The sequence below is a fragment of the Oryctolagus cuniculus genome, chromosome 2 (genome assembly GCF_964237555.1).
Source record: "Oryctolagus cuniculus chromosome 2, mOryCun1.1, whole genome shotgun sequence".
Taxonomy (NCBI): domain Eukaryota; kingdom Metazoa; phylum Chordata; class Mammalia; order Lagomorpha; family Leporidae; genus Oryctolagus; species Oryctolagus cuniculus.
The window spans coordinates 103,699,395-103,843,573 of record NC_091433.1 but is presented as its reverse complement, the minus strand read 5'-3'; the positions used below and the strand labels follow the sequence as shown (position 1 = coordinate 103,843,573).

Genomic DNA, 144,179 nt, shown 5'->3' with positions numbered 1-144,179 from the left:
TTCCTTCTGCTGGCTCACTCCCCCAAGTGCATGCAATAGCCAGGACTGGGATAGGCCAAAGCCAGAAGCCAGAAACTCAATCCAAATCTCCTGTGTGTGTGACAGGAGACCCAGCTACTTAATTCATAACATACTGCCTCCCAGGGAAACTCAATTGGTAGCAGAAAAGACAGGACTTAAACCCAGTCACTCCCATACAGATGCATGTGTCCCAAGCACCATCTTAACTGCAAATGCCTACCCTCATCAATGAATTTTGTGTTTACAATAAATTCCATCCCCAAGAGATCTCACTAAATATATACAAAGACTCCTTAATCTGAAATAACTCAAAATCTGAAGTGTTTTTTTGCCCAAGTGTTTTAGATAAGTGATATTCAAACTGTAGTAAGAACAGCTTGCCAGTAAATGCCTGACTATAGACAAAACAACCAGGAAGTGAATTCTTTGTTTTTCAGAGATGGCAGAGCCTTCCTGATGGGCTCATGTAGAGCCCTGAGACACACCAAGCCCAGCGCTCTCTTACCTGCACCCTTTTCCTTTCTGTCTCATCTCAGATCTGCAATCAACACCGAGCTCACATTTACACAGTAACAGGAACTCATCCACAATTCCTTTATATTCTCTGCTTTTTTCCCCCAGTTTTCGTGTATTTTCTTCTCACCTGTGTGGCATCATGGTAGAAGCAGCATCTCAGTGTCTTACATCTTGTCCCACAGTAGTCTGCAATGTTATCCCACATCACGGGACGCAGAGTGAGGGGTGTGATCCCCAGGCCCCACAGCTTGTGAGGCTGGCTTTTGAGCACTGAAATGTGGGTCCCTCTTTGTGAGGCCCAAACAACTCCAGCCTTCTTGTCCTCCGGCTCTTTTGGTGTCCGGGCCACTTTCTTCTGGTTCTTCGTTAGGCTCTATCTAAAGAGGAACTTAGGCAGTCATTTAGCAAAGTGGTTAAGACACAACTTGGGACACCTGCATCCCATATAGGAGTGCCTGGGTTCCAGTCCTGGCTCCTACTGATATGCACCCTGGGAGGCTGCAGGTGATGGCTTACATAGTGGGTCCTTGCCACCCCTATGGGAGACCTGGGTTGAGTCTTGGGCCCCTGGATTTAGCATAGCCCAGTACAGCTGTTGCAAGCATTTGGGGAGTGAAACACTAGATTAAAGAATTCTCCCTCTCTGTCTCTATCTCTCCCTCTATTTCTCCCTGCCTCTCTGCCTTTCAAATAAAATGAAAATAAATAAATTTGGTTTCAAAAAGTTCAGAGAACTCAGGTGGAGACTGCTAGGGGAAAAATGTCTAGTGTCAAAATAGCTAGTGAGGAGGGTTTTCCTAACCTACCTATTTAGAGGGTGAATGCTCCTCATTCGACTTAATAATTGCTGCCCGTGTTCCCACAAACCCATAATGCACACCTCGGGGTAGAAGAGGGGAGGCTGATAAAGACTCAAACATCTGGACCCATGTTATCTGACATGCACATGCTGCACCTGGCTGAAGTTGTGCCCACCTGCTCCTTGAAACCGTCTGATGTTGTTGGTCTCCTTCCTCCCTTCTGTCCTTCTCTAGCTACTCTGTGAGCTTTTCTCATGAAGTCCCTGGCTTACACTGTCAGGGCCACATCCATGTTGAGAAACAAGCCCTTGCTCTCAAAATCCCAGGGTAGCTTGTACACGTGAACAGACAGGGAGAGGAAGGTAACTGCTGCGACAGGAGGTAGGCAAAAGGGCCGTAGGGTGTGGGGAGCAACCCGGACTAGACTAGGTTACTGGAATTAAGACTTATTCTATGCATCTGCTCTCCCACAATATGGCGCTGGGAGAGGAGAAAAACAGCTTCTACACAGCTGCCTGCAGTTCAACCAATAAACTGTGGGACTTGCTCCTGATTGGAGGAGAGCAGCGTACTCGGCGTGTGGGCAGCCGAGTTGGGATTGGCAGAAGAGGACTATATAGGAGGAGAGAGACGGCATGCACGAAGGAACATCTAAGGGGAACATCCGAAGGAACATCTGTGCAGCCCCCGTGAGAGCCGGCTGGTGTTGTGCTGCTCCCCCGCGGAAGTGGGGAATGTGGCAGGGGAACCGCCCTTCCACGGAGGTGGAAGGGACAGTAGCCAACCCGGGAAGAACCAGCAGCAAACCCGGGGAGGGCCGAGCAGACAAAAGAACAGCGCAGGGTCCTGTGTCGCTCCTCCACGAAGAAGGGGAGCGACATAATGGTGCCGTGACTCGGATATGAAACCTAGGCAGGGTTCTGTGTCGTTCCTCCATGAAGAGGGGGAGCAACAGTAGGGAACATAGACAATGGTCCCATCACCTAGCCCAGGGGGAAATGATGGCAGCCTGTTTAGAGAAGCAGAAGCCAAGGTCAACTTTTGAGCTGGTTACAAAATAAGACAGACACTGGGCGAACAATGGGAACATGTAAGGGGTGCTACATGAGCAGGCACATTACTGAAATGTCTAGTCCTTTTGCTGCTCCCCACGCATCTCCATAGATGAGTGGAACAGATTCGAACGGTATTACAAAAGCACCCCGCCCTGTTCCTACCCAAAAGTCCAATAGGGTGGGTCTGTGTTGCGGTGGCAGAACTTGCTTGCTTTAATTCTGTAATAGGGTACATGGTTGGTGTCCAGTTATTTCCTTCTTGTAACACTCCTTTGGGACTCGGAGAACTGCTCCCCAGCATTCAAACCATTAGCAAGGGTCAGCCAGAGCCACGAGGATGAGTCATTCAGAGGTAGACCTAGCACAACTGAAGCCCACCTGGTTGGCCGAGTGCTTTCTGCTACAAAGTTTTGATGGATGATGCTCCTTTAGCCTGAGCTATATTTAATGTATACTACAAGGCAATACTTTGGATTGTCACCGACAAAAGGCGATATTTCCAATACTCCTTGAGAATAGACTTCAAAGGCTTCAGTTCTTTTTTTTATGGAGTGTTTCAGCTTTATTTTGACGTGGTAGAAAAGTTTTGCATGCATCCTCGCACCCACTGTTGTGACAGCTGCATTTAATGAGTGCAAAATGATCAGAAAAACATCCTTTGCTGTGAGTTGCCAGTTGGTGACAGGGGAGAGGTGATACTGTAATCGGAGCAGTAAAGTCATGCTCACATCTGTGGAGGCAGAATTCTGCTCGTCTGGTCTGCACCAGGCAGCTCAAGGCATGGCCTTGAGACCAAATAAGACCTCCAAACCCACATCTCACCGACCCTTTGCTCAAACAGCAGCGGGGAGGCTCAACCAGACTGCCTCAGGCTGTGACTGCTGAAGGTTCATCCAAAGTCAAGGTTTTCTAAATCTTCCACATGTTCCTCTTACTGAGAGATCTTTCCGGCTAGTATCACATACTTGTAATTAACAAAAAAGACAAATTCTAAAAAATTCACAGGTAAAGGCCTGAATAAGAAAATAAAGGATTTTCTTTAAACACGGGTAGTATGGTAGATTAATTATTGCTTCTTTTATAAAAAATACATTGCTCCCTGAACATTCACTGCCTGTCTGGTCCCATACATATACACACTGGCCTCCATGGGAAGTGGTCATATTGTGCTCTCCTGATGTTGAACTTGACAATGGAACTTCCTTTGACCAAACAAAGGTGGGAAGACACGGCCATATGCTAATGTGCAGCCTAGGCCTTAAGTTATGTCACATTTATTCTGATCTCTCTAAGAGCTTCTACTTCAAAAAGATCAAGAGCCAGATGGTCCTATATCTCAGCTGATCTTTGCAGAATGAGAGACAGGTAAACCCAAGTGCAGCTTGTAGCAGAGTTGTCCCCCATTGGCCCATACACCTGCAGTATTGGCCATACCTGGAGTAGAGTCCAGCTAGATCAACAAGGCCATGGTTGACCTGCAGCCCAGGAGCACAAGCACAGAGGGTGATACACTTACATCCCTGAGATTTGGGGTGCTCTGTTACTCAGGATTGTTGTGTTGTCTTAGCTTTTGAAAGAGACGGTTGCCGACAGTGTTTGACTAATGATGTGCCAGAGAAATTATTCCAGCTTGTGCTAAATGCCTATAGCTGCTGACATAATTTGAGAGTGCTGTTGACTGAATGTTTGTGTCCTCGTAAAATTCACGTGCAGAAACCCTCCTCTGCAATGTGAAGGTATCTACAGGTGGGGCCTATAGGAAGTGATTACTGTTAGGTTAGATAGTGAAGGTGGGCCCTTATGTTGAAATGAACGGCCTTAGAGAAAAGGAACACACATGAGATTCTCATTTTCTCCCTTACCTTCAACTTCCTTCTGCCATGTGAGGGCAGAGCAAAAACATCCTATTTGCAAACCAGGAAGAAGATCTTCATCCAGGAATTCTTATGGCCTGGCACCTTGATCTTGAACTTGATCTTCTTAGCCTGTAGAACCATAAGAAATAAATTGTGTTTAAGCCACCAGGACTGTGATATTTGTTACTGCAGCCCAAGCTAAGACAGGGGGAAAGCAGATGGGGCAGACAGTCAAGTCATCTATCCTATTTACACAACACAAGACAAGTATCAATGCCACGCTGAACTACATTTTTCACCTTTCAGTTCCATTTCAGAGTCATAAAAATTAATGGGAGTGCAGCTTCAGTACAGTTTCAAGGAACCCCTTGGTCCTCATATGCCTTATTGACTGTCACCTTCTCATGACTTACAGATGAAAACTGAAAGTACTTGAAGTACCTGCCTTCTTCCACCCCTTTCTCTTGAACGTCTGTCTTATTTGCATATGGCTCCATTTCCAATCCCACTTTCCTCAATCATGGAAAGACAGCATAAACAAATCGTCACACTGAACCATTTTGACAATCTGCTCTAGAGGGAAGAATCCTGTGGGTGTCTGAAAGCTTACCCTAAGTTATATTTGTTTAATTTATGCTTCTACTGATGAATAATTAGGGCAGCAATTAATTTTAAAATGCAAATGTGCAATGGGTCTCACTGTTTTATTTTGTCTTGCTTTGTTTTAAATATCCTTTGTCCTCCATTCTACTTGTCTTAGAGTCTTAATGGATTTAGTTTAGCAAAGGGATGAAATTATTTTTTCTAATGCTTTATTTACTTGATTGAATCGGACTTTTTATCAAATATTGACTACAAATGTTTGTTCAAGATCATATGCCATGGAATTTAATAGAAATAAAAACCTGTAGTACAAAACCATCATTTTTATGCATCTTGTGGCTGATCTAGCCAAATGATGATTCAACGACAGCTAGAAGAGGCTTATAACCACGTCCCTGTCTATATGAACTCATTATTGTTTGCTAGTCAGAGGGAAAATTCCTTACTCTGAAAATGTCACATTGATATTCTTTGAAAAGAGAAAATTTTCCAACTGTAAAGAAGAGTAAAATTAGATTTGTTTCTTTTACATTCTCCAGTGCTAGGGACATTGGGAGCCTAGTTGAAAGCCCACTAAATATGACTCATTTGCACTTTCATTCAACATTTACTGACACCTAGTCACTCCCCGTAACACTCCCCTTCTCTGATACATTTATTGGTCCCTGCTCCCTAAAGAGTTTGTAGTCAACTGAGAAAGTCAAAAGAGATGAACTTCTGTTAGATTGTTCTCATAGCACTACCTGGCATCATTCCACTTGCATCTGCACAAAATGTGAGTGCCATGAGGGCACACTCTGTGTCTGTAGTCTGACAATCTGAGCCGGACCTCCTTGAAGAGAGGTACTTGGTAAGTATCTGTGACTACTGAAAGAAAAAAAAAGTGCCATTTTTGAGGTGTGCATAGGATAAAATGGCAGCTCCATGGAGAGACGCCTTCCTCAGCGTGGGAGTGGTCGTTGATAGTCTTGTTAAGGAGGAGGTGAGGAAGGGACCATGAGAAGACAGGCAAGGGGCCATCCAATGAGCAAAGTTAGGAAGCACGTAGCAAGTGTGAAGCCATGGAGGAGGGAGCAACCCAGAGCTCGGGATCCCCTGGGGAATGGCAGATGCTGGACTACTAGACAGGGCGTGAGACCCAAAGCAGGAGCCTTTTTATTGCCAGAAAAAGAATCTTCATCTTTCCCTCTAATTAGTGTTGATTCCTCACTACTGAAACATTTAAACTCCAAACTACCAAAGAGAGTGAGCATTTAAGAAAAACAGTGTCCACTTTGGACAGAAAGCTGAAGATCTCTTTTATAAAAACTGGCTGTGTTTTTCCACTAATCTATGCCTTGGCTTGAGATTATAGCTACGACCCCAACAACCAACCAAAAGAGGACATTTGGTCACCAAGCACCCAAGTCAGCTGTGGCTACATTTTTGTTACATTACCTAATTATTTAAAAGGAAACCAGAATTTTGGTGGGAATTATCTTAATAAGCTTATACTCCTATACTTGCTTTTTTAAAAAAAGATTTATTTATTCATTTGAAAGTCAGAATTACACAGAGGCAGAGAGAAAGAGAGAGGGAAAATCTTCCATCCCTGGTTCACTTCCCAAATGGCCGCAATGGCCAGAGCTGGGCTGATCCAAGCCAGGAGCTTCTTCTGAGTCCCCCATGTGGATTCAGGGGCCCAAGTACTTGGATCATCTTCCACTGCTTTCCCAGGTGCATTAGCAGGGAGCTGGATCAGAAGTGGAGTAGCTGGAACACAACCCATAAGGGATGCCAGCATTGCAGGCATCAGCTTTACCTGCTACACCACATAGCCAGCCCCTCTAATTTGCTTTTAATAGAGGCTTAAGCTAAAGAAAAAGTATATATCCTCAAGAATAAATATTATCCATATAAAAGTCTATTTTAAGCAACATCCAAGTTCTCTGTTTTTAAACCAGGTAAGAAAATATTTCAAGAACACACAGGTTTGTGTGTGTGTATTGCTGTCCTTTCTTCATGGGCCATTCTGTGTTATTAGAAATAAAAATAATAGAAGTGGAGCACATATGCAGATCTAATCACTGCCCTCCGCCTGCTGTGGAGGCCATCAGCAAGAGGTAGCAGGGCTACTTCTGATCTCATTGCGAATTCTTCTCATGTGCACACAGACTTCAGCACAGGATGACAAGGAGTTTTGAACTTCAAAAAAAAGAGGAGGAATCACAATAAATATTTCATTGTCTAGTCAACCCACTCTATAAAGCCTGATTATCTCATTCAGTCTCCGGAGATTGCTACCGGAAGCCTCCCCAGATGTTCCCCTTCCAACCAAACGTACCACTCTATGGCAGGGAGGCAGCCCCACGCCTGCATTCTGGGAGCCCAGCTGCCGGGAAAGAGAGGAAGAGAGAGAGAGATGCGTGCTCTGTGGAAGAGGCCTGGATGTCACCTGACACCCCTTCCTGACCACATAAGCAGTCCCTGCTTTGAGTTCATTGACCAAGATTTACTCTGCTCAAGTTTCTACTCTGTTCCAAAACTGTGATGGTTAGGAAGTATGTGGAGTGAGAGTTCCTGACGCAGCGGGGAGCTAACGTCTTGTGCATCAACAAATATCCTGAAGGGATGATGCTAATTGAACAAATACTGGGAAAGGACAGGACAGGCATTTCTGGGATTTTGTTTCTCTTTCTGAGCTGCACAGCTCTGTGGTGCTCCATAATGATGGGACACTGTGTGATTGTGTTATGCAAATGCATTGTCCATAATTCCATGCAGAGGATATATTCCAGGATCTCCCTAAGGGTACCAAAATCTGCAGATGTAAAAGTCCTTTTTCTCAGATTGTAGAATATTCACACAGAGCCCATGCATTTTCTCTGGAATCATCTCTAGATTACTTAAAATACCTGGTATAATATAAATGCTATGTTAATAGTTGTTTTACTGTATCTTGGGGAGAACAATGGCAAGTGTATATGTGTTCAGTTTGGAGATAACCATCATTGACTTATACTTTTCTGCTGATGGTTGGTTCTGTGCATGCAGGACATTGGATCTGGAGGGCCAACTATATATAATATACATTATAATAGGAATTCAACATACATTATATCGTAATTCATATTATAATGTGAATTATAATCTTATGGCATATGATACATAATATATGATGTGATATGAATTGTATGACATAAAATTCATATGTAATTAGCATATTAGATATGATCCAAATTATAAATTTGAATTATACCATTATATATGCATATTTTATATTCTAATTCTTCCGATGTGAGCACTTGCTCTTTTCCTTTGGAATCACACCTATCTATTTTGCCTTGTTCTTCCACCAGCCTTAAACCTGTCTCCTCCTTGGATGTGATCCTAGTGGCTCTACAGGAGCATTCAGTGTCAGCACTAAAGACATTGGCCTTTATGTGAATCAAGGCAAAACCTGACACCTTGTAAGAGATTATCTTGCCATAAACCATCTTTGGGAGCCAGATCAGCCAAGCAGGTTCTTGAAAGTAGTTCCAGGAGGATTCTTGCTTTGGTTTTTTTGAAACCACAGAGCCAAATGTTTGAAGGTAAACTTGATGCTCTTACTTCCCGGTTGTGTGAATTAACACACCTACCAAGCTTGGGATGGAGGGCGTCATGCTTGCATCTCCTCTGCCTCTCTAAAGCTTCTAACCAGGTCTGAAGGGCAGGAAATTGAGTTCATGCTGAGATCGGACCTAGCCAAATGCAGTGCCTCAGCAGGTTCAAGTGACGTGCATTTGCTTACAATCTCACAATTTTTAAGAGACTTCACGTTTCTGGTGCTGTAGGTCATGATTAATCATTTATTATACACTGACCAAGCCTTCCTGGTCAGTATGCAATGATCAAGTGTGTGCCTTTTAATGATCAAGTTTTACTAAAAATAGGATTAATACATGAATGAAATATAAATCATTCTGTAAGATACTAGAATTCTATGTGTGTTTCTCATAAGAAATTCTCTGTGGGCCTCGTAACTTTGAATTATTAAAACCAGAATTTCAGAATACTGGTGCAAAAACTGAACTATTTTACCCATAAAATAAGAGTTTTAGGCTGGCACTTATTTATATGCTATGACATTAATGAGAAGAAAAAGGCTTTTGATCAAAAAAGAAAACTTCTAAAAAGAAAAGGTAAACTAAGATCCAATTGCCAATATATCTAATTAGACAATGTCCACACTAGGGTTTTGAATTTTTTTTTCAACTAGCTTTCATGACCCTCCTGGAGAAAGCTTTATGTAAATGTCCCCTTTTACACATGTTATTTTCATTAATACCACTGTGATATGTAACTAACAAGAGCAAAGTGTAATTATACAGTATTTAGAAAATAATTGTGGAGAGGCAGCATTTCAAGGTTGCCCGTGTGCTGCCCTCCCACTGGTGTGGCACTCCTCATCTCTGCCTGCTCATGGTTTCTCCAGAAAGCAAGACTTGGGGATCACAACTATCAGAAAGAATCAGACACTTCTGAGACGTCTGGTTCTTGCAGTTTTGTTACATTTCATTTTTCCTTCATTTATGAACAATTTCTTGAGGCGTTTCTCTCTGAATGAAACTGACTGTGTCTATAAATAAAGCATTGATAAAATGGTCTTTAATTTTAAAAGTTCAGCTTTAAAAAATAAAACCGCCACTCTTCCAAATGTCTCCTGGGTCCTACTATCATTTTGTGTTGTGTATTTGTTTGTTTGTTGGACCAGGAACCAAGGATATGCTTAAGGCTGAAATTCAAGTTGCATAGCTTCAGAAAACACTGGTGATGAGAAGGTGGTGTTGGCATGCATGGGAATGTTGAGTTCTGTTATTGCTTTTTAAATGTTCTCTCACGATTGAGTCATATTGAACAGTTTCACAGAAAAGAAACACGTTCAGAATGACTTTTCTACAGGACACTTAAGAATTTGAGAAAAAATTGAAGAATTTGGAAGACATCTCAGAGAAAAGTTTTTTTTGTTTTGTTTTATCAGAGAAAAGTTTTTTGTTTGTTTGTTTGTTTGTTTTATTTTTTGACAGGCAGAGTGGACAGTGAGAGAGAGAGACGGGTAGAAAGGTCTTCCTTTGCTGTTGGTTCACCACTAATGACCACCACGGCCGGCGCTGTGCAGCCAGCGCACCGTGCTGATCCGAAGCCAGAAGCCAGGTGTTTATCCTGGTCTCCCATGTGGGTGCAGGGCCTAAGGACTTGGGCCATCCTCCACTGCACTCCTGGGCCATAGCAGAGAGCTGGCCTGGAAGAGGGGCAACCGGGACAGAATCCGGCACCCCAACCGGGACTAGAACCTGGTGTGCCGGCGCTGCAAGGCGAAGGATTAGCCTATTGAGCCGCGGCACCGGCAACATCTCAGAGAAAAGTTTTGTAAAAGAATAACAGTGGGGCCAGCACAGTGGTGCAGTTGGTTAATCCTCTGTCTGCAGTGCCAGCATCCCATATGGATGCCAGTTCGAGTCCCAACTGCTCCTCTTCCAATCCAGCTCTCTGCTGTGGCCTGGGAAAGCAGCAGAGGATGGCCCAAGTGCTTGCACCCCTGTACCCGTGTGGGAGACCTGGAGGAGGCTCCTGACTCCTGGCTTCGAATTGGCCCAGCTCCCACGGTTGTGGCCATTTGGAGAGTGAACAAGCAGATGGAAGACTATTCTCTCTGTCTCTCCTTCTCAATGTCTGTAACTCTGTCAAATAAATAAATAATCTTTTAAGAAAAAAAAAGAACAATGATCATACAAAATAATGCTTTCTTTTAAAAAAAAGGCTTAGAATAATGGTTGCTGGAAGAATCATACAAGTTTTAAAAATGAAGACATCATTATATGTGACATATTGATAAAAATCCTGGAGCCAGTGCTGTGGTGTAGCCAGTAAAGCCACTGCTTATATTGCAGGTGTCCCATATGGGCACTGATTTCAGTAACAGCTGCTCCACTTCCAATCCAGCTCTCTGCTATGGCCTGGGAAAGCAGTGGAAGATGGCTCAAGTCCTTGGGCTCCTGCACCCACATGGGAAACTTGAAAGAAGCTCCTGTCTCCTAGCTTTGGATTGGCCCAGCTCTGACTGTTGTGTCCATTTGGGGAGTGAACCAGTGGATGAAAGACCTTTCCCTCTGCCTTTGCCTCTCTATAACTTTGCCTTTCAAATAAATAAATAAATATTTTTTTTAAAAAAAAAGGGTCCTTACCCACAGTTTTACTGGATAATTAGGGTATTATTAGGGAGCTGAGAGTTGGCAAGAAAGATTTAACAGAATCTAGGAACTAAACAAAGAATGACTGAAATACACCACACTAAGAGAATGAAGAACAAAAAAAAAAAGGATTTTCAATTGATGCAGATAAAGCATTTGACAGGATTCTGCACATTTTCATGATAGAAAATATTAAACTCACTAGGAATAGAAGGAAAATACCTGACCATAATAATGCCCACAGATAACATCATGCACAATGGTAAAAACAGAAAACTTTTCCTTTTGGCTTGGCAATAAGACAAGGACTCCCAGTGTTGCCACTTCTATTCAGTACAGTACTGAAGTTCATAGCCAGAGCAATTAGCCCAGAAAGATAAATTAAAAGCATCCAATTTGGAAAGAAAGAATTTAAATTATCTGTTTACTGATGACATTATCATATACAGAAAACACTAAAGCTTATACAATTCCATGGGTTGGAAAACTTAATATTGTTAAGATGTCAATAATACCCAAAGTGATCCATAGATTCAAAGCAATTCCTACCATTGTCCTAAAATTCCTTTGTAGGAGGAAAAAAAAAGTCATCCTAAAATTCATGTGGAATCTCAAAGAACCCCAAATAGCAAAAAAAAAAAAAAAAAAAAAAAAAAAATTAAAAAAAAAATTGAAACAGAAGGAAAAAAGAGGGCTCATACTTCCTAATTTTGAAACATTGCAAAGTCATAGAAATCAAAGCAATGAGCCAGAAAGACAGACAGCAATGGAACAGTTTAGTGAGTCCACAAATGGGCCCTGAGCTAGATGGCTGGCAATCTTCCACAAGGATGCCAGGAACCACGCAGTGGGGAAGGAGTCTCCTCAACACACGGTATTGGAGAAACTGGGCATCCATGTGCAAAACAATGAGATTGGGTCTTTGCCTATTTCACATCTGGTTGTGCACACACTGTTCTGAGAAACTGGATGAGTAGGTGATATCATTGTGGTGTGAACATCATAGAGTGTAGTTACATAAACTTAGATGATAGATCCTACTATATACATAAGCTATGTGGTACAGCCTATGGCTCCTAGGCTACAAACCTGGGCAGCACATGCCTGTACCCAAACTGGCATGAAAGAAACTGCAAGAGAAAGAAAACTTTCATGTCATTTGCAGCAGCATCTTGTGTCCCGTGAGTCACAGGGACCCAGAGGGCAGCTGGACCCAAGCAGATCACTAGGAAAGGAAGCCTTACTTGAGGAGGGGCAAGGGTCTGTAGCATTCTCAACACTTCCAAAGTGAGACCTGGGAAGCCCTTTCCACCTCAAAAAGACCTGCAGACATGTGAGAAGAAAACATCAGAACTCTGGCATATATTTTTAACCTCATCTTTTTAGTGTTTCCCTTTTGGTGTATTTTACCATGCACCTACTCTATTAGTACAATAGTAGGAGAGCACAACTTACAGATACGTAAATGTGCATATACTGCAAGTTCACACCCAAAATGTTTTAGTGATGATGGTGAATGATCAAGAACATGCAAGTGAGGAGGGTACTGCTCCAGGATACTACCCTTCGATAAACTTCTGCATCTCAGGAGGAGCGCATGGAACACGTAGGGATTCCCAGTGCCTTTCATACTAAATGAGCAGGATGGAAGAAGGGTGGAGAGGCAGGGGCAAAGTGAAAACGGATTCCAGAGGAGCAGAAGAGCTGGATGAAACCCAAGAAAGGATAAGAAAAGGAACACAAGACTTTCAAAAGGATTGAGTAGTAATTGTGGGGCTTATTACCAAATAGAACATCTTATCAGACACATCTATGGTTTCCCTGGGCATCCACACCCCATTCTGCTCTATTCAGAAGATAAAGAGGGCTTACAGGCAGAGGGTTTTACTCTTAGAGGCACAATGATTACATTCAGACTTGCCTTATATAATCCCCTGAATCTACCTCTAAAGGGAACAGCAATGGCTGCAAGTGTGTTGTGTCTTCAAAGTAGGAAGGCGGGGAACCGGTATTGTGGCGTAGTAGGTTAAGCCTCCACCTGCAGCGCCAGCATCCCATATGGGTGCTGGTTTGGTTCGTGTCCTGGCTGCTCCACTTTTGATCCAGCTCCCTGCTAATGGCCTGGAAAAGCAGTGAAAGATGGCCCAAGTGCTTGGGCCCCAGCACCCATGTGGGAGACCCAGAAGAAGTTCCTGGCTCCTGACTTCAGATCTGGGGAGTGAAACAGCAGATGGAAGACCTCTCTCTGTATCTCTCCTTCTCTCTGTCAATAACTGCCTTTCAAATAAATAAACAAATCTTTAAAAATGTAGGGATGTGATGCACACTCAGCTGGTGTTAGGCTCCCCTTAAACATACACATAGACATGCACACACATGTGTGCACACATAGCATGTACACACGGACACACATGCTTAGGTTCATGGAAGTTAAATACAGGTGTGTTTTCAGTCTTTATTTCCATGGCATTAAAATGCAGAATCTATAACTGGTAAAAAATAAATAAGTAAACTTTTAAAAGGTCGATCATTTTCATCCATTTGGAAATGAAGTGTATTATTTTGCACCATAATAGGTCCAGGAAAATGCTTCTTAATAAAACAGGAAAATGAATATAAACATGAGCTTAATAAAGAACAAAGAGGGTACTTCTGATCCACATCAATACTGAAAATTCCTCCTAATTTCCAATAGCCTCTTAGAGATCCATTATATGGATATACCACAACATATTTTATCAAACCTACTGAGGAGCATTGAGAGGGTTTCTAATTTTCACTGCAGCCAGGAAGATCTTTTTCTGTTGGTTAAATGCCCAGGACACGAAGATATGGGGTCAAAATGTGTGGATGTAGAGTGGGAGATTTCCCGCCAAAACCGCTGCCCCAGCAGTGTCTCAGAGAATCCCTTTGACCACATCCTTCCCAGCCCTGGAGAGGGTCAATTTTATTCATCTCGTCAGTCAATGAACCACAACAAAGATGCCTTCATGTCTCAATTTACATCAGTTATTTACAAGGTGGAGTATCCATCGGCTTGTGCTTGCTGGTCTTCCACATTCGCTGCCTGAGCACCACTTTTGTACAGTTCCCTCTTTCCTATTTTGCACTCTTCAGGTTTTCATTCAATTGCAAGAGCTTTGTTCCTATGGGAGATAGTAACTCTTTGCCTATAGCAAAAAAAAAAAAAAGAGAGAGAAGAAGAAGAAGAAAAGCTTTTTCCCGTGTCCATGTTGTTCTACCTTCTAAGTTTTACTCAGAGCTGTTGTCACACAGAAGTTTTACATTTTAGGCAACTTTCATGAATTCTAACCACTTTATCAGTTTTTTGCTTTATATTGTCTTTTATCTGTCAAGCTTAAAGAAGCCTTTTTTTCTACAAGAATAATAAGTTAGTCATCAATATTTTCCCCTGGTATGTTCACATTGTCTCTCCTATGCATTTAAATATCTTATTCCTCTGGAATTTATGTGGAATAGGGAAAGATCTACCTTCTTGTTTCTACATGTCTGGTCTCCACAAGAATCGCCCAACACTCTGTACTGAGTGGCCCATTTCTTCCAGACTGACCTAAGCACTGCCTCTTTCTTACGTTTCTGTGCCTGTCCGGGTGTTCCAGGCATTTCTGTTGCCTGCCTATTTGTTGCATTAGTGCCACACCTAAGAGATAATACAGCTCCATGATGTATTGCACTGTTTCATAGGATGAGTCTTTCCCAGATGCTATTCTGTTTTAAAGTTTTTATAGCCTTTCCATCATATTTGTTTACTGGCTCAACTTTAAAATTATATCCTGATGGGACAAGGCATTTGGTGCAGTGGATAATACACTGCTTGGAACAACTACCCCCCACATCAGAGTGCCTGGGTGCAAGTCCTGATTCTACTTCCCATTCCAGCTTCCTGCTCATGTGCTTCTTGAGAGGCAGTGGATGATGGCTCACGTACCTGGGATCCTGCTATCCACATGGGAGACCCAGAGAGAGTTCCAGGCTCCTGATATTGGTCTGTCCCAGTCACAAGTGTTGTGGGTATTAGGGGAGTGAATAATCAGATGGGAGACCTGTCTCTCCCTCTCTCTCCCCTGACCTTTAAATTCATAAAAACTTTCAATATTGTATCATAAAAAATCTGCAGGAACTTAAGAATTTCCATTAATAGTATCATAATAAAATTTCCCATAAATATCATTTATCATATGGATCAGCCAACATTTTCTGCAGAGGACCAGACAGTGAACATTCACTCTGCAGATTTCTCATCCCCTGTTACAAATGCCCAGCTCTGCCTTGACCTGCAAAAGCAGCCACAAATAGTATGTAAGTTAATGGGTGTGGCTGTGTCCAACAAACTTGATTTATAAAAAACAGGGAGAGGTGCAATGGAGTATTACTCAGCCACAAAAAGAAAGGAAATACTCAGACATATCACAGTAAGGATGAACCTCACAAACATAGTGTGAAATGAAGGAAAACAGACACAAAACGGCACATATTGTGTGATTCCATTTCCATGAATTCTCCAGACCAGGCAGATCCATAGAGACAGAGCACAGGTGAGGGTGTTGCCAGGGACTGCAGGGAAGGGGAGGAGGAATCATAATGTAAGAGGTGTGAGGTGTTTTTCTGGGGTAATGAAGAAGATTTGAAAAGAAAGAGAGGTATTCATTGCACATTATGTTCAATATACTAAGTGCCGCTGCACTATGCACTTTAAAATGATTGATTTTATGTTATGTGAAATTCACTTCAGAGCACTGAATTTGGACCATGGATCAAATGTTGCCAATCCTGATTAATAGGATAATTAAAATAATAGAATAAAAAAGAAAAAATTTTCATTAAAAAAGAATTTGTATTTGATAATAGGATCATGTTTGCTTTCAGTTTTGTCCTGTGTTAAAATGCAGCCTACCCAGAAAGCAGTTGAAAGACAACGCCAAAGGAGAGTACAGGTGGACATGATTAAAAACAAGACTTGGGGTATATTAACTCCGGTGGGTTAGGCTGAGTAGCAAATAAGCCCCCAGGACTTGGTGGCTCAGCACACTTGCAGTGTCATTCCTGTTCATCTGACAGTAATACCCTGTGCAGGCATTCAAGCTGACAGTTCAGTTCTCCTCCACATGGTCATCCAGGAACTCAAACCCTTCCATTTAGTAACCCTAGCATCCTCTAGGACTAGACCATTTCTCCCCAAACTTTAAGAGTGCTGTGTTAAAGTGCAGATAATGATTCTACCTGAATTTGTGCAGTTCTTACAAGCTCCCAGGTGTCTCTGACACCTGTAGTCTGAGAGTCAGTCACACACTGAGTAGCAAAATGACTGGGCATTATGGCCAGCTGCATCCTGACAGCAACAGAAGAAAGCAGGGAGGAGTAGCACTTGCTCTCCTGAGAGGTCCATGGCTTACTGTGCTTCCTCTCATGTCGCATTTGCCAATCCACTTGACCTCACCAAACAAGGGAGGCTGAGCAACCTACCCCTATGACAGTGCTCTTCTCTGGAAAGAAGAGAAAGCTGATTGTCATGACAGTTACCAGTCTCTACCCTGTACACATCAAATTTATTAGAAGATAATGCTGAGACTTCTCACCTTCGGGAGAAGGTGAGTGGGAGGGGATGGAGGGAGGATCATCAACAAGTATGAGGTGCAGTTGGGTAGGAAGAATAACTTCTAATATTCTGTAGCACAGTAGTTAGCTTTGGTTGGCCACATTGAGTTGTATAGTTTAAAATAGCTAGTTTAGGGGCCGGTACTGTGGCGCAATGAGTTAAAGCCCTGGTCTGAAGTGCCGGCATCCCATATGGGCACCAGTTCTAGTCCTAGCTGCTCCTCTTCCAATCCAGCTCTCTGCTATGGCTTGGGACAGCAATAGAAGATGGTCCACATCTTTGGACCCCTGCACCTGCGTGGGAGACTTGGCAGAAGCTCCTGGCTCCTGGCTCCTGGCTACAGATCAGCACATCTCTGCCATTCCTGCCAACTGGTGAGTGAACCAGCGGATGGAAGTTCTCCCCCCACCCTTTCTCTCGTCTCTCCGTGTAACTCTGACTTGCAAATAAATAAATCTTTTTTAAAAATAGCTAATTTAGAGTATTTTGATTATTCCTAACACAAAGAAATGATAAAAGTTTAAGATTATGGAGATACAATACCCTGATCAGTTCACTATACATTATACACATATATTGAAATATCACACTGTACCCAGAAGTTACAGGATCCTAGGGAAGTACCAATTGGACCTCCTGGCTGTGTCAAAAGAACTAAAAGTTACATAGTGTAAGAGATTCAGATTTCAGTGAACTAGGAGCTTTAGAAGAATGTGGGGTTTTTTTCCCCAGAAAAAAAATTGGTTCAGGCAGTAATGTAGACAAAATAAGATAAACTGACACACAAGTAAAGATTTTCAAATTATATAGGTTAGAAGAAAGACCTGAAGACAAAGATGATAAAGAAACAGTAACTGGGTCTCAGGTAAAAAACTGAGTAATATATTCCAATGGGCAAAGCCTAAGGGATACCCAGTCAAGCCTATAGGGCAAACGGATCCCAGGAGAGCAGAAACTTCCCCAGAGGACAAAGCAAATGATGTTAGACACAAAAAGAAGAGAACCATTCCCCCAAGAAGGATGCTGAGACACAATCAGGAATGGACAGGATCTTCCACAAATGGTGCTACAGAAAATAGAAAGCCACACACCAAAGGATGTGCTTAGACTTTCACCTTAACCAGTACAAAAACTAACTTAAAATAGGTTAAAGACTGGAATGTAAAACTCAAAGTTATAAAACTTTCAGAAGAACACAAGAGGAGGGGCTGGTGTTGAGGCACAGCAGGTTAAGCTGTGCCTGGGACACCCACATCCCGTATGAGTACCACTGGTGAGAGTCCAGGGTGTTCCACTTCTGATCCAGCTCCCTGCTAATGAGCCTGGGAAAGCATCGGAGAATGGCCCAAGTGCTGGATAGGTGAAAAAATAAATATTTATTTTTTAAAAAGGAAAATAGAAGAAAATAACATGTGTTGGCAAGGATGTGAATACATTGGAAACTTTGTGCACTGTCGGGGCACCACTAAAGAAAACAGAATGGCCGGTGCCGCGGCTTACTAGGCTAATCCTCTGCCTTGTGGTGCCGGCACACCGGGTTCTAGTTCCGGTCGGGGCGATGGATTCTGTCCCGGTTGCCCCTCTTCCAGACCAGCTCTCTGCTGTGGCCAGGGAGTGCAGTGGAGGATGGCCCAAGTACTTGGGCCCTGCACCCCATGGGAGACCAGGATAAGTACCTGGCTCCTGCCATCGGATCAGCGTGGTGCGCCGGCTGCGGCGGCCATTGGAGGATGAACCAATGACAAAGGAAGACCTTCTCTCTGTCTCTCTCTCTCACTGTCCACTCTGCCTGTCAAAAAATAAAAATAAAAAAAAAGAAAACAGGATGGAGGTTTGCCCAAAAATTAGAAAGAGAAATAAAATCTAGGAATTGCACTTCAGTTTTCATACACAAAAGAATTGAAAGCCAGATCTTGTAGAGATATATGCACTACCATATTCATTACAGGATAATTCACAGCAGCAAAGAGGTAGGAACAACCCAAATGTCTATCAAACAAACAATGGATAAATGAATTGTGGTATATACACATAGTAGAATACTGGGCATCCTTAAAAAGGAAGAAAATTTTGCATATGTAATAACATGAATGAACCTTGAAGATACATTGCTAAGTAAAATAAGCCAATCACAAAAAGATAAACATGGCACCATTCCATTCATGTGAGTTTCTTAGAGTAATGAAACTCCTAGAGACAGAAAGCAGAATGGGGACTGCACTGGGATGCTGCCACCACCACCGCCATTGTGCCAGCCCCTCAGGTCTCAGTGAGGCCAGGTGATGCTCCATAATGAGAAATAATCCAGTTTTGCAGCAGACTGGATCCACTCATTCAACATTGCTACCAGGTTTTTTGATAATGACAGAACCCAACTATGCCCAATTTGCATTAACATGCCATGCAATCCCTGGGAAGACAGCTGTTCCAAGGGAAAGCTGCCTTTGTGGAGAAGTTGTATGGCCTTCCCTTCCAGAAAACCCAGCACAGCATCACGGAGGTAGCAGTAGCAGGCCATGCCAGACAGCCGCATCAACAGCATGGTTCTGAGCCACCACAAGGCTGATGAAGACCCCATCATGGGGTACCACTAGATGTTCCTATTAAAGAACAAGAACACTGCTTGGATTTGCAATTTGAGCTAGTCCCATACACCATCAGCTGACCTCCTTTCGCCCAGCCACTTCTCTTCCTGATACTATTCCCACCTCTTCCTGATACTACTCCCACTCCTACAAATCCTCCAAATATCATTCACCATGAGCAGGAGCCACGTGGGAGTGGGTGCAGTGTTCTGTGTGCCACCAAGACATTGTGCATGATGGTAGGTGCTAGGCTAGTCACGTATGACAGAAGTCTGTGTTGTACCAGCATATGCCAGAGAAAGATGAAATAATTTAAAAAATTGTCCTTTTTTTTTTGTAATATACTGCCAAGTACTCTCATAACCTAAAGGAATTAAGGAAAATGCAGCAGCCTCACAGTCCACGTATTGATTTGTTCAGATGTTTCTATGCCTCATGATACAATAAAACCACAAAAGTGTTATCAACAGATCAAATTGTTTTAATTAGTTTAATGGTTGGCTGTGCAGGGCAGGCATTTTGACACAGTGGGCTAAACTGTCACTTGCAACACTGGCATCCCATATCAGAGCACTAGTTTGACTCCCAGCTGCTCCACTTTCAATCCAACTCTGCTAATGTACTTGGGAAGGTAGAAGGAGATGTCCCAAGTACTTAGGTCCTTAGAACCCACAGGGGAGACCTGGATGGAGATGGAAACTCCTGGATTTAGCCTGGCCCAGCCCTGGCAGTTTTAGCCATTTGGGGAGTGAAACAAGAGGTGGAAGATTCTCTATCTCTCTCTCTCTCTCTCTATCTCTCTCTCTCCCCCTTTCCCCCTTTCAAATAAGTAAATACTAAAAAAAAGTTGGCTGGGCATTAGTAGCTATCCTACCCCATTGTCTCCCTCCCACCTCTGACTGCAACTCAGCTCTACCTGTGTAAGAACACCAGCTGAAGCAATGCTCCAAACCAGCTTCTCCTAGAAGCCCTGTAGGGAAGAATTCCTTGGCCCACCTGGTCTGGGGAAAGCAGACACGGAGAGCTCAGGTCTGGCCTGAAGCTTCACTTGTACTGAAGACTCTGCAGGCAGCTCTGACAACTCCTATTTCAGTATGACCAAGGGAGGTGCCTGCTCTATTCTCCAGAGGGATCATGATCACATGGAGGTTCCCTCTCATCCCCCAAGCCAAGCAGAAGGCAGCTCAGATCCTAAACCACTTGCTTCAGATCAGATGTGTTTCCCCAAAAGCAGGCGCCCAAAAACTCCACAAATGCCCAGCCAGCATCCAAAAATCTTGAAGGACTGAGTACAGCCAGACCATAGAGGCTATAGGAAAAATGAACAGAGAAGTCAGGGAGCCACACCTTTGAAATAGTAGAGGTGGGTTGCTTCTGCAGCCCATTTGCAAATCTTCTCAGTCTCTCAAAGTTGATTCAGATTAATACACACACATACACACATGCACACACATGCATACACTGATCTCCTTTGTCTACCCATAACGAATGTGCTCTACTTTAAGAAGGGCATCCCAGTCCCTGAGACCCACTGAGGCTGTTGGGTGTCCTTGTGTCCTTGTGTTCCACTGGCTTGACCATATGAACCTCCAAAGGTTGACAACCTTCAAATGGCTTACCCCAAGGTACTCAACACCCTTGGCTAGATCATTGAAAACTAAACAACTCACCGCCCATCCCAATGCGTATAAATGACCTCACTGTCAGTTGAAATAGGCTACTCCAACAAGCTCATCCCTAGAAAGTGTCCTTTTAAGATTTTTTTTTATTTGAAAAGCAGAAAAAGACAGACACACAGAGAGAGAACTCTTGCATCCATTGGTTCACTCCCCACATGGTAGGGGCTGGGTCAGACGGAAGTCAGGAGCCTGGAACTCCATCTGGGTCTCCTACTTGGATGGTAGGACCCAAGTACTTGGGTCATCATCTGCTGCTTTCCCAGGCACAGTATCAGGAAGCTGGATTGGAAGCAGAGTATGTGTGACTCAAACCAGTGCTCTGATAAGGAACACCAATGTCACGGGTAGCAGCTTAAACCACTGCATCACAACAGCCCCGAAAGTGCCCCCCTTTAAATCTAAACTATTGAACAAAAATGGTCAAGGAAGCCAACATTCACCTTTCTCCTCCTCTCTATTCTTTACTAATATTCTGCCGTGGACTGCTTTAAAACTCAAACTTAAATCAGCTTCAAATATTCCTCTCCCCAAATCAGCACATTTTGTCAAAGACCAGAGAGATTAGAAATGAACACACAGGGCCAGCGTTGTGGCAGGAATATCAGAGCCACTGGGAGCAAGAGACTGGCAGATCTGGGCCAGGGATGTTTGCTTCCTTTTCTTCCCACTCCAATAATAAATAATCAATTTGAGAATGTCCATAGGAAGAGGCAAGAATGAAAAGCGGGCATGATGCTTTTATGGAGAGTTTTTTCGGTTCTTCTTAAAGACAGTGCCTGAATCCCCTTTTTCAATCACATTAAAAGTAAGAGAGAACATCTGTTTCATGTTTCTCAGTGCACAGTTCAAATGTGTGGTTAGAGAGATCACACACGTTCAGGAACACAACAAAAATTTTCAGGAAAGCATAGCTTGACAAGTTAACCAAAATTTCACATTGCTTCTAACTGAGAGAAAGAGAGGCCGGCGCCGCGGCTCACTAGGCTAATCCTCCGCCTAGTGGCGCCGGCACACCGGGTTCTAGTCCTGGTCGGGGCGCCGGATTCTGTTCCGGTTGCCCCTCTTCCAGGCCAGCCCTCTGCTGTGGCCCGGGAGTGCAGTGGAGGATGGCCCAGGTGCTTGGGCCCTGCACCCCATGGGAGACCAGGAAAAGCACCTGGCTCCTGGCTCCTGCCATCGGATCGGTGCGGTGCACCGGCCGCAGCGCGCCGGCCGCGGCGGCCATTGGAGGGTGAACCAACGGCAAAGGAAGACCTTTCTCTCTGTCTCTCTCTCTCACTGTCCACTCTGCCTGTCAAAAAAAAAAAAAAAAAAAAGAGAGACACCAAGACCAAATAGCCAGAGGACAGAAAACCTTTGATTCTAGTTGCATTCCTATAAAAGACTAGTGAATGTGATTTTTGGACATTCAAACAGAACATATTTTATGATGGTGTAATTTTAACCCTTTCCTCGGCAGCTGAGACTTTGGAATCCCAACTCACTGTGTTTCTCATCGTGATGACTTAAGTAGAAGTAGCATTTCTCAGCTCCAGGAGCTGCTATTTCCAGTCAAGTGAAAGGAGCTAAGGGTTTGTTACTTGGTCTAATGGCAATGACTTTCCAATAGACATGCACAGAATCATTGATCAGTGTGCCCTCTCCTTGTTTGCATTGGAACACTGTTCAATTTACACCAATTAAAGAATGCTTGGTTTGGGTATTGAAGAATAATTAAGGGATGCAAATCCCCCAAGGGCTTCTAAAAATGACATCTGACTAGAATGGTGATTATGACATGAAGGCAGCATTAGTATTTAAATAGTTTGACTGATATACAAAATCATTACAACGTCTCTTCAGGAAGAGTGACAGTAGGTCAATGTATGTACTTGCCTGGTCACCCTAAACAAATTTGACAAGTCTAATTTTAAGTAATTGCTCAGAGTTCAGTGGCAGCCACTGTCCCCACAAGGGCAGCTGTCTAGACCACATCTTGTAATTGAGATGTGTCTAAACTCTGTGTCAACCCAACATGCAAATGGCTCTCAAAAAGTGGAGGGCCCGTGATGTTGTAATGCAGCCTTTGCCAGTCACATTTCAATGTGAAAACTTCAGTATAATTATTAATCTACTCACCAACTGATTCTACTTCAGGGTTTTCTAGCCATAGTGGACTCCAGAGCTCATCTCGGGATCATTTCACAGTGAGATTCCCGGAACAGCAGCACCAGCAGGACCCAGAAACTAGTTGGAAACAAAGTCATGGGTGCCCCCAGTCCTGCTAATCAGCAATTCCCAGGGCGAGGTCCCGCAATAAGCTTTCAGAATCACTGATCGGACCCACCGAGACTCATATTTTGTCTTCTTCTATATGAGAAGTAGAGATGGATGGAGAGAGAGACACATAGAGAGCTCCCATCTGCTGGTTCAGTCCCCAAAGGTGAGCAACACCCAGAGCTGGGATGGGTGGGAACCGGGAGGCAATCAGGTGTCTTACATCAGTGGCAATGATCCAATTCCTTGAGCCATCCTCAGTGCCTCCCAGAGTCTGCATTGGCAGGAAGCTGGCATCAGGGGCCAGAGCCAGGAATGGAACCCAGGTACTGTGAAATGTAGGCATCCTAACCACTAGGCTAAATGCCCACTCCCTGATTCACTGTTTTGCTGATGAAATCAAAACCCAGGAGTTTAGGTAATTTAACTCAGGTCATACAGTTCAAAATCAGAGTAGAGCATGGGGCCAAACATAATACGTTCAAACTTTTTAAATCCTGGAAAATGGTGCAACTTTTATCTGAACTATTAATCTTATCATGTATCAGAAACTAAGAATGAGAGCACTTCAAAAAGTTCATGGAAATGGAATTAAAAGACAAGTTTATTTTAGTTTAAAAAAATTGAAATTCATGCCAAGTTTTTTTATAATATGAACTTTCTATGAACTTTTTGAAGACCTTGCATATGCATAGATTTCAAAAGTAAACTTATCATTTCATTCTAATTTTCCACAAACTTTTTGAAATATCCTCATTTGTAGTCAGCTCAAGAGGTCAAGGAGGAAAAAAGAATAAACCCCAAGAAGAAAAATGAGGTGGGAGGAGGAAGCAGGCTAAAACACAAAGAAAACAATAAACAAAACTAAGCAAATCAGAAGCTGGGTCTTTAAAAAAAAAAAAAAAAGGTTGATTTATTTATGTATGTGAGAGGCAGAGTTACAGACTGAGAGAGTTCTTCCATCTATTGGTTAACTCCCCCGATGGCCACACCAGCCAGAGCTGCGCTGATCCAAAGCAGGAGTCAGGAGCTCCTTCCAGGTCTCCCAAGTGGATATAGGGGCCCAAGCACTTAGGCCACCTTTCCACTGCTTTCCCAAGCCATTAGCAGGGAGCTGGCTCAGAAGAGGAGCAGCCGGGACTCAAACCGGTGCCCATATGGGATGCCGGTGCTGCAGGCTACTATGCCACAGAGCCAGCCCCAGAAGCTGGGTCTTGTTGAGATAGTTGTTAGTCTCAGGGTCTTGTAGGGGAGTTAACTGAAGAAACAGGAGGAGGCTTCCAGTGGCCAGCAACATCACTTCTTGAGCAGGTGCCAACTGCATGGTTGTAGCCATGAAAAATTGTCAAGCTATACACTTCCCACCAGTGCAATTTTCTGGATGTGTATTATGGCTCTATGAGAAACAGATAGCTCTTTGAAAGAAATTAGTAAGCCAGAGAAGCACCTGACAGGAATAACAAAAAGGAGAAAAATAAATACAATTCATCATTTTAAAATTAAGAGAAAACAACTTTTAACAAACCCAAGCTGGATATTTTAATGAAAATCCAGCCAACTCCCTGACTGACTTTTATTACCCAGATCCAGTTTGAGCACAGTTTGTGCCCCCGTTTATGTTCAGTCCCCTCCTGGTCCCTGAGACGGTGCACAGGAGCTGTGCATGCTGCAAGCTGGGGCTTGTCTTCCTCCACGATGACACAGGCTGAATCTCTCGTCCCTATCCAGTTGGGTGGAACCGAAGGGAACCATCTCCTGAGCCAAAGGCTCAGTCAGAGAGGCTACAGAGATCCCCTCTTTGGCAAATAAAGATCACCCCTGCACACGCACAGAGCGCCCCTCCTGGCACTGGACATAGAGTCAGAAGGTCAGACCTTGTGCTACTAAAGCTACTGGCATTTGAGGAATATGTGTGGCCACTCTGTAACCTGACACTTCACAGGATCCACCTCTGGCCATCCACTTGCACTATTCAAAGCCAGCCATGGGTAGGGCAGGGAGGAGGTAACCTGACAATCCTTGAGCCACATGGAGCCTGCATGCTCCTCACAGAGAGTGAGTGAACCAAATCAAAACTGAAGGGGCTGGCATTGTGGCACAGCGGGTAAAGCCACCACCTGCAACATTGGTATTCTGTATGGACACCAGTTCATGTCCCGGTTGCTCTACTTCCAATCCAGCTCCCTGCTTAATGGCCTATGGAAAAGTAGCAGAAGATGGCCCATGTGCTTGGGCCCCTGCACCCACATGGGAGACCTGGAAGAAGCTCCTGGCTCCTGGCTTCGGACAGGCCTTTACAGCTACTGATGATTTCCGATGGAAAATCAATCTGTCTCTCAGTCTCTCCCTCTCTCTCTGTCTCTCCCTCTCTGTAACTCTTTCAAATAAATAAATAAATAAATCTTTTTCAACACTAGAAAATCAGGGTGTCTCACGTGCAGACTGTCCAAGAGTGTTTTCCCAGGGCTGACCAAGCAGCTCAGGTCCCAGAGCTGAAGAATAAGGGCAAAAGCCTTCGTTGCAGCCTGCGTGTGCACCCATCAGATCCCATTCCCATAGCTGGCTTCCCACTGTCTCCCACTCCTACCCTCCTTCCATCCTCAGCACCAACACCGCCCAGGTGAGCCTGTGCACCTGCACCCCACCGCTGCCCTTCTCTCTCCCTTTCTTCCTTGGCGCCTCTCTCTCCTCTCTCTCTCTCTCTCTCAGCCTTTCAGCGATTTCATCCCCAGGCTCTCTGTGCAGGGTAGAGGGTAAAATGTGCCTGTGAATGGGGAGGAGCAGACAGAGTGGATTAATGGCGCAGCAGAAGAGTGATCCAGCCCCAGCAGAACAAAACGAGGGCGACCCGGACAAAACAAGGCGCCACAATAGATCATTTCTGAAAAGTCATCCAGGCAGCTCTGAAACCCAGGGCTGCGTGTTCCAGGGCATGTCACACCCGGGGGCTTTCATGTGCCATGAATAGAAACGGAACAGTAACTCTTTTTCATGCTTCTTTCCAGGGGTCTCGTCGGCAGAGAAGGATTTACCATTCAATTCCCATACTTTTATGTGGGAAATTAGGAATTTGCCCCTTAAAAAGAAATTGCCTTTTAAACTCTCATAAATTGTGGCAATTTTATAGATTTACCAAAACTTCCTCCCATTTCTCCTTCCACTTACACATCTTTAAAAAAAAATCCTCATAAACACACACACACATACACACACACACACACCACATACAGTTTCCATCTTCTCCACTTCGCTTTGGAAACTCCTATTCAGAACACCTCCAGACGAAGAAGAATTTCATCTTTCTGCTCCGTATTGGCCTGGATGTCTGTCCTTAACTATTCTGTTTTTATATCACTTTTCATCAGTCACCCAGCTGCTTTAATTTGCAGAATTTAAAAAAAAAAAAAAAAAGAACTTTATTAGGAAAGGCTCATCACAGCTTGACTGCAAAGGTGGCAAGTGTTGGGCCAACCTGCTGAGAAGGGGAGAGGCCAAATACACTAGAATATCCCCTCCCTCATTTACTCCTGGGCACCAGGCACTGGAGTGACTGCCTCCCTCCCCCTCCCCCCAGCCTGCTTTGGAATTGTCTAATACAAAAAAGAAAGCAGCCAAGTTCTAGTGCATGCAATGTCCCCAGCTGGAACGGACCGGTCCGGGGCTTTGACAGGTGCTGGCTGCTTCCTTCTGAGAAGCCCACGGCGGCTGCCATGTTAATCTCATCAAGCTTCCCCCCTATCAGTTTCAACGGGACAGAACTAAAGACTTGAGAAGGTGGAGTTCCTGGCCGAGGAGGGGTTGGGGGAGTGAGGGAGTTGCGCTTTGGCTCGGAGCCAGTACATTTGATCTGGCTCCCAGGCCTCTTCCCTGGGCCTTTTTTTTTTTTTTTTTTTCTTGGAGCTGAGGAAAGAAGGCACAAACAGGGGAGCCAGGGAGCCATGCCCTAGGAAACGCAGCCAAGTGTGCGGCCGCGCTGCCCCTGGGAGGGTCCCCACGCGGCTCCCTGGCCTTTCTCGGGGTCGCTGGAGCATCCCCGGCTCCCCCGGGGCGAGAGGTGGAAAGGCGCGGCAGGGGTGTGGGGTCGGGGGCTGGCGGGGAGGGCCGAGACAAGGTTTCCTCCTGAGCAGGTCTGTAAGGCGAGACTCTGGGCCGGCTAACCGCTTCCTGATGTGCCCTTTGCCGCAGTGTGGCCGTGCTGGCTGGTGAGATTGCTCAGATAGGCAACCACCAAACCCAACAAAACGGAGTTTGCAAATCTACTTAACTCAGATGGGTTCAGACCCTGATGGCACTTCTCTGACCCAAATAAGGGGTCGGGGGAGGAACAGATAAGAAATAAACAATTTCCTGTACCTGAGCGCAGTGTTAAAGCCCTCAGAAACATAACCTGCATCGCGCTGGAAATCTGGAAACCCAAGGGTTTCCTTCCCTGTCAATGGTTGTGACAGAGTCAGGATATTGCCCTCGAAGAAGCCAAATCTCTGATAGGAATTAATATTGAAAGGAAATGGTGGTTCTTAAATGGGAAACTTGCTTGCTTTAGGAAAATAAAGAGCTTTAGGAATTGAGGAAGGTTTAATTTATAATTAAAATAATTATATTTAATTTAAATAGATTTAAATTATAATTAAATATATTCAAATTATATTTAAATATTGAATTTAAAATTAAAATATTTCCGGCCGGCGCCGCGGCTCACTAGGCTAATCCTCCGCCTAGCGGCGCCGGCACACCGGGTTCTAGTCCCGGTCGGGGCACCAGATTCTGTCCCGGTTGCCCCTCTTCCAGGCCAGCCCTCTGCTGTGGCCAGGGAGTGCAGTGGAGGATGGCCCAGGTGCTTGGGCCCTGCACCCCATGGGAGACCAGGAAAAGCACCTGGCTCCTGGCTCCTGCCATCGGATCAGCGCGGTGCGCCGGCCGCAGCGCGCCGGCCGCGGCGGCCATTGGAGGGTGAACCAACGGCAAAGGAAGACCTTTCTCTCTGTCTCTCTCTCTCACTGTCCACTCTGCCTGTCAAAAAATAAAAAAAAAAAAAAAAAAGAGCAAAAAAAAAAAAGAGCAAAAAAAAAATTAAAATATTTCCATTTCCTTCTTTAGGATCGCTAAATCAGGAGTAGATGTTCCCAAGGCCAGGCCCCTCGGAAGCTTCTTATTCCCATGGCAACAACTCCGACAGCCCCCGGATAAAGAGCCAGGGCCCTCAGGGGAAACCCTGTTTGCAACAGCCTCACCCACAACCAAAAGCTGCAAATTCTGACAAGATGACAGCGCCACAAACTCTGACATAGCGATTCCCAGACTGTTTTGCAGTTGGGACAGCATAGTGCCTAAAAACCTTTCCTCCCATTTAAATCTTATATTTTTAAAATTAAAATGCATTCAAATCTTAAATATGGGATTACAGAAATTCCTCTGTAATTCTTTTTTTCTCTCTCTTTTTTTTAAAGATTTATTTATTTGAAAGGCAGAGTTACAGAGCAAGAAGAAGAGACAGAGATGTCTTCCATCTGCTGGTTCACTACCCAAATGGCCACAAACGGTTGGGCCAGGCTGAGACTAGGAGCCTGGAGCTTCTTCTAGGTCTCCTCTGTGGATCCAGGGGACCAAGGACTAGGGCCATCTTTCACTGCTTTCCCAGGTACATTAGCAGAGTGCTGGGTTAGAAGTGGAGTAGCCAGAACTCGAACTGGTGTCCATATGGGATGCCAGCAGTGTAGACGGCAGCTTAACTGCTGGTACCACAGAGCCAGCCCCTGTGATTATTCTTGTAACTGTTTCCAGCCTCCGGTGGAAGGGCCACTGTGGCCAGAGGCACCTGTAGAAACATTGCACTTTTCACAGCCCCTTCTCTAGGAAGCAGTAACAGTTACCCTAAAATAGCAATCAAGTGAATTAGCCCCTCCCCCCTGCACTCCGCCCCCAATCCCAGGCTTAAAAGAATTCGATGACTTCCTGGTTACTAAAGAACCAAGGCTTGGCTCCCACCTCTAGTGCCAGCCTCCTGTTGCACCTCTCTCCCCTTCTTCATTCTTGTCTGGGGTTCCTTGTGCTGAAGTTCTTCGTCCTTTTCCCAGGGCCTTTGCATGTGCTCTTGTCAGCCTGAAGCTCCCCACTCCCTGCACCACACCTGGCCTGTCTTCTTCTCTTTGATTGGAGCCCAGTGAAAAAAAATCACCTCCACACAGAGGCTTCCCTTGACCGTGCTTCTAAAGGGGCTTCTCCCACCCACTGTTGCCTCGCCTGGTCCCAAATTTTTATCCTCACGACAAACATTACTGTCCATAGACATTTGTATTTGTGTCTGTTTACTTGTTTTTTGTCTGTCTTCCCTACTACAGTGTGGGCTCTAGGATGATAAGGCTGTGACCGTTTTGTTTACAGTCACAAGCAACCTGCATGTAGCCTGGTTCAGACGTAGTGCTCCCTAAACAGTGTGGAAGGAAGAAGAGAAAGAAAGAGCAAAGGACAACAAAATACTGCCTCGAAGTCTCTTCTGTGTTGGAGGTGGAGTGCATTATTGATCATGAACCCTTAGCTTTTATATTAAACAGACCTCAAACTACAGTGACTGGTAAGATGTAATCTGTTTTTCTTTTATGCCACACCGTGGAAGAGGACAGTCCACAAAGGTCTGTTTCACACAGCGATGGAAGATCCAGTTCTTCATTTGCTGTGTTGCTCCTCTCTCCTGCAGGGCACTGCTCCTCTGCTTGGCTGAATGAGATTGCCAGCACCTGCAGGTGCCAGCCCGTTGGAAGGCAGAACGCGAACAGTTCCAGAAGGAGCCATTTTCACTAACGGAGGGAAGCAGAAGTTGCGCATTTCACTTGGGCCCACGTTTCCCAGGCAATAACTCAGTCTCATGGCCTGCAAGGGAGGTAGAGCAGCCTGGGCTCCAGCTGAATGTCTTCACACCCAGGAAGAAAGGGAAGATGGATCTGGGGGAACTAGCCATCTGCCACGTGCTCCTTCGCCATGTCTCAGTAGAGAATATTCTGTGACCTCCTTGGGCGTACTGGGGCCTGTGTAGAGACTCTGTATTTCTCTGGGCAAGGAAGAGCTCACCACCCAGGACCTCCCCCCCTTGATCCCACTGCAGAGCTTACGGGATCTGGAGGTGCTGGAATCACTACACCCACCTTGAGCACCAAGACTACGACATACCCAAGTTTCCCTTCCTTTCTTGGCTCAGAAGTGTAGAAGACATTCACGTGCATAATTGTTTTACCCCAAAATTCTCCCATTCAGTTCTTCACTCTTGGTGGGACAGCATGCACAAAGCAGTTGACCAGAGTGCCAGCTGTTATTTGCAGTGGCGGAAATAGGCACACAGCTCTCCTCTGTAGCCCCAAGACAATCCCTGCTCAGTGGCTTCCTTCCATGTGATTTTGAGCAAATTATACAAGGTCCTTAAGACTCCGTTTGTTATCCTCTTAAAATGGGAGCTAATATCCGTTTATCATCAGGTTGTTATTTTAATTTTTTTTTTCACAGGCAGAGTGGACAGTGAGAGAGAGAGACAGAGAGAAAGGTCTTCCTTTGCTGTTGGTTCCAATGGCTGCCGCAGCCGGCGTGCTGCGGCCAGCGCACCGCCCTGATCCGAAGGCAGGAGCCAGGTACTTATCCTGGTCTCCCAGGGGGTGCAGGGCCCAAGCACTTGGGCCATCCTCCACTGCACTCCCTGGCCACAGCAGAGAGCTGGCCTGGAAGAGGGGCAACCTGGACAGAATCTGGTGCCCCGACCGGGACTAGAACCCAGTGTGCCAGTGCCGCAAGGCAGAGGATTAGCCTATTGAGCCGCGGCGCCGGCCAGGTTGTTATTTTAATTACATTGACTAATACATGTAAAATTTCTACTTTCTTCAAAATACCTGAAGGTCTGGAGCCATGATATTGCAGGAAAAGCCACTGCCTGTGACACTGGCATCCCCTATAGGTACAAGTGAGTGAGCATCCCAGCTGCTCCACTTCTGATCCAGCTCCCTGCTAATGGCCTGGGGAAGAAGCAAAAGATGGCCCAAGTGCTTGAACCCCTGCTACTCACATGGGAGACCTGGAAGAAGCTCTGGTTCCTGACTTCAAGCTGGCCGAACATTGGCCATTGTGGCCATCTAGAGAGTGAACTAGTAGATGCATGATCTCTCTCTCTCTCTCTCTCTCTCTCTCTCTGTGTGTGTATGTATGTATTTGTGTGTGTAACTCTTTCACAAAAAATAAGTAAATCTTTAAAAAAAAGAAATACCCAAAAGACTGGTACTTAGTGTTTTTGTTTTCCAATTAATGTCCCTGTTTTCTTGCCATTTTCCAGCTTGGAGTGTCATCATTTGCCCTCAGTTTAATCAAACTCCATCAGAATATATGAAGTTTGTCTGTTGCCCACAGTAATCTCTACAACAGTCTAGTAATCTCTGTCTCTCGCTCCTCAGTGTCTGTCCCACGATTGTTCACTGTTTTATACAATGTCTTGTGCTCGCCCCTGCTTCACAAATATTTATCTCATCCACTGTTCTTGCCTTTCTCCTTGATGACCCCCTGCTCAAGGATCTGCACAAAGCAGGGCCGGAAGTGGTAGGCAGGGGTCCGCTGGGGCAAATGAAAAATGCTCAAAGTAGTAAGTGCTGGGTGGCTGCGTCCTGGAGGTTCCTAACACCTAACAGAATGAGAAAACTTCAGTCACCCGACAAACTCTCCGTTATGGAGATGGAGACATCAGCCGATTAAATTTAGGTTGACATGACCCTAGAAACACAAATCAATTCAGCAGATCAGTCCCACACATGGGTTAACTCAGAACTTCTTTTTAAAAATAGTAAAATATTCTGCTTATGAGTAGTGAATGACTAACTTACTATCCCTTATGTAGAAGCAGCTGAAAACATTGCCTTAAATTCTATTACACACTGGAACTTCTGGTAACTCATGACACTGCCTTCTGGGTGGTGTTTGCTCTCCACCACAAACACCTGAATTACTGACATTGAAGTCAAGCCAGGTTCTCTGTTTGGGGTTCCAGCACTTTGTGGACTGGCACATGTGTCCGACAAAAATCTAGGGAATGCTTCGTTTCTCATTCCTCTGAGAATTATGCCATTTTCCAAGAAAAGCTAAATAGCTCATTCATGTTTCACCCTCCCTTCTTGCAGGCTGGTTTCCTGAGGATATTTTTTAGCCAGACTGGGGTGTGTGTGTGTGTGTGTGTGTGTGTAATAGGCTGCTGCAGATTGAGAGTTTTAAATTTAAACTCATATTGAATGATTCTTGAGTGCATTATGGAGTGGAGACTATCATTCTTATTTCATCTATCACAGATGAAAATACTGCACAAAAGAGGGCCGGCATCTACTCAGAGGGTTATATTGACAAATCCCCCTGAGCATATTTCAAATCCACATGAAACCTCGCAGTCCTGAGGAGGAGCTCACTAATAAGTACCATCAGGTAACCATGCTCTTGGATATTTTTTTTCTTTCTGCATCACTTTTATCATCAAGAGATGTGGGGGATTTCACATTTCAAGGGTTTTCTGCACAGGAAGCTGTAGCATGGCCTTAACACAGACTGAAGTCTCTAGGGGGGAAGTTATGGAGTGACCTGGACGACTTGAGCAGAGGAACAAAGCTCTTTGACCGGATGGCACCCACGTGGGTTTGCAGAAGCAAGCTAGCTAGGAATTGCACCACCCACAAATGGGAGGCACACTCCAGACCATCTGAAATCTTTGGAACCTGCCTTCCAAAGGAGGAGACGCCATGCGCTGCAGAGCTCTGAGCCCAAATTCACTCCCCCAAACGAAGCAGTTAAAGCCGAGAGGCAGGCAAGATGGTTTGGCTTATGTGGACAGCTTGGGCCAGTGTGAACTGGGCAAGCAAAAGAGATCACGGACCCACAAAATATCCCGAGAAAACAAAAAGGTTCTGTGGACAGAGACAGCTCAGTGATACACAAATGCACTTCTCCTAAAGCTTTAGAAGACCTGCCCTTTCTTGAAATGGTGAAACACAGTGGTGGCTTCTGCAGGGAGGACACTAGAACTGTGTCTTTCGTGGTGGACCAGGAGTGGCCAGGTGGCCGTATGAGCATAGAGTGAGGACTGAGCTGGCAGAGCCAGGAGGCAGGACTGGGAATGAAGTCTCCGGGAGCATGCTGGGACACTGTCCTGCAGGTAGGTGGGGCTTGCCGAACCGGGCCATGAACAAGGAGGTGATGTGTTGTCTCCCCATCACTCCATAGGAGGAGCTGAGGATTGTGCATTACAGAATGCAGTTGCTGCCTACACAGAGCATGTGAGCGTGTCCTGGGGGCTCCCTTGTTTTATAATGTGCGATGGTGGTGAATTGCATGGCTTATCAATGAGGAACTGAGTCCCAGGAGTGAAAAGCAGCCTGACACCAGCGAGCAGTCATTCCAAAGGTGTGTAGGTAATAACAAGTTAATATTACTGATGAACTGGAGAATGGAAGAAATTACCTTCTTTAAAGATTTATTTATTTATTTGAAATTCAGAGTTTCACAGAGAGAGAGGAGAGGCAGAGAGAGAGAGACAGAGGTCTCCTATCCACTGGTTCACTCCCCAGTTGGCCCAACTGGAGCTGCGCTGATCCGAAGCCAGGAGCCAAAGAGCTTCCTCCAGGTCTTCCCACATGGGTCCAAGGGCCCAAGGACTTGGGCCATCTTCCACTGCTTTCCGAGGCCACAGTGGAGAGCTGGCTCAGAAGTGGAGCAGCCGGGACTCAAACCAGCATCCATATGGGATGCAGACAGTGGCTTTACCTGCTATGCCACAGCACCAACCCCAGAAATGACATTTTGCCAAGGCATTGATCACCTTCCAATCCTTGAGGGTAGGCAGGGTCCCTGTGGGAAGCAGATGGCCCAAAATGGGTAACTGGGTAGAGGCTAATGAAGAATCTCTTTGCAGAGGTCCTGCCAGGCCTAAGAAAACCAAAACAGTGAAGAACGGCTTTCACTCCTAAGCTCTTGGAGGCATTGGAGAGAGCTGATTCACTCCACTGGGAAGGGTCAGTCTCACCAACTCACAAATTCCTTCCATTCCATTAGGGAAAGTAACAGTCTCGACAGTGGAGGGCTGGTTCCCTCCGGCAGGGAAGGCGGACACTCTCCAGTGAGGACAGGTGACTCCCTCCGTTGATGAGGACAAGCTCATTCCATTAGGGAGCTCTAATTCCCACCACTGGAGAGGAAGGGCTGATTCCCTCGGTTGGGAAAAGCTGATCCCACTGCTTGGAAGGCTTCATTTCCTCCCAAGAAGAACCCAATTCGGTCACAATTGGCTGCCGTCCTTGAGGGACTGAGGCATCAGTTCCCTGAGCTCACTGTCCTGCTCTTCGTTGTCCTACTCCAGAAGCAGTGGGAACCTGAGGGCAAGGAAGCTGTTCTTGCCTTTCTCCTTGATGACCCCCTGCTCAAAGTTCTGCACAGCAGGGCCGGAAGTGGTAGGCAGGCGTCTGCTGGGGCAAACGAAAAATGCTCAGCCGAGGTACTGTGCACTTTACCTCTAAATGCTCACTTCTGATTGCCTACCTTCCCTGACTAGAGCATAAGCTCCTGGAGGACAAGGGAGTAGCCACTTTGTCCCCCACTGTGTCCCAAGGACCTGCACATAACCTGCTTCCAAACCACGTTTGTGGAAGACTGAATATAAGCAAAGGAAAAGAAAATGCTTACCCAGTATTTAACAGCAAGTAAGTAATAAGAGACAGGCAGCATCTCTTACAAGGTAAAAATATCCCCTAACAGGGTGTCTCCCTGCAGTAAATGGGTTCTTATTTGGCCATTCTGCCCAAAGCAATATAGCCAAAATATATGAGAAGGAAAATACAGCAGGGTACAAAATTTGCTGAAAAGATTATATTTGTGCTTTGCTTGGAGTGAAGAAAAGGTTTGGAACTAGAGTATTTTAAATTGCCTTTAAAAAAATACAAGAACTATATCTTTTGCCCAGCTTTTCAGACCAGCGGTCTTAAGAATGAGGGGACAGTTGCCAGAATTATTCAAGAAACTGTGTTAAACAGCAGAAAGATGACAGGTTGTTGGATTTTCTGCCAGGGGAGGTTTTAGAGACCAATGTTGTCTGGATTTGATGACAGGTAATGACATTAAGTAATTACAAAACTAATCACATTTGGAGCGGTGGAAGCTGAGATCATGATAAGCATAATCAAATCCCTGACTTCGGGGCTTCGGGAATCAGAGGATAAGTTTTCTCCTCTTGCAAAGCTTGACCAGATGCATTTCAGGGTCCTTTGTCTGAATAGTTTGGAAGCTGCAGGCAGCATCGAGAGTGGAAACCAGCACTCTGCATTGCGGTGTGCACACTGGCTAGAGCGGCGCTCCTCTAGGGGGCTGTGCTGTAAGGGGCTCCACATGAGACCTCAATGGCTGAAGATGAGCTGTGCCCATCCCATGGTCGGGAGCTCCACGAGGGTAAGTCTGACCCTATCAACCCCTTTTCTCTTCCTCTACAAGTCTGAAGACCTGGACTTGCCTCTCCTTCACTGGACAGACCACAGCCCACTGAAACCTCAACTTCTTCTCCTACAAAATAAAGATAAAAATGCCTCTCCCATTTGCCTTAGCTTCTTGATATGAGAATCTATTGCTTCTTCTATGTGTTATAAAACTGCCTTAACTATAAAGCGTATTGCTCTTATTGAGCCAAATTAAATGCTCAAGGACTTATGACATGAGCACCTCCATCACCAGAAAGGTGGGGAATTATTAAAATCAAGAAGCTGGCCACCTGCTAGTGGTCAGTGCCCCTTCCACCCCTTTCTCTCTTCCCTCTTGCTCTCTCGGGCCCCCTGGGAGAAAGAGTACAAGGCTGTCTCCTTCAAAGCCTTTCCATCCCTTTAATGAGACAATAGAGCAGTGAGCTGTGCCATGAAAATGCCCTGGCCATTCTTCTCATCTACTAACATTCCTGAAGCCCCAGTGTAAAACTTGAAAGGAACTGAAATCCCAAATGTAAATACTATCTTTCAGTCACTTGGAAAAGTATCTACCTCTACTTTCTCTCTCTGATCAACTCACTCACCCCCAATTAATGTTGTCCTTTGAGTTAAACCTCATTTTTCAGAAACCAGGCAATCGCTTAAGAAAGAGAAAAACATTAAGAGACCCAGATTTCAATGAAGTCTGCTGTTGATTTTTTTTTTTTTTTTTTTTGGTGATTCTGGGGAAGGCATTACTCTCTTGGCAACCTGGAGGCAAAAAACTCAAAGAAATAATGAAGATTGTGATGACCACAGCAGGCAAGAACTGAGACATTTGCTGTCTTGCTCGCCCTGGCCCTGCTTTAGAGCAAAATTATGAGAGTACTTCCAAAAGTTCTTGGAAAGTGAATTCTAAAAGATGTTTATTTCAGTGCAAAAAATTTTTTTTGAAACCCATGCATAGTTTTTTCATGGCACACATGTTCCACGAACTTTTTGAAGACCTCCTTCCCACCATTGTGTGAGAAAAATGTGAGGACTACCAAATTGTCCATGACAATGGAGAGTCTGCTTTCAGGTGAAAGACTTCAGGGAATACAGTATTTTCCTGGTACTTTTTTAGTGCAATGTATTTAACTGGAGCTTTACAAAACCGTGCTGGGTTATTTTCAACGTGCAATCAAATAAACATCCAATCTTACTTTTTTTAAGCTGCATTGTTTCTTAATTGCTGAACTCATACCGATCATGCAAGGGAGCAGTGATTTAGCACACCAGCACATGCAAACACACACAGGCACCACATAAATACGACAGAGGAGACCACTGATACAGATATAATTTTTAATGTGTTTTGTCATTGAATGCCTATCTGAGGAAAAGAGTCTCCACGAAAACAGATTTAAAACAACAGGCAGTTTAATCAGATAAGTACACAGCATTCATCTCTGTCCCCAGCAAGATGATTGCATTATAATGAATGAAGGGAAGCAGCTCATCCGAATACATCTCCTCTGAACAACAGAGTGAAACCAACTGTCACAGAACCCTTTCCCGGGGTGGGGCCTGGAGCAGGGTGATCACCATCACTAGGCAGCACTACTAGAAACGAGCCAAGGAAAGAAGTGATACAATTTAGAATTTCATTTCAGAAGATTTTTTCTTCCAAGTTCACTCGATTTCCTATCAGGAGTTCAGCTCGGCAGCACAACTCAGCAACTTTGGGAAGCCCTGTGGGGTGCAGCGTAAGTCTCCTTCTGTGGGCACTGAGATGGGCAATGGCTGTCAAGGAAGTCCAAAGGGAGGAACCTGGAGCGAACCTCCTCCTCTCAAACCAAATGCAGAAGGTGAGGCTCCTCGATTCCAAGGCCATCTATGGACAGCTATCAGAGTGGGCTTGCTACTCGCTGCTCTCGTGAAATGACAGTGTTACATTTGCTCCTGAGGATACAGCTCTGCCATGGTGGTACTGAGCATCCATTGTCTCCTAGGTAGCCAGGGGTTGGTCAGAGAGCCTGGCTGGGAGTCCCAGCGCCAGCATACTGGGCCAGCGGCTGACACGAAGGCATTCATTGGCTCCCACGGTGTGCCAGCTGTGTTACAAGGTCCTTATCCTCCACCCCCACCCCACAGAATCACAGGATCAAAGGAGCTAAGTCCTGAGGTTCTCTCCACGTCACAGACAATGTGAACGGAGAGAAAGTGATTTGCCTAAGACCACACGGTTATTAAATGTTTAGAGGCATTCAGAGCCAGAGCCAGGTAGTTGACTCAGAATACCAGGCAACCTCCATGTGGCTGCTCAAAGGAACTGAATTTGGTTGAATGGAAGATCGAGAAAGCAGCAGGCTGAAAGAATGCAGGAAATGACTGGGCTCATTTTTAATCATCCCAAAATGATGGAAACTGATTCTCCTCTTCAATCTCAGCAGTGTTCAGGAATTACAGAGAGAAAAGCATCCTCTTTCTACTTCCCTTCCAGAATCTCCACCCAAAAGGGTGCATAAGGGAACCAGTCCCAGGACACACAAGCACGTCATAGATTGCCAGGGAACCAGAGATCAGCACAAGACACCAGAGCTGTGTACCCCAACAGCTCTGCCCTGTACCCCCCAGAAACCTCATGGTTCTGGGTTCTACCCTGGGACCAATGCAACAGTGGAAGGCAAGTATCCTCTTTGTGGCCCATCACAAACTATGCATTTTCACTGTCACAGGTGTGTTCTTGGTGTGATTGGCATGTGATTGTGTAGTTGGTATGATCCTCAGTCCACAAGGCGGGCATGTAAGAAATACAACTTTTAAACAGTTTAGTTTCTGTTTGGAAGCCTCATACTCCAAAGGTGGCAGAAACTCCATCCTGGGGCCTCACCTTCCCCTAAAGTGTGCCTTCGGTCCTTAGGGCTGGCAAGGGAAGAGGCCTCAGTCCTGGATGTCATGAGTCTATTCAAGCAACCTCTGAGATCCAACTCCATCTCTCCACATGGTCCTCAGACATTGGTTCGCCCAAACTGCCTTGCACCTGCTCTTATTCCACCCTTATGTCCCCTTCCCCAGGTTTGACCCTCTCCGTAGTGACGGATCACAGCCCCACAGACTCATTTACTGGTTACGCTGGGTTCCCTCAAGTCTCCAGTTGGGGCTGATCCAAGACTAAGCAGTACTGTAAAGGGTTGCCTCTGGATGAATGAAACAGAAATCCAACAACAGAGGTGTAGCAAGTAGAAATTTATTATGAGACAAAAACATCAGATACAGAACTCAAAGGTGTAATCAAGGAACAAGTCCCTTTCTGTCCTCCAGCCTGGCCACAGTTGAGCAACTGAGCACATGAGCACCTGAGAAGGAAGGAGTCAGAAATGAAAGAATCAACAAAGAGATGGGGGCCCGAAGTAATGCCTGGTAGGGGAAAAAAGGATAAAAACAGTCTTAGTCCAGTTTTGTGGCTATAAAAGAATACCTGAAACCAGGTAATTCATAAAGCAAAGAGGTTTGTTTTGGTTCATGGCTCTGGAGGCTAAGAACTCCAAAAATGGGCGGCCACATTGGCGAAGGTTCTGTGCAGCATCAAATCACGACTGAGGGGAGGAGGGGAGTGGTTGGTTAGTGCTGTCATCTCATATGGACACTGGTTCAGGTCCCAGCTGCTCCACTTCCGATCCAGCGCCCTGCTGATGCACCTGGAAAAGCAGTGGAAGACGGCTCAAGTGCTTGGGTCCTTGCACCCACATAGGAAATCTGGATGAAAACTCCTGATGCCTGGCTTCAGCCTGCCCCAGCCCCGGCTGTTGTGGCCATTTGGGGAGTGAACCAGCAGATGGAAGATCTCTGTCTCTCCTTCCCCATCTGCATCTCTGCCTTTGAAATTAATAAATAAATCTTTTTTTAAGAAAAAAGAATTGTGTCTACAAATCACATTGAATCTATTTAATTAAAAATTTGTAAAATAATTTTAAAAACTCACAACTGGTTGTGAGACTTGGATTGAGTTCCCACCTCCTGGTGCTGATCTGGTCCTACCTGTCTATTGCTGGCATTTGGAAAGTGAACCAAAGATAGGATCTCTCTCTCTCTCTCTCTCTCTCTCTCTCTCTCTCAAATAAACAAAAGGCAGTTTTTAAGAGAAGTAAAACTGGGGCCCAATGTTATGCCATAGGGGGTAAGGCCACCACCTGTGCTGCCAGCATCCCATATGGGTCCTGGTTCCAGTCCTGGCTGCTCCACTTCTTATCCAGCTCTCTGCTGTGGCCTGGGAAGGCAGTGGAAGAAGACCCAAGTTCTTGGTCCCCTGCACCCATGTGGGAGACCTGGAAGAAACTCCTGGCTCCTGGCTTCAGATTGGCCCAGCTCTGGCAGTTGCAACCATTTGGGGAGTGAACTAGTGGATGGAAGACCTCTCTCTCTCTCTCTCTCTCTCTCTCTCTCTCTCTGCCTCTGCCACTCTATAACTCTGCCTTTCAAATAAATAAATAAATAATCTTTAAGAAGAAGAAGAAGAAGAGGAGGAGGAGGAGGTGGGGAGGAGGAGGAGGAAGTGGAGGAGGAGGAGGAAGGAGAAGTGAGTGTCTGGAGTGAATCACAGACAGCTACAAGGAGATGTAGTTCAGCTGGAATGAAGGAAGAGATTCCTGTTTCTGCATCAGAAGAAGGGTCTGCAGCCCTTCTTCCAAAAGCTACCCCTATTCCAGATCAGAGACCAAGTTCTTGTGAGGACTGGCTTGTGGAGTTGCTGTGAGGACTAAGGAGATCACTGGTTCCTGCTAATGTGAACCCTGGGAGACATCAGGTGATGACTCAAGTACTTGGGCTCTTGCTACCCACATGGGAGACCTGGATGGAGTTCTCAGCTCCTGGCTTAGGGCTGCTCCGACTCTGGATATTGCAGGCATTTAGGAGGAGAATCAGCAGATAGAAAACCCATCTTCCTTCTTCCCTCCCTCCCTCCCCTTCCTTCCTTCCTTCCTTCCTTCCTTCCTTCCTTCCTTCCTTCCTTCCTTCCTTCTTTCTTTCCTTCCCTGTCTTTCAGTCTGTCGTCCTCTTTCAAGTAAATAAGAATAAATAAAACCTTAAAAATACCAAATCTGAAATGTTCCCAAATCCAAATATTTTTTGAGTGTTAACATGATGCCACAAGTACAGAATTCCCCACTTGACTACAGGGGATGGGTGGTAGTCAAAACACAGGTGCACTAAAAATGTTATATAAAATTACCTTCAGGCTACATGCATAAGTTGCACATGAAATATGAATGGATTTCATGTATATACTTGGGTCCCATTCCCAAGATGTCTCAGGATGTGTCCAAGATCTGGAAAAAATCTGAACTTGGGAACACTTCTGGCCACACGCATTTTGGATAAGGGAGACTCAACCTGTACGTATAAACCATTAAAAACAGCGCACAAGTTAATAGTAGCAAAAGTAGCAGTAGTAATACAGTAATATTTCCTATAGTTTTCAAAGATGTTTAACTTTCTTCCAGAGTACTGCTTAATCACATTGAGGATATGGTCATTTATTGCAGTGGAATTTTATACTGTGCTGAAAGATTTATTTCCCCTCTATAAAGTGTTTCCAACACAGTGACAATTTTTCTCAGCAGAATACCTGCTAAATGACTAGAATTAGAAAAAGAAATGTAATCCCCAGCAAATGGAAGGCAATTCACTCCAGCACAGTCAAGTTAAATAAATTAGTTAATATTTACAAATTTCTTACAGGTGAAAAGTGTTATCTGTGGCAGCTCTAAGTTCTGCTATGAATGTGCCTTTTGTGTGCTGAAACAAATGATATTCCTTAAAACAGCAGAGTCCTTGGCCCTGGAAATGTCTAAGAAGTAGCACAACTTCACGGATGGAGTACAGAGTTGGATATCACCACACCAAATTCAGTCAACAGACAGCCCCCTGTAGGGGAAACCTGAAAGGGGTAGAGCTTAATACCATACCTCTCAGATGTCTTTTCAGGTGACAACTGTACAAAGGAAAATTCTGGAACACTGGTTTTTTTTTTTTTTCCATTGGGCAACTTCATTGGCACCTTTGTTCTGGAGCATACAAATGACTTCTTGATTCACGATAAATCCAAAGAGAACATGTGGTCAATTGCATTAAATATGAGGAAAATATTGGCAAGCATTTGCTGTCAAAAGGAAAAGATCAAAAACAGAAAATTTCAAGAATTTCACTTATCTCAAGGCAAATTTAATGTTTTGGTAGGAGCAGGTTCCTCCAAGCACATTTGATGATCATCATCTCAAAAATTACAAGACATGGGGATGGGATGTGACCTAGCAGTGAACATACTGATTAGGACACCCATGTCCTATAGTGGAATACCTAAATCTGCTCCTGGGCCCTGGCTCCTGACTCCAGCTTCCTGATAATGTGGACCCTGGAAGGCAGCCCTGGTGGCTCAAGTCCTTGGGTTCTTGCCATCCACGTGGGAGACCTAGATTGAATTCCCAGCTCCTGATGTCTGGCTCCTGAATGTTTTTGGCCTTTGGGGAATGAATCAATAGATGGAAGTGTGCTCTCTCTCTCTCTCTCTCTCTCTCTAAAACATGAATAAAGACTTCTTTAAGAATTACAAGATACATCACTGAATAAATAGAATCTGAATGGGGCCTCTTACTTAAGAGATGGTAGAATAAGTCAATATCTGACTTTTAATATATGTCATTTAGCGGGATAATTGATATTTGACCATTTCTCTGATATGTATTTCCTTGGACTTTAGGTACAAAATCTTAACTTTCTTTGACAAGCCCAGGCTGTCTGCATCCTTTAGTTGACAGTACAATCTACTTTCATCAACACTTCAGTATCTCTCTTTCTCTTTTTTTTTTTTTTTTTTTTGACAGGCAGAGTGGACAGTGTGAGAGAGAGACAGAGAGAAAGGTCTTCCTTTTTGCCGTTGGTTCACCCTCCAATGGCCGCCGCTGCAGCCGGCGCACCGCGCTGATCCGATGGCAGGAGCCAGGAGCCAGGTGCTTTTCCTGGTCTCCCATGGGGTGCAGGGCCCAAGCACCTGGGCCATCCTCCACTGCACTCCCTGGCCATAGCAGAGAGCTGGCCTGGAAGAGGGGCAACCGGGACAGAATCCGGCGCCCCAACCGGGACTAGAACCCGGTGTGCCGGCGCCGCAAGGTGGAGGATTAGCCTATTGAGCCACGGCGCCGGCTTCTCTTTCTCTTTTCTGTCACAGTATGGACACACAGAGAGACACATGCATACACACACAACATAAAACTGTCGCTCCCCGTCTTCATGGAGGAACGACACAGGACCCTGCGCTGTTCTTTTGTCTGCTCGGCCCTTCCCGGGTTTGCTGCTGGTTCTTCCCGGGTTGGCTACCATCCCTTCCACATCCGTGGAAGGGCGGTTCCCCCTAGCCACTTTCCCCACTTCCGCGGGGGAGTGGCACACCGCCGGCCGGCTCTCTTGGGGGCTGCTCAGATGTTCCTCATAGATGTTCCTGGTGCATGTTGTCTCTCTCCTCCTTTATAGTCCTCCTCCACCAATCCCAACTCTGCTACCCACACGCCAAGTACGCTGCTCTCCTCCAATCAGGAGCAGGTCCTACAGTTTATTGGTTGAACTGGAGGCAGCTGTGTAGAAGCTGTTTGCTCCTCTCCCAGCGCCATATTGTGGGAGAGCAGATGCATAGAATAAGTCTTAATTCCAGTAACTTAGTCTAGTCCGGGTTGCTCCCCACAAAAACAATGCCTCTGGCAACATTTTGTAAGAAAGATGGGATTGCCTTCTCTCTCCCATCTCACCTACTCTCTGTTCCACATCCCAAATAAAAGCCAGCTCCTTGGAAAGCACAGGGGAAATCAGGGGAATCCACGTACTTCTGCAGGCTCAGTCTCAGGAGTCCAAGGACAAAATGATTCAAAGTCCCTTATTTACAGAGTCATTGTTCTCCTGGAAATATTCAGCTTTCTTCCAGCTCATAGCTCTTTTTTTAAAATTTATTTATTTATTTATTCGAAAAAGTCAGCATTACAGAGAAGGAAAGGCAAAGGCAGAGAGAAAGAGGGAAGGAGAGACACAGGGAGAGAGATCTTCCATCCACTGGTTCACTCCACAAATGGTTGCAATGGTCAGGGCTGGGCCAGGCTGAAGCCAGGAGACAAGAGCTTCATCTGGGTCTCCCATGTAGGTGAAGGGGTCCAAGGTCTTGGGCTATCTTCCACTGCTTTCCCAGGTGCATTAGCAGGGAGCTGGATCAGAAATGGATAAGCTGGGACTCAAACCAGCACCCATATAGGATGTCAGTGCAGCAGGTGGCAGCTTTACCCAGTATGCCACAGTGCCAGTCCCTATAATCAGCTCTTAAATAATAATCAAATGGTGAATAAATGAAAAAACAACCCAAATGACTGAACACTTCTGAAACCACAGCAACACATCATTAGAGGAAGTATTATGGTAAACTGGAAAGAGCTGAGACTTGAAGTCAGAAACTAGCTTCCAGGTCTTCCACTGGCTTACCACTTGATGTTACCTAAGTCTCATTTCCCTGAATGCCAAATAGAGATAATAACATCCACTCAGATGCTTTCTTACCACAAATATAGTACCCTAATAGTTTAGAAAACAGCTGGGTTCATATTGTCCGACTTGATCCTTCCAAACACCAGCTGGTGGCAAAGGGCACCCACCTGTTGGCCTGGAAACACAAGTCCATGATATGGATGGTAAGGCCTGAATGAATACAGTTAATAAAGTTGTACTCCAAGTTGGAAGTTCCAGCCATCTCTATAGCTTCTCCAGGTAGCATGGTCAGTGACTTGCAGCTGAGAGGACAACTGTTGGCCTCTTCCTGCCTTGAATCCGTCCTGCTTCCTGCCATCCATACTCTCCCTCTGAACAATCACAGAATTAAGACACCGCCAAGGGCCCTGAGCATTGTTTCAACTGAGTACTACTGGAAAAGCACTCACAAATTCACTTCTCAGCAGGGACTAAATATTTAACAGATGCTCAGTTAACGGGGCGGAGGATGTCAGGGCTTATACCCAGCCAGGACATATTTCAGGTTTCTTGGGCCATATGGTGTCTTTAACAACCACTCAAGGTGGTGCAAAAGCAGCCATTGGCAGCACATCAACAAATAGGTGTCTCCGTGCACCAATAAAACTTTATTGACAAAAACAGGTGGCAGCAGAGGTCTAGCCTGGGAGTCTTGTTTGCCCACCTTTAGGCTACACCAACTTGCAAAAACTCCTGTCAAAAGTCATATTAGCACTTGCTTCCGGAGGCAGAGTCCAGACAACTCCTGATTAGTAATACACGTACCCTGGCACTTGGTCCCTCTTCTCCACCGTCCCTTGATAAGCGCCAACTGGCAGAGGGGACGTGGAGCATTTGTCCTCCAATTGCAGTTGTTCTGAAAGATAAAGCAGGGGCAGAGATTAAAACCAGACCCGAGGTCTTTGTGCCATACTCAGCATATCAAGTGCCCCTCTTGAAATCGTACTGAACTAGCTGTATACCTTAATAAAGGAAACAGAACTATTCTTTCACTTAATAGTCTTTTAGTAAGGGTATGGGGGGCCAGGTTTACCAAAGGCCCTTACAAAACGCCAGCTTGTAATAACGCTCCTTGGCACCACGGAATCTTTTTCATGTGAACCTACATGATCACTTTTCATTTTGTTTCTCAAGCACTCCGTGGCATCCATCCATGTATTAGGCTAATAACTGCATGAATCTAGTTAAAAGGAACCAAGCAATTATTTTAATTAGACGAGAACAAAAATAACACTCCTGGCTTCTGTTTTAAGGGGCAAGAAGGAAGTAGTCAGGGTTCAAAAAGACCCCACAAAATATTTTCGTGAAAGGAAAAATAATTAAGGCCAAATTTAGAATGTACTTGCAATAAATGGGCCAAATAAAATGAATGGCAGCACTGTGCACTGAGGGGCCATTCACAGAGAAGAGAGCCCCAGAAAGTGCATTTGTACGTGACACCGTGCGGACGGGATAGCCAATTTCACAAAGTGAAAGAAGTGTCTAGGAGAGACTTTAATGATCCTTGTGAATCTCTCACACAATTTCTAAAAGAGTTGCTGTGTAAACTCTTTTATTAATAAGAGAAAGAAGAAGGATATTGGTCAATTTGCCTTTTAAGTGGGCTTTTTTTTTTTTTTCATTTAAACTCCTCAATTGCTCAAATTTGGTTCTCTGGAGGGGGTGGCTAATCCACTCTCTAAAAAGTGGATTCAGTCATAAGAGTATTTAAATCACCTACACCCAACTCAGTTACACACGAAGAGATTCTATCTCCAGATTTTCCAGAACCTTAGCCTTCCTATCTCTCTGCTGGTCATAGCATTTTGACCATTTTATTCTATCTCAAACTTCCAAAAAGAGGTGAAATGAAACCTGAAATCATCAATGCAGAGACGAGATCCAGGTAGCCACCAGCTGGATGGGGCCAAGGGCATCTAACCTGTGCTGAGTCTTGAAGAACGGATTTATCCAAGAGAATGATAACAATAGTCCATTCCAGGGAAAAAAGATTAGCACTGGCAAAAGCTGGAACACAAAGAATCCCAGATTCTAGCTAGCAGACAGGGCTGCAGGAATATCAAACCAAAGGCAAGAGTGAGACAAAAAAGCAGGCTGGAGAGGCGAGCGAGAGCCGGGGGCTATGGTCTGAGAGGTGTTCTGCCAAGAGACCTGTGTGGGAAACTAACATCCAGGATGGAAGTATTAAGAGGTGGAGCCTTTAGGAAATGATGAGCCCATGAGGGCTCCACTTTCATGAATAAGATTAGTATCCTCATAAAAGAGGCTTACAAGAGCCCCTTCTACCACGGGAGGATGTAGCAACAAGGCACCACCTATGAAGCAAGCACCAGGTGCTGAATTCATCAGCACCTTGATCTTGGACTCCACAGCATCCAGAACTGTGAGCGATAGATGTCTAGTGCTTATAAATTAGCCAGTTCAGGGTATTTTGTGAAGCACCCTGAAAAGGCAAAGAGACCAGGTCATGGGAGAACTTGCACCACGTCAGTGAGCCTTGTAAGGCAATGCAGAGCCGTGAGCACTAGGTTCTCAGACAAGGGTGACCACAGCCAGCTTTCCATTTTACAGTGAACAGTTGAATGGCTGAGCAGAGAACAAAATACACCCTGGGAAGCACACAAATGCCACAGCCCAGGCAAGAGCTAGGACAACAGTAGGTAGGAAAGCAGAAATGGGGTGATATATGATTTATACAGTACAGAAGGAGATTTTAAAAATTAGGTCTGGGGACTGGCCTTGTGGTGCAGAGGGTAAGAGGGTAATGCTGCCGCCTGCAAGGCTGGCATCCCATATTCAAGTGCTGATTTGAGTCCCAGCTGCTCTGCTTCAAATCCAGCTCCCTGCTAATGTGCCAGGAAAAACAGTGGCCCAAGTGCTGGGGCCCCAAACACCCACATGAGAGATCCAGATGGAATTGCAGGCTCCTGACTTCTGGCCCAGCCCAGCCCCAACCATTACAGCCATCTGGGGAGTGAACTAGCAAATAAAAGATCTCTATCTCTATCATTATCTCTATCTCTCTATTTCTCTCTATCTCTATCTCTGTTTTTATCTCTATCTATTTCAAATAAAAATAAAATATTTGAAAACAAATTTTTTAAATAATAATAAAGTCTGGAATAGTGGCTGAAGGAATCAAAAGTCAAACATAGAACTTACTTTGAAGATTCTTGGTGGGAATCAGTTGTTTTATCTGAATTTTCATTATGCATTCAAAAAGGCTTCTCCTATTATTGGTTCTCTTTTCAACTCGGTACGGGCCTTAATCATGGACTCCAGGATTGGAATGGAGTGACAGATTCCAACCTTGGACTCAAGAGCACCCAGCTCCAGTGCACCCGCAGAACACAGTCTCAGGCTACTTCCTTTCCAGTGCTAATTCACCCAAAAGCAGCCTGCTGCTGGAAGTCTAAGTCAAAATACACAGAAGCCTGGAAAGTAATAAAATTGTGGTAAATACTCAACCAGGACAAAGTCTGCATATCTGTCATTACCATTACCATACTGGAATTGAATTTTTAAAAGAATATAAGGTAGATACTTTTCATCTCATTTTATGAGCAAACTGAACCTTGATGAAACAACCAGTAAGGACTTATACATAAAAAATTACAGATAAATTTCACTTGAAAACCATAAAAATTAATTTTAACTAATATGAGCAAAACCCATGCAGTAATCCATAAAATATCACAAGCAAATTTCTCCAAAATATAAGGTCAGCTTAATATTCCAGAAACCCACTCAGAGATGGCTATTTGGGCCAGTGATTAAGATGCCAATGATGACGACCATATCCTGTATCAGAGTACCTGGGTTCACCGTCTGGCTCTGGCTTCTGACTCCAGCATCCAGCTAATTATACGAACTTTGGGAGGCAGTGGTAGTGGCTCAAGTAATTGGGTTCCTGTCACCCACATGGGAAACCTGCATTGAATTCCTGGCTCCTGGTTCCAGTGCCTCCCTTCTCGTCCACACCCCTCAACCACCTGCTGTTTGCAGGCATTAGGGAAGTGAACCAGAGGATGGGAACTCTCTCTGTCTATCTGCCTCTCTCTTTCTGCCTTCCTGCTTCTCAATTTAAAAAAAAATGTTTTATCATCCAATAATTCACCATGCACACAGAATAAAGGGAAAAAAGTCATATGATCACTCTCTAGATGAGTGCTTGATTTATGACAAAACTACCACGGCAGAGCATTGAAGAAAGGGAAGTCTTTTTCATCAGCAGTGCAGAGGGAATGCATGTCATACAGGGAAGAAAAAGCTTTGTCCAACCTTACGCTGTATCAGTACTATGTGGATTATTGAAAGGTAGAGCAACAAGGAGGATACTTTCATGGCTTGGCATAAGCAGAGTTCCCTTAAATAGGGCATAGAAAGCATTGACCATGGAAGAAACTATTGGTAAGTTAGACTGTATTAAAATTAAAAGTATAGTTAAATTAAAATCATCTGTCCATCTAAAATACCATTTAAAGAGAGTGAAAGTCAAGCTTGGAGAGGGTAAATGATATTTGCAACCAAAAAGCTTCATACCTAGAATATATATATAAATATCTTCTTTTTTTAAAGATTTATTTTATGTATTTGAAAGGCACAGTTACAAAGAGAGAGAGAGAGAGAGAGAGAGAGAGAGAGAGAGAGAGAGAGAGATCTTCCATCTGCTGATTCACTCTCCAAACAGCCACACTGGCCAGGGCTGAGCCAGTCCAAAGTCAGGAACCAGGAGCTTCTTCCAGGTCTCCCATGTGGGTGCAGGGGACCAAACACTTGGGCCATTTCCCTCTGATTTCCAAGGCCCATTAGCAGGAGTCCTGGGAAGCCAGGACTCAAACCAGAACCTATATGGGATGCTGGCACTGCAGGCAGCATTGCACAACCCCAAAATACCAGCCCCAAATGATATTTTGTGATTTGTTTTAACTCCTTCTCCAGGCACATTAGCAGGGGTCTGGATTGAAAGTGGAACAGTCAGGTCTTGAATCCATGTCCTTATGGCATGGCAGTGTTGCAGGTAGTGAATATATAAATATCTTCTAAAATCAATGAGAAAAATGAACGATCTAATAGGAAAATGAGGATAATTGAAAAAAAAATTCACATAAGAGAATATACAAAAGGCCAATATACCTGAAAAAGATGCTTGATTTATTAATAGCCAAGGAAAGTGAATTAAAATCACAATGAAGGAGCCAGTACTGTGGCACAAGATTAAGCCACCACCTGCAGTGCCGGCATCCTATATGGGTGCCGGTTCAAGTCCTGGCTGCTCCACTTCCAATCCAGCTCCCTGCTATGGCCTGGGAGAGCAGTAAATGATGCCCTAAGTCCTTGGACCCTGGCACCCACGTGGGAGACCCTGAAGCAGCTCCTGGCTTTGGATCAGCTCTGCCCCAGCTGTTGTGGCCATTTGGGGAACAAAACAGCCTATGGAAGAAATCTTTCTGGTCTCTCTTCTCTCTCTCTCTCTCTAACTCTTTCAAATAAGTAAATAAATCTTTTTAAGAAAATAAGAAAACCCCAATGAGACTCTACCACCTGCCACAGAATTACCAAAACCAACACGACTGAGAATACCAGGTGCCAACAAGGATACAGAGCAGCTGCAACTGTTACCCACTGCTGGTGGGAGTGGAAACTGAGGCAATCTCTTGGGAAAAGCATTAGCTATTAAAGCTTAGTTATAGTCAGTCAAGTCTTACAATCCAGTAGCTTCCCCTTTAGTGTCTCCAAGACTGAACAGAAAGGATGCACACAGCACAGACACATGCAAAGGAAAGTTTGCAGCGGCATTCTTTGAAATCGCCTTAAACTCAAAACAACCCAAACGTTCATCAGGGTGGGTGAAATGGAGACACTGTGCCATAATAGTACAATCAAAGAAAATATGAGACAATACACTATGACATGCAGCTCACAAACACAATGTTCCTGAGACAATGAAAGCAGACACAAAAGGACACCTACTCATGCTAACTGTTCTCACCACAATAAAATTAAAATCTTTAAAGAGAATACCTTCCATATGACTCTATTTATACGAAGTTCAAGAAAAGGAAAACAAATCTTGGGGTCAGAAGTCAAGACAGTGGCTACCTTCAAGGCGGAAGGTGGAGTTCCGTTTCAAGGGCACATGAAAACATTGGCTATATTTTTTTCTTTTCCTGGGACGATGGCACATTGAGGCACATGCTTCCGCTCTTTGCGTCGTCCATCCATAGAGCCCCATGTTAGTCTCCTTTCTGTATCTATAATGAAATACCCGAAGTGGGGTAACCTACAAAGAAAAGAGGTTTATTTAGCTCATAGTCCTGGAAGCTCAAAGTCCCAACAGCATAACACCGACTCCAGCTCGGGCCTCCTTGGCCAGGTCACCTCAGAGCACACGGAACCACACAGTAGGAGTATGTGTGAGAGGGAGAGACGGCATGGCCAGAGGGCAGGGAGACACCAGGCTTGCTATTTTATAGTAACCCAGGTGACTAACCCTCCCTTCCTAAGGCACTGTCCCCAAAGACCTAAGCACTTCCCTCTACAGCTCCTACCACCTTCCAACACAGCCACACAGGGGACCAAAATTCTGACACATGGACCCTTGGGAGACAACCATATCCAAACCACACTGGAGAAAAACAGAAAGTGTTACAGAAATCGTTATGAAAATCAATCAGTTTTTTATTGGATGACCACGTTGGTTCTTACTTGAGCTCTATTTGTTCCTTCGGTCCGTTACAGAGCGGGGAAATAAGAACCATGCATATGATGTCAGGTCAGCGGTCTAAGAGGAAGAGAATGCCTTCCCCTGGGAGAAAATGAATAGAACATGGACCCTCTCCAGTTGAGCTAAGAGATGAGTAACTTGCGAAGTGGGAAAAACAAGAAAACAAAAGCTAATGGCTCAACGGATAAAACAATGAGAATCCTAAAAGGTTCATACACTTCTAGCCTTATAACAGCAAGCAGGGTTAAAAGGCGACAAGTTTAGGCTGGCTATCAGAAGAGGCTTTCTTATGAAATGTATAATTAACCTATAGCTGATAGTTTAATAAAATTGAACCTCCCCTCCCCAAATGAAAAAGATGAGCTATTTATAGCAGCCAAACCAGCATCTGCAGTTCACTGCCCCGCATTGTATTACAAAGACTCCCCCTGCTTCCAGGCAAAACCTGATCACCAGCTGGGGTCAGGAAGGAGTTTCCCTTTGGTGTAAGATTTCACAGCTCTGTTATCTATGATGCAGCAAAACTCTGGCGTTGGCACCACCACTCAGGGCACCTGGCCCTGGGAACCTGGCTATTGTTTTAATCCCCCGGATGGCAACACCTGTAGGCCTGATTTAAGGCAACACCCTGTGCTTTCAAAAGGTAAACACAATGAACATAATCGAAGCTCCTAACAAGACTGTTGTTACATCAACAATCTATAAATATATGGAAGAACGCAATGCATGTGTGAAATAAACAGAAGGTGTGCCTACACCTAGGTAATTCACAAGACAGCTCTGTAATTTAGCAGCTTGGATCTCAATTGTTGCATTTTCAGGTATGAAACATTATGAAAAACACATATTATTCATCAAAGTGATGGTCCTGTGCACTTGTATACCTTCTATAATTTTTTTTCGGGGCTTTTTACTTGCAAAGAAATCACTAGCTAATGACATTTCAGATTTTAGGAATTTTTTCTGATAGCACACTGTAATTCCCTCAGGGACAGAATTGTGAATAAGTGGATTTTTTTAAAGATCATTAACAGATATTACAAACCAATTCAAACTGAGCATTTTCTTTGCAAATTACCTTTAACTTTTAAAGCCATTGGAAAAAAAAAAAAAAGACAGTGAGTGATTTAATTTACTTAACCTGTCTACAAACTGCAGCTTTAGATTCCAACGGCGATGGCTTTTCCAACCCAAAAAAACTCTCTAACTGTCTCTAATAGAGATATTTTTCTAAATTATCATACTCAATGAGTGATATCTCAAAAGTGAGCAGTGTTTATTTTTTTTCATTTAGCAAGTTTCCCTGGAATTGAGAGTGTTTATTCTACTGATATGTTTAAAGTAAAAACAGATCCCTGCTCTGTCTATATCTGTTGCTTAATTAAAACTCTCTAATAATTAGCTGGTTTATCATCTCCTGAGCAAATGGATGGTGGAGCTTTGCTGACGGAGTGTGAGGTGTTTTTTTTTAAAGGGAGAAGAGGAGGGCTCTTTTATTCAATGATCAAACCAGAGTTTCCAGGCTAAAGAGCTGATATTTAGGGTGAGAAGCACCTTTATTCCCTGCATACATCAGGTCTGATTCTTATTTGCATCAACACCCCGTTGTGTATGTTTTCCATTCAAAGAGTTCCTGTGGACTTCAAAGAGAGCTGCCTGCAAGGATGGGCTATGTGGGAGTCCTGACAGCTCCAGTACAGGCCAGAGCCAGGAGACACTGCGCCAAGAGTAGCTCCCACTGGAGCCCCCAGACCATGTCACAGAATTAAAGGGTCTCCCCTGCTTGGGTTTGCACCACCCCCCAGCACACGTGGGAAACGCCCCCACGGCCTGCCAGCCACTGCGCTGGCTTCTCCAGCTACCACTTCTAAATATTTGATGTGTGGAGGTCCATGTATAAGCAAGTATATTAATAAGAATAATCTTTGATATGGGTGTCCAGTGCTGACTACTTTAAAAAGGCTCATTGTTCAAGGTTTCCTCTTGCCTCTTTTAAAGTGAGAGGTTCAATTAGCACAAAACACACAAAGCAATTTCACATCCTCTAGATGTCCCGTAGACAAACTGGGAAGGAGTCTGCCCTGAAGGATGTTCTATTTGGGGAGAGATTCACGAAATGATTAAGGACAAAGGGGCATAGAGACCAACATTTCTTGAGTGTTTGTGTGTGCCAGACATTTTAATTCCTCTCTTTTAATCCTCACCAATACACAAGGGAACTTCGGAAAAAGTTTGTGGAAAATGAAATTAAAAGATAGGCTTACTGGGACCAGTATTGTGGCACAGCAGGTTAAGCCACCACATGTGACCCCAGCGTCTCATATGAGTGTCAGTTCAAATCCCTGCTGCTCTGCTTCCGATGCAGCTTCCTGCTAATGCACCTGGAAAAGCAGCAGGTGGTGGTCCAAATACTTGGGTTCCAGCCACTTATATTGGAGACACAGATAGAGTTCCTGGCTCCTAGCTTCAGTCTGGGCCAGCTCTAGATGCTTTGGCTATTGATGGGGTAAACCAATGAATGAAACTCCCTCTCTCTCTCTCTCTCTCTCTCTCTCCCCCTCCCTCTCTCTCTCCCTTCCTCCCTCCCTCTCCCTGTCTCCCTCCTTCCCTCCCTCTTCCTCTCTCCCTATCTCCCTCTCTCCCTCTCTCTCTTTCTCACTTGCTCGTCCTCCCTTATCTCTGTCACTCTGCCTTTTGAATGAATAAACAAACTTTTTTTAAAAAAAATAGAAGATAAGTTTACTTTGGTGTAAAGAAAATATTGAGGGGCCAGTGTTGTGGCGCAGTGAGTTAAGTTGCCATCTATGATAGTGGCATCCCATGTGAGCATTGGGTTTGAGTCCCGGCTGCTCCACTTCTGATCCAGCTTCCTGCTAAGGCACCTGGGAATGCAGCAGAAGATGGCCCAAATCCTTGCACCCATGTGCAAGACCCCCCAAGGACTCCTGACTCCTGGCTCCAACCTGGTGGGGAATAAATCAGCAGATGGAAAAACTCTCTCTCTTCTCTCTCTCTCTCTCTCTCTCTCCTGCTCCCTGTCTGTCTACAACTCTGCCTTTGAAATAAAGATTTTATTTTAAAAAAGGAAAGAAAATGTTGAAACAATCCATGCACAGTTTTTTCATAATAAGCATTTTTCATTAACTTTTTAAAGACCCCTCATGTGCATGGATTTCATAAAGTTTTTGCACCAGAATAAACTTCTCTTTTAATTCCACTTACCACAAAATTTTCGATCTTTCCTCATATTATGAGGAAGATGGTGCTACTCCCATGTTAAGATGCTAAAATGGGCTCTAGTAAGATCATTTAAATCACCTGCTCCTTCATCCCACAGCAGTAAGTGCAGGGCATGCTCTGGAACCCAGGTCCCTGCAACCCTCAAAGCCCAGGTTCATCTCTCTGCCTTATACTCCCTCTTCCGGTGGCTGCCAGTGCCAAATGCCAGGTGCATGCCATTTTTCTAAAGGGCTGGAACTCAGATTGTAGGTGCCTTTGTTTCAAGCTCAGAAAAGGGTGCCATACTCTACATGCTGCTGCTGAGACTGCCAAAGGATCATTTTGTCCCAAAGGGCTACCAGCAGGAGTGTGCTAGCAAATGCAGATTCCCAGGTGGTTGGTAATCCTCTCTGGCAGGATTCAATGCCTCATGTGTGTCCCAAAGTGCTGACAGACCTGGAGGGACCTCACACAGTGGCCTTTCTTGAAAATAATTCCATAGAGGGAGGGAGGGAGGCAAGGGCTACAGAGCAACAGAGGTCCCAGGTGCTCACCTGCGCTCATGAGCATAGCCAAAGCCATCCCAGCCACAAATGCTCACATGTTGGGAGTGGGGAGAAAGCCAGGACTCCCACTCACCTCCCTGGCCCTCACTCCAACCTCAGGATTTGGGGGCCCTGATTAAGGTGGGGTTGTGGATGTTCAGTGATTGTAGAGTGAGGCCAGGGAGACCAAGTCTCCTTTTTACCTGGCCAGCAGACACTAGCTGACCAGAAGTGGTGATGGGGACAGCCAGAGCCACCCCTAGTTTCTTCCTGCTCACCACAAACTCCTGCAACCAGGGCCTCTGAGGCCATTGGTGCAGCAAGGTCTGTCTCATCTCATGAACCACTGCTCCCCAGCTTGGCTAAGCAGCAGACTTTATTCTCACCTCCACAGCTTGGTCTTGCTGTGAAAATAAATCTACATGGCAGTAGGTGGCTTTTCATGTCCAGTTGTGGAATGATGGTCAAAACCAAAGTTTACAAATATGTCAAGTGAGATATTTCAGAACAGCAAAAATGGATCTACTGTGTTTATTTTGTACACATTGAACAAATCTCTCACACGCCACGCTGAGGCTTAGGTGTGCTATACCAGTAGACTAGATTGTTAAGCACATTCGTCTTGCCTTTGCTCTTCAGATCAAATCAAACTCCCCAACTGTTACCAAGTCAGACACCAAGGGCACCTCCTCTCACCACATCCCAGCCCAGCTCAGACTGCAGACACCTGGCCAAGCCCCATGCTGATACCGACCCCATCCACCTGCTGGTCCCACCTCTTCATTCCTGACTCATTGGAAATGCCGTCTACTCAGAGAAACCTGTCACAGGAGCCAGCCTTGTGGTGCAATAGCTCAAGCTACCACCTGCAATGCAACACCAGCATCCTACATGGGCCTGTGGTTCAAACCCCAGCTGCTCCACTTCCAGCCCAGCTCCCTGATAATGCTCCTGGGAAAGCAGCAGAGGAAGATGGCCCAAGTGCTTGGGCCCCTGCCACCCACATGGGAGACCTGGCTCGCTCCTGGCTTTGGCCTGGCCCAGCCCTGGCCATTGAGGCCACTTGGGGAATGAACCAGCAGATGGAAGATCTCCTTGCTTCCCCTTCTCTCCCTCTCTCTCTGTAACTCTGCCTCTCAAATGAATACACAAATCTTTTTAAAAAAATAAAAATAAAAATGTGTCACAGCCTCTGGACCCTGATCGTCACCTGCACAGCCGTTCCTTCTCAGCCGTCATGACCACGTGTGATGATGTGTTCTACTGGTTTGGTCCCTCGTGTACTGTCCATGTCCCCAAACCATTGTACCCTCCAGGAGGGCAGCAGTCACCTCAGCCTTTTTCTCACCTGGTCCCCATGCCCCTGCACAGTGCCTGGTACGTGGACAAAATAGGAAATGGGGTTTTGCCTTAAAATGCAGCTTGCAGGAGGTAAAGTAACATAAAACACCAGACACTTTGTTTCATCCACTGCAATGGCAGCCTGTGGACCCAAGGAGAGCAAAGTCCCCGTTTCTCCCCCCTCCACCAGGCTCCTCTTCTCTGCCCTGTAATTAATTCCTGTCTCCTCAAAGCAAGCCAGCCGCACAGCTGATCTGCAAGGAGGGAACACGTTTGCTCCCAGACCAGAAGCGGCCGTACCTGTTGGTGGGGATTCTGCCTGCCAAGAAGGCACAGCATCCTCCTTGTCATCCAGGTGTCCCCTTGTCACGGAGGTGTGAGATGGCCAAGAGCACCACCACTGCACACACGGCGGGGCCCAGGTGTGACTCTCAGGTGCTCCCTGGGTCTCCCCTGCCAGGGCTGGCGCTGGCTCTAATGACAGCCCAGAGCTCAGCTCCCGTTACCTAGTGAATTCCCCACCCGGAGCTGCTGCCTAGGGGAGGGTGGCAATTTACATCTTGTTCACTCTAATTTTTTTCTTTGTTTTCAAATGAGAAAAATAAAACATACTGTAACAAGTGCAGCAACACAAGGGTACCTCAACATGTCTGCGGAAAAACAGAATTAAGGTGTAAGTTTCTTTTGGTGCACTCCATGCATAGTTTTTGCACGATATGCACTTTCCATGAAAGACCCATCATTACTTAAAAAGGTAAACAAAGATAAGGATTTCTCTCTATCCTGCTTCATTGTCCCTGTCTTGAAATCACACGGGCATGCATGACATAACCCATATCCATGTAGAACACATATGCAGTATACATTATATAACTGTGCATGTGTGCGTGTGTGTTTATATCTTGTGTATCATTTTACATAAACAGGGTCAGGCTGGGGGCATTCTGTAGTACTTTTATCTTTAATTATACATCTAGTTTGCATGCCTTTTGCAGGTGCGGCTACTTCAGGCACTTAGCAGAAAGCAGCACAGCTGTGCTGTAGCCAGGGGACCACACCTGTCTCCAGGGGCCCCCGGTTCCTCCTTCTGCTCTTGAACACATCTGTGCTGGGGCGAGCCCGGAGTTCAGGTGTGTCTCCAGAGAAGCAGCACTCAACGGGTGATTTCAGGGCATCTCAGGAAAAGCCTGCCCACCCCCACCTGGTCTCTGCAGCGTCCTACAGTTTCCTGGCCAGTCCTACTCCCTTCCCTTTGTAACTGGCTCTCATTTCCAGCTGCCAGCCCCGGTATTGTGCCTGTTGTAATAACCAGTGACCTTTCCAAGCTCTTCAATCTCTCTGCCAATGGCGCCTTTCTGTTTCTCCACAGGTGTCTCTCCCTAGCCCTCCGCCGCTCCCCAGCAGAAGTTACCAGCCCCATGCTCAGAACTCCCTATGCAGCCTGTTGGTCCTCCTTGTCCTTGTTCTACCAGGTCACATGTTTGATCAACGTGTTTGTGTATTGCTTTGTAGGTTTTAAATGTATTCAAATAGGGGCCAGAGCTGTGGCAGAGCAAGTAAAGCTGCTGCCTGCAGTGCCGGCATCCCACGTGGGTGCCCATTCAAGACCTGGCTCCTCCACTTCCGATCCAGCTCTCTGCTGTGGCCTGGGAAAGCAGTAGAAGATGGCCCAAGTCCTTGGGTCCCTGCACCTGCATGGGAGATGTGGATGAAGCTTCTGGCTCCTGGCTTCAGATCAGGCCAGCTCCATCTTTTGCAGCCATTTGGGAAGTGAACAAGCAGATGGAAGATTTCTCTCTCTGTCTCCCTCTCTCTCTTTCTCTGCCTCTGCCTTTCAAATAAATAAATAAGTCTTTTTAAAAATTCCAAATAGATTATTCCAACAAATTATTTTTGTTGTCATTAAAATATTTACTTATTTGAAAGAGTTGGGGGGGAGGGGACGAGAGCGAGAGCAAGAGAGAAAGAGAGATCTTCCAATCCACTGGCTCATTCCCAGGATGGCTGCATTGGCTAGGGCTGGGCCAGGCCAAAACCAAGAAGCAGAAGATTCTTCCAGATCTCCCACATGAGAGGCAAGGGCACAAGCACTTGGCCATCTTTCATTGCTTTTCCCAAGTCATTACCAAGAAGCTGAATCAAGTCCAATGTCCATATGGGATGCCAGCACCACAGGCCAAGGCTTAACCTGCTATGCCACAGCATCGGCCCCTCCAACAAATTCTCAACAATGACCCAGTGAAACAGAGGGCAGGTATTCTGCACCCACAAGTTACATTAATGGGTCCTCGAAGACATTAATGGGTGATTTGCAAAGAGATGAAAAATGGCCAGAGGAGTCAGTATTTGTTTTTTTTTGTTTTTTTGTTTTTTGTTTTTTGTTTTTTAAGATTTACTTATTTATTTGAAAGAGTTACACAGAGAGGCGGAGAGGGGGTGTGTGTTGTTGGGGGCATCTTATTCCATCTTATGGTTCACTTCTCAAATGGTTGCAATGACCAAAGCTGAACTGATCTGAAGCCAGGAGCCAGGAGCTTCTTCCGGGTCTCCCACATGGGTGCAGGGCCCAAGGACTTGGACCGTCTTCCACTGCTTTACCAGGCCATAGAAGAGAGCTGGATCAGAAAAGAAGTAGCCAAGATCCAAACCAGCACCCATGTGGGATGCCGGCACTGCAGGCGGCACCAGCCCTGAGGAGTCAGTATTTGGATCAGCAGTAAAGACATCTGTGTTCACAGCAGAGTACCTGGGTTCAATTCCAGGCTCTGGCTCCTGACTCCAGGTACCTCCGAATACAGAGCCTGGAAGTCAGCTCAAGTCATTGTGTCCTGCCACCCATATGGAAGGCCTGGATTGAGTTCCTGGCTCAGGGTTCATACCACCACACCCAAGGCTGTTATGAGCATTTTGGAAATGAACTAACAGATGGAAGCTCACTCACTCTCTCTGTCTCTCTCTCTCTCTTTCTCCCCCTATAAAAATGACCAGATTAAAAAAAAATAGGGGCCAGCGTTTTAGCATAATAGGCTAAGCCTCTGCTTGCAGCGCCAGCATCCCATATGGGCACCAGTTTGTGTCCCGTCTGTTCCTCTTCCAATTCAGCTCTCTGCTATGGCCTGGGAAGGAATGGAGGGTGGTCCAAGTGCTTGGGTCTCCGCACCCATGTGGGAGACCAGGAAGAAGCTCCTGGCTTCTGATTGGAGCTCAGCTCCAGCAATTATGGCCATCTGGGGAGTGAACCAGCGAATGAAGACGTTTCTCTCTGTCTCTCCCTCTTTCTGTCTCTAACTCTGCCTCTCAGATAAATAAATAAATAAATAAATAGCATTTTTAAAAATATTCAGTTTCAATATTACTAAAAGGAATTCTATGAATAATAAAATTGATACACTTTATGCCTATGAAATTAGCAAATAGTTATTTATTTTATTTAAAACACCAAGAAACAGAAAGACAATGAGATTTCCCATCCTGTGGCTCATTGTCCAAATGCCCACAACCACTGTTAGTACCCAAATATTTGAGGCATCACCACTGTCTCCCAAAATCTGCATTAGCAGAATGCTAGAATTAAGAGCAGATCCATGGGGCTGGCAGTGTGGTACAGAACACTGAGCCTCTGCCTGCAGTGCCAGTATCCCATATGGGCATGAATTCGAGTCCCAGCTGCTCCACTTCCTATCCAGCTCTCTGCTGATGTGCCTGGGAAGGAAGTAGAAGATGGCCCAAGTGCTTAGGTCCCTGCACGCATCTGGGAGACCTGGAGGAAGCTCCTGACTCCTAGCTTCAGCCTAGCCCGTTGCAACCACTTGGGGAGTGAACCAGTGAATGGAAGATCTCCCTCTTCTTCTCTCTCTCCTTCTCTCTCTGTGTTTCTGACTTTCAAACAAATAAATAAAAGTCTTTAAAAAAAGAAAGAGAGAGAGCAGAGCCAGGATTCAAACCAGTACTCTCACAACACCTGTCCCAATATGTTAACTGCTATGCCAAATGCCTGCCCCAGCAAAAATTTCAAAAAAAATATAATATTCACTGTTCAGCAAAGGAGGAGAGTGATGGCACACCAGATTTTAGCAGATAGAAGTACAAACTGGTGGTAGTTTTCTGATCAACACATATTGAATTAAAAAAACATGGACTTTATTGGAGGAGCTTATACCAAGAAACAAACAAACATATTACCCACAAGGATATTATAGTATGCAACTGGTTAAATTGAACTAGTATCATACAATGAAATACCCTGAAAAAAATTAAAATTGATAATGTGGAAGAATATATCATATCATGTAAACTTTTTGATATAATAAGTCACAAAGATTGAACAATGACACATACTATCTGATTCCCTTGTGAAGGACAGGCATGAGGTTCTTTCTAAAAGTTCATTGAAATGGAATTCACAGATAAGCTTATTTTGGTGCAAAACAATATTGAAATCCATGCATAGTTTTTTCCATAGTACTCTTTTTATAAACTTTTGGATGACTCCTCAAATGCATGGATTTTTAAATCTTTCACTATAATTAATGTATCGCTTAATTCTATTTCCACGGGCTTTTTAAAAGTTGATTTATTTATGTGTATTTATTTGAAAGGCAGTTTAACAGAGAGAGAGAGAGACAGAGAGACAGAGATCTTCCATCTGCTGGCTCACTCTCCACAACAGCCAAGGTTAAGCCAGCTGAATCCAGGAGCCAAGAACTCCAACCAGGTCTCCAATGTGGGTGGCAGAAATCTAAGTACCTTCGAATCATCATCTGCTGCCTCCCAGGACGTGCATTAACAAAGAGCTGGAGCAGAAGTGGACATGGGGGGCTCATGCTGTGGTGTAGCAGGTAAAGCCACTGCCTGAGATGCCTGCATCCCATATGGGCACCAGTTCAAGTCCTGGCTGCTCAATATACCCAGCTCCCTGCTAACAGCCCGGGAAAGACAGTGTAAGATAGTCCAAGTGTTTGAGCCCTTGCCACCCATGTAAGAGACCTGAATGAAACTCCTGGTTTCTGTCTTCAGTGTGGCCCACCACTGGCTTGTTGCAGCCATGTGGGGAATGAACCAGTGAATGGCAGATATGTGTGAGTGTGTGTGTGTGTGTGTGTGTGTCCTTCTCTCTGTAACATCTTAAAAAAAAAAAAAAAAAAAAAAGGTGGAACTCAATCCCAGGGACCTCCTTGTAGGATGTGAACATCACAAGCTGCAGCTTCACCTGAGGCACCATAACACCTGTCCCTCCACAAGCGTTCGGAAGTCTCTTCATAAATAGTTATCATGAAACCAAAAAGGGCAATGATGGTTATCTCCAAGGAACGGCACTGTGAGTGGTTTTTATTTTCTCAATTTTTGCTTATTTCTATCTTCTAAGATATTTTCAACAACCACATATTATTTTGTAAGAGGAAGAAAAAAAAAAAGAAAAGAACCAAAAACACTGCCCTTGTCTAAATGGAGTCCATTCAAGGCTGGTGCTGTAGCAGAGCAGGTTAAACCACCACTTGCTATGATAGCATCCCAAATGGACACTGGTTTGAGTTACGGCTGCTCCACTTCTGATCCAGCTCCCTGCTAATGCACCTGGGAAAGCAGTGGAGGATGGCCCAAGTGCTTGGACCCCTGCACCCACGTGGGAGATTATGATGAAGCCCCTGGCTCTTGCTTCTGCCTGAATTAGCCCTGGCCACTGTAGCCATTTGGGGAGTGAACCAGCAGATGGAAGATCTTCTGTCTCTCTCTTTCTCTCTCTAGCCTTTTAAATAAATTTTTAAAAATCTTTAAAAATAAATGGAACTGATTTGATTCTTTCATCTACTCATTCATTCAAGAAACACTTATTGAATCCCTACTATGTACAAACCCTTCTTCCAGGTGAAAAGCATTCAGTGGTCAAAATTGCTAAGAATCTTAAAAAACAAAAACAAAATTTGTCTCTGCCAGGGAGAAGTTGTCCTTGGAAGACAGCAGAAAGCCAGCAGGAGTTGCTGGTTTATTTATGAAATTTGATTGATTGATTTGAGAAGCAGAAAGACAGACAGTGAGCTCCCATTCACTGGCTCACTCTCTAAATGCCCACAAAAGCAGCAGCTGGGCTGGAGTGGAGGGTGGGCACTCACTCCAGGTCTCCCATGTGGGTGGCAGCAACCCAGTGAGTTGAGCCATCACTGCTATCTTCCAGGGTCTACAATAGCAAGAAGCTGGACTCAGGATCCAGGGTCAGGGATTGAACTCGTAGTCTGATCTGGGATGCAGGCATCTTAGCCACTAGCTCAATGCCCACCCCAAGGTTGCTGGTTTCAGTGGCAAATGCTACCAGGCACAGCTGCAGCTCATTAAGTATTTTCCTTCCCTAAATCCAAGAAGGGGCCCCAGAGGATATCCATGCATCTGGTCATGATCTGGTGAGAGTCGCCTCAGAACTGGACATGAAAAAGGGGTTTCCGAAAGAGAGCTGGGAGTAGAGAATGGAGACTCACTCTCCCTCACAGTGCTCATAGCTACTGCAGCAGGTGCAGCAGCCTGGCTGTGAGAAATAGAGCTGTGACTAGCAGGGGTCCAGATGTCAGCTGGGAGGCCAAAGTGACCATGCATCACTCAGATAAGGGGTGAAAATTCAACAAGATTCCCCTCAAGCGCCCCTCTGAATCTAGATGAAGCCTTCCGCCCCCTACTGTTATTAGGTGATGTTTCCCTTTAACTGGTGGGATTGGAACTTCCCACACACATCAACCTATTTCTCCAGTATGGAAGCCACCTTCAGGAAGTGTGGCCCTAGGCATAGTCTGTGAGAAGTCCTTGCAGCCCCTGGGGTAACCATCCTGGTACCCATGGGATCCCTGTCCTATTCCAAACTAACTCAAGGCATCTGTTCGGAGTTATTTTCCCCACAAATGGTGAAAAGTCCACACTGATCCTTTCCCCAGAATGGCATTTGTGACCAACGTCCATTTGGAGAGCTGGCTGGGATTCAGAGGGGGACCACAGCGAGATGAACCAGCCCCCTTGGGGAACTGAACCCGTGACCTCATTAGCACAGGGTTCTAATTAACTGAACCACTAGGCATACATACCTCATTTAAGGCACTAAGGCAGTAATTTGCTAAATGTTAATTCTTAGATTAACTACAGATGAGTAGGATTTGGGGCGGCAGGGTAGGGGAAAGGGGAAGAGATTTGTTAATTCTTGAAAGGAAATTTAGGTCATCAGTTTTTGATCCCTTTGTTCAGTTTTAAAGCATAATTCCAGAATCTTAAGATGATGCCCATATGGGTCTATCCCTCCATGATTTAAAAAAAATCAATAGCTCCATCTAGGAAAAGGCAAACAGTGTCACTTGCAAACCGCAGCATGATGATTTTCCTATAGATTTCACCACCGTTTCCATTTCTCAGGTGTAAACCAGTTGACAAGGATGAAGAAATGAGTTCTGCGCTGAGTCAAGGATAGGCTTCCCAGAGCCGGGAGGACTGGAGGCCACCACTGACACCTCCTAAAACCCCAAGTCCTGGAGAAGAGATTCCCCTAGCATGAGAAAGGGCAGTCCACAGTCTCAAGGCTGGGCGGGAACCAACCCACTCCGCCTTCTTACCTTATCCTCCACCAGTCCCTGAGGAGCCAGTTTACAAATAGCCAATACAGTTTGCAACAAAGTTTTGACCCTGACTTGGGATCCGGTGCTCATATTACACTCCTATGAATATCCCACCAACTTTTCAATTCTGAAGCAGAGTTTCCGCTCCGAGGCTACATTTAACATTCAGTTCATTTCAACTTCAGTTGCTCCCACCCCGAGAGCGACCTTTGAAATTGATACGGCCCTGAAAGAAGCCAGAATGATTTTTTTACAAAAATATTAATAATGGGCTAGGTTCCCAGTCTTTGTAATCTTGCGGAAGAGCCGCTGTGCAAAAGCACTCTGGGGATTGTGTTGAATGTGTGCCCACACTCGCCTTTCCATGGACAGCCTGCTTGAAAAGGAATGGGTGTTTCACATGAGTATTTCTACCAAGGACAAGAGAATGGAAAGCCAGCTTCACACTTGCACTTACCACTTCTTGTCCACAGCGATCAAATACCCAGCTTGTTGCCTGTTCTAAGAGAGGTCTCACACGTTCAGCTCCAAGATCTAGGCTAGCAGCATCTCAGCTCTCCCACTGCCAGGTAGGTGTCCATGGAAGAGTTAGGTCTCCTCTCTGAGTTGTCAGTGTTCTCACCTGCAAAATGATGGTAATCAGAGTTACCATAAAACAGAGTTGCTGTCTCCACAGGAACTAATGGACACAAAATCCTTCAGCCCACTGCCTGAACATGGTACTTAGCAAACACTCATTAAAATCTAATTTGTAGCTACTACCATCTCCTGGGAAAAAACATAGCTGCTTCACCATAATATGTTGTATTACAAATATGCCTTCCTTTATAAATCTAAAACGAAAGTATGTACTGCAGTTGTACATCCACAAAGAAGATATGACTATGATACTGAACACAACCGTGCTTAAGCAGTGTGCTCTGATTCAAGTAGCTAAGAGATAAAGCCCAAAATGAAAATAGCTAGCCAGCTCTGATTCACAGATAACGCTTTTTAAAATGCTTTCTTCTGAAGCACATTATAAAATGGCATGAGGAACTTTCCAAACTAGCAAGAACAAAATGTATGGCCTTAAGATCATAATTCTCTACAACATACCAAATTCTTAGCTGACCTAGGTTCACAGGAATTTCAAACTCTGTATAAAAATAATGTCCACCAATATGAATACTCAAACTAAGTATATTTAAAAATATTTATTTATTTGAAAGGCAGAGTGACAGAGAGAGAGAGACAAAAGAACAGAGAGATCTTCCATATCTTGGTTCACCCTCTAAATGAACACAATGGCTGGAACTGGGGCCAGGCTGAAACCAGGAGCCAGGAATTCCATTCAGGTCTCCTACATCGGCAACAGGGATTTAAGCTCTTGGGCCATCTTCTGCTGCCTTCCTGGAAGCATTAACAGGGAGCTGAATCGGAAGTGGAGCAGACAGGACTCTAACTGGCACTTCCATGTGCAATGCTGGCATTACATGTGGAGGTGGCTTAACCCTCTGGGCCACAATGCCGCCCCAGACTAAGTTCATTTCAATCTGAAGTTACAGTCTCAGACAGGCTTAGAGTCATGGGACTCTCTTATAAGCATTTAGTGAGTTACAATCTAAAACTACTCAAGTTGACAGTTGGGAACTAAATAAATAGAAACTAATCTGCTAAATAGCTATCTATCTTGCAGTTGTGGGCTCAATTGCTGTTTTAATCTCCAGCCGGGACTATTAGTTCAATAAAATAAATATTTTTAATTTCCTCTATGCATTTCCTCAAACTATGCCAATGCACTTATCTATGGCTCACTGAAAGAGTTTGTTAAGCACCTCCAACTTACTTAAAGGGCACAGTCTGATTTTCTTGGGAAATGGAGGAATGGATGTGGGTGCGCATTGTTTTAATGCACTGAGCCCTTAATCACATCCAGTTCTGATTCATCAGAGAAGTTGTACTCTTGGATTTTTTTTTGGTCACTAAATATTGTCTTTCATTTTCAGAGATTAATTTCTTGCCAGAAAATGATACTATGTTTTTCTCCTGATGAAGGATGGAAGATGGAGAGAATTCTATTTGGAGATTATTGGGCCACAAAGAAGGAAACTGATTCAGAAAAAAAAAATCCCCAAAAGAAAAAAGTATTATGTGAGGTGGAAGTATGGAATTCTTGGAAAACATTCACTTGGAGCTAGTATTGGTAATTTAATAACATCTTTGTTTTGCTACTATTTTGAAGGGTAATAGTAAAACTCTAGGGCTTTAGCCTTGGGCCAGAATCCCTCTAGTCTTCATACTACCCCAGCCAAGAAGGGTGTTTAGAGACACAAATGCATTACAAAAGGTTGTGGCAATTGCACAGGCTATGGGCAAGGATCCAAGACACCACTGACTTCATAAGCCAGAGGCCACAACAGAACCACAACCTCTACAGCTCAATGACCTCAGGATTCCCCTGTGAAGCCCACTGGAAACATGATTCCCACCTGGAGTGTCATGTCCAGTTCAGAGCGAACAGGGGAAACCTGAAGTGATATCTGCAGCTGGCAAGATTCTGCCCGCTCACTCTGATCTGGTCACTTTGTCACCTTACTCATGAATGCACCTTCCAGCATTTCTTCTGCTCACAGAGGAACAGGATTTGGCAAGAAAAACAACCCTACCTTTGGGAATCCTGTTCGTATCTTTGCACTTCAAAAGGGTATACCAGAGTGGTACATATAGTAAAAGAGACAGAAGCACACTAACACACAACCCTTTCTGAGACCTACTGGTGATGATGTCTGTCACTTTTTTTTTTTTTTTTTGAGCTCTGGGGTCTCTTTCAAGTTTATTTTTTGAACTTTTTATTTAGTGGAACCATTAAGTCCTTGACTATAATGTAAATTAAAAATGTTATCTCAAAAAATAATAAATAAAATACTATTTTGAAATAAAATAATAAGGCAATGAATAAAGGTGTTTAACAAGAAAACCTACCATAGGAAGAATATTGACAGAAAATAGAATGAAAATGGAGAAAGACAAGTTTAGTCCAGACCCAGTTCCCAAGGAAGTTTTTGAGTTACTAGTTTTCTTGTATAGACCTTTTTATTTCTTAGACTGTGCAATATGAAGAGAAAGCAAACCTAATTAAAAATCTTACCTAATTGAAGGTTCTTGTCATGGTCTGAAGAGAAACATTATATAAATGATAAAAGGCAATGACAGTGATTGTGGTGATAACGATGGTGGTCATGGTGGTGGTCATGGTGGCATCGGTGATGATCATGGTGGTTATGATGGTGATGGTAGTGGGGGTAGTGATGGTGACGGCAATAGGGATGATGGTGATGGTGGTGATGATAATGATGTTGGGGTGGTGGTGGTGATGGTTATGGTGATGATGGTAGTGGTGGGGGTGATGGTGATGGAGATGGTGGTGGTAATGGTGATGGTGGTGATGTAGTAGTGGGGGTGGGGGTGATGGTTGGTGATGATGGTTGTGATGTTGATGATGGTAATGGTGGTGGTTATGGTCCTAGTGATGGTAGTGATAGTGGTGACTATGCTGGTGATGATGGTGGTATAGTGAAGTTGATAGGGATGGTGGTGGTAGTGGTGTTTGTGATGACACTCAAATCCCAAAAAATGAGTTGAAGACTCTAACTTGTATGTTAGCAACTTGAGAAGTCTACTCTCCCTAATTCCTCCAAGAGTCTTAATTCCTACTCATCAAATGTTGATTAATCTGATCACAATGTCGTTCTTTGATTAAAATTTAAAAGACAGGGGCTAGTACTATGGCCCAGAGGATTACGCTGCCACCTGCAACGCCAGCATCCCCGCTGTTTAAGACCCAGCTGCTCCACTTCCAATCCAGCTCACAGATAATATGCCTTGGAAAGCAGCAGAGTATGGCCCAAGTACTTTGGCTCCTGCCAACCACATGGGAGACCCAGATGAAGTTCCAGGCCCCTGGCTTTGACCTTGCCCAGCCATCTGAGAAGCCAATGATGGAAGATATCCCTATCTCTCTCTCCCTCCCTCTCTCTCTCTCTCTCTCTGTAACTCTGCCTTTCACATAAATAAGTCTTTTTAAAAATTTTTTGAAAGACAATTTTAAAGGAAAAAAGAAGTGAAGTTAAAAAATTTCTTAAGGGATGCATTTCTCTTTATGGGTGAATATTTGCTCTTCACTATTTTTTTCATTATAGTCACTGTTACTGAAAACATTTCAAAGCATCAATAGTCCTTGAAGCTGCTGTATCATAAGATCCAAGGCTGCAGGAGTTTTAGTACTTGGGGCATACTATTGGATCTTCATGACAATGCTTTTCTATCAGTTCTCAGAAATGTATGGGGCAGTGCTAATTATCATAATTTAGAGCAATCCCTTCCCTCATAGTTCCATTTAATGGATGATGGGAGGGTCACAAGACACCTAGCTCTTTCTCTTATCTTCTGTCTAGGCTCAGCATGGGACCAAACGGCCCAAAATGCTTTGAAGTTAGGCATTGTGAGAGGACTTTATTTGGCCAAGAAAATATGAGAAGTGGAGGTCTCATAGATGAGCACAAGCTTTAGGAGCCAGGGCAAGATTCCTCGTGTTCCCCTTTCCTGCTATGGTGAATGTGGAAGCAGGTGCACAGGGCAGCCTCCCTTACTGTGGGTCCCTGTGACTGGCAGACACTCCCCTCCCCTTCCCACTCACAATAGATATGCAGTGAGAGCAAGAAATAAATTCTTGTTGTTCCAAGCCATTGAGATTCTGTTGTTTATTTTCTACTACAGTACCTTTCCTACTCTAACAGACACAGATGGCAAAGAGCCAAACAAGGGAGTGTAAAGTCCCCAGTGGTCACATCAGAAAGAAGGACTCTACATCTCTCCCATAATAAACCAAAGTGTCAAGGTTTTCTGTTATCAAACACTAATTCTGAGACATGCAAATATTCTCCAGTGAAGGTCCATTCTAGACAAAAGTTGCCAAGATAAAAGGCATGCCGACCTGTGTGTAAGGGAAAGTGGCCCCAGCCCTTACCAACTCCAGGATAATTTGGAGAACTGTTTTGGCTGATTCTATTTTTGACAATATAACAACTTCTTATTACTATCCACGCAGTCAGACACAGATCTCGTTTATTTATTTATTTTTTCAGAACTGCTCATTTCAAGATTATGCTGCTCAAGGTATAAGCTTCCTTAAGGAACTCAACTTTCAAGAAAACCAAATCTCATAAAAGTGAGTATATTTCCACATTCAAAGTGGAACAGCAAATGTGAAAAGCCCGTCTGTGCCCACCCTCCACCTCACAAACTCTACCAGCACCCAGAGTTGGAGCTGGGCATGAAAAATATAACACATGCAAAATACAGAGGCTCTTTGAAAATCTGGCCCAGTGTGTCTTACATGTGAGTTGTAGTCTTACTGAGCCTTGCCAAAAAAAACAAAGTGGAAAGAAAAGGAAAGGTTTTCTTTTCTCTGAACTTGGGAATGAAACATAAAACTCCTCTTTTCTACAAGGTTGAATGGCTCCAATTTTCCACACTCAGGATGATCTCTTACCAGCCATTACCTTCCTAATATCCAAGTAGCTTTTTAGTGGATATTTCACTCCTCGCAAATAAATCACATAATAGCAGTGTCCCAAAAAGATGCTGCAGTTCCCTGCAGAGAGTCCTGGGATCTTCACACAGCCCTTGGCATTATTGGGAGGGTAAATTAAATGGACAATATGAGTGTCCTCTGAAACACTGGAAGTGCTATATTAGGGGCACTATTTTTATCATTCCTAACTTCCACTGCCTTTACGGTGCCTATTGTGTCTAACTTGTACTATTTCAAGTTTTCTAAGGGTTCCTCCTAGGTTAGAACAGGAAATTACAAGTCACTGGAAATGCTCCCAGTGCAAAATCCCCCACTAAACCCCGTGAGTTGTGGGTTATTAGTTCCAAGAATGTGGAGAGCTGCAGAGAATTCAGTGGTTTACCCTGGGTAACACAAGTGATAAGTGGCAAGCCTCAGTCAGACATCTGTCTGTCTGTCCATAGACACACATGTACACAGTGCCACTAGCCATCGAAGCAGGCTTCCTGCTACCAGCCAAATCTGATCCCAAAAAGAATGGGTGTGAAGGCCCATCTATGTAGTTGCAAAGAAGAATGTGCCGCCCTGCCTAGGGTCTCTTGGGTAGGCACAAGTCTCAGTCTAGAATTTCTTCAATCTGACCAAAGCCTACTCCACAAAGAAGGATCTAAGCAAGCGAGTGAAGAAGAAAAGATGACCTGTGCCTATTAGGAAGAGAAACATAGAACAAATTTGGAAAAAACTCCAGGAGCAAATCCAATTGGAAAGTTATTTAAAAACTGTATGAAAAATTAGTTGTCCATCAACACAATTCCAAATATTGGAATTTTCTAATTTCCAATAGCTTGGAATTTCCAACAGTATCCTATAGAAATCTCTCTGGAGGGAACACAAAATCATATATTCACATAGGAACTGTGAGAAACAGGGGTGCCATGGATAAAGGAAAATGGATGGATGCTTCAGGACTGTTGAAAGGGAAACTGGCAGGTCGGGCAGAGAAGCAGTCCCAGTAATATCACTGTGAGGGAGGCAGCCAGAGGGTAGAGCAAAGAGGAAAAAGTGTGGGAGTGGGAGATTAATTTTAAGCATTAAGAGAGAAATAGGGCAAAAGGAAAGAAAAACGCAAGGAGGAAAAAAAAAAAAACTAAAATACAACCGAGAGGTTGGAAAGAGTCTAATTGTTTTTTCTGCACAAAGTAAATAAACACTATCTCCTTGGGAGACTCCCGGAAGTAGGCATCAGAGCCAACAGAAGAATCAGCAAGGCCAAGTCACCTGACTTGGGTTAAGACTGCTGATAAATAAATTAGCAACTTAAAAAGGCATAACCAAAATGAGAGAAAGGAAAGCTTTTTCTTATTCAAAACATATGCAGTTTTCTAAGGAGTATTTTTATTGTAAACCTCTAGATTTTTATTGAGGTCTTTTTCTCCATTTCCGTTCCTACCTTACATACCCAGAAAGTTAACACGTCCATCTTAAATCACTGCAAAAGATGTTTGCAGCCTATTTGGGGACTTCTTTGAAAATGGAGAGAAATTCCTCATTCCCAGGGCTCTGTCCATATTTCTTTATGGCATTCTTTTTGATTTTGATCCATCTACTCGGGCCATCCAATTCATACTTTTAAATTTAGCCTTACTTAATTCGTTTACTGAGTTAAATGGTTCACCAACTTAACTGGAATTTATAGCTAAATGCGTCACTCATTTCAGTCCAAATGGGCCAGCCATTTAAGCATGCAGACACATAATGTGCTCTCCCCAATATTAATTAATTGATGCTGCTTCCTCACAGCAGATTATTGGCAAAATGGCTTTTCTTAGGATCTGGTTCTACAAGGTGAACTTTCACCATTGCTCTCACTGACCCGTAAATTCCCAAAGTTGGGGGGATAATGCAGCCTGTGCCCTTCCTGGTGGAGAATTAGACCTTTAAAGAGAACATTTCCTGGTCTCCTTCAGTAAGGCTTTCCATCAGCAAAATCTTACTGATTGATAATTTGATGAAAAGAGGAAATTTAAGATCCTGTTTAAGATCTTGTGTAATATTTTTAGAACAGCTAGCAAAAAAAATAGAGTTCCAATATTTAAAATAAGACTATTTTCCAGCCTTGAACAGAAAAATACCCCTTACTGAAACTGTCCTGGGTAATTTTTGTAATGCCATAGGCATCTCTAAAGAATCATTTAGAGTTCCGTTCTCAGGGCTTCCACTTGACAGGCACGGCAAGGTAGCAGAACATTTGTGAGCCTGGGGTTGTTTTGTTTTGCTTTGTTTTTCCTCTTGATGGGCTATTTCACATTTTCTTAGCAAAATGATCTGGAATTCACATAAATAATTAAATAATGAAATAAGTATAAATGTTCATAAGACATAAGAAAATATTCTCTGGGCAGACTCTAGATTGCAAACCTGAGTTGAAGGATCCCAATTCTCAAATGCATAACCTTCTCCCAGGTTTGAATAATAATACCCAACCCACAGAAATCCTTGTGATAAAGGAACGAAGTTTCCAAATACAAATAGCCTATATTAAGTGCAAGTGGAAATTCCAGGGCCTTGTTGAAGGGACCTGAAAAATCTGAATAAGGTGCATGGCAAAAGAGTATGTAGAGGGCCGGCACCACGGCTCAATAGGCTAATCCTCCACCCAGCGGCACCGGCACACCGGGTTCTAGTCCCAGTTGGGGCACCAGATTCTGTCCCGGTTGCACCTCTTCCAGGCCAGCTCTCTGCTGTGGCCAGGGAGTGCAGTGGAGGATGGCCCAAGTGCTTGGGCCCTGCACCCCATGGGAGACCAGGAGAAACACCTGGCCCCTGCCTTTGGATCAGCGCGGTGCGCCAGCCGTGGCGGCTATTAGAGGGTGAACCAATGGCAAAAAGGAAGAACTTTCTCTCTGTCTCTCTCTTTCACTATCCACTCTGCCTGTCAAAAATAAAAAAAAAATAAAAATAAAAAAGAGTATGTAGAGATCTTTTTCTGCTCCATTTTTTTATATCCCCATCCTTTTCATAGGAAGACTTGTAACTTCCCCCTGTAGCAGAGCAAGTCACTGTGAAAGTAACACTACTTTCGACTTGTAAAGAAGTTTTTTCTAAGGAGATTTTGACATGCTTGACTTCATTTCTTCTCCTAAAGTTCCTATGATGCCAAAGTTCAATGACATTAACCCTGTGTATATGCATATGAACAGATACAAGAGTATTTCAAGTGTTCATGGAGATGGAATTAAAAGATATGTTTGTTTTGGTGCAAAAACTCTTTGAAAATCCATGCATAGAGGAAGTCTTCAAAAAGCTCATGGAAAATGTGTATTAAGAAAAATCTGAGGGCCAACGTTCTGGGATAGCATATTAAGCCACCGCCTGCAGTGCCAGCATCCTACATGGGTGACGGTTCAAGTTTAGGCTGCTCCACTTCAGATCCAGCTCCCTGACAAAGCAGTGGAAGCATGGGTCCCTGCACCCATGAGGAAAACCAGGAAAAAGCTCCTGGCTCCTGACTTTGGCATGATCCAGCCCCAACCACTGCAGCCATTTGGGGAGTGAAGCAGGAGATAAAAGATATCTCTCTCTTTCCCTCCCTCCCTCTCTCTCTCTCTCTAACTCTGCCTTTCAAGTAAATAAAATAAATCTCTCTAAAAATCTGTGTGTACATTTCAAAAACTTTTGCACCAAAATAAGCTTATCTTTTGACTCCACTTTTCCATGAATTGTGAAATACATTTATATATTATAGATTGAAGGGGCTATGATTAAATCTAAACCTGGTAACATTATCGATAGATCTCATTACACCTAATGCAATTGCTTTATCAATGATATTCTCCAACACATTCCCTAGGAAAAAGGCTGAAGTGTAGTTTACCAAACCATGGAGGAGCTGTGCATGTGTTATCTGCTTGATGGAAGGAAGTTGGCTAGGGAGGAGAGGAGGTTAATGAGAAACAGGGAAATAGGAACCAGCTCTCTCACAGGACAGATGATTTCAGATTTCTTGCAATTGAAACAATGTCACCAAAATTTGGCAGTCCTGGGGTAAATGTTTGGCATTGTGATAAAGACACAACTTGAGTAGCCCACATCCATCAGAATTCCTGGGTTCAAATAACAGCACTGCTTCTGATTCCAGGTTCCTGCTAATAAGTACCCTGGAAGGGGCCGGCACTGTGGGCTCTGGTTTGAGTCCCGGCTGCTCCTCTTCTGATCCAGCTCTCTGCTATGGCTTGGGAAGGTAGTAGAAGATGGCCCAAGTCCTTGGGCCCCTGCACCAGCGTGGGAGACCCGGAGGAAGCTCCTGGCTCCTGGCTTTGGATCGGCACAGCTCCAGCCGTTGCGGCCATCTGGGGAGTGAACCAACGGATGGAAGACCTCTCTCTCTCTGTCTGTCTCTCTTCTCTCTGTGTAACTCTGACTTTCAAATAAATAAATAAATCTTTAAAAAAAAATAATAAGTACCCTGGAAGACAGCAGGTGGTGGCTCAAGTGCTTGGGTCACTGCCACCCATGTGGAAGACCCAGATTAAGTTCCTAGCTCCTGGTTTGGGACTGCCTCAGCCCTAGCTATTGGGGGCATTTGAGGAATGAGCAAGTGGATGGGACAAGCTGGCTTGCTCTCTCTCACTCTCTCTCGCTCTCTCTCTCCTTTTGAAATAAATTTCTTTTTCTTTTTTTTAAGATTTATTTATTTAAAAGGCAGAGTTAGAGAGAATCTTCCATCCACTGGTTCACTCCTCAGCTGGCCTGCATCAGCCAGGTGCTTCTGGGTCTCCCACATGGGTGCAGTGACCAAGTACATAAGCCATCTTCCACTGCTTTCCCACACCACTTAGCAAGGAGCTAGATCAGAAGTGGAGCAGCCAGGACTCAAACCAGAACCCATATGGGATGCCAGCACCTACTATACCACAGTGCCCGCCCAGCAAATTTCTTTAAGTTGGCAACCTGAACGTTCCCTTTCTTCCAAAGGTGAAAACAGCATCATTAGCCAAACTTACTCTGAACTCCAAGAATAAACAAGAAAGAAAAGAAAAATAGGTAAAAGGAGAAAAAAAAAAGAGTAACAAGCATACAAGATTATACGAAGCATCTTTCCATCAAAGTAAATAATGTAAGAGGCAGATTAGCAACTGAATTACTTAAAGGAAAAAAAAATCAGTGCCGAGTGTATTTCTGGTTTTGAAATGCTTTGGCACATGGGCATTGTGGCCCCTTTAGGTTGAAGAAATGTATATATTATTTCTTTATTCTGTTTCCTCTCTCACTGAAATTTGGTCTGAGATATTTTAATCTTTAATCATGTTGCTCTCTTTCCTGTTTTTTTTCTGCAATTCAATTGGTCATGAAAACTTCTGCCAAGCCATTAAAAATACGAATGAGAAATAGAGTGCTAAATAATAACCAAATCTCAATATCTGCAGGTTTCTAGGAGTCATTAGGAGATATCAGTCAGATTCCACAAACCTGCAAAGTTTCTGACTGCAGATTTCTCAGTGCTATAGGGGCCCATGCAAACCATCCTCCCTGAAAATTAACCTCCCTGGGGCTTGAACTCAGCAAGACTTATCATCCCCTGTTAGAATGAAAGGGTTTGACACAACTGCAATATTAATAGATATCTTTGGGGGAAGGAAGAAAGGTGAGGGTGGGAGCCTACCTGTGAAGCTGGGGGCTGGCTTGCAGCTGCACGTGGGGTTAGTGCACACACTCAGCTACCACTGTGACATGATAAATCGTAACAGTTCAAAAAGAGAAAAACATAGGAGAGTCTTTCAAACTGATCCCTCGCGAGAAGTTTTTCACTATAGATATCTGTGGAGGTTTTGTCTATAGGACATCATAATAATGAATTGCAAGTTGGAAAAACGTAAGAAAGCCCTCCACCTGTTGGAGGTAAACCATGTCACATCTATGCAAACGTAGGAAGTGGCCAATGCCTGAGGCCAGAGGCGCCCACTAGAACAATGTTCTCCTGGGTCAAGCTGGATCCCTGCCAGGGTACCGCATCACCAAAGCCACTGGGGCACTAATTCTCCCAGGGAAAGAACTGGCAAGGCTCTGGCCCTATTTGATTCTTATTTGTCCACGTGGAGGAACTCTCTCCGACCCCTAGGGTTTAAATATCAAGCTGAACCTTTTTGGAATTTATCTTAGGCCTGATATCTGTGCTCAGGGGTTGACCCTCTGAATTCAAATCAGGGCTGTTCCCTGGCTCACAGCTCTAGCTCCAAATTCCTCAGGCTCAAAACCAACGAGAAAACAGATCTCCAGCATCCTTCTGATTTCGAAATTATTCAAACTGACAATAGATAAGAAACTGACAAGGAGGTCGGAAATTTTAATTTACATTGCTGTCTCTTTTTCTCTTCTACATAGCAGAGAACAGAGTACCTTGATTTCCTCACTTCTTCCAGTTAGACGCACAGCCCACAACGTTAATCAAAGGGTGTATGAGCTGGAGAGTAGAGGTGCTATTTAATCTGCTGGACCAAACGGCTTCCGAGAAGAGCACTTCCATTTGTTCTACACACAGTTCAGCTTAGTCTCAGCTACCCTCCACACAGGACCTCCACCACACAGCCTGAAAAATGTCCCATCAAACAAATGCTAAGGACGCTGGGGACTAGAAGGTTGAGACGAAAGGAGGTAAGTTTCTAAGTCAGAACTCCGAAATGCTGATGCTGCAAAGGGCATCTGGGATGACCAAGGCAACCTCTCATTTTAGAGATGGGGCCTACAGAAGGCAGGTGGCTAACCTGCTCCAAGGAAAGCAGCCAGCAAATGGTGACCCCTGGCATTGCTTACAAGTTCAAGTTTTTCCAGTACGTTACAGTCAAAAACGGCTTTGAGACACTGATGAAAGTTAGGCCCATTCCAGAAAAAAATAAAATAAAATAAAAATAAGCCACGTGCCTCCACACACATAAATGTTGGCATACAAATTCGGGGGTTCTCAGAGCCCCTGAAATTCATCGCTGGATGGTTAATGAGTCCTTAACCCCCAGGTTAAGAACTTCTGTACTGAATAAGCAGCTTTTCTCTGCATAAAGTGCTGCTTTTAATCTCTTTCAAAACTTATCACCTCCAGAATGTAAACTAGATTTAATGTTGTAATCTATAAAATTCTGGGGAAAAGCAATTCCAACAACTCAAAGAAATGATTTAATCTCTAATCAATATTTCCATATTTTTAACAAGTGTCAAGGAAAAAAATAGGCAAGAGAAATTTAAACCTACATGTATTGCACTACCGACTTCACATATGGACACGGAATATCTTTTCTCCTAATAAGGAGATGGCTCAGCAGTATTTAAATGATTCCTTATTCCAAGTCATATAAATATGCACCAGATGTATCTTTTGTAAATGTTATGTTTTTCAACTTCTCAGCATTTGCAAGTAGTTGAAAGCTATGTCAAGCATGCTTTAATGGGGCATAAAAGTGTATTGTATTCAAAGAGATAGCACAGCTCTGTAATAGGTGAAAATACAAATGTTGTCAATGGGTACATTTTCATTTTATTGATTTACACTGCATAACAGAATGCCCTGTATTCTTCTTTACATGCAAGTTCTATATCAATTGAAATATAAATAGATATAAAAATCATGCTTACATTAATGGATTCTCTAGGTGACAGAAAATTCAAAACACAGAATTTTATGGCTAAAAGGCAACTTAAAGATCAAGTACATCCCACACCCTGATTTTACAGATGAGAAAACTGAAACAAAGGGGGTTACAAGACGCAGCTGAGTCAGTGAGCTAGCTAGTCGCAACTCAGTTGAGGACAGATGAATTTATATGCCTTGAATATAAGGGACTTTACTGAACTCTTTGCAGGATCTGCCTCTTGACTACCTAAACAAAAAACAGAAGCAGAGAAAAACATATATCATTTATTGATTTTCTGGGGCCTCCTGGGAAGAAGCAGAATGTGATCTATATCTTGCAAACTGTTGAACGATCTTACGGAAGGTAAGTATGGGAAGTAAAATGCCAATTGCTAGCATTAAAGACTGTCAAAGAGTTTCATAATACTCTTTCTCCAATATAAAATTCTAATGGACTCGGGATTAGCTTTTTTATTGTGAATACAAAAGATGTCATAGTAAATTATCCTCTGCATATTTTTCGTTGAGGTTAAATGGATCAAAGATGTTTAGAAAATGTTTTCAACTCACATGCAATTGCTAATGCATCTTGAAAATAGTGTCTCTTTTTCTTTTTTAAAATAAAAGTTAACAAGATTGATACCTCATTGTCAAACTGTTTTTTAAATTTTTTTTTTTGTTTTTTTGGCATGGAGAAAGCAAAACTCTACCCCATGCTGTATTATGACTTTCTAACATCTCTGAGCAGAGCACAGCCCTGAATGGCATGCCTTCGTGTGTGTTCCCTCTACTCTGGTTCATGCCTCCCACCTGGACTTCTTTCCACCTTGTCTTTTCCTAAACTGCCTCAGAATCTTCCCTGGAATGAGGCAGCATGTCAATTAATTAATTAGATGAAAGAGTCATTTTCTGAAAGTCAAGTAACCTTTTCACTTCGACCTTTGCAAATAACATTTTGCGCTTTGGGGACCAGCGGCAGTAATGAAGATTTCATTTAAAATGAGATCATCACTGAAGTCTTTTCTAACTGTTGCTGTGAGTGGAGCACCTGTGTTTCTCAAAGTTCCTTAAGTAACTCAGTGTCCCCGGAAGCCCCAGACCGAATCCTGTATTTTCCTCTAACCAGGCGCAGCCTGCGCACTCCCTGCCCCCTGGTCACTGAGTGCAGGAGCAGGCACAGGAGTTGTGGCACGCCCCTAGGAGGCAAAACCCAGCTCAGAACCTGTGCAGCTGCATGGTTTCCTGGACAGGGCCAAGATCTAAGAGGATGCCTGAATGGGGGCCCTGCCTGTGGCAGGTGATGGGTTCACATGGCCCCTGTGTGGGAGCTGAACACAGAGGCAAGCAATCCAGCCAAGCCAGCCCCGTGGGCACTCCTACAAGTGCTGCCAGGATCCCTTACAGCCTTGAAACAGGGGCAACGTCAGGGGTAGGGACGTTGCTTCCAGTCAACAGGCTATTTTCTTCCCAGGGTGCGCACGTATAAAGAATCAGGCATGTTCCTCTATGCAAGAGAGTTTAGAAACACACATAAACACTTTTTGAGACCCTTAGAATAACCTACAATGTTTCGATATAAATGGAGCATCAAAAATTGTAACAATTATTTTTGGGTTAATATGGTGAGCCTTATTCTTTTCTCATGATCATGAGAGTCTGGGATACATTGCAAAGGATGTAGTTACAGTGTGTCTTACAAAGCCTATAGTAGCTTTATTTTAATGTGGGATGGGGGGTGGGAGTTGGTGAATAAGGGTGTATGCACCAAATGTCACAGGACTATTGGACAAGCTAGCAAAGATGTGGCCAGACCTGGGGAACTCCAAGAAGGGTAGAAACTAAATAATTAATAAACAAACAAATAAATAAAAATAAAAACTATAAAAGGGGCTGGCACTACGGCACAGTGGGGTAAACAGCCACACCTGCAATACCAGCATCCCATATGGGCACCAGGTGGAGTTCCGGCTGCTCCACTTCCAATCCAGCCCCCTGCTAATGTGCCTAGGAAGGCAGTAGAAGATGGCCCCAGTTCTTGGGCCCCTGCACTCACATGAGAGACCCAAAAAAAGCTCCTGGCTCCTGGCTTCAGATCAGCCCAGCCCCAGTTGTTTTGGCCATTTGGGGTGTGAGCCAGCAGATGAAAGATATCTCTGTTTCCTACTCTCTCTCCATAACTCTTCCTTTCAAATAAATAACTACATCTTAATAATAAAAAGAGTAGAAAGATCCCCACAGATTTGAAAAAGCAGTAAAGCACTACTGTCAAATGCACATTGTTGGATTTGGCATCCTGGCAGGGTGGGTCAAGCCACAGCTTGCGACACCTGACTGACAGCTGGAATCCTGGCTGTTCTGCTTCTGATTCAGCTCCCTGTTAATGTGCCTGAGAAAGTAGCAGAGAATAGCCCAAGTACTTGGGCCCCTGCCACCCATGTGGAAGACCTAAAAGGAGTTCCTGGGTCCTGGCTTCAGCCTGGCCCAGATATTGCTGTTGCAGTTATGGGGAGTGAACCAGTGAATGAAAGATCATTTTCTCCGGGCCGGCGCTGTGGCGTAGCGGGTAAAGCCACCACCTGCAGTGCCAGCATCCTATGTGGGCGCTGGTTCGAGTCCTGGCTGCTCCACTTCTGATCCAGCTTTCTGCTATGGCCTGGGAAAGCAGTAGAAGACAGCCCAAGTCCTTGGGCCCCTGCATCCATGTGGGAGACCTGGAAGAGGCTCCTGGCTCCTGGCTCCTGGCTTTGGATCAACACAGCTCCGGCCATTGTGGCCAGTTGGGGAGTGAACCAGCCAATGGAAGACCTCCCTCTCTCTCTCTCTCTCTCTCTTTCTGCCTCTCCTTCTCTCTCTCTAACTCTTTCTAAATAAATAAATGAAATCTTTTTAAAAATTAGGTTTCTCTCTGTCTCTCCTTCTGTCATTCTGCTTTTAAAAATCAATCCTTTTGGGGCCGGCACTGTGACACAGCAGGTAAAGCTGCTGCCTGCAGTGTCGGCATCCCATATGGGTGCCAGTTCAAGACCTGGCTGCTCCTCTTCCCATCCAGCTCTCTGCTATGGCCTGGGAAAGAAGTGGAAAATGGTCCAAGTCCTTGGGCCCCTGCACCCATGTAGGAGACAGTGCAGCTCTGGACATTGTGGCCATCTGGAGAGTAAACCAGTGGATGGAATACCTCTCTCTCTCTCTCTCTCTCTGCCTCTCCATCTCTGTGTGTAACTGTGACTTTCAAGAATAAATCTTTAAAAAAAATCCTTTCATTTAAACAAAAAAGCACACTGTCTTGAACTGACAAGACCCAAGTCCAGAACCTAGTGCCACCATTGCAACAGGTGACACCTGACAGGTTAAGAGTCCATCTGCATACCTGGGCAGGCTTATCTGTGAAACCTAGACACAAACTTCACCTTAGATGGTGGTTAGATTCTCAAAGAAGATAATACATATATATGTTTCAACAGCTGGTACACAGTAAGTCCTGAGTAAAACTGCAGTATCATTATTATTGCCATCGTCGTTATTGTTAAGGAACTTCTCCTTTGAGTCATTATGTTTGGAATAAGAAATGTGCTGGGAAGAGCCCCCTATTTCTCATGTCCACATCCCCAGTGATGGTGCACATGCTGCTGAATCCTGGTGCACACGTCTCCCTCCATCCCACTGAGCAGAGTGCCCAGGGCCCAGCTGCCACCCGACTGCCTCTGTCATAGCAGCTTTCCCGGCCAGCCACCTGCATCCTTCAGCGCGGCCACCTTGCTCTCGGGGCAGCCAAGGCCAGCAGGAATGTTTCTAGAAGGGGCTGCAGGGATATCTCCCAGGTGACACTCCCAGCCCTCCTCTTTCCCAATTATTACCAGGACAATGGAATCACTCTGAGTTCCCTAGGGGGCACAAAGGGGAAATCCCACCAAACTGTAAAGTGATGGTGCAGAGGTGTGTGTTGTCGCAGGAAACAATTCTCCATGAAGAACATGGCTATGCTGTCACCAACACACAACAACCACGGGTGGCACAGAGTTTGCCTCTTCAAAATATCACCTTCCTTCTACCCCGAACACCCCAGCCCTGGTCTTCTCAAAGTTTCTTCAGAGCCTAGGAAAAGACACTCAGTGCTTTTTCAGCCCCTTCAATATGTAACATCTTTAAAGTATAAAGGTTGGCACAGGAAATCTAAAACTGGACAAACAAATCTAGATTCAGTTCTTCATGAAGGGCGCCCTTAGAAAAATGTATACAATTGTTTTTCCTCTCCAAATGCCACTGAACTGCAGCGGGGAACTCAGCTTGTTGGCCCAGAAGGTTCTGCCCTCTGACTTCTAAGACCCAGAGTGCACTGCAGGTGTGTGGCCTAGGGCCTGTGCTGTTCTGTGAGAGAGAGGAACTTTCTAGAACGTGTACTGCCACGGCCCTTCCTGGCACACACACTCAGTAGGAGCTGGCTGACCCTGAGGCCCAGCTGGCCCTGTGGCACAGGGGTGTGGGTGGGAAAGAAACTGGAAACCTCGGAAGGCCAATGCTGTTGGAAGGGGTTTTCCCATTGTTAGCCTCCTTCTCATCCCCTGTGTCCACTTGAAGGGCACCTCATCCCCCAGGCCTCATCACACACGAGGCCTTAATTTCTGGCGGAAGCGGTGGCTCGGAATGCATCGAAGACAGCATCATGTTGGAGAGGCCTTTTGTGCTTCTCTTAAAGAGCATTTCAAAAAATTGCATCACAACCGCTTTTGACGTCTTGGTGTGTTCTTGTTGGTGGTGGTGCTGCTGCTGCATTTTCCTTTCTCCCTTTCTGGACTCTGAGTCCTGAGTTAAGGGCAGTTAATAGCAGCCAGCCCTGATTGGCCAACATCTGTTTCTTTATAGGAACCTTACTTGCCAAGTAGCTGGACAGCAGTACCCATTTGGTATTCACGGGAAGTGCTCGCCGAACAATAATGACAATAATTGCCTCTGATTCTTGTGTTTACAACACTGCCAAAGTATCATTAGGGCCTTATTTATAGATAATAATGCTTATTAATCACAAGTATTTGAATTTTGGAATGTATTAGATTAATATTCTTTTGTACCTCAGTTCTGTACTAATGCTGTGAAAGACATTTACTGAATGCGACTCATTGGGAATGCTTATTTGGAGCTGCAAAATAATGTGTGTAATTTGCAGGTGAAAGATAAAGAAATTACATGGCTACCTCACCACGGCCTTGACTGAGATCCACGGCCGTGGGGAAGTGGGCTCTACCTCTAAACTGAGAAAAGAAACAAAACAAATATCCCTCTAGGAATTAATTTTTAGAAAATCTCATAAATAACCTATGCCAAGAGAAATTCCTGACAACAAGTCTGCTATTTTTGTTTGGCTGTAAAACTTCCTTAGATGCTATCCTTTTATTGAAAAGGGCCTAGAGTGAGAAACGGTGATTCTGCAACAATCTCATAAGGTATAAGCTTCTGAAGCTTCAGTGAAAGACCAAATAGCAAAAGATGACCAGTGGTTGTAACCATCGGAAATACAATCCTGGGTCTAAACGGCCAACCGTTAAAATCCTTTATTCATGCACTCAGTAATATCTTTGTGTTTAATTCCTGTATGAGCAAACATGAAAGCTATGAATGCATCTAGAAACTGGAATCATTATACTTTTCAAAAGATTATCACACTTTTTCTAAGTTCAGTCGAGAAACACAGCTTCTGTTAGTATAACAAAATGACTTTATAAATAAGTAGAAAACATTACTAGCCCATAATTTTCACTTAGCCACTCTCTCCTGAAATTACAGCAAAAGTGAGTCAGCAATATTTTCTTTTCACCAGCATACACTTTCATTTATTCTTGGAGATGTATGCTTTATGTGTTAGAATGATTCTTGCGCTTATTTAACTGGATGGATGCAAAACAAAGTGACAAAATTTTATAGATATTTTTGAGAAAGACAGCAAAGTTTATTAATACAAGGAGACTTCAGAAAGTTCATAAAAAATGTGTATCATGAAAAGACTATATATAGATTTCAAAAATATTTACCAAAATAAACTTTGATTCTTTTCACTGCATTTCTCCACAGAGTTTTTGAGGTGCCCTCTTAGAAAACCCGTATGCTCTTTTGAAAAGAATATTTATTTGCAACTCACTATCTTTTTAAAAAGTGCCTGTAATTAATGTTTACAAATGGTCTTTAAAGTAAACGCGAATCATGTTCAATTTTATCCTACGCTCCCAGAGACAACTTTAAAACAGTCTGTGGCCTAATTGCCACCTGCAACACTTAACCTTGTCTTCTCTCATTCTCTCAACCCCACAGAAAGTGAAGGGACAGCACCTTTCAATCCACCAAATTACGCTGAGAAAATTGTCCTCCCGAAAACACCCTTGATGATTGGTACAGCAAACGTGTCCAAGACAGAGCACGCATAGGAGACAAGATCGTAATTCACTCAACGTAGAATGCTAACATTTCAATCCATTGTTAAATGTAAATAACTTTACTGATCCCAGTTGGACTATTTAACATTAATTTTAAAGTATTTTATAATATGTGCATGTGTCTCCTCTCCTGGGGCAGAGTAGGAAGGTGAACAATTATCTAATAACTTCAATCACTGTACTTAGCAAAACCTGGCAAATCAGGCCCCTCAACTCCCCTAATTTTTAAATCTGGAGTAAATGTCTTCACCCCTACAATGACCCCAACTGGAATTCCATTCAGATGCTGGTATCCAGCTCTCTTACACTGCGAGAATAAGGAATCAAGCACTATCTTGCAGAATTAGCCCATTTCATACAAACTGGACAATCACAGGTTATCTAGATTATCCAAATGTCGCCGTTATTTTTTCTCAGGCACTGGAAGGGAGGGCTGCAAGGCCTGAATTATCCAAATAAATAGTTCAAAGCTCCCGTTTACTTTGCCTTTGGTAGACATTGCCTTACTCTCGCTTTAAAAGATGCTGGTAGTCGTGTGGGGGAAAGAAAGATGTTTTGAGGCAGCACAGGTATTTCCCAAGCATACTCCATGTGCACCACCGATAGTGTCTAACCACTGAGCCACAAGACTGCACATCCTCCTTGAATGCCTCTCTCTGATCACTATAAACAGGCTCACCAACCTTCTTACAGATGCAGGCTGGGGAGCAAAGAAAGCAAGAAAAAGGGAGAGGGGCGGGCGGGGGAGAAGGTGGGGGGGAGGGGAGGAGGAGAGAAAATGATTAGTCTAGGAAGTTGGAGTTTAACTTTGAGGGTACTGAAAGATGATTCACTATGAAAAACGGTTTGACAGAATAACTAGTACTTGACCAGCATCCCAGCAGTTTTCGAAGAGCCTAGTTGGATATGAAACTTGAGATCTGTCAACATTTTATAGCTGCCCTGATTTAATAAGCATTTTTCCTTCTTTTCTTTAACTGCCAAATTTTTAATGAAATTGAATCTTGGATGCCTACATTCTGGGGAGCTTTATTTGCTATGTTATAGTTCTGTCTGCTTTTAGGCCACAGAATGCCGAAGGATGCATTCTTACAAAATCTTTCTGCACGTGTAATTTGAGCCTACTAAAATAGTCCTTTTATCTACTTCATTAATTAAATCGGCAGAAAATATTATTTTACAATTTTGTACTGAGTGACTCTTCAATCACATTTTTGAGTGCATATTGTACATTTTAACTCATTATACAGCCTATATGTCTCTTCATATCACAATATAGCCTCAGAGTTAAAAAAAAAACTTTCTAAAATAAAAGACTAACTTATTCTTGCAAGTTGATCTTAAACCCCAACTACAGAAACATGTTTTTACCACTTTCCTATTAGCAGCCTTTAAAAAAAATCCCTTTCATCATTTTAACTTCAAACTACTTAAGAGATTAAGAAGCAAACCTCAAAAAGTATTTGAGCTCAAAAATGAATTTTTATTTTCACAAACCTTTCACTAATATTTAGATACCACCAATGAGTTATCAGTCTTTCAAATACTCTTCTGGAAATAAATAACAATAAATTTACATGTGAGGATAAATGTCACCATAGACACACATTTCTCAGGAAAGAAATATACATTTATATTAACATAGAAAAGCAAACAAGATATTTTATAATATCAGTAAAAATAACTCTCAATACATCAGAAAGCACCTTTTATCATAGTTTTCAAAAAAAAAACTTAAAAAGTTTATCATTTTAATTCGTTTATCAACTAGGACAACCAGCTTTTAAAGGATAAAATCCAGGTAAAACATTTCTTTACATTTGCCCAGCACAAATGAGTATTTGGACTCTAGCCAATGAATGCCAATGTATTCATTTTAACTGCAATGCTGATTTTAACCAAAAAAAAAAAATTTGAAAATCCAAAGATTCAAAATATCACTTAATTGAATGTCATCCCATATTATTTAAATCATTTCAAGTATACGTATACACTTATAATTTGCTTTTACATTTCAAATTATCACTAGACTACTGTAACTGTTCTAATGCAGATAGAGACCTATAAATTTAACTACTTAAAAATATTTTTCTTTACAGTAGAATGGAAAATGAAACTACTACTCTTTTCCAGTGCACCCAGAATTTAATTTTCATTCCCTTATTATAGTATGTAGTGTGTGAAAGAAAGACAAAAAATAGGTACCCGACTTTCGTAGAGTTTTTATGCTTTAAATGTGCAGTTTAAAGTATGCCACAGTTTTTATTTTAGGTACAACAAATTATTTAAGTTCGTAGTACTTTCCAATAAGGTGTGCTTAAAATAATACTACGAGTCTAGTATTTACTGATTTCTGTGGTGTTCTCTAAGTTAGAACAATTCCGTTTTCAAAAGGAATTTGGAAAAAAAATTCTCAACATGAGTAAGATTTACTTGCTTCCTCTTATTTGCAGACTATCTGCTATAGAATGTATTGTTAATGGTAGAAGTTCAGTATATTACACATGGGCATGTTACACGCAAATGTCTTCAGTTGGGGTATGTATATATTTTGTTATGTTCTGTACATAAACATCTACCCTTGTGCATATGTATATTTACATCGTGTATAAATATGTGTAGTATATTACCAAACTGTACTATACTTCAGGGGGAGGAGCTTGTAGGCACTGCCATACAATATTTTAGTTAACTGTGCGCTGAGTAACGTTTGCGAGGAAGGTAATTAGGTTGTGCTCTGCTTTCTGTTGCTCAGGATCCCAGACGCAGCTCCTTGCTGCTTTCCACAAGGCGAGTTTTTTAAATTTTATGTTAACATATGCTTTAAATAAATAAAAGTGATACCCTCCCCTTCACCTTCCCCTCTCTTAGGAAGTCCTATGGGCAAACAGCTTGATAAATAATTCAAAGAGAAGCTAAACTTTGATTCTAAAAATAAAAGCTCATCCATTGAAACACTCACATTTTACCATTAACATCCTTTGTTAAAATGTAGCTGTCTATAAATCATCATCTGCAAAGGAGGAGTTGAAATTGCATCAAGATACTGGCTGGTGAGGGCCTCTTGAGGCAACCACTGAGTGTGCGCAAATGTCACTCCCAACCTTTCTCTGGGCCAGGAGGTCTTATTAAAAATTAAGGTTAACAGTAAAACCATCTAATATTAATAAATCCAAGACGCAAAAAAAAAAGCATTCTAAAGAAGCTGCCAAATTATTGCAAACCCTCAGATGCAAATATGTAAAGCCAGAAAGAGAGCAACAACAAAAATAATAATAAAACACACAGAAAGGGTGTTTTTCAAAACGCTCTGAATCCTCAGGTTATCAAAAATACACACTTTGGCAACCAGAGCTTCAGGGAAGGAGAGAAATGTTCAGACTCAACTTGGACATCTCTTCCTGCTTCCCCCTTGAGAACTAAGTTTGCACAGAGAGGGAGTTTCTGGTTAATGTTTTAAGGAGGAATTTAATTCGGCCCAAGTTTTCCTCTGCTAATCTTGCTTTGCTTGTGCAGAGATAAGCGAAGTCCCTGTTCTCTGTGGGACCATGGAACTCACAGAGAGGGGAGAAGGGGAGTTCATTATTCAAAACTGAAAAGGTAGAAGTGACTTTGCTGTGCCTCATCCCAACTTCCCATCCCTGGAAAAGCACCAGGAAATCGGACCGGCGCACCACAGGACCACAACTGTCCACCTAAGACATCCACAAAGTGGTCAGCAATTGGTTCCTACTGCTTCCCTATTCCTCCGAGGAGAAAAACAGTCCATATAGCAATTTGTAAGGCCAAGACAGAAAAGGGACACGCAAGTCCCCAGCCCGTGGCTTGCTGGCGCATGCAATCCAGGCTACAGAGCGCAGTGCCTGGTGGAAGCGCTCGCGGTAGCATTTCCCAACCCACGCTGCCCTCCTCAGCCTGCCCCTGGCTCACGTGGGGCAGGGTGGCCATGAATATTCCCGGACCGCAAGGGGGATCTCTTTGGGAACCTGCCGGGCAGACCAGCGAAAGAGGGAGACTCAAGGGGAGAGATCCGGGAGTGGAGGTGGGGGGGGGGGGGACTAATAAGCTCTTGAGCTGCAGATTTCGATCTCCAGGCTGAAAAGGATACGTTTGCACCAGAACCTCCTGGAATGCCTTCTGCCCTGCCCTGCGCGCGCACCGCACTCACACGCGCACACGCCCTAGCACACGCACGCTGCTCTTGCTCTCAGACGCTCTTCTCGCCAGACCCAAGGGGAAACACGGCCCTTTGAGGCGCGCTCGCCGAAGGTGAGGCGGCTCGGGCCCGCCCGGCGCCTGGCGCAGCCCCTGCCAAAGCACACAGTGCGCCCATTAGGGCTCCGGAGCGCGCGAAACGGGTGGGGGGCGCGTGGCCCGGAGGCTTCCCGGCGCGGACAGGAGAAAGGACGGGCGGGGCATGGGTAACGGGGGTGACGCCGGCTGCCCCCCAACAGTCTCCGCGCCCCCCTCGAGGGCCCTACTACCTCTCCCCTTCCCGCCCTGCCACTGCGCCGCCGCCAGGGGCTCATGCTTGGAAAGGGAACGGAGCTCCGGAGCCGCCGCGGATGCTGCGGGGCGCCCGTGCGTGTGTGTGCCGGAGGAGCTTGGATGTGGGCCGTGCGGGGACCCCACCACGGGGCCGGAGCACCAGCACGGGCTCTCCCGGCGCGCGCCTGCAGAGGGCGCCCCGCAGGGCCCCCCACTGCCCGCCTCTGGGCGGGAGGAGGGGCTGGACTGAGAACCCAGACGGTAGCCGGTTCCCTCCGCGCCTCTCAGGGGGGTCGGGCGCAGCCCTGGGGCCGGAGCTCACCCGTAGTAGGACCGGGACGGCGTTGTCACACGTGTCACTGGAGAGGGCCTGCGTGGCGTCACGGTCCGTTCCCCGCGGCTGGCGGAGGCCTCGCGGTGGCAGGGTGGGGGCTTTGCCTCTTGGCTGGGCGGCTTTGCGTGGCTCAGTCATTCCCACGGGGCTGGGAGGGGGAGCTGTTCTTGTCTCTCCTCGCAGAGCAGCGCTAGGCGTCGTCGGAAAGTTTCCTACCACTTGGGGGACGCAGGCGGATCGAGGGCGAGCCACTGCTTCCTGGCTGGGCTGGCCAGAAAGTACGAGAAGTCTCGCCGGCCAGACGCGCCCTGGGCTTTACGCAGCAGTCACCCTAAACGCACACCCCCTTCGCCAGCCGAGAGGGCCACGGACCCGAGGCCGCCTAAGCAAAACGGCCCCGTGGACGTGGGCTGCGGGACCCGGGGATCCTACAGGAGCGACCCGGGCTCCCCGGTCCCTCACCCGCACCCCTCGGCTTCCAGCTCAGTGAGTTGCCCATCCTGCAGCTTCGCTCCAAGGGGACAGTCGGGGCACGGTCCCAGAGAAGCAGAGCTCGCAACCTCGCGGGGCCCAGGGGGTCTGCAGACTCCTTCTACGGAGACCGTCCTTTGTGAAGCTCCGGACCCTGCAGTGGCTGGGCCAAGTGAGCCCGCGGGTCGTGGCTGCTCCCCCGGACCCGCGAGGCCGGAGATGCACGGAATCCTTGTTTCTTTCTTTCTTCCTTTTTTTTTTTCTTTAAAGACCCACATGTTGTAAATGTGAGATTTTTATCAGGCAGCACCGATGACTTAAAGCGTTCCGTTTCTCTGCGATCCAATTTTATTAGGATTTACTCTCATTTGTGCTGAGCTTCTCTGGGGAAATAATGCTTTGATTAATGTAATCCTGGCCCGGGATCCGCCACATGCCCCGCGACCCGCTCCCAAGAGAAGGGGCCTGTTTGACAAACAATAACAGAGCAGCAACTCTTACAATCTGCCCACACCTTTGCGGGGTGGTTGGGGACAGGGTGACGCGTTCTCCCGCCGCCAGCTAGATGCGGTAGCGAGAGCAGGGAGCGGGCGCTGCGCAGGGCCAACTTCGCAGACGCGGAGCCGCGGGGTCCACAGGGAGGAGCCCCGGCCGGGGGCGGGGGGCGCGCGTGGGTGCGTGGGGGGCATCGAGCGGCTGCTCTCTGCTTGCTCCAGGTGTCTGCCTCTTTGTCCCCGCCACAGGCCTCCGCGGCGGGAACCTGCGCGCTGCCCGTGGGCAGCCCCCAGACCCAGGAATGCGTCCACAGCGCCCACCCGCGGCCCCGAAGCGCTTCGGAGAGCGATCTTAGGGGTTAACCAGCCCCCGACCTGAGAGGCACCCAGCCGGAAGCCTGGACCAGGGGACCCCAGTCCGCCGGTTTTCCCCAGCCGGACCTGCTATGTGTTTATCCCTCCGTCCCTCCATCCCCGCAAGCCTACATGCATACAAAACAAAATGTGCAGATGCGGGCCACCCCCCCTCCAAGAGCTGCGCCGCGCCCTCGCTGTGGGCTGAGAGCGGGCGCCCCCTTCCACCTCTCCCTCCACCCGCGCAGCCCCGGCCCCCTCCCCGAAAGGAGAACAGCTCAATTACGAAAAGGAGCGAAGGAACGAAATCCCAGGCTCAGAAGCACCCGCCAAGGCTTCTTCGGTCCCCGCGCCTGTCGCGCAGTCCCCACCCCCACCGTCTCCAGCTCGGGGAGGGCGGGGACGCCGCGGGACGAGGGGTCCTGCCCTGCTCCGCTGGAACAAAGCCCGCCGCGGGAGCCCGCGGCAGCGCACCGAGCCGGTGACAAAGGCGGGCTGGCAGCGCCGCGCTCCAAGCCTGCGTGCGCTCCTGCGGCCCCACGGGAAGCAGGCCCAGGAGACGGGGTGCGATTTGCACCCGGGCCGTCCAGGGCCAAGGCGTCTCGCGCCTGTGTACTCAGTGACCTGGGAGGGGGTGACTCAGCGTTCATCCTTTCCCGCATCCCCATCTCGCTCTCGCTCTCGTCCTCAGTCTCCTCCATAGCTCCCTGCTTTTTTTTTTTTTTCTCCACCTCACTCCTTTTCCCTCACCCCTTCTCATTTTGCCCTTTTTTACCTCTCTCCCTTTTTCCATAGAAAAGCAATGCTAATTCAACTTCTGAAGGCCTCTCTGGATGTTCAAATAACAGCCAGCAAGACTGCTGGGCAGTGCTGGGGAGAGAGGGGGAGTGCCGGGATCCTTCAGATTTTTATTATGCAAACCGTGCCCTAAATAAACTGCTTTAGGATGCGGTCGGTCGCAGGGAAAAGAGTTTGGCCCAGGGACCCCCACAAGTCGTGGTTGATTCCTGAGAAGCCCGCAAGTCACCAGTGTGATGGAGTCACCCTGACGCTGTGGACTGGGGGGACCTGGAGCGCTGAAGCCCCCCCACCCCACCCCCACACACACAACCTTTCTGGGGAAAGTTGTAATCTTACTTTCTACTCCTGAGAAAGAATCGCTAGACAAATCCCTCCAATAAAGTTGTCGTAGTTTCAGATTTAGGGTACTTTAATTGTGTTTTTTTCAAATGAGCTTTTCCTTGTTTTTATCTTGTGAATTAGAGGGAATACAGCCCACCCCATTTGGAAAATATATGCCTTGACTTCGGGAGGCATTTTGCAGTCCGGTTTAATACTAAATGAACATTTGACATCTATCAAGTGCCACTGTTAGCCAGGAATCCTCCCATTTGGGCTTTACAGGAGGTACCCAGGCTCCCTACAGAAAATGTGGAGAGAAGAGAAGGCATGCAACACAGTATGGGACACGTAACTTTTAACCCGGGACTAATAAGCCCAGGATGCACGAAGCTGCAGCTACCAAGGTCACTTCCATCTACCGCCAGACTGGAGTGCTGAAATTATATTGCGGCAAGCCCTGGAACATCTGAAGTACTGTGTGTCAATGAATGCACTTGGTACTGTATTTTAACAGGACAACAATAGCCATCCTTTCTTGAAAATACCCCAGAGGGTGGGCATCAGGGTGGGCGAGGGCCCCCGGGGGGAAGGAATGGAACAATGGTGTAGCAAACAGCTCATTCGAGGGAGAGGAGACACTGCAGATGCACTGCTGGGGAGAAGTGCCGAAAAGAGCAACCTTCAGCCTGATGTGCTACAGTCTGCACCCAGCTCCTCAGACAATAGATAAGTTCAAATGTCAAAAAATGTAATAATTAAACAAACAAAAAAACCCAGAGGTGCCAAGGTATAGGAGTTGTTTTCCAGAATGCCATAGTGACTCTTTTATGCACATCCAGATTACCGGGTTCAGATCCAGAAAGTAAATGCTGTAAAATGTACCTCAAATGTTTGGTATAGGGAGTGTCCCCCAAAGAGAGAGCAGCTCCATCCTCTTAAGACCACCACAGGCTCGAAAATCCCAATCACCCCTCTGCTAAGGCTGAGTTAGTATTTCTGGGTTTTGTTTTACACACACACACACACACAGAGAGAGAGAGAGAGAGAGAGAGAGAGAGAGAGACCTGACCTTGGGGATTATTTTCTAGGTAGGATATACCCACATTTTTGGTTAATCATCATCAACACCATCATTTTGGTCAATTAGCTGGGTTACCTAGTTCTATGGAATTTAAATTTCATGAAGGCCATTACAGTGGGGGGATAGGGGCAGAAGGTGGTAAGGGGGGCATGCGAGAATAGTCCAGGACACTATGTCAGCTCCTGCTTCCCTGGCGATTGGGAGCTTTCATTACCAGGCTTATCAGTTGCACAGATGCAGCTAGAGTGAGCAAACTGTTGGAAATGGGGTCATTTTAAAAGCATACACTCAATTACTAACTTACTGTGCCTTCTGGATTTATTTTCCAGAATCTGAAATGTCCTGTAGTTTAAAGCTGCCCTATACGTCTCAGAAACAAAGCTCCTTACTTTAGGTTGAGAAATCATAGTTTCTTTGCATTTATAATTAGTCCTTCAAATGCACCTTAAAAAAAAAAAACTGAGTGCTTGCCCCTTGCCTAAAGATCAGAGAAATCAGTTATCAAAGTGATAAAAAGAAGTGGGAGATGAAACCATGGATATGCCTCAAAAAGAAAAAAAAAAAAAAAACTTAGGAAGACTAAGAAACTACTCACCCACTGCCAGGAAAACAGTCTTTTGCACCCAGAAGCAAGGGCTGAAGAGCCCTTCCCTTTGCATGTAACATGCAATGTGGTTTGGGAAGTATGCTTAACATTTTAATTTGTAAATGCTAATGGCCAGTGTGCTTGCAAACTGCCGTGGTATCAGAACACCTTCCCATTCTGCAAATGAGTAAATATCCACGGTGTGTTTTGTACATTTGACCCAGGTAATGTTCTTCATTCTTTCATTTGGCACAAGCAATTTCGCCATCCCCAACAATTAAAAGTCTGTAACTTTGCCCAGCACTTTGGATCTTAATTCATACCCGGCTTGATCGTTTCCACCCCAAATCATTACAGAATGCCAAAGCCATCTCTATAATACATTCGTTTATCTCACATTAACTTGTTGCTTTACTCAGAATTCTTATTTTCTGTTTCTTTACTTTAAGGGACCTAACACTATAGAAATCACAAGGGGCAACCATTTCTTTTCTTTCTGTTTTTTAAAGTATATTTGCAAAAAAGAACAAAGAAAACAAACAGGAACCTAGACAGTAACAATCAGATCTCATGAAAATCAACACAAAAAAATGTGCTGTGAATATATATAATGATTGCTTCTCCAGGATTTTTGCAAAATGTCTGGCAGAATAGGAAAGTTTTCCTTTCCCTTTATGAATTCTCAAATGCACTAGCAGCCCTGGGCATGGAGAGTAGCCTAGAGCTTTAAGACACTCACCCGGTGCCTGTGGCTCTCCCCTAAGAAGTCTTTTGTCTGAAATGTCCAGTGAGCTGAAGAAAAGCAAGTTTGGGTTCAAATGACAGTTTTCTCAATTCTCCACTTTGTTTTATTAGCGCAAACCTGACAGTACATTTCCTTACTCTCACTGTGAGAGCTCAAGGGCGAATTAAAACGTGTTTGAGTGTGTCTCCTTTGCTTATGTTATTCCCATAATCTTTCCACCAGCCCAGATTCAATACCAGTCCAATTCAAACCATGATGCCCTAAAGTTAGTTTCAAAGAAAAACTTGTCACGCCTGGAACCCGGTAGTCGTGGAGCTGAATTAGAGAGGATAAGGTGGCTGAGGCCCCTGGCAGAGGAACGTGCCCCCTTCCCAAAGGGCGCTGGGACACAGATACAGGTGCGTTCAGCCGCTGAACCGTGGAAGCTGCTTCTTGCTATAAGTCACTAGTGGCTTCCCTTTCAGAGTCATGCGCTCTGAATCTCCTTGGGAAAACGACTGGAGACAAACTAATTCCTCAGAACCACTCAGAATTTGCCCTTCACTATTTTAGGAAGTTTTCTCCCATATCTTTTTTCAGCCTTTACCCCAATAAAGTTCAGTCTTGGCTGGCAGGATCTAAAAGCCTTTGGGCTGACATTGTGCTCTATTGAAACTTTCTCATCAACTGGGCTAAGTAATCTTGTACTAAAAAGTTTCAAGCCCAGTTACCTCTAACCTTTGGCTATTTTCTATTTTCTTTTCCCCATGGAGCCTTTCACAGAGAAATACAAAAATCTTCCTCAACCTGGAGCAGCTGCCAAGAATGAAAGTAGATACTAAATATCAAACGGAGTAAAAGAGACCCTGGGTGCTTTCACTAAATCTTTCGGACTTTTGAATATTACTCAGAAGTCAAAGTATGGGTCAGGTTGATGAAGGTTCGTTATTTAATCTTAAACCACGTTTTGTTTTCTTGACCATTTCCAAAAAGAAAAAAAAAACAACCTAAAAGGTAGCTTTTAAGGAGCCTGTACACACTCTTAATAATTTTTTAAACAACAGTGTCCTTGCTTTCTCAGCCCATTTCTGCTTTCCAGCCATCTACACACTTTACTGAAAGAAATGGAGCAACCGTTCAACTGTACTTCTTTCTGGACCATTTCACAGACACGGGCGGTGGGGGTGGGGAGGTCATTGTCCTATTTTAAAACGCGGTGTTACTCAATGAATTCGCTCCTCATTGTGACCAAGCACAGAAAGGTAGGGGTGTTTTTTTCCTTTGGCAAGTTTGGGAGAGCAGATTTGCAGCTACATTTCGCTCAGGACCAGCTACGACGAGTCAGTGCGCCCCCTGCTGACAAATCCACAGTGCTACTCCGGAGCAAAGTTTATTTTGTTCAGTAAACCGTGTCATATAAAATTAACAACAACCAATAAAATTAGCTTATACGTTTCAACTGTAAAAAAAAAATCCAAAACAAAATAAAGCTAGTTTTAGTGGCACTAGGAGTCTCTAGTTTGGCTTCTTCTCTTTGGCTGAAGCCAGGTCCTTTTATGTAACGCCCAGTGCACAAACATATAGCTTAATGTGACTAGTGTTCTTCCTTTTATTTCTTTCTCTATGGCAACCAATATGCTCTGCTCAGAAATGTTCCCCATCAAGGAAACAAATGATCTTCAGGGAGCAGCTCTATATGGCATCTGGTCCAATGGCGCACACAGAGTTAACCCCACTCAAAAGCGAGGCTGCCAAGCCGATAAACAAGGAGTGGAAAACCGGCGATGCTAACCCCCTTCCCCAGCTGAAACCCCTTCCTGCCTCCTTACAAACCATTTCATTGATTTGGCATCCACTGTTTCCAAATAAATGACCGATTCCAAATTGCAAGGTGTGACGCCTTACCAAAGCGTAATGAAATTCCAGCCATTGGACCCTCCTCCCCACCCCCACCCCCCTCACCCCATATGCGGCTTCCTTTAAGAGAACAAAACCAAGAACCATTCAAAGTCCTCTCCGGCCTATTGCACTAAGGTAAGCCGCTCACCCGGGCCCAGACTTGGCCTAGCGATTTCCTCCAGCCATATTTATCTCATTAACTGCACCTCGGCCAGTCACTACACCCTGCATTTGCACAAAAGCCAGGCACAGGCACAAGGAAGAGGCAAGTCAGGCTGTCAGAAAGGGAAAACAAAGTAAAATCCAGTTCTGCCCGCTCCAGTGCCGGCCTCCAGTGGGAGTCAAGTGTGGGATGTCCTGGTTAGTTTTGATTGATCACCCTCTTTCAGGTGGGTTTTCACTACCGCCTGCTCCCCAGACGCAGCATTAACTAGGGGTGCACCGACTTCCTGCTTCTCCCTCGCTCCCTGGCTTCCTCCTTCCCCGGCTCTCTCCCCTCCCTGGCCAAGCCCCCCCATCACTCAGTCCCTCCTGCTCCCAGCACGAGTCCCCCCACCCACCCCGGCACCGGTGGGCAAAACACAGTTCCCCCACATCACCACTGTCTAGAGGAGGAGGGTGCTCTTCTCCCTAGTCCTGACTTGCTAGGGGAAAAAAAAATACAAGACCAAGAAATATTTATATACTGTGTGCTTAGTAATCACTTCTTTGCAGGGCTTTTTTTTTTTTTTTCTCACGATCAACAATCAAAATTAATAGCACTCTTCCACCCCCCTCCTCCCCTCCCCCAAAAGTAGAAGTGCCTTGCTCTGTGGAGCTTGGACCGGGTCCATCTTTTTATGTAATATTTCAGCAGGGTTGGCTTTTTTACTCACCCCCCCAAACACCTTCCCTCCCTTCCTTCAAGCAGTTGCTCCCTAAGCCTTCTCTTGTCCTGAGTACTGAGCAGAAGCTCCCCAACCTGCACCAACACAAATAAATATAAACTGCAAAGGAGTGGAGGCAGAGAAAGGCAAAGCCGGGATAGAAAATGAAAAGCACTTACCGAGCAAACTTCCAGTGTTAGATTTTAAAATAAAAGAAGGTTGTTTTTTTTTTTTAAATAAAGTGACTGGGGGAGGGGAGCCGAGGGAAAGACGTATTCTCAACTCTTCAGAACCACGCATCCTTAGCCTTCCCTTCACACTGACTCCTCCAAGCCCGGCTCTCCACTAGTCTATTATTTTCACCAAAATATATGAAAATGTATGCAAATGAAAATCAGCACTAACTGTTCTCCCCTTGTTATATACTTTGGATTTTTTTTTCTTCTCCAGACAAAACAATCACACTCGGCAAAGGGAGGGGGCGGATGGGGTGGGGCGGGAAGCAGGGTTGGGGTGGGGGGAGGCTGGGGAGCGGTTCCAGAACTAAGTGCGGGGTGGGGGGGGGGGAGGGGAGGGAGGAAGAAGGGGCTCGACCTCGGAACAGAAGCGCAGTTCTGCTCCGGAGGAGCACGGCGTTTTGGGGGGCTTCCCACCCCAGCGCACGCTCCCCTCCTTGCAAAGAAAGGAAGAAAGTGGATCTGGTAGCAAAGGCGTTCTCAGGTTTCACCAGGCCACCTGAGACTGCTTTTGAAAGCGTGCACTGTGAAATTCATAGCGGTAATTTAGACAAAATCCTCACTGTATATTAATGAAAGGCGGCCCCGTGGCTCTGTTCCTATCCTTTCCCATTCAGTGTAAACAAAACCACGAGACTCTCTCGGTTTTTTGAGCCGGATCCAAGCAAAATCGGCAGGAAAGGCAAACACGGGGCGCTGGCACCGACTAGTCAAGCGCCTGCACCTGGAGAGCTCAGATTTATTCAATGAAATCTGTGTTTCATCTTCCCTATATGCACACACGCACACGTAAATATGAGAAGGAACCTTTGCGGGGGGACGCGGAGGGGAAAATCCGTTCTGTTGGGGGGTTTGGTACCCGCAGCCTTTCGGAGCTGTACCTTGACAATGTCGGCGTTGGCTACAACCTACCTAGGAGGGTGTCTGTCCTAGGAGGGTATCCGCCACCCGCCGAGCAGGAGCTGGACGAGGTCCTACATCAATTCTACGCCTGTACTGCTAATCCGGACATCACGAGAAGGCTGCGTGGCCGCGGCTCCGGCTCTAACGGAGTGCGCCTAACTGAGCTTGGCCAAGGAATTCAGCCCCGGGCGAGCAGAGCAGGCCCATTCCCCAGCGCGGCCGAGGCGCGTCCTGGGCCGGCGCTGGGGCTCTGCACGGTCCGCGCGCCGCCAGGGCAGCCTAGGGGCGGCGGGCGTTCCCGCGGCTGGGGGTGCGGGGAGCACGCACACGCACACTCATTAGGAACCATGTATTTATTGAATGTCCGAACGGGGTTAGTTCACTGGAAATCCCCGAGGAGGGCTCAATTTGCCCTTGTTTTCGTTGCCACTTTCTCTTTTTCCTTGGTTCGCTGAGGTTCCTGCGTGCGTGCAGCGTTTCCGCTCGGCCGGTCCCCCTCCAACCCCCACCCCCGCGCCTCCCGCCTCCCCGGCGCGCTCCCCCGCCCGTCCGCGTTAACTCTTTCAGCCGGGCTGGGCTGAGGAAGCATTTGTGGCCGCCAGCCTCATCCACCACGCAAACCCATCTAAGACAGAAAAGAAAGAAAGAAAAAGAGGGAGGAAAAAAAAAAAAAAAGCAGTGCCACCATGCCTAAGAATAGCCAGCGAGCAAAGCTCCACCGCTAGTGACAATCGCGCAGAAATCACGCACGCACACACGCACACAGGCGCGCGCGGAGCGAGCCGTGGAGCGGCGCGGGGCGCGGCGGGCCCACCCCGGGCTCTCCCGCCGCCTGCCACGGGAATCCCTAAAGCCGCTGGGGTCGCGTCCACTTACGATGAACCTATGGGGGAAGACCGGACTGATTGCTTTGCAAACGCATCGCACGGCTCCGCCGACCCGCACCCTCCAAACTCACAAGGGCACGCACGCCACTCGCTCGGATCCCAGAGGAGGGCGGGCGGGCGCGCCGCGCCGCGAGGGCCATGGCCGGGCAGCGGGCGGCGGCGGTGGCGGCGAGCGGTCCGTCTCGCACGCGCGGGTCTGCGCGGCGGCCCCGGGCTGCAGGTTTCCCCGGAGAACTTAAACAAAGGGGGCCGCCTCCGGCGCGCAGCGGCTGCGGGAAGTTGCGGTGGCGGATTTCCGAGGAGCGTGGCCACGACCCGGGCTCTGGGCGACGCGAGGCCTCCCCCACCCTCGCCCCACCCGCGTCGAGACGGAGATGGGGGAGCGGCTGGTGAAGGGAAGAGGAAACTTTGAGACCAATGGGGACACGGCTGTCTATAGGTATTAGCTTGAATGGTGCATCCGCGCCGCGCGCTTTGCACATCCCCGGCTAGGGGCGCAGCACCGGGTGGGGTGGGCGGCTTTGCTGTGTTTCATGGTTTTTTTTTTCCCCCCCTTCATCTCTCCTCTCCCCCCGCCCCCCAACACACACACCCAGACCCAGTGCGAACACCCAGAGCCGCCGAGGGAGCACGGACGTCTGCGCTGGACACGAAGAGTTAAGATGTGGCGGAGGGGGCGGAGGGGGAGGGGCGGGGAGGGGACAGTGGCGCGGGGGAGGGAGGCTGGAGGGGGACGACAGATTTCCAGCCTCCACGACGCTCTGCCTAAATTAAAAAGCAACCAATCGGAACGGCCGGAAGGGGGGCCGCGCGTCCTGAGCCAGTCATTCCGGGGCTGCCAGTCACGCAGCGGGTAGCCAATCCGCGGGGTCCCTGGCGCTCGACTTCCTTGTATTTGGGAAAGTGTGGTGGTGGGTGCGCGCTCGCGGCGGAGGGTAAACATTCGACAGTCCCCGCTCTGAGAGGGAGGGACAGAGAGCGAACTGTCAGATCGGAGCGAGAGCGGGCGCGCGAGAGAGAGAGGGAGGGAGAGAGAGGGAAAGTGAGCGAGGGAGAGAGCGAGCGCGAGCTAGGGCGCACAGCGAGCTCCCGCTGCAACTGGGCTCGGGCACGGCCAGCGCCCGCGAGCCGCGCAGCGTGCCCACCGGAGTCGGTTGTGTACCCAGGAGCCCCCCTATGCACACACACACCTCCACCAATGCACTCTCCAGACAACTGCTGGGAAAAAAATAAAACACCAGCCCCAACCGCCAGCAACAAGGTAACAGAGCGATTCGACATCCTTTTTCTTCCTGTTCGATTTTCTCCTTGTTCTATCTGTCTCCTAATTTCTGCCCAAAAGGAAAGATGTCGCATCAGACTGTGACTGTTGCGAGGAGGATGACAAGAGACTCTTGTTTCGGAGAGCTCCGGCAGTAACAACTTCAGAGAAATGCGCCACCGCCAAGAAGTTTTCCTAGGACAGAACCAAAGTTGAGACGGCGGCAGGAGCAGAGCGGGAGAGAGGAGCCAGCCTCCCCTCTCGGCCCCCGCGCGCAGCCGACACCGCCACCGCCACCACGCCTTCAGGGGACGGAAAAAGTTTTGCGAGTGAGATGCGTCCCTAAGGAGGCGAGAGGAGCGCGCACCAGGGCAGGGCCGGGCCGGCGGCCGGCCACCCCCGCGAGTCGGCCGGGGAAGAAAGGCACGGCGGCTTCCTTTGTTGTCTCCGACGAAACCTGCGCTTGGCAGGTGGACTGAGCCCGCAGCCCGGCCGAGGGCAGGAGGAGCGGGAGCCGGCGCGCGCCCCCGGGAGAGAGCCCCAAGTGCAGGTTCCCGCCCCCGCCCGGATTGCCCCGCTGGAACGAGCCGAGCGCGCCGGGGCCGGGGGGCGGCCACGACCCCCCCTGAAGGGGGTGGCCACGGAGCGCGCCCGGAGAAGCGAGCCCCCCTCCCCAGAGCGCTGCTCCTGCTGCTGCTGCTGCTGCTGCTGCTGACCAAGGCCGGCCGGCGACCCCCGCGCCCTGCCGAGCGGCCTTGCAGCTGCAGCCGGGGGCCGCGGCGGCGGCGGCGGCGGGGGCGGAGGCGGCGGCGGCGAAGGCGGCGGCGGCGGCGGCGGAGGCGGAGGAGGCGGCGGCGGCGGCGAAGGCGGCGGGGCCGGCTGGGGCCCCGGGCGGGGGCGGGGGAGAAGGAGGAGGGGGCGGAGGAGGCGAGAGGCGGGGGGGCGCGGCGGCGGCGGCGGCGGCGGCCGCGGCTGCTGCTGCTGCGGCGGCGGCGGTGGTGGCGGCGGTGGGGTGGCGGGAGCGGAGCGGCATGGCCACGGCGGCTTCTAACCCCTACCTGCCGGGGAACAGCCTGCTGGCGGCCGGCTCCATTGTGCACTCGGACGCGGCGGGGGCCGGCGGTGGCGGCGGCGGTGGCGGCGGCGGCGGCGGTGGCGGCGGCAGTGCAGGGGGCGGCGGCGGCGGCATGCAGCCCGGGAGCGCCGCCGTGACCTCGGGCGCCTACCGGGGGGACCCGTCCTCCGTCAAGATGGTCCAGAGCGACTTCATGCAGGGGGCCATGGCCGCCAGCAACGGCGGCCATATGCTGAGCCACGCGCACCAGTGGGTCACGGCCCTGCCCCACGCCGCCGCCGCCGCCGCTGCCGCCGCCGCCGCCGCCGTGGAAGCGAGCTCGCCGTGGTCGGGCAGCGCCGTGGGCATGGCCGGCAGCCCCCAGCAGCCGCCGCAGCCGCCGCCGCCGCCGCCGCCACCGCAGGGCCCCGACGTGAAGGGAGGCGCCGGGCGCGACGACCTGCACGCGGGCACCGCGCTGCACCACCGGGGGCCGCCTCACCTCGGGCCGCCGCCGCCGCCGCCGCACCAGGGCCACCCGGGGGGCTGGGGGGCCGCCGCCGCCGCCGCCGCCGCTGCCGCCGCCGCCGCCGCTGCCGCGCACCTCCCGTCCATGGCCGGAGGCCAGCAGCCGCCGCCGCCGCAGAGCCTGCTGTACTCCCAGCCCGGGGGCTTCACCGTGAACGGCATGCTGAGCGCGCCCCCGGGGCCCGGCGGCGGCGGCGGCGGCGCGGGCGGCGGCGCCCAGAGCCTGGTGCACCCGGGGCTGGTGCGCGGGGACACGCCCGAGCTGGCCGAGCACCACCACCACCACCACCACCACGCGCACCCGCACCCGCCGCACCCGCACCACGCGCAGGGACCGCCGCACCACGGCGGCGGCGGCGGCGGCGGCGCGGGCGCGGGCCCGGGACTCAACAGCCACGACCCGCACTCGGACGAGGACACGCCGACGTCGGACGACCTGGAGCAGTTCGCCAAGCAGTTCAAGCAGCGGCGCATCAAGCTGGGCTTCACGCAGGCCGACGTGGGGCTGGCGCTGGGCACTCTGTACGGCAACGTGTTCTCGCAGACCACCATCTGCCGCTTCGAGGCCCTGCAGCTGAGTTTCAAGAACATGTGCAAGCTCAAGCCGCTGCTGAACAAGTGGCTGGAGGAGGCGGATTCCAGCACGGGCAGCCCCACCAGCATCGACAAGATCGCGGCGCAGGGCCGCAAGCGCAAGAAGCGGACCTCCATCGAGGTGAGCGTCAAGGGCGCGCTCGAGAGCCACTTCCTCAAGTGCCCCAAGCCCTCGGCGCAGGAGATCACCAACCTGGCCGACAGCCTGCAGCTGGAGAAGGAGGTGGTGCGGGTCTGGTTCTGCAACCGGCGCCAGAAGGAGAAGCGCATGACGCCGCCCGGGATCCCGCAGCAGCCGCCCGACGATGTGTACTCGCAGGTGGGCACCGTGAGCGCCGACACGCCGCCACCGCACCACGGGCTGCAGACGAGCGTGCAGTGAGGGCGCGGGGCGCCGCGCGCACAGGGCCGCCGCCGCCGCCGCCGCCGCCTCCGCAGCCGCCGCCTCCAGCTCCGCCGCCGCCGCCGCAGCCGCCGCCGCCGCGCCAACCCCGCACCCGGGCCGCACCGGTCGGAGCCCGGGGCCCCGCCGCCGCCCTCCCCTGCGCCCAAAGACAGGCATGCCCGCCCTTGGAGGAAAAAGAAAAAAGAAAAACGAGGGAGAAACGGACCAAGGAGACGGGGTCTCTTTCAAGTCCAAGGAAAGAGGGACCAAAAAGACTGTTTTGGAAAAGCGTGATACATACTCTGACTGTTTTATATGCGTATATCACAAAACCGGAAGAGCAAGAAGTGGGCGGCCGTAAGAACCCGTTTCCACTGTGGCGGTGTTTGGGTTTTGTTTTCCAAGAAGGGTGACGATGCTCTGCGCACCAAAAGTGCACGCGAGGCCGCGCCCTCGCTGGGTGCCCTCCGCGGCAGGCTGCAGGAGACAGCACCTGCCTCGCCCTCGTCTCCTTACAAAAAGAAAGAAAGAGAGAAAAGAGAAGAAAAGAGTTCCCCTTGCTTCCACTTGCTCACTCCAAAACAGCTGCAGCTCCGGAGACACTCGGAGACTAACTTTCCCGGGAGCAAGCAGAGGCACCCACCGGCTCGCATCAGGGGACACCAGGTGCTCCAGAACCCTGTTTTTCTTGGCCATGTTCAAGTCATTTGGGAACAAACAAATCAACTTTGAAATGGGAAAAAGAGGGGGAAAAAACAGTCTCTTGGGAGGGGGGGCGGAAGAGAGAGAGAAAGTATTCACAGCGTCTGAAATTAACAGGCTGAAGAGCAAAGCCAGAAGCAAAGTGTCTGCAAAGTAACCTTGGAAATCAAAGCATCGGGAACCAGCAGAGGACGGGCCAGGGAGAGGGGGACGTCTGCCCGGGAGCGGCGAGCGGCCCCGCCAAGGGCCGCGCGCGCAGGCGGGCGCATCGGGTGCGAGGCCCAGCCGCCAGCTCCAGCCCTGACGGCTGCCACTCGGGGTGGACGATGCCTTGGAGATCCCACCGCTAATATTTTTTTTATTAACATTTTTTTATTTTTTATTTGTGGACTGACTCAGATAAAGGGATTTTTAGAAAGACAGCACCGGCCGCTGCGCGTCTCTGGACTTCTCCCTTCAATCCGTTGCCAACTCTGATCGAATGGGTGCTGCGGATGTTATTATATAATGCTGCCCTTTCCAAGCAGTGTTTTTGGTAGGTTTTAATAAACAGACTTTTCAAAAGACGGCAATAGAGAATCGTTAGATCCGTTGTTGATCTAAAAATATTTGCTTTATATTTTCATTAAATGACTTCTTTTAATATTTTATTCAGAATACTTATGAACTGCTGCAAAACGGTAATTTATTTTTCCCCAGATCTTGTATTACGTGTTTTTTTCAGACGAGCACAAATCAAAATGAAATGAAAATATGGACAGTTGTTAGGTAATAAGGGTATCTTTTGATGTGATCATTTGATTGTAATTTAATTTGAGTAGTGATTCCGTAAGAGCTGATCGAGAAAATAAATTTGTTAGAATGAAATAGTCTGTGTCTGATGCATAAAAACTGTGTGGGGAGAAAAGAGTTCTTTAGAAAATATTTTTTTACTAATGCAAATCCTTAAGTTGCTAGCGTTGAGGAATTAGAGCCTTCTCCGTACGGTAGCTTTGGACATGTAGTGTAAAGGACAGGCGTTGCTTAACAGCTAGTATTCTCACAGAGTCGGCACTCCTTAACCCATGGGCCTGCACCTTTTTCTCTCCCTTCATGTTAGTGGGTGTCTCTGGTGTTTTTAGGTGAGACTTTGCCTAAATGCCACTCCTTTTGTTGGAGATACCTGTGTTCCTTATCAGAAGATGAAACTACACTCCCAGTGAAAATGTGCCAACTGGTTATTCATGGTTACTACAGCCCTCCCCTCAAGTTCAACCTCTCATCTTCCTCTCTTCCCCACCCCCAACAATTTCCAGTGTCTCTTTTCTGTTTGCGAAGAATAGCTTAGCAGCCTATAAAATATTTTGATATCAATCGCTTCCCATGAATAACTATATGTCATTACATTTAAATTATTATGCTTTCTGTTGTTTTTTTTTTTTTTTTTTTTTTTCCTTTCCATAATGGAAGCATATAGTTCTAAAATCCTGACTCTGGTGGCTGGAGGCTTTCCGTGGCTGTGTTTTGGTCTTTCCCTAGTCTGATTCTGTCTTCCTTACTGGTGCTGGGGGTGCGGGTGGGGGCGGTGTTAGCTCATTAGGTCACTTGTAGGTAGATCTTGCAGAGCGGTCACATCCATCAGTATTTACAATGTGGGAAAACGAAAGTATGATGGCTCAGGTTCAGTCCTCCAGGCGCAAAGGGCTCTCTGCTTGGTTGAGTCCCTACGTAGAGTACTGTTGAAAAAGGAACTGTGTAGGGGTGATGAAACGATGGTTTTGTAGATTTCCTAGACTTGTCCCCAGTCTCACTGATTTGTCACTCACTTTTTGCCTACTTCGCTCTCTCCCCACTGTGATAATGAGGCAGGGGTTAAAAACCCCGGAAAACTGTGAGAGCAACCAGGAACAGTTATTTCTCCCAGACAGGCCCTGTGTCACTTTCATAAATCAAGCCCAGCCAGATGGCCATGTACTGAGTTGCATTATTTTAAACACCAGATCGTACTAAAAATCACAATCATTTTGATTTGTGAAATCTGAAAAAGGCCATATTTATTAAACAGAGAGAAGGAAAAAATGAAGACCAGAAACCACAATTTACTTTTCTCTGTCTTCTTATTTCTGTGTTTTCTTGCTATTGTAATGGCTCTGCACAGCAGATTTTCAACCTGCAGTGGGGTGGGAGCGAAGTTCATTGGTTTGGGGTTCTGGGGTTTTTGTTTTGTTTTTGTTTTTTTCTGAGCATCTACAGGGGCAAGTGAAGAAAGCCGCATTGGAAAGCTGAGGGGTAGGCAGGTGGTTTCTGTCTGGTAGCTACTGTTGGCACATGAGATGGAATCCTGTTTTTTCCTACAAGCATGGTGGTTTTTGATTATACAGTGAATTGATCTGTAAGATTTTTGGAAGGTATCTTCTTGCTTGATGTAGCTGACAACGAAAGAACTAACAGTAGATTTCACACTTTTCTGTTAAAAAACCTTTGCCCTGATTTGGAGGTAATAGAGTGACTTTAACAGGAGAAATTGGGAAAGCAAGCCCATTTTGCTTTATTATTTTGTATTTTCTAAAGTGAGTTAAAGCTTGCTCTCCATTTTTGAAATTCAACTCTTTGAATGTATTTATGAAGTGAAATTCATGGTCGAAAAACAAATGAGGACAGATTTAACTGAGAGGTTTTGTGCCAAGGCTTATATTGTTACACATGTAAATAATGAAAATATTGTTATATATCACCAGATCTTTTTAATGAATTTGGTCATTGTGTTCCTTTGCAGCACAAGTGTCTTGTGCTTCGTAAAGTACCCATTTGTTTCCTCCGTTTCAATGCCCTCCTCCCCTTCCAGCCCAAAGGAAAGTGACAAAGTTCTGTTCCATCAGCCTGACTAATTCCAGGCGAGGCCCATTTATACTTTACAGAGTTCTGTGGCTCTTGGTCAGTAGTCCTAGCCCCTGCCACCTCATTCACCCCAGCCATCATCCCCTGGCAGGTCTGTGTGATAAACCATCCAAGGTGTATTTAAAATAGTCACTTTGCTGTCTTTACTTTGCTTTTTTCCTTTTTAAGCACTTAGCCAAGGACTACTTCTTTGTTCCAAAACTGAACTGTTCATTATTGATCTTAGAGAGCCCTTCTGCTTGCCTGTAGCTTCCAGTGTTTGTTCATTATCATGCTCATAATTTGTTTTGTATGAATGGTTTTCAGCATTCGGAGAACAGTATATACTATTGATAGTTTTATCGATAAGTGTAATATTTTAAATAATTTTAACAATTAAATTTGTTTTTTAAATTATATATTTGTAAAGTATTTATCCTGTTGGAAGCAACAATATATTGTTGTATTTATTCGTTTATTTTTGTAATAAATGATCAACCTCTTCAAGCTACATCCAAAATGACACTTTTATATATTTATACAAAATGCATTTTAAGAGATGAGCATATTTGCACCAATTTGTATGTAAATAGAGTAAGATCCATCAATAACTTGTAGCTCTCAGAACTAAATTGAAGGAAGAAACATTCTCTCCACATGGAGTTGAGTTTGCCCGAGTTCCAGGGTAATTAATCAACTCTAAAATGGATGCAACAAGTATTGGCACTGGATGCAGACTTGGAATTAATTATTTAGGAGGTGGACCTGGTTGGTTGTTATTTTTTTTTTAAGGCTGAAAGATAGAAATGAAAGAATTCTCTTCTTTCGTGGAATGCATGTGGCTTGCTGTACCGGTTAGAACCGATGCTGTTTCAGGGATAAACCTTTACACCTGCCTGTGTTCAGATCTCTGTGCTGGGGCAGGCAGCATGAAGGGAGTTGGGAGTCTGAGGTTGTCAGTGACCCAGAAGCAAGGTGATGCAGAAAAAGAGCTGTATTAGATTTTTTTTAAGGTAGAACCTCTGAAAATGGCTATGAAGGAGAAAACCCCTGTGTCCTGGTCCAGCTACAGAGAGCATGAGTTGCCAGCGCAGGTGTTGGTGGTGGTGGTGGTGTGCTGCCTCGGTGTGTGTGTGTGTGTGTGTGTGTGTGTGTCTTGGGGGTGGGGTGCTCTCCTGCACATCGCGGGGACATCGCGCTTCTTCAGGGTGTGGGTCTGAGGGCCTCAAGGTCACCCACATGACCTCCTGGCTGCGGGAGCCAGGCTTGATCTTGATTTCGGTAAGGCAATCAGGGGGTTCTGCGTTCGCCCCCTGAACTTTTCAGACTAGCAAAGGAAGCAGTGCGGGGGCTGGACGAGCTGGGGGTAGGGGCAGCGGAGATAGCGAGAGGAATACTTGTGTAATCAGATTCTTTGATTTTGTTAGCCTGGCTCATGGCCTATTAATTAGATTACTCTCTCTTTCATTCTTGATTTCACATCCGTGTTTGTTCCTGTATCCTAAAATGTGGGCGCGAGCTTGGCGAGCAGGAACCTATGATGTCACTGCCGGCCAGCGGCGGCCGCCTGGCCTTCTGGCGGGCTGTGGGCTGCGTCCTTGATGAGTGCGGCCTTGCTCGAGGAAGAGCCGGCTCTGGAAGTGACCTCAGAGGGGTCTGGGAGGGGGGCAGCAGGCTTTGTCGCGGCGGCCCGACGCGCGCCCGTGTGTGTGTGTGTGTGTGTGTGTGTGCGCGCGCGCGCGCGCGCCGGGGGAGGGAGACTGGGTCAGGTGCAGGGCCTGCCTGCGGTGAAACCCCGAGCTCGGAGAGCTGGGGCGGGTAGGGGCCCAGGGCAGCCGGGCCTCCGCAGCCCGCCGATCCCCGGGGCTGGGGGCGGCGAGGGCGGGGGCGGGGGCTGCAGGGCGGCGCGCGAGAGCGGGCTGGGGCGGTCGCGGCGGGGCGGCCGGGTCCCCGTGCGGCCCGGCGGCCCGGCGGCCCGGTGGCAGCTGCTGCGGGTCCCACAAGTTGTTTTCCTCGTGGCGACCATTCAGCAAAACGCACGATCCTTTCTCAAAGATTTAAATTTCGCGGATGAATTACCATACACCGGTTGCTTAGCAACTAAATTCAAGCAGGGCTAAGAATATGCAAGCTTTTTGTATTCTCATTAATAAAAATGCCACTCTGACACAGCAATCCGACTTTGGATCACTGCGACTTCTGTAAAAAAAAAAAAAAAAAAAAAAAAAAAGAATACAAACCGATCCTGCCACTTAATTACAGATCAAAATGGCTTGAAACGCGATGTTTTGTTCATCTATCTTCCTAAAAGCGATGTGAAAAAAATAACGGCCTTCGAGAGCAGTCGTAAATTCTTTTTTTTTTTTTTTTAATGGAGTCGTCTGTTGGGGTTACTGATAATTGTCAGCCGAAAACTGAGTGAGACACAGGTTGAAAAATCCCCATTTCATTAGCGTCTCTGTTCTCCCTCTCCGTCTCCGCATCTTTCTTCGCCAGCCTCATCATTTCTACCCTGATTATTATTATTCTGCAAAATCCTCGGGCCCTGTGGGCCCGAGAGACCAGAGAGCAGTTAGCAGAGTGACCGACACACCCGGATGGCGAGAGAGAGAGAGAGAGGGAGAGAGAGAGAGAGAGAGAGAGAGAGAGAGAGAGAGAGAGAGAGAAACTTGTGAAAGTCTCTTTCAAAGGCTGGAGGCAGCTCGGGTTCCAGAAGTTCTGGCGACAACTTTTTGGCCTGCACGTGGGAAGCAAGGTAGACATGGCTTGGCTGCTCCACACGCCTGCGGATTTTCCATTCCGGCGCCCAGCCTCTCCTGTGCGGGAGGTGAGGGTCAGGGCCTAGATGATCCTGCTCCCTGAAACGCACTTCCTTGCCGCCCCGGGGGCCCTGGGGTTGGGGACAGAGTGAAGACGGGCCCTGGCTCCGTGACCCGCCGGGTCTTCACTGCCTGTGGCGACCCGGGAGCCTGGGACCCACCTGCGGGGCAGGCACCCTGCGCGCATGGCTTCCCCAAGGACGCCTGCTGCCGCGTGTGGAGCGCGGCTGCGCTGGCTGCCGGAAAGCTTCCCATCTGCCGCCTTTCGCTACAGAGCGAACGTGGGGGCACCAGGGGCCAAGGCACAATGGCCTGGTGCGCAGGCAGTCGTATTGTCTGAGAGTACAGCGAGGTCCGGGCGACTGGGACTGGGGAGCGGGGGCAGGGCGGGAGGCGGCCGGCGGCTTTGTGGAGTTTCGGGACGCCGGGCCCTGCGCACCCGCGCTGGGCGGTGGAGTTCTTGGGCTTCCCGCGTGTTGGAAACTCGAGCATCTCCAGGCCGCCTGGGCCTGGGCCCGTCCTGGTCCCCCTCCCCCGCCTGCGCCCCTTCCTTCCCAGGGGACTGCGGGGCCCCAAGACTGCTGGGTGATACTGAGACTGGTGCGTGAGGACGCGGGAGGCGAGAGCCCGGCAGGGATGCCCAGCCGCAGGTCTGTGCCCACTCCACTCGCCCGGGAGCCTCCCTAGCCGGCTGCATTTCTAAGCTGCAAAAGGAGGTGGTGATCAACTTTAGCAAAATCCCAGAGCCAAAGTGAGCTCCCCCTACCCTGCCGTGATTTATCCCGGCAGCATTGCCAAAGAGCCAGGCCCCCTTGCACTGCACTTGGGTCATACTCTGAGCACCTCGGAGGTGTCACGTTCCTAATCATAGGAACCTCAGGATAGGGACCCCCACAACTGACTCACTTGAACCTGATGGATTTCTTTCTAGTGAATATGAAAAAGTAGTGGAATTGGAACCCAAGTTGAGCTACTTGCTGTGAAACGACCTGCTGGGGGGGGGGGGGTCTGGTTTTTTTTTTTTCTTTCCCTTCAGGAAAACATACATAATAAGCAGGAAGCCATTTATTTACAAATACAATTGCCCTAGACAAGCCACATTCCATGTATGTAATTCATTAATGGAATTCGTTCCTCCTCCTCCTGTTGGAGACAGAAATTTCAGCTTTTAAAAATAGCTGTGATTTGGGAGAGCAAGAGAGTGGTTCGTTTACCTGTTCTTTGAAAAAGGAACAGAAGTCTCCTGCCAATTCTGGTCTATGGGGACATTACACTGTATAAAATAACCTTTTAAGATATATGGAGAGCGTTTGCTTCCCTATTTTGTTTTATTTTTTTCCTTCAGAAAAGACGTGTATTGGTAGCTGTCACCGAAGTTGCCCAATGGAAGTTTGAGGGTAATATAATCCTGGCTGGTGTGTGTGTGTGTGTGTGTTGTGTGTGTGCACGTGCATGTGAACAAAACTAAAATTTGAGTAAATTGAGCTGACTGGCAATATACTAAAAATCGTACTCTTAAGATATACTCAGTTGCCATGGTCTTAGAAATATCTGTAGAAAGGTGCCTGCTGCCTGCTTCCCTCCTGAGAGAAGTGATCCGTAGGCAAGGGTTCAAGGTAATGACTTCTTAGTCACCAAAATAGCCCTGATAAAATCCCTCACCTGGAGAACCAACCACAGCCTGGGTTTTTTTTTTTAGCTCAGGGAGTTTTCTCCATGTGAACTCCCTTCCCCGTGTAAGTCGACAGTGGGGAACTGTTTTGAGGGAAAAGCGTCCAGAGGAAGCAAGAATCAGGTGCGACGCAGTGAGCAAACATCTCAAAGCACAGAACACACCTGAGCTATGTCTTGGGCTTTTTAAGTTCCAGGGAGCAGGCAGAACTACAAAAGAATCATCACTTCTGCCACGGTGGTAGCTACAAAATAACGGACCGGACACTCAAGAGGGAAGCAAACATACTTTTATTTTTAAATAATTAAAAAGAAAAGGACAGGAGGTGGTCTGGTGAAGAGCTTCCTGGGAAATCACAGATGACTTCCGTCTTCCAAGACTGCCTCGGCAGAAGGCAAGCCCATTCAGTCGGCTGCAACACTGCACACTGAAATAGAAGAGCTATTCAATGCAAGGAGCTCTTCTGGTGCCACGGTGGAAAGAAATGGTGTTAAAATCCACCAGCTTCCCTCCACCCAAGTTCAGACGGGGCAGCTTCGGGTGTGAGTGGACGCCAGGCAGGTTTGTTCATTCTGTCCCCCTGAAGGTCTCAGAGAGGAGGAGTCTGGTTTTCATTTACATTTCCAAGGCTGAGGACTCTCCTGCAGAGTTCAGAAACATAAATTGGTCTAATCAGAAAGTATAGTATCGCCCAGAAACTAACAAAATGAAAACAAATGTCTTCCTCCTCGTAACTTGGTCTTAAGAATCCTTAGGATTCAATAGCAGAGAAGGCATGAATGAAACAAACTCTATCGATCAACTATTGCTACTAAACCTTTTTTGGAAGACAGCTCTCTCAAATTTCACAACTCTGCAAGCAAACTTACTGATCCTACTTTGTACACTCAGCAGGGCTTTAAAAGGGTTGCAGCCCTGAGAGAAAGGTCTTCAACTCTTCCAAGAACTATTTACTAGTTGTCCCGAATGTTCTTAACAAGAGAAGGACTTTGAGAGAGTAGGCTTGCATCCCATGCCTTCTGAGAGAGGCTTTGGGCAGCCTGCACCTGAAAGGGACCATCTGCTTTTTAAAGAGGAGGGGCCTGCCCAGGTAAGCAATATTTACATTTGTACCTGATCCCTGAGGCTTTCCTCTGTTTATCAAAGAGAGGGGCTTGCAGGTGAGGGTGTGGAAGTGAGGAGAAAGGGAGACCGAAAGAGAGATCGGGTTCCTCTCCCCTTTGTTCCAGAGCCTAGAAATGGGGCTTCAAGGGGAGGAATAAAAGCCCCCAGGGGATGAAGCTGTCACTAACATTGGCATCACCCTTACACCCCCATTGGATGACCCCGTGCTGGCTGATTTGGGGCAAAAACTGTAGCTCCAGGGCCCCCTGTGTGAGGGCGTTAGGTAACACACAGGACGCTTTGCAGGGGGAGGCACAAAGACTTGGTCCACTCCAAAGGACTGCAGGCAGATAGGCCTGGAAGGGAGGCAGGTACAGCCCTCTCTGCCAGGGCACGTGTGAGCGTGTGTACAAGTGAACAGACACATTTCCACCTTGCGTGTGCCAGAGCATCCCGCAGGGATCCTGCCCGAAGCTGGAGCCTGGCCCAGGAGGAGGGCCCGAGTGGGGGGCGATTCTGCTCGCCAACACTGGCACCTGGTTGCCCTCTGGAATAGAAAGGACCCAGGTTATTTTCAGAGCTCTGTCATCCTCAACCAGTTCTGTCTAGGAGACTCCTCAAATCCTGGTGGGGGTGGCAGGTTATCTCCTCCCGCGTGCACCGCGCCTGCCTGCCTGCCGTGCGGGGAGAGCTGCTCATTCGGCAGCGAGATTGTGCCGCTGCGGAAGCCCGAGGTCACATTTAGAAACCGCATTCTTCCAGGGATGCTCGCCCCGGACCGCTTGGGCTGCGTAAACCGTTGATTATCTGTCCCAGGCACGCAGGCAAGATGGGAACCGAGGGACAAGCATTGTGCGGGACAGGATCTGGAACAGGGCGCTGGGTCGCAGGCCGGTCCCCAGCGCCTGGCCCTCTCCTCAGGGGGGGCAAGGGGCCGGGAAGGGAGGGGTCCGGGTGGTGAGCTGTGGAGGGCGCGCACAAAGCTGCAACAAAGGCTCCGAGCAAACCTAGGACCAAGGGACTAGAAAGCATCACACACCTTGCAGGCGTGTCCCCAGCTCCCAGGACGTAGGGCTCCTGCGTGGATGGTTCCCCCGGGCTCCGCAGACGTGCCCCGGCTGTCAGTGGTGCGGGGCTGGCTCCGCAGCCTCTCAGCTCCGGTCTCTGCTCCCCGAAGGCCTCCTCGGGCATGCGTGGGTGGCTGCGCCCCGGCCCACAGGGCTCGTGCCTGGCGATTTCCCCCGCGGCCCATGGAGCGGAGGCCTTGTTGGGCAACACGCCTCGCCCTTGGTTGGCCCTGGGAAGGTCACGGGCTACAGTCTGGCCGAGAGACGCAGGCCCTGAAGCGCTGGAGACTCGTGCTCCCTGCAGGGGCTCTGAGTCACCCCAGCCTTGACAGGGAAAGGAAGCAGGCCACTGTGGACAGGACGCCCCCCACGCGCTGCTGGGCGCGCCGAGAGCCTGGCTGGACCTTTCTCAACCGCAAAGCCCGCGCACTCAGCCCCTGCTGAGGTTTCCCCCAGGATCCCAGTTCCTTTCGCCCTGCAAACGCCATCACCCCGCCACCGCCACTCGGCTCTGGCGCCTACCCTGCTCCTGCAAGGCCCTGGCACAAGGAGACTGAAATCAATGCCCGAGCGTGATTGGGGGGGGGGGCGGGGGCGGGACCTTCAGGCCCCCCGTAACTGCAGCCCCTCCCCAACAACCCCACCGGGTTCTGAAGACTGGGGTGAAACTCCCTCGTGCCCCTCCGGCCTGGGAGAGAGGCATTACTCCAGGAACTCACGCACCCTGGAGTGGGTTCTGTGCAGAACAGGTGGGAAGTGAGCAGCTCAGAGACCAGGGTTAGGAGCAGGTGCAGGAACCCGTGGAGCACAAGTCGATGAACAAAGTGGGAGGTGAGGACATAACTTTGGGAGAAGAGTAAACCTGGTGTACTTCCCGTTGTTCTGTTCCTTTAAGTTCAACTCAAGAGAAACTTAGTGGGATGGCTGAGGACCTCTGACCTCAGCTTTGGACCCCCACCCCCACCCAGCCTCCCAGCCTCCCAGGCCCCCTGAGCCAAGATGAACCAGGGTCTGCCCTTGCTGGTTCAAGTCCTGGGGCCAGACTCCCAGTCCCCTCCCCGTCTTCTCCCATGCCGGCTTAGCCTTGGCTAGGCTGGGCTGGGGCTAGGACCTCACAAATGGCCACAGCTGCCCAAGGGACCGCTCAGAAATTCCAGCCCGTCAGTCAGTCTGGCTTGGCCAAGAGCTCAGGAGGCACTTGTGTCACTACACAAGTCCCTAGCCCTGGCTACATACAAGTGCAAATGAGATGCATTTTGGCTGATCAGTCCACTGTATTTTATGCAACTTAATGTGTGTATGTCTTGTCAACTCTTCCAGTCAGGAAGAATAGCAGAAGATTTTTAAAAGGGAGGGAGGAGAGAGATTTCCAACTGCAATTCCTTACAAGGAGCTGGGTGAGGGTGGGGACTGGGAGACTTGCTGACATGAACAGCATTATAGAAATCCTCCTAAAATGCAACCTTAAGCCACAAAGAAGGGGAAAGAGGTGGGTTGGGTTGTGGTCGCTGACAAGCGACAGTGATGAAATTAGAAGGATTCTGACTAGGGAAAGTTTAAAGCTGTGAAATTTTTTTCTAAGAAGTAAATTTCATTTGTATTTACTTGGGCTGGGTCCTGAGGACAGAGGTGCCCCCTCCTTTCAGCTTACTTGATTTTTTTGAACCATATGTAGGGGTCAAGGGGACCACAGGGCTGGGGGTGGGGGGAGAGGGGTGGCAGAAAGAGTGCTGTAGCAAATGCTGGATTCCTGCCACCCCGGAGGCCTTATCTGGACCAAAGACCATGAGGGGACTTAAAAATTTTCATGGAAAGATGGTATCAAAAAGTAAGTTTTTCTAGTGCAAGAATTTTTGAAATCCATGCATAGTTTTCCCCTATTACCCAATTTCTGTGAACATTTTGAAGACTCCTCTCATTTGCTCTCCTCTTGATGCTAATTTTCCAACAGGCTGGAAATTGAGGAAACTTGCCTCCAGCTCTCCCCAGATTCTCCCAGCAGGTGTCCTGAGAAAGCAAGTCCCCCTGGACCGAGTGATGTGGGCTTGCTGTTAGGGAAAGAGCGGAGTGGCAGGTGGCAGAGAGCATATAGCCTCTGGTATTCAGCCCCCCAAGCTGGCTTGTGAAGCTTCCTCGGGCCATCTGGGAAAGCTCTGGTCTCCCAGCAGGATAGCCAGACAGGACCACAGGGCCAGTGAGCCTAGGGCCAACTCCACCTTCCATCCCTTTCCTTCCTCGCCAGGTATTTGTTGTCTCAGGCTTGTCAGACCCACAGGAGGGAAACAAATGATCTTCTTCACCCTCTTCCCAAGCCCTGCCTACTCCCCATTCCCAGGCCTGCACTGGAGTTGTCCTTGCTGGAAGTCCTTGCTGGTAGTCACCAGAAGCCTCAGCCCAGCCTCTTGCTTGCTTTTTCCTGGAGGTCTCAAGATCAGCAGGGGATTTTCTCCCAGGATGCCTGTGGATGCTTAGGGAGAAAGGGGAATTTGCTGTTGACCTATGAAGCTCTTCTTCTGCTAAGATCTGCCTTTGGGATCACTTACAGATGCTGAAGTAGCTTTGCGTTCAGAGCTCAGGGTCCTATGTAAGTTGTCAATAGCCTGGGCTGAGCCAAAACCAACCAACCAACCAACCAAAAAAAAAAAAAAAAACCCAACAACAACAACAACAAAAAAAACCAGCTTGTCCCCTAGGGAGCCCCAGAATGGAGAATACCCCAGGCCCATTTCGTTCAGCTGAGGTTTAGGGACCTTTCAGGGGTCTATAATCATCCTTTGCCATCGTGCAGGATTCCACCTTTCTGTGCCTGTATCTCTTAGCTTGCCTGAGGTGTGAGAGGCCCCACTGCAGGGCAATTAACTCTGACAAAACAGAAATGGGGAGGAGGCTCACGCGTGCTGCTCCTCAGGAGGAGAGGCCACCCAGCGCTCCAAAACTATCAGAACTTTGACGCCGCTGAGCAGAGGAGTGCGCCTGATGCAGGCAGCTCAGGCTTCTGCCAGGCGGTCTGGGCATTTCCATACCAGCCTGGCCAATACAATATAAGCAGACGTTGAGCTGTTGCTGTGGCCTTCCACTCAGGAGCTCAGGCTGGGCAGATGCCCCCCAACAAGATGGACTTGAAGTTTATTACCCCAAGCACTGCCAGTGTCCCGAAAAGGCTGAACTATGAGACAGTGATCAGAGGTGACCTCCATGGAGATAAACTGCTGGCACCTGCAAGTGCCCAGGTTCTGAACCAGCTTGCTTCCTGCTGGCTGCAAAGCCCCCGCTAGCTCCTCTCTTTTCTCTCTGTGGACTCCAACAGCTACAGGCTTCCTCCCTCCGAGCCCCCTCCTCCCATCCCAGAACTGAGCCTGGACTCTCATTTGGGCTAAGAGAAGGTAGTCAGAAGCGAGGAGGAGGAAGAGGAAGAGGAAGAGGAAGAGAGAATCATCCCCGTAATAAATAAATACAGCCATACAAAAGCCCTTAAACCAAGACTGTTCCAAGTAACCTTTTCTTTTTCAAACGCTCAGCTTAGGACATGCCAAAGCCATCTCAAAACTCAGGAGTGAAAAGGACATTTTCAAGAACATTCATGATTCTTCCTGTGTTGTCTGGGTTCACCACCCTTCACTTCCTCAACCTCCCAGCTACCTGGATAGCTACTACCACCCCCTGAAGATTTCAAACACTAGGTCCCTAAAGCCTTCTGGGGTTTTCAGCATTATCAGAGTGACTGGAAAGAGAATAGATCCCACGCCACCCCAACTCTGCATCCAAACCAAGTATGTTGCAACCACCACCACCAGTTAGTTATATTCCGCATGACTCAACAGGGCCAGAAAGGAAGACCCCATTATTTACCAGAAACAGCCATAAACTTTACTGAAAGGAATCAAGTCCACCTTGACCATGGATGCCTACTGGTGAGCTCTTTTTTGGTGATTTTAAAACAGCCTGGTTACCTCAATCAGGTTTGGAGTCTTCAACTTTGATCACTAGTACTAAAGTCATTAATAGAATCAGCATTCAATTGCTTGCTCAGATAGGCGCTTTCTTCCTGACCGATTTAGTGTCACCTTGGAGGACTGGTCTTAGACTAGCATGGGAGTGTGGGAGAGTGGGGGGTGGGGCAGGGAAGTCAGACATTTGCTGGCAACTTTTTCAAGGCAAAGAACTTTCCTTCTGTTTGTAGACATGTGTCTGACACATCCCTCCCCCGATTTTTGTAAACTATCTAAGAATAAACATTACAGCTCTGGGTTTTAATTTCTCCAGATGGGAGCATAAAGTACCTAGGAGAAAATACACATATATTAAAACGGAGGACACATGGCCGCCTGTTCCCAGGGAAGGCCGCGACGGAACTCGGGGCGAAGGCACCGACAACCTCATGGCTGCGGCTCGTGACCGATCAGCAGCAAGCTCACTTCACTCCTTCGCACGAAGAGGGGCAGCGGAGCGAAAAGTCCCCCGGGTCCTCGCAGAGGGAGGCGGCGAGGTCGGCCAGCTATTTCAAGAGGGGAGCGCGGACCAGCTGGGTTCTGGAGCTTGCGTGATCTCTCTTCCCTCACCGCCCGCCACCCCCGCTCCCCTCGACCCCTCTTTGCGCGGACAACTCAGCCTCCCCCGGGCTCCCGCTTCCTCGGCCAGGGCGCCCTGGGCTCCCCGCGCCCTCTCCGCCCCTGGCTTCCCCCCAGCCCGCTTCCCCGCGCACTGGACTCACCCGGCGCGGTCCTTCCACTGGCACGCACAGACAGGAAACCGGCCTCATACGGGGCAACATCTGACACCACATTTTATCAACACCATCAGAGATCAGAGCGTAGCACACTTAAGGGCTCTGAGCTCGGGAGCCCACTTCTTGCAGAAAACCGGGTGTGGGGGAAGGGCCGCGGGGGCGAGCACTCCAGCCTCTGGCCGCGAGTTCAGCCGGCACCCGGCGCCAGGTCCCCAGCCCCCTTTCTGCCAGTTCTTTCCTCCCGCCCCATACCCGGGTTCCAGCCGTGGCCTGGCGGGTGTGGACGCGCTGGCCATGCGCTCGGGCCGCAGTGCTCGCGGGGGACCCGGGCCCCTGGGCTCCCCTCCGCCCGGGCAGCCGGAGCTCTGCACATTAAATATTCATAGACATCGTTACTTTCTTAAAGGAGAACCAACCGCGCGGGAAAGTTCACAGCCAAGGGGAGACACAAAGGCAGGGCTCCGCTGCTGCTTGATGCAAAAGTTGGAGAGACTCAGAGCTTCGGTTCAGGGCGCTCTCAGCCTAGCCTTAAGGAGAGGACTGGGGGACGGATCACTTTCCTCGGAGGGTGTGGGAGAAGAGGTGTACTTGTTGGCCAGAGAAAGCTCGCTCTCTGGCCACTCGTTAAAAGGTTATTAAAAAAAAAAAAAAAAGTGGTCGCATCCAACTCCCTAGGATCCCCAAGAGTTTGTTGTTGTTTAAGGGGAGTCGGTTTGGATTCACCCAGGCTCCACGGCCACTGGGGGCAAGAGAGTTTGTTCCGTGTTGTTGGAAACACACGCGCGCCGTCAGCTTTTGGAACCTCTGCTGTTAAAATAGCAGAAACCAAACCTGCACCTGCCCTGTTCTCTTATAAAAAAAGAGCACGGAGCTGTTGACAGCTGGGGCGGGCAGTGCGCGCGTTTATCCAGACTCGTGTCTGCGCCCCGGTTCTCCACTAAGTGTGCCCAGGATGCCTTTCCTCCCGCGCACCTAGTCCCCTACCCCCTCACCCCGTCAAAGTGCAGTCAGTCCCGGCTCCCCAGGGCCGCCTGGCACCTCTCCAGGAGCGCGCCCGCAGAAGTGCCAAAGGAGCGAAAGTTCTCGTCCGGCCACGCAGAAGCCCTCCCAGGAGTGCGCCCCGGCCCGGGACCCGGCTGACCCTGTGACGGGGCCACGCGTGGTGCCAGGCGACGCCCGCCCCTGTGTGCGGACGGGCGGGCGCGCACACTCGCATTCACACCCACTCGCACTCACCCCCCCACACCCACACACACTTCTTTTTGTTCCGGGCCGGGAGCACTTTCACAAGTGGTTGGAAAGTCTTGAGCGCCACCTAACGGGAGCAGCCCAAAGTTGACGCTGGGTGGAGGTTAGGACCGAGGAGGCTCCTAGGCTGAGCGTGCTGGGTCCCGCTGCCCCACTCTCTGCGCACTCCTTGACCTTGACACCCCCTGCCCCCATCGCCACCACCAAAGGGACCCCGGGGCCCCCCAAGGCCGCCTTCCCGGGGCTCGAGCGCAAGTGAGGGAGTCTGCGGTGGTCTCAGGAGAGCTGCAACCCCCAGTCTGCCGGGAGGGAGGAGCTGCGGTGGAGGTCGGGAGGGACCTGGAGAGGAAAAAGAGGCTGGGCACAAGACAGAGGCAAGGCAGTGGGCTGGGGCTGGAGAAGACCGAGGCCTCCCTTTCCTGGGCATTCAAGGGGATTGTGAGGGCCAGTGGTCAGGGGAGGTCCAAGCAGGGACTGTTGTGTGCCTACCAGGTCAGGGGACCTCTGTGGAGTGTGGGAAGGTAGCAGACGTGGCCATGTGCCTCCCCAGCCCATGACACCAGAAGAGGTGGGGAGAGGTGCCAGTTGGACCCAAACTGCCCAAACCTCAGACCCCACTGCAGCAGTCTGTCCTGGGGTTTATGATGTGGGGACCTCAGTCCCAACCTCTAAGCCAAGTGTCACAGGCAGAGAATGGCCACTTGGATGCCACTGGAAAAGTGGCTGGGCTGGGGTCTGGATTCCAGGGACAGCCGCAGACCGCCCTAGCCCAGAGCAGGCATTCCGCTGCTTCCTGGGGCTGTGCAAAGAATACCTGCCTCTCCTCTCTCCTCCATCGTGGATGTCAGGAGCGGTGGACAGGATGTCAGATGCACAAGCATTTTTTGCTGTGGTTAAATACAGGTAACATTTATCAGTTTTACCATGTTTGAATGTACATTAAGTGGCATGAGTACATTCCTATTGCCGTGTAAACGTCAGCAGCATCCATCTCTAGAACTTTCTTATCTGGCAAATCTGAAACTCTGTATCCTTAAATAATAGTTTCTGTTTCCCTCCCTGCCTAGCCCTTGGCAACCACCATTGTACTTCCTGGCTCTGAGAATTTGTCTACCTTGGTTCCTCGTAATGAGTGGAATTGAACCACAATCATCCCTTTGTACCTGGCTTATTGTACCTGGCAGAGCCTTCAAGATTGAATCTATGTAATAGCATATGTCAGAATCCCTCTCCTTTCGAGGCTGAATAATGTTCCAATATATGTATACATATATATATATACAATATATGTATACAATACATATATACAATATATGTATACATATATATATACAATATATGTATACATATATATATATACAATATATGTATACATATACAATATATGTATGTTTTGTTTATCCATTCATCCCTTGACGCACACTTGGGCTGCTTTCACCTTTTTGCTGCTGTGATTTTTTTTTAAATATTTGTTTTATTTTCATCTACTTTGAAAGGCAGGGTGACATAATGGGTGGGTATGTGGAGGAGAGGTCTCCCATCCGATGGTTCACTCCCCAGATGCTCACAATGGAAAGGGCAAGGCCAGGCTGAAGCCCGGGAATCCAGAACTACATCTGCATCTTCCATGTAGGTGGGAGGAGTCCAGTCACTGGGCCATCAACCAGTGCCTCCCAGGGTGCGTTAGCTGGAAGCTGGATAGACACAGAGCAGCCGGGACTTGAATCCAGCATGGGATGCAGGCATCCCGAGTGCTGGTGGTTTAATTCTGTACCCTCACTATTTTGATGAATGCTGTCCTGCATATGATAGGACAGATACCTCTTCCAGCTCTTGCTTTCAGTTTTGTAGGTATCCGCCCAGAAGTGGGATTGCTGGATCCTATGGTATTTTTACTTTTCAATATTTTTTTGAGATCCCTCATACTGTGTTCCACAGAAGCTGCACTGTTTTACGCTCCCAGCAGAAATGCACAGGGGCTTCGATTTCTCCACATCCTCACCACCACTTGTTATTTGCTGTTGTTTTTCTTTCAATAATAGCCCTTCTAATTGATGTAAAGTGGTTTGAAAGCCTTTTTTTTAAAAGTGCCTATATACAAACATAATGAAATAATACTATTAAGGCAAATTAGCCACAGGTTTCAACCGAGTGGAAACCTCTGGGTAATTATTTCCCATCTCTGATCTTTAACTTGGGAATCTAGCTCTAGAAATAGGAAGAGGAGCGATGACGAAGGTGCAGGGACACACAAAACTACCACTGTTCGGTGATCCTGTTTCACCCCTCAGTCTAATCCAGAGCTGGGTCGTTGAAGGGCTGTATTATTAGTGAGTCCTAGTCCTTTCTTTGTTTCTAGGAGGAGCCCAGAAATCCATCCTCTCCTAAGCAAGGAAGAGAGAGAGAAAAAAAATGTGACTTATCTTCTTCCTGGATTCTTTGATGTATTCAAATTGAAATTGAAAGACACTGGCCATGAGGGTGACCGGTGGAAATCTTTGAAGTCTTTTTTTTTTCCTAGAAAAGGGCCGAGAAATAGCAACCCTGTACATGGGAAGGCTGCATCCGGCACTTGCTATGCCCTGGCTTGGGAGCTGCCTCAGGTGCTAAGCATCCATCTCCCTCCTCCGGAGATGGCCATCGTCTCGTGGCAGCCTTATTTCGTATTTACATGTAGTGTATCCGCAAAGTGCTCTTTTATCCCTTTATTTTCCCTTTTTTTATATTAGCCATATCTTCTCACAGCCCAAAGGGACACGCTAGTGTTTTTATTCCCCCACATCTTCAGTGAAGGGATCGGGAGTGGACACCAAATAAGAAATGGAAATAATGGAAGTGGTCGTGGTGACGGGTCACGGCCGAGGCTCCCAGCCTGAGCTGTGACTTGGCCCATGGAAGCACACTCTTGCTTTCATCTGACAGGACAGTTGGCACAGGACAGAGATGAGAGAAACCAGAGCAGCAAGCCTTGGCAAGCACCTCCACCTCCTCCTGCCGCCAGCCCAGCATCGCCACCTGCTGAACCATGAAAGCTCTGGGGTGTTTTTGCTTTCTGGAGTCCAGGGGGCATGGAGGCTTTGGGCAGGAGTTGTGCGGGCAGCTCCCAGCACCTCAGCTCTGGGTGTTCCTGTGCCCCTCCCCCTTCACTACTTCATCTGCTCCCCAGAGAGAAGGATGTGTCACACGCCCAGAGCTCGTAACTTAAGACAAAAGGAAAAATCGTGACCGAGGCATACTCACGCGCACACACAGTCATTTCCTCTTCCCTTGTCTGAGCGACTTTCACTGGAAAGAGAAGCTTCTGGGGGCGCTGGGACCCCGAGGCCCTCTCAGTATTCTGCAAGGGCTTTGGAGTGCTTGGATGCAAGCCATTTGTTGCTAGAGAGAATCACGTTAGATAGGAGCTTGCTTTTTCCATTTGCAATGGCTTATTAAGTATAAGCATCTCTCTTCTCTCTGTTTACTGAGTGATTAGCTCTCCCTCCAGCTGACCCTGCCAGGGGAGATAGCCAAAGTGTATCCTTAACACACAGTTACCCTGCAAAATGTCCTTGCCATAAACCCCGCGACCACAGACAGGGCTCTGCCTCCTTTGGCAATCTTGTGTTTCTAGCCCACAGGGAGGCTCTCCAGTGATGGGGGTGTGCACTGAAGCCACCCAGATTTACAGGGCCCACTTCTAGTCACCGAGTCCAGCTGAAACAGGCAAGGAGTAGCACTCCCTCTGCCCGGAGCCTGATCCGGAGGCCACAGCCTCTGGGTCCACTTGCAAGTCACTGAATCTTCTCTTAAGTTGTGCAATGACCCTTCTCACCATAGACTGTCCTTCCTGGCCCCTTGGGACAGGACAAAGGACAAGACTCCTCACCCACCTGATGCAGATGCAGGCAGTTAACAATTCTAGGGACTCCTAAGCAGTGAAGATTAACCAGCTCCTGGCTGATTAGTAGCTGGTCACCCCTGGCTGCATTGGCTGGTTTCTCGTAGGTTACTATAAGGACTGCCTGGCTGTGTTAGCAGGCCCAGCCATAATCAGCCAGATTCCAAAGGTCAGAGTGGAAACGAAATCATGCAATTTGCCCAAATTTCAGAGGCTGAATTCAATTGTAGGGTTTGGCCTGGAAATGAGGATGAATTATTTCCAACTAAGTGGATTATTTTTCCTCTCTGCCAGTGTTTTCCCTGTGATATAGGGAAGCTCAAGCTATGTCATTGATACTGCTGCATAAAGATTGTCGGCCTGTACCCACCCTGCAGCATACACACCAAAATAGCTAAATCGAGCCATTTCAACCTCCTGCATGTTCTCAATGGAAACTCGGTGCTTTTATTCTGCATTGTGCTCTGTTGGAAAGGCTGAGCCCTTACTATTCTATAGAATTCTATAGAATAGAATGTGTGACTGCTATCATTATTGTACGAATGTGATGTGAGTTTACACGTGGGAAAGTACAGGGCCAAGGCAGAGCCTGTGTGTTGAGGTGGGCATCTCACCTGCTGGTTGTGGTTATTTAATCTGCCAGTCACCCCATGCTTACCATGTTCTGATGAAAAATGCGGCTCTCTGATGCAAGGGTTCTGGGAGAGTTGTGAAGACAGATTGGAGCTGTTTGGTCTCAGGACTCCCTGTGTTGTGTCCTGAGACACACCGTACAGGTACAGCACACCAGACACCAGCACAATGTACACGCAGCACACACTCAACACATAGGAGGGAGCTCCAGAACATTTGTGGAAAATCCCCTCTAACTTCTCTCCATTTGTTCAACTTTTCCAAGCCCCTTTATTATACCTGCACACAGCACACAACCAGAGCACAAGACACATGTGGCACACACACAGCACACAATACCACATAAAACATACCCAGAGAACATACATGTCACATACAGCACACACAACACACAAACCACATCCAGTACACATACAAGACACACATAGCACAAGCACACGATACAACATATAGCACACACAGAGAACACCATACAACATACATGCAACATAATACACACTCACAAGCTGCACATATCACATACAATGCACATAGCACACACAACACATGCAACATATTCATCACACACATATACAGCAGACACAGCACACAAAACACATGTACAGTACACACAGCACACATACAGAGAGAGTTGGAAGGAGCCCATGTTTTAAGGCCCCCTGTGTCTTGTCCCCAGTTTTCCTTTCAGGGTATCTAAGAGGCCAGACCATGAGAAGGGGGCATGCACCAGCATCGGGGTGGAAACACTGCGGGCCCTGCTGGTGCACAAAGTGAGAACAGGGGAAAGGCTTTTTAGGTCCCTTGCTCTTAATTTCCTATTTGTTCTCTTCTGATTATATTTTGTTTTGAAACAAATTTGCCTAAGAGAGATCACCAAAGATCTGGCACCTAAGAGAGATCACAGCACTAAGAGAGATCACCAAAAGCAAATTCTTTTCCTCATTTAGGCTGGAACTTTTAAAGGTACCAGCAGCAATCATGGGGGCTGGGGAAAGCAGGTGAGAGGGGCCTGGCAGTCTCCTTCCTCCTGTCCCTGTGGCCTCTCTACTGTGTCATCAGCAGAGATCCTGTTCTGTAGTTGCGCTTGCTAAACCCTTGCCCACTGCGAGAGATGGGGGATGTGTGCAGGTTACTGGAAGCAAGCCACCTGCAGGACACAAATGTCGTGTCTTCCTGGAGCATCCATCCGCTACTTGATTCCTAGGGGAACAAGTTGGGGAATGTTAACTGCGAGTTTCAAACTATACATTTATGTTGAAACAATCGTGGGTCTTTTACACAATAGACTACAAAATCATCACACAATAGAAAAACAAAAACCAAGACTTCAAATACATTCTGTAACTATCGAAGGTGGCTTTGGGCCAGTACCCACACCTTCTTCTCATCCAAGCACGTGCAGTTGCTTCTGACATTAGTGATATTTTGGTGGAAAATTTTGGGAATGCTACCTTATAGCTTATTCCCCCTCCTTTATGTGGTTCAGATTTACGTTTCAGAACATTATATTTTCAGATTCATCCTCTCTCCACCCGCCTCCGCCCCCCACCACCACCACACAGACAGATTTGGGGCCACCTGTTCACTCCCCAGCCAGGAGGATGGAAAAGATTTCTCGTGCCAGACTCTCTCCTTCATTCACATCGTTGCGATGCCCTCTCCAGCATTACATGAAGAGAAAACCCTGCTTACATTTTGGGCTTGGACAGAGTGCAATCTGCACAAAGATTAAATCATCCAAGGGCTGGCTGCAGCAGAGACCTGTTGTTCTAAGGGAGAGCAGTGGAGGGGGCCCCAACACACCCACATTTCCTGCCCTGTCCTAGGCCTGCCCTGCACCCAACCATGCCACCCGTGGAGGTTGGTGGTCGCATTTGTAATTATTGCAGGTGGCTGCTTCCCTGGGAGTGTTCCCAGAAATCTACTCTTAATTTTAAATTTTAACGTATTTATTTGACAGGCAGAGAAAGAGAGCAAGGGCGAAGAAAAAAGAGAGATCCTATCCACTGGTTCACTCCCCAGATGCTCAAAGCTGAGATGGAAATGCAATCCAGGTCTCCCACATGGGCGGCAGGAACCCACCTGCTGGGTTATCACTGCTGCCTCCCTGAGTCTGCATTGGCAGAACGCTCCTGGGAACAGGAGCCAGGAGTCAAATTCAGGTGCTCCAACCTGGGTCATGGGCATCTTAACCTCTGGGCAAAATGTCCACTCCTACACTTCTTTTTTCAGCCTGCGCCATCAAACTTATTCTCATTTTTTTCACCTCTCCATCCTAAGGCTTGGGAACCAGAACACAGAAAGGAGATTCTCTCCACTGGTTTCCTCATTTGTCCCAAAGTTCAGGTGTATTTTTCTGCCCTGTCCTCTGTGAGCTCCTTGGCTTGTGTTCCCTGAGTAGTGCCTATGAACACGGTGTTCCCTCTTCTCTGGCCACAGTCCTGGGGTCAGAGTTTTGCTTACTTGGGCAGGGGTGGACTAGGTCCTGTTCTGCTAGATAAGCTGATGCAAGGCTGCCCATCACCCCAGGGTGGGATCAGACTCAACTTATCACCTAAATGCTCTACAGAGCCAAAAAGGCAAAACAGCACATGCAAAACAACGTGTTACATTCATAGGGTGGACAATTTATTTCTTGCAGACTTTACACTCTTATTGAATGCAAGACGCATAGTTTATTTCACATACACTCTTCATTTCTTCATATAGAACCTTCTTTTTTCATATATGAGGGTACTGCAAAAAGTTCATGGAAAATGGAATTAAAGTTTATTTTGGTGCAAAACAATTTTGAAATCCGTGCATACAAAGGTTCTTCAGAAAGCTCACAGAAAATGTGTACTATGGAGGCCAGCATTGTGGCAGAGCAGATTAAGCTGCCACTTTCAATGCCAGCATCTCATATCAGAGTGCCAGCTCAGGCCTTGGCTACTCTTCTGATCCAGCTTCTTGCTAACACGCCTAGGAAGGCAGTGAAAGATGCCTCTTCCAACCATGAGAGAGATTGGGATAGAGTTCCTGAATCCTGGTTCAGCCTGGTGCAGACCTGGCTGTTACAACTATTCATGAAGTGAGCCAATAAAATGAAGATCTCTCTCTCTCTCTTTCTCTGTTACTCTTTCAAATAAATTAATAAATCTTTAAAAAATGTGTGTTTTGAAAAAACTATACATGGATTTCAAAAAATTTTTGGAACAAAGCAAACAGCTTTGAATTCCATTTTCCATGAACTTAATATGCCTACCTCCTGTGTGTGTGTGTGTGTGTGCACTTCTACATTTTTTTCAAATTGGTTTTTCTACTGAATGCTTCACTTTCTTCAGATATAGCCTTGGGTGTGCCTATACAGATAAATTTGCCTCAATTCAGTAAACTAATCTTAATCCAAGTTTTAAACTATGGTCATTTGTTGAGCGTTCAGTGTAGGGTCCTGTATGATTTGCAGGAATCCACGTACCTCTTGGTGACTGAGGTGATGCCACGTGAGCACCTCCTGAGGGGCTCCCCGGGCCGGCACAACCCCGAGCATGTGAACTTGGGCAGGAGGCTCGCTCCCAGGACACCTGTCACCAGGTCCCTCCAGCCCTCCACAGCTCATGGCTACTGCTTACTTTCTCCCCCATTTGGAGACGGGAAGAAGAAGGGATGAAATCCACCTTCAGGAAGAAAATAACGAAGGAAAGTAAGATTTTGCTTATTGTTGAATTGGTGGTTATTGATTCACTGAAAGATTGTTGGAGCAGATGAAACCTACAGCGAAGAAACAGGTTTCTGAAAAGTACTGAGTGTCGGCTGAAAGCTTTCCCCACCTTGTCCAAGTCAAAAATTTCAGATACTGGCCTGTTAAATCAGCACAACCTTTCTGGCTGGAAATAACTTCTGGATGCTTTTACCTGTTCTTTCCCTTCCTGCGGCCTCACTGCGTCTCTCCACGGAGGGGATGTCGGAGTGGAACGTGGTTCATCCTGACTGTCAAGATCCTAAACACGGCCGGTCAGGCCAGCCCTGGGAATTCCATCCACGGTCTGCATCTGACGTTGTGTGAGTCATACACTTGAAAGCTGAATTCAGAAAGAAATTCACGCTTTAAATACTCTGAGAGTTAACGTACACCTTCCCACACGATTCCTTTCTCCTCTCTTTACATTTTAATTTAACTTTCCTCCTCTGGAAAAGAACCAAGAAGAAATATCACAGAATAAAGTGGAAGCCTGGCGAAGAGTATCTGGGTAAGAATTGAATACCAGCCCAACAGGTGAAAATGACAGGTCATAGTAAGAAGAATATTGAATCTCGGAAAATAATAGCCATCTAAACGCAATTCGGGACTGAGATAGACCCTAGGGGTGGGGTGGCGGGGAGTCATCCCCGTGTCAGTGTGCCAGCAGACCCCTGGAGGAGGGGAGGGGGTGACCAGTGTGGCTTCTTTATAGAAAGGGAGTCTTTCCTTGGTGGAGAATTGCAGGGATTACCCTTAAATGGATTAAGGGGAGTAGCTGGAGGAAATGAGCCTGCATTTTCTGATCTGTGTTCGGGGAGAGGCTCACCCCAAGTGCCCAGGGCCATTTGAGGGGTGGAGTTGCCCTGGCGTGTAATGCGCCAGTGACACAGCATCCCACCAGGGCAGCCCCCTCCCTCCCCCATCCCCATCGCAGCCTTGCCTTGAGGCTTTGTGAAATGCTTTAAGACCCTGAATTAGCTTTGGGCAGCAGTAGCTGCGCACTGACAGTTTTAGGTTTATTTTTTCTTCTTCTTCTTGGTCTGTCGTCAGGCAGGTCTTCCCTCTGCGGGAGCGTTGCTCACAATGTGCTACCGCACGCGGAGGAGCTGGCAAAGGAGAGCCGGAGAGATTACGCGGCGGCTTTGGCCTCTGTCCAGCTCACCATTCTCAGCCCATTTCTCTTCTTTGAGCCTCTGGGAGACTCGAACAAATGCAATTCTCCACTCCCAATACAGAGGGGAAGCGTGTTTCCGGGACCTTCCCAAAGCCAATGGTGTGTCTCAGGTCAGAAAATCAGTATGTTGTGGTTCTAAACGGGCAAACACGCAGGAGGGAATATCACTGTGGTCCTGGCTGTTGGGGACAGATATGAAGGGGTGGGGGTAGGGGGAGTGGAGCAGGTGTTTGCAAAAGGCTATAGGAAGTTAGCCCTGTAGACTAAATATTGTACAGTAAGAGCTCTCTACCCAAAGGTTCTGCATCCATGGATTCAACCAATCTCGGATTGAAAATATATAATGGGGTGGGGTGGGGTTGGGGAGGTACTGCACAGATACATTTTTTTGTATCTCCCTAAACCATACAGTATGACAACTCTTTACCTTGTGTTAGGTATCATAAGTAATCCTGAGATGACTTAAAGCGTGCCAGAAACTGCGTGTTTGTTATATGCAAATCCTTTGGTATCTCCCAAGGTTGCCAAAGGACAAGTGTACTTGGGACAGTAGGGAGACTGTTCCCAGAGAGACTCCTTCTCAGAATCACTGAGTTTGCCAATAAATGAATATGGACACAACCGGCAAAGGACAGAGCATGGAAGGAGCTTAAAAGAGAACATGCTTTTGCAACTCTTGCTTTCCTGGGTGACTCCCCAGGGCTCTCTTTTAAATTGCTGCAGTTATGTAAGATTGCTGATACCTGGACTGCCTGATTCACAGAGCTAATGCACGTTGAGTTAAAGATGGTACCACCCTTGCATGATCTGTAGAGAGAGGATTGTAGAAGGGCGACAGGCAGACTGTGACTCCACCAGGTAGAATGTGAGTACCATTCAGAATTACTTTGGAAAACCGGTGAAAGTCAAAAGTGCATTTATTTGGGGGTAACACCAGAAGAAATCCCCTGGAAACCAGAGCGGGGTAACACGGAGGATGGAAACATTTAAAGGCAGCAGACATCCAGTCAGATGTAGGACAAGAACTTGTAACACTCTTGCTTTTAAACCTTGAAACTGCTTGAAGAGCCTCTCTCTCTGATCTGCTATGATTCTCTAGGGTGGCTGAATTGATATGGCCACACCAGGAACCACTCTGTTTCAGGATGCCCCCCCCCCCGAAAAAAAATCCTACTAATGACTGTGCATCAACTTAAGGAAAGAAAATCCTCCGTAAGACTCAAATCCACTCAGGAAGCAACTTGGAAGCCAGTTTGCTAAAGAGGCCACAACACAGTGCCTGCTTCTATATACCCAGCACCTGCCACAGGGCACGCCTGTCTCAGCTGAATCTGGCTAAGCCTCTATCCACATAAAACTCACAAAGGGTTAGTGTCATAAGCTTACAAGGGCTCTTCCCTGGCTCAGAAGGGCTGATAGGACATAGCCAAGTGGCTTTGAAGTATGGTGAATATCAAACCTCACCCTGAGTGGAGTTGCAAAGGGTCGTGCATAGGGAGCCTTGGTTCTTCCTCATGACAGAGGGACTTTGATGCTGGGAGCTACAGCTCCTGAAGAAGAGGGAAAACCTAGAAGGTGGTCCAAGGGACAACAGGAAAGTGATAAAAGGGAGTAGGTATTTACCCTAATGGTTAGGATGTCTGTGTCCTTGAGTATCTGGGTTGGATCCTCAGTTCTGGCTCCTGGCTCCAGCTTCCTGCTAATGCAGACCCTGGGAGGCAATAGTGATGGTTCATGTAATTGGGTTCCTGCCACCCACAGGGAAGACCTGGATTGAATTTCTGGCCCCCAGCTTTGGGCCCGCTGTGGGCCATTGCATGCAATTGAGGAGTGAACTAACAGATGGAAGAACACTAGCTCTCCGTTTCTCTCACATAAATAACTTTAAGAAGAAAAAGACAAAAGGAGTTTGTTGAGTTGGGAAAAAAGGAAGCCAGGGGAAACAGCCACTCAAGGAGTGCTTGTTGCATACTTGGGGTGTGCTGAGAACTGTGAGGAGTGGAGTGCATATCCCAGCCTGTCACAGAAATGTGGCTTTTCCATTCTTAGTTTGAACAGGAAAGAGAGACGCTGACTTAGACATTACTGGAAAAATGTCTGCTCAACAACCTGAGTGGTAGAATGTTAGTGGTAAGATCAATCCAGGCATTTTGGAGCATGCCACCGTTGGAAGGATGGAAGAGTTCGTGCTTTCCTTCCTGCTGCACGGACAAGGCTAACAGGAAGAATGGTATAATGGTACAGGAACCTCAAGGAGCTTTCCTCCAAGAGGAATCTAAACTTGGGCTTGGACTGGTGTTGGCATAGTGGGTAAGCCATTCTTTGGGAAGCCGGCATCACGTATCAGAGCCAGCACCCCCTAAGAGAGTGCCTGGGCTCCAGTTTCCCATCTCTGCTTTTACTTCCAGCTTCCTGCTAATGTGTGCTCTGGGAGACAGCAGGTGATGGCTCAGCATCTGCCACCCACGTGGCGGACCCACATGGAGTTCCTGTCTCCCAGACTGAGTTCCTGGATCCAGCTCTCGCAGGCATTTGAAGAGTCAAACAATGGATAGGAGATCTCTGTCTCTTGTGTCTCTGCCTTTCCAATGAATAAGTAATTTTCAAAAGGATAAAATAAATTTTAGAATAAAATACTTTTTTAAGGAATAAAATCAAAATTAAAAAAAATAAAATGCAAATGCAGTGTCGAGCTGTTTTAGATGTGGAATTTTAGATGTGGTTCCACCTGCCAAGGAAATTTTAAATTTCTGAAGTTGAGGCAGAAAGTCTTTTTTTTTTTTTTGACAGGCAGAGTGGATAGTGAGAGAGAGAGAGAGACAGAGAGAAAGGTCCTCCTTTTGCCGTTGGTTCACCCTCCAATAGCCGCCACGGCTGGCATGCTGCGGCTGGCGCACCGTGCCGATCCGAAGGCAGGAGCCAGGTGCTTCCTCCTGGTCTCCCATGGGGTGCAGGGCCCAAGCACTTGGGCCATCCTCCACTGTACTCCCGGGCCACAGCAGAGAGCTGGACTGGAAGAGGGGCAACCGGGAAAGAATCCAGCGCCCCGACCAGGACTAGAACCCGGTGTGCCGGCGCTGCAAGGCGGAGGATTAGCCTCGTGAGCTGCGGCACTGGCCTTTTTTTTTCTTTTTAAAGATTTATTTATTTATTTGAAGGGCAGAGTTACAGAGAGGCAGAGGCTCAGAGATTGAAAGAGAGAGAGGTCTTCCATCTGCTGGTTCACTCCCCAGATGACTGCAACAGCCGGAGCTGCGCCAATCCGAAGCCAGGAGCCAGGAGCTTCTTCTGAGTCTCCCACACAGGTGCAGGGGCCCAAGACTTGGGCCATCTTCCACTGATTTCCCAGTCCATAGCAGAGAGCTGGATTGGAAGTGGAGCAGCCGGGACTCAAATCTGTGCCCATATGGGATGCCAGCACTGCAGGTGGCAGCTTTACCTGGCACACTATAGCACTGGCCCCGAGGTACAAAGTCTTAATCATTGAATGCCCCCTAACCTCCTGAAGAGGCATGCCACATATTAGGGGTACCCAGTAAGTGTAGACATGTGGATTAACGTGCCTGAGTTCCTAGTAGCTTTCCTGGTGCTCAGAGTGAGATCCGAGTCCCAGCCACCAGGACAGACCCGCCCAGTGATGTTACAGCAATTTCTCCATTCACATGCAGAAAAAAGCATTTTATTTTCAGGCTTTCAATGGGGGTAGTAGAAACAGTGTGAAAAGGGAGGGAACACTTAAGAAGTAGAGCCTTTTATTCTGAGTAATAATTAGGAACAGTTAGGTATTTAAATCTTCTAAGATTTTTTCTTTTGTAGGATCCCTGCAAATACAGCACTGGCTTTCCAGAAGAGTGGAAAGTGGGCACCGACGATTAGGAAGCACTACCCTTGGTCACCCTTCAAAGGTGCCTCCTTCTCAGGTAGAATACGCCCTCAGTAGCAGTGCGGTCCTTGGAAAGACATCTTTCAAGCGCAAAGCACACACCTCGCTCTCTCTGCAGGCAGTCCTGCTCGGTGTGTGTGAAATGGGCACATTTTCACAGGTTCCTAGGGGGTACATATTAACTACTTCTCACAGGGCTAAGGTTTCTTAAGAAGGGCTGACAGATTTGGTTCCGTTGTTAGCGAAGTCAATCAGCTCGCATGGGTTTTGCACAGGACGCACGTGAAGAGGCTGCATGGTGAGATGCAAACCTCTCTGGATGAAAGGGCAGCTGGCACGCCAGGCTGGCGGCGGTTTTTTTGCCATCTCCTCCTTCTTTATTCTGCTGCGATTTGGAAAGCTTGCAGAACGTGGTAAGCACATTTTTTTTATTATTGTTGTTGTTGATCAAGGATTTCTGCAGCTTGGAAAGTACTGGCCTTGATTATGGGCAGAAAAAGTGAAATGTCTTTCAAAGCATGGTTTTGTTATCTGGACTCCAGAAAATGCTTATGTAAATCCCACCCCCATGAGAAGGAAGGAAATTTGAGGGAGTATCTGTTAAGATGCATCATATGGAGTCCTTGGTTTCGGGCCTGATTTTGCCACTCCTTACCCATCCCTCCACCCACCCGCTTCCTTCCCCAATCTCAGGAGAGACACAGTAACCAATTTGGGTTTATATTTAACACCTGCAAATCTTGGCGAAGAGACCTCCCTCTTTTCTCCTTACTGCCACCCTCCCTCTCATCGATCCAAACACTTTGAGTCAGTGTTTCCCAAAATCATGCCACCGAAAAGAGGGGAGAAAACTTTCTGCACTGATACTGCACAAGCCCAAAATGTTCCTTTTCGACTGTCCTACTCAGGCGCTGTCAATCAGATCTTGTGCGTGTGTTTTAAAATGAGCTGAATTTAGCATGTCACAAACAGATTGAGGCCTCCCTGTGGAAGGCACGCTTGGAACTTGGTGTGACGCGCCTCCCAGGGTGTATTAATAACAGTCACCCCTAGGAACCAGACACTGTGCTACTTAATGTTTTCTATGATCTGACTTAGTCCTTCAATCAATGCATGCACAAAAGAAGAGATAGAATTTAAATACTTTATTTTTTTTAAGATTTTTATTTTATTTATTTGAAAGACAGAGTTACAGAGACTAGTAGAACCAGAGAGAGGTCCTCCATCCGCTGGTACACTCCCCAAATGACCACAACGGCCAGAGCTGCGCCCATCCAAAGCCAGGATCCAAGAGCTTTCTCCAGGCCTCCCACATGGTGCAGGGGCCCAGGGATGTGGGCCATCTTCCACTGCTTTCCCAGGCCACAGCAGAGAGCTGGATCAGAAGTGGAGCAGCCTGGACTCGAACCGGCGCCCATTTGGGATTGCCGGTGCTGCAGGCCGCAGCTTTAACCTGCTGCTCTACAGCGCCAGCCCCTGTATACTTTATAAATGAGAAAAAGGAAGGTCTGAAGGATTAAGTCCCTTGGCCAAGGTGCTTTAGCTAGGCTGTAGGAACCGTTTCTGCAAGTGGATTTCTCCCTTCCAATAAGAGCCACATGTCAACATCACACAGAATCCCCCACCCTGAAATCCACAATGAAAGTGTATCATTCACCTATCTTTGCATTTCAGGTGATTTAAGTATTTTGATCATTGTAGTGACATCATCCAGCAGGTAACTGTTCTCTTCACCTTTTGTTTTCCACCCGCTGCCAGGCAGGAAGACTAGTGCCATGTAAACGTTTGCAAAATTGAATGAGTTTATAACTTTTACAAAGATTGTGAAGTCTGATATAAGAAAGAAGTTTGACGGATACAACATAGAGCAAATATATCATTAGATAATTGTTTTAAAAGATTTGTTTATTTTATCTGAAAGGCAGAGTTACAGAGAGAGAGAGGAGAGAGAGAGAGAGAGAGAGTGAGAGAGAGAGAGAGAAGGAAAGACAGCGAGAGATCTTCTATCCACTGGTCCACTCCCCAAATGGCCACAACGGCCAGGCAGAACTGGGCTGGTCTAAAGCCAGGAGCCAGGAGCTTCCTCCGGGACTCCCATGTAGGTGCAATGGCCAACACACTTGGGCCATCCTCTTCTGCTCTCCCAGGCACACTAGCATGGAGCTGGATCAGAAGTGGAGCAGCTGGGACTCGAACCAGCACCCACATGGGATGCTGGTACCACAGGCAGTGGCTTTTATCCACAGTGCTGGCCCCAGTAAGATAATCTTCTATTTCTATATACTTACTAACCCAAATCCATGGGCCTGGGTGACCCGCCCAGGAGTGAGAGGACGAGAGTTCATCTCAGCGCCTTTCCTCTCCCTCACTTGGGAAGGGCTCCTATTGCTGTCCTGCTCCCTGTGTGCACGCTGGTGTTTGCCTCCTGTGGGACTCTCAAGTTCCAAGCTCCGTCCCTTCAGCCTTACTCTTCCTTTCCACAGCCACAGCAAAATATCGGAGGGCAGAGCCATCATTAGCCCAGCTTCCTACCTGAGCCACAGCCGAGTCTGATGGAACAGGGGTGTGAGGTCAAGCCTCCCTGCAGAAATAAAGCATGCCATCCGCCTGAATGTTCCAAGTGCATACGGCGTGTGCTGCCATTCACTCTTCCTTCTCTCTCCTGGCCCCTGGCTAATGCTGGTCCTGGAAAGTTAGGATCACGTCACGTAAAACTGCTGGGCCTTAGCACCAGGTAGTCCCTCCACCCCTGGGGACAGGCGGGGGACAGTGAGATCAGCTCCCACTCCACCTGTTTCACAGTGGGCCGCAGGGGTGTGTATGTTCACCATGGATAATGGAGCTCTGCTTCCTAAGCCTGCCAGTTGAGCCACCTGGTGGAGTTTTCAGAGCAGGGTAGAGATCACTACAGGAGGCCCAGGAGAAAGCTGGCTCAAGGGAGTGGAAAGGGTAAAAAGACACGGCCTTTGGAACCAAACCGGCTCGGCTGACTTGCAGGTTTCCCTGCTACCAGCTCTGCCGTCTTCGGTGCATTCCTTCACCATTCTGAGCCTTGAGGCTCCCTGTCTGTACACTGGAAGATGTAGATTTGCCTCCTTGAGTTCGTACATAGGTTAACTGAGATGATTTCCAAAGTACCTGGCACCATGTCTAGTATTTATTGCCCAATCAGTAAATACGAGGGGCTCATCACAGAATTCGTGCAGAACGAATGTCATGGGGAAAATCATGCATGGAATGCAAAGGTTTTTGCACCAAAATAAACAAAGTAAACTTCAATTTCCATGAAATTTTTGAAGACTCCTTGCATGAGTTCCCCTACACTTGGTGTTGAAGCTTTTTGAATCATTCGAATCATACTGACTTGGATATATTAACCCTGAGCGATGTCATTTTAATATAGTTTATTTTCTCAATTACATATTAATTTATGCCAACATTTTATTGTTATATACCATAGAGTGATTATATGTTAACATCTTAGTATACTAAACATAAATATTTGATATTGACTGAATATATATCAATGAATACGTATTGGGTGTGTGTTATGTCCAAGTGTATCATTCACCTATTTTTGCATTTTAGGTGATTTAAGTATTTTGACCAGATATCCAGATTTATTTATTCAAAAATCACAGTAATGGTGTATTGCAGATTGATTTTTTATTTTATTTTAAAAGTGTTAAAAGTTTCAATTTATTTGTTTTTTTTTCAAGATTTATTTATTTTAAAGGCAATGTGACAGAGAGGTAGAGACAGAGAGAGGGATATGTTCCATTCACTGGTTTACTCTTGAAATGCTGGCAAGGGACCAGCGCCGTGGCTCATTAGGCTAATCCTCTACCTGTGGCGCCGGCACCCTGGGTTCTAGTCCCGGTTGGGGTGCCGGATTCTGTCCCGGTTGCTCCTCTTTCAGTCCAGCTCTCTGCTGTGGCCCGGGAGTGCAGTGGAGGATGGCCCAAGTGCTTGGGCCCTGCACCCGCATGGGAGACCAGGAGCAGGCACCTGGCTCCTGGCTTCAGATCAGCGCGGTGCGCCAGCCGCAGTGGCCATTGGGGGGTGAACCAATGGAAAAGGAAGACCTTGCTCTCTGTCTCTCTCTCTCACTGTACACTCTGCCTGTCAAAAAAAAGAAAGAGAGAGAGAGAGAGAGAGAAAGAAAGAGAGAGAGAGAGAGAGAGAGAGAGAGAGAGAGAAAGAAAGAAAAGAAAGAAAGAAGAAAAAAAGAAAAGCACAGTCTTGCCAACATCAGACATTCCTGGGAAAAATTAAAAATCCAGTCAATCAACCAGTGTTGCTACACATACAAAAATAAGGTACAAACCATCGAAGATTTTGCTTCTTGGTTAGAGAGATACATCACGTAGACCCAGCCTAAAGTGCATTATGCTCATGGTTCACAGACGAGGGAGCACCCTTGTGGTATGCAGAGGGGGAAGAGAGCAGCAAAATCTTCCATCAGGTGATTCAAGTGCACGCCTGAGTTCTGATGATGGGAGCCTGGTCTCAGAAACCAAGACAGAGATGTGGGCTTGCAGCCCCACTGGCTCATGAACCATCTGAACACTTCTGGGGCCCAGGACTCTCTCTTCAACGGCAGGGTAAGATGGAGTGGGATGTGTTCTCTACCTCCAGGATTCTTTTTTTTTTTAAACTTTTATTTAATGAATATAAATTTCCAAAGTACAGTTTATGGATTACAATGGCTTCCCTCCCATAACGTCCCTCCCACCCGCAACCCTCCCCTTTCCCACTCCCTCTCCCCTTCCATTCACATCAAGATTCATTTTCGATTCTCTTTATATACAGAAGATCAGTTTAGCATACATTAAGTAAAGATTTCAACAGTTTGCTCCCACACAGAAACATAAAGTGAAAAATATTGTTTGAGTACTAGTTATAGCATTAAATCTCAATCTACAGCACACTAAGGACAAAGATCCTACATGAGGAGTAAGTGCACAGTGACTCCTGTTGTTGACTTAACAAATTGACACTCTTGTTTATGGCATCAGTAATCACCCTAGGCTCTTGTCATGAGCTGCCAAGGCTATGGAAGCCCCTGGGTTCACCAACTCTGATAATTTTTAGACAAGGACATGGTCAAAGTGGAAGTTCTCTCCTCCCTTCAGAGAAAGGTACCTCCTTCTTTGATGACCTGTTCTTTCCACTGGGATCTCACTCGCGGAGATCTTTCATTTATCTACCTCCAGGATTCTGTCATCCAGTTTTCTGGAGAAGATGGCCCATGGCTGAGAGAGCAAGAACTTTGAAATGCCTCTTCACTTCAATGTGGACAAGAGCGACCAGATATCACATGGTGTCAAGACAACCTCCTCAGGCTTCTTCATGTAGCTGGGTCAAAATTAGGGAAAGGCTACAGCTTTTGAGCCATTTGAGTCATTTTAGTATTTCATAACCTCAGTCGTGAAGACTTAGCTACTTAGGAGATTCATACTTTAGTTTGAGAGCGTAGAAGGTGATTAAGATCGAAGAGAGCGCTTTCTTGAGAGGTTTGCCTGCACTGGAGTCTAAGTGGTTAAAGCTAAGGCTCATCGTCAGCATGAATTCCTTTATTCCTTAGGTTCAAATGGCACACTCAGCCCCATTCCTTAAGGAGAAGGCAGCTCTGCAAAATCGAGTTTTATGGACAATGGGCAATAGGTAGGAGAGTACTTCTAAGAGATCATGAAAAAAATGAAATAAAAGATAAGCTTATTTTAGTGCAAAAAAACTGAAACTCATGCACAGATTTTTTATAATATACATTTTTCAGGGCCTGTTTAGAAATCTCTCAATATGCATGGATTTCAAAAATGTTTACACAGGGGCTGGCCCTGTGGCTTAGTAGGTTAAGCATCCACCTGTGGTACTGGCATCCCATAGAGGCACCAGTTCAAGTCCCAGCTGCTCCATTTCCCATCCAGCTCCCTACTGATGGCCTGGGAAAGCAGTAGAAGATGGCCCAGGTCCTTGGGCCCCTGCATCCACATGGGAGACCCAGAAGAAGCTCCTGGCTCCTGGCTCCTGGCTCCTGGCTTCAGATCAGCTGAGCTCCAGCCATTGCAGCCATTTGGTGAGTGAACCAGAAGATGGAAGAGTTCTCTCTCTGTCTCTCCCTTTCTCTGTCAGTAGCTATGCCTCTCAAGTAAATAAATAACTCTTTAAAAAACGTTTACACCAAAGTAAGCACTTTTTAAAATTTTTATTTATTTTTCTGTATTTGAAAGAGAGAGAGAGAGAGTGACTGAGAAGACACATAAATATCTTCTATCTACTTGTTCAGTCCCTGAGTGTGGCAAAACCTGGGGCTGGGCCAGGCTGAAGCCAGGAGCTAGGAACTCAGTCTGAGTCTCCCACATGGGTAGCAGGGACCCAAGTACTTGAACATAATCTGCTGCCTTAGTGTGTGCTAGCGGGAAGCTGGAACTGAGAGCACAGCCAGGATTCAAACCCAGGCACTCTGATAAAGGCTGAACACTTGCCCTTAAACACATCTTTAATTCCATTCTCCACAAACTTTTCGAGGTACCCTTGTACACTATTTCCATGTACATCATCATAAAGCTTAAATTTCAGGACTCTCTTCATCACTCAATGGTGTGCTCAAGGACCTGAGCCAGCACAATTTCTGAAAACAAAGATAAACTCAGGTTGGCAAAGAGGAGTTGGAAATTCTCCTACAGCATCCCCAGGGAGGGTTCCATAACTAGTGCACTGGCGGCTCCTTTGCTGACTCTGGGTCTGGATTTCACCTTACAAAAGCGTAGGCCATTGCTATGAGGAGCATCAACTGTTTGGATTGCAGAGTGAACAGAATGATGTAGGCAGGCAGGTAGTGTCAGCAGGAGGAGCTGAGGTTTGACAACTCAGCCTACCCCCATAATTTGACAGCCCTGGGTAACCTGTGTGAGGCGTGATCCACCACAGGACAGCTCCAGCTGCCTGGGCAGAAGCACCTGTTGTATCCGCCCATGTGACAGCCCCATCTGCATCAGCCAAACTCCCTTCCCTTTCTGGGTGCCTCCTGAACTTCCTCCCTGTGTTCCTCCCAAACCCACCTTGCGTGTTCCACCAAGTCCCCTGCCCTTTCACACATAGTGAAAGCTGCAAATTCAACAAGGTTGCAAACGTAGAACCAGTCCCAGCTAGAAATATCCAGTATGGCTGCAGGATGCATCTTCACCATGACTTTTAGGTAATCCTAATAAAATTGGGATTCCATTCCCATCGTGCACTTGAGGCCATGACTTCCAATATTTCTAAGAAAGGGCATGAAAATGGGCAGTACTCAAGCTCCACTCCAAACTCCGCCCCTTTTGAATATTCAAGTCAGCCTCACCCAGCCACCATCCCCTATGCCTCTTTTTTATGTTTTAAAGATATATTTATTTACTTGAAAAGCAGAGTTACAGAGAGCAAAGGAGAGACAGAGAGATCTTGCATCTGCTCGTTCATGCCCCAAATAGTCATAACAGGCAGGACTACGCCAGACTGAAGCCAGGAGCCAGGAGCTTCTTCCAGGTCTTCCATCTGGGTGCAGGGGCCATCTTCCATTGCTTTCCCAGCCACAGTAGCAGGAAATTGGGTCAAGAGTGGAGCAGCTGAGACTCGACCTGGTGCCCATGTGGGATGCTGATGCTGCAGGCTATAGCTTTAACCCTCTGCACCACAGTGCTGGCCCTCACTATGCCTTTGATAGAATAAAAGGACAGCAGAATCCTCGGCGAAGGGGAGGGGTGTCTTTTTCTGTCTCCTGGCTTTTTTTTCCCATTCTCTTTCTCTCTCTTGGGCTAGCCTTCACGTGGTTCCTGTGCTTGGGTTTAAATAAATCCTGCTTTCTTGCATACCTGTATGCTTCCACCTTAAATTCTTTCACACATAGCAGGGAGAGCCTGGAATAAGGCTAATCAGGAGCCCCAGTACCCGCAACAGAACCATCTCTGGGGAGTGGCCATGCAGAGCAAGAGATAAGGGATGCAGTCTCTGTACTCTGTAGAAGGCAAGGACTGACCTTTTCCATAAGGAAAAGCATGCTTCCGAGGCCGATCTATCCACATTGTTTCCAGGGAGGCTGATAATGGCCCTGACGTCACCGAGGTGGACAGGGATGGAAAGACGCAGTGTGTGTGTGCAGGGGGTTGTAGCGTTGGCTCCCACGGCATAGCTGTAGACACAGGATTATGGGAAATCACATGAGTTAGCATGACTCTGCTAGAGGCTCATGGCATGGGTGTGGGTCAGTGAGGGCGCTCCAGAGTGTGAGTGTCCCATGGAGGCGGGCATGGGCTCTGCCCAGGGACTGCAGTCTTGGGCGCACTGTCTGCATTTCTGTGCCTCAGGATCCTTTTGGGTCCACAGGGTTTTGTGAGTCTCTGTGAGAATGAAACACAAACCAGTACAGGCAGCACGGGAGCAAGGCCTTGATGAATGTGAGGCATTATTGCCAGTAATAATTCTACGTAGGCTCGCCCTTCTCTGCACTTACCAAACGGACACATGGCTTTCATCAAATGATCTCACCTTTCAAACTGCTGTCATAACCTTCTAGGAAAGGACTCATTTATTTATTTTTCCCCATGCATATTTTTAATTGTTTTTTTTTTTTTTTTATCTGACAGGTAGAATTATAGACACAGAGAGAGACAGAGAGAAAGGTCTTCCTTCTGTTGGTTAACCCCCCAAATGGCCGCCACAGCCGGCACTGTGCCGATCTGAAGCCAGGAGCCAGGTGCTTCCTCCTGGTCTCCCATGTTCGTGCAGGGGCCCAAGTACTTGGGTCATCCTCCACTGCCTTCCTGGGCCACAGCAGAGAGCTGGACTGGAAGAGGAGCAACCGGGACTAGAACCAGTGCCCATATGGGATGTCGGCGCCGCAGGCAGAGGATTAACCAAGTGAGCCACGGCACCAGCCCCTCCCCATGCATTTTGTGATATACATGTTGAGAAGAAATTCCATTTACAGGTGAAAAGCCAACATGGTGAAGTTTGCTGTCACACAACTCACGGGTAGTGGGTCTGGGGCAGTGCCCTCTTCCCCCATGGACGCTGTCCTGGGAATCAGTCTATTTCAAAAGTTCTGTTGCCTCCTGCCACAGGCACCCCTGGACAGCTCCCTGGGAGCCAGGCTGCCCCCCCCCCGCTGCCCCCTCCCACAACAAGGTGAGATGAAGAAGATAAAGACAGACGCAAAAGTCCCTATGACCAGAGCGCCCAGCCATGTCAGCAAAAAGCAGACTGTGTGAAACATTTGTGTGGATGTGGGGACTGGAAGAATGCAGGCCGCGCGGAGCCAGCCCTTTCCTGCCTTGTGTTGGAGGCTGAGCCTCAGCCCTGCCCCCCAGAGTGAGCTGCTTCCCAGTCTCCCCAGTGCTACTTGGGGGCCCAGCGTTCTCGTTTTCAAGGCATGTGCTCGTCTTTTCCCTTAAACGTGCTGTTTTCCTGAAGGAGTTTATCTAGAGCTTTACCCAAAAATCCTGATAAATTAGAGCTAGCAGCCTGGCCTGGGGTGCATTCTGCTGTGTGTGTGTGTGTGTGTGTGTGTGTGCTCACTGGCTGACCCCTCACGCATCTTCCCAAGCTCTACGTTGCAGCTGCACATGTTTTGTGCTGCGTCGTCCTCAGAGCCCCTGCTTTGTTTATTTCTCTGCAGGGCCTGACCATTTCAAAGCCAATCAGACTGGATGGAAACTCAAGGGGGTGTTTAAAAAAAAATTCCTCACTACCAATTGCCCATATGTTTTATGCAAACAACAAAACACAGCCAGGGCATGGTGAATCTCCTTATTTGGTTCAGTTCCTTCAGATGCTGCGATTTACAGGATTTTGCTCTTTCCCTTATGGCTGTTTATTTTCCCTAATAGTCTTTTTGGAGGGACCTTATCAGAAGCTTTCTGAGAAGCACAGTCAATTCTGTCTAGTGGGTCAACTTTGTCTCCAGTGTTATTAATCTAGAAATTCTAACTGCAATATTTTCTGAAAAATGTCTGATGCCCCAGAAGCCACAAATGCAGTTATTAGCGTGCAAGTTGAAGAATTTATTCCCAGGTATTCGAACACAGGAAAATACACAGAAGCTACTGAGGAGCAAATGAACCCAAAAGAACCATTCTGTCACCTGATTCCTGCCACCTTTATGTTGCTTTATGCGTCCTATTTTTTCTTTCTTTTTTTTAAAGATTTATTTATTTATTTGGGAGGCAAAATTACAGAGGAGAAAAGGAAAGAAAGAGAGAAAGAGCGAAAGAGCGAAAGAGCGAAAGAGCGAAAGAGCGAAAGAAAGAAAGAAAGAAAGAAAGAAAGAAAGAAAGAAAAGAAAAGAAAAGAAAAGAAAAGAAAAGAAAAGAAAGAGAGGTGGGGAGGGAGGGAGGAAGAAAGAGGCCGGCGCTGCAGCTCACTAGGCTAATCCTCCGCCTGCGGTGCTGGCACACCGGGTTCTAGTCCCAGTTGGGGTGCTGGATTCTGTCCCGGTTGCCCCTCTTCCAGTCCAGCTCTCTGTTGTGGCCCAGGAGTGCAGTGGAGGATGGCCCAGGTCCTTTGGCCCTGCACCCGCATGGGAGATCAAGAGAAGCACCTGGCTCCTAGCTTTGGATCGGCACAGCGCTCTGGCTGCAACAGCCATTGGGTGGTGAACCAATGGAAAAGGAAGACCTTTCTCTCTGTCTCTCTCTCTCTCTCTCACTGTCTGAGAGAGAGAGAGGTCTTCCATCTTCTGATTCACTCCCAAGGTGTCCACAGTGGCTGGAGCTTGACCAATCTGAAGCCAGGAGCCAGGAGCCTCCACCAGGTCTCCCACATGGGTGCAGGGGTCCAAGCACTTGGGCCATCTTCTACTGCTTTCCCAGGCCATAGCAGAGAGCTGGATTAGTGGGATTGGAAGTGGAGCAGCCAGGACATGAACCAGCGCCCATATGGGATGCCGGCACTGCAGGCCACGGCTTTACTTGCTATGCCACAGCACCTGCCCCTCTTTTTTTTTTTCTTTTTTCTATTTAAAATTCTGCATTAATATAAGACAAACAAGTTCCATGGGTTTCATATATACAGATTTAAGAACATAATGATACTTACTACCATACCAACCCCCCTACCTACCCACACTCCCACCCTCTCTCTTCCTTTCTTATTTTTTTTATTTTTTCTTCTAATTTTTATGGTGACATACTTTCAGATTAATTTATAATCAGAAGCTTAAGCCTCCACCAAATGAAAAATTCAACAAGTAGTAAGTAACTCCAAGCTGGATGAACATGTTGGGAAGAAAGCTTGTTTATTTGGGGGGGGGGGGGCTTAGTGTTTTCCTAAACACATGGGGTTTGCTGTGTCTGGAACGGGCACCGTATGGACATGCAGTGTGTGATCCAGGATGCCCCGGGGTGAAGGCTAGTTATCCTGGGGAGTGTGGATGTCTCTCCACGAACTCTCTAGAACAGTCTCCAAGGAGGGCCAGCTCTGACCAGCGGGTGGGCTGGCTTTCACTGCCGACAGGCTCACAGAGGTGAAGTCAGCCTTCAGAAGTCTGCAGCTCAGGGAGCAGGAACTTGAAAGCAGAGTGAGAAAATGCTGCACCGCGGACTTCCGCCCTGCCCCAAGGCAGCTGTGAGGATGCAGAACTTTCTGACTCTGTGTCACTCAGCACGCCCACAGCCTTATGCCAATTAGACCCAAAGCTGCCTGGGTCGGGATCCCTGCATTAGTCTTGCTGCACTGAGCCCTGTGTCTGCGCTGAATGAGGGTCATGCACACACTCAGGCAGCCTGGCATGGAGCAAGGGACTTGCAGCCAGGCCAGGGTCAGGGTCCCAGCTGGACTGAGCACCCTGCAGGTTCCAAATGAAGGCTTCCAACCCCAGCAGCTTGCGCTGGAGGTCGCATGAGATAATGTGGTGTCTTTCAAAGTTCAGGCCATTATTTAACGCTGGCATTGCTTCCCCACACTTTTGCATTCACTCTGTTTTCTAAATCACCCCGTCCACTGGTGGCACACGGAGCACACCTTGGGAACCACTGGGATGGTGTGGCTGAATTAGCTGCCTCAACCTTGGTTGCTGGTGGCACCATCCCCTCTGCTCAGTCTCCTCATCCTTGAGCCTGGGGGCATCCCATGCTGACCTCTCTGTCCAGCATCCTGGAGGGACTTCTGTAGGATATGCTGGCATTGCACCAAGGCCAGGTCATAGGTCAGGTCCCCTGACATGGGTGCAGCACTGAGTGATCTGAGCATGACTGGTGACCGCCCTTCCGCAGAGCCATCCCTGCACCCGCGTGTTACTTCCCTCATTACTACTATTTCCTTACAAGCTCACCATTAAAATCCTAGCGTACCTGAGTTGGAAACATCGGAGGGTCCAGAAGTGGAGGGATGATGTCAGGTGGTGGTGGAGGAGGCAGGTTGACTGCCAGACGGGGAGGAGACCACAGGTCGGCGTTGCATTTGAGAGTTGAAAAGATCTTCCTTTTTAGCCAAAGTTAATGCAGCCAGCAAGTGGGTTCCCAAGATCTCACAGCTGCTGAAAGCCACAATGAATATCCAGGTCCTTGATTTCCCCAGGAGCTGCTAGGAGCTCTTTCACCCAGAACTGGGGACCTGTGTGTCTCTGTCCTCCAAACCTGGAAGATGCTTAAAGATTATTTATTTTTGGTAGACCCACACCTGAGAGGCAGGGAAGGAGAGCTTCTCTTTGCTCACCTATTTTTACCTTACCACCTGGAACAAGGTGGAGAGGAGGGAGCCAGAGGCGGAAGCCATCACACAGCCTGAACGGCCTCCCAATCCTGTCCCCGGAGTGCTGCCTGCCAGCACACAGTCTCTGTTGGTAACAAATGGCATAGACTCCCCTGAGAGGCACAGAACTGACCCAGAGCCGGGGTGGGGCTGGCCCTGCTGATGCACAAGGGCCAAGGAGTCCGTGGTGCTGGGAAGGAAGAAAATGAGGCAGTGATGCCTCTGAAGTGGGTCTTCTTGTCCACACACTGCTGAAACATTTAGCCGGAAAGTGAGGCATCACCTCCACCCAGGTGTTTTCTGTGCTTTTCATCCAATGTTCAGCTATCTTGAAACACCGATGTGGACTGGCATTCCAGTGTCCCTTCAAAGGCCAAAATATGGAAGGCGAACAAACTTCCTTTTGGAAGCCTTATGAAGATAAATGAAGAAATAAACTGGACGAGGTTAAAACTTAGACTCGTGTGCTAATGGACTGAACGTTTGTGACCTG

General features: G+C 47.1%; 1 protein-coding gene and 2 long non-coding RNA genes across 7 annotated transcripts; 2 read left to right on the top strand and 1 right to left on the bottom strand.

Moving 5' to 3' along the window:
* Positions 1-37,082: 37,082 nt before the first annotated feature.
* On the bottom strand, positions 37,083-96,036 carry LOC108175989 (uncharacterized). Of its 5 annotated transcripts, none has more exons than XR_011386442.1 (6): positions 95,807-96,036; positions 64,069-64,233; positions 50,296-50,476; positions 47,356-47,627; positions 40,865-45,049; positions 37,083-39,332 (listed from the first exon to the last, which is right to left on the bottom strand). It is a non-coding gene; the product is annotated as an uncharacterized lncRNA (long non-coding RNA). The 5 variants fall into 5 exon arrangements; XR_011386441.1 differs by having other exon boundaries at positions 37,083-41,025; positions 41,601-45,049; positions 95,807-96,035; XR_011386440.1 differs by having other exon boundaries at positions 37,083-41,794; positions 44,959-45,049; positions 95,807-96,021.
* A 1,317-nt stretch (positions 96,037-97,353) lies between these two features.
* On the top strand, positions 97,354-99,733 carry LOC138848805 (uncharacterized). Its single transcript, XR_011386900.1, has 3 exons — positions 97,354-98,092; positions 98,250-98,309; positions 98,996-99,733. It is a non-coding gene; the product is annotated as an uncharacterized lncRNA (long non-coding RNA).
* A 115-nt stretch (positions 99,734-99,848) lies between these two features.
* POU3F3 (POU class 3 homeobox 3) lies at positions 99,849-101,559 on the top strand. Its single transcript, XM_002710000.5, has one exon. The coding sequence runs from the start codon at positions 99,946-99,948 to the stop codon at positions 101,470-101,472; it is 1,527 nt and encodes a 508-aa protein (XP_002710046.2). The 5' UTR covers positions 99,849-99,945; the 3' UTR covers positions 101,473-101,559.
* The last annotated feature ends 42,620 nt before the right edge of the window (positions 101,560-144,179 follow it).

Coding starts and splice junctions, on each gene's coding strand:
- POU3F3 (XM_002710000.5), top strand. CDS start 99,946: ATGGCCACGGCGGCTTCTAACCCCTACCTGCCGGGGAACAGCCTGCTG.